The sequence below is a fragment of the Perna viridis genome, chromosome 8, assembly GCF_037379345.1.
Source record: "Perna viridis isolate PV_CMFRI_1.1 ecotype Kerala chromosome 8, ASM3737934v1, whole genome shotgun sequence".
Classification (NCBI taxonomy): domain Eukaryota; kingdom Metazoa; phylum Mollusca; class Bivalvia; order Mytilida; family Mytilidae; genus Perna; species Perna viridis.
Window position 1 is genome coordinate 25,043,115 of NC_142452.1, and position 125,853 is coordinate 25,168,967.

The following is a 125,853-nucleotide window of genomic DNA, read 5'->3' on the forward strand; positions in this document are numbered from 1 at the left end:
CAACGCCATTATTCCCAACAACGATATACTGATAATAGTCTTTATCTGAAAAAAAAAAAACAAAAACAAAAACAAAAACAAACCAAACTAATTGGCTAGGTCTTCCAGTTTAAAATCTATACTCTCATTTTAAAAGTGGACACGAATCATTCACAAAATCTGACATATAAAAACAAATAATACAGATCAACAAAATGTTTGCACATAAGCAGGCAATAAGGAAAGTAAACAAAACATTACATTTCAATTCTCATCACTTTATGGGTCAATTCTTACAAAAAAAGAGTCCAAATTAAAATAGCATCAGATTTACCGTACACAATTTTTATCACGAAATAATTTTCATGCTAAACAGAACCTTTGCTTTTTTGCTGACCACCGTATTACAGGTGCATGAAAAAATGGCCTTTACTCACTTTTAATACAAGAGCATGAGGTGTAGGTATTGTTAACGCCTGGTTTTGATGGCAAGTTACTTATTCATTCGTACAGGTAATGCCTGCCTCCACTTAGACGAGAAATCATTCTTTTCTACCGTTAAATGGAGGTTAATTACGCCCTTAAAACATATAATAGTCTTTTTAACGCAAATGATCTGATACGTCAGTCATATTAATCGTCCCCCGTGCAGGTCCGGGTGTTAAAAGAATAGGCCTGCAGCAGCGCTAAGCTTGTCGTAAAAGGCGACTAAATAGTGCTCAGAAACCTAGCCGGGGGCTAGGCGCTCTGCCCACAGAGCAACTGGGATGTGTGCCCCAGGTGGTGGAATGGGGTACCCCTGGCGTGTTGCATGCTGGGGTTGTCAGGCTATAATACGGAAAACCTGACCGCAAACCATAGTGGTGCACCGTGTTGGGAAAGATGCCACGTTCCTCGCACGTTAAAGAACCCTGCTGTGGTATTCGATAGGAGTAGGAACCTTTGCGCTCCGCCACAGGAGGCTAAATTGCCCGACCTTACCCATCCCCCTTTTTCCAGTGGCAATCATAATTTGTCGACCCTATTGTCCTTGTGACCCATCCTTTTTTTATCTTTTCATGTTCATTTTATCATCCATTTCATGTTCATTGTCTGAATATAGCTGAAATATTGCTGCTCGGACGTTAAACCCCAACAAACAAACAAACAACCATATTAATCGTTTCCATTCAGTACATATAAAAGGAGTTATTGATTTATGTAGATCCTTGGCATTTTCCTCGTCTTTAAATACCACAATTAGAATATACATTTATTTACCTATCAGAAATAATTTTGTTTCGTTATTCAAGCATAACATCTTCCTTGTAACATTTTGTATTCATCGTAGAGAAATTAAGTTTCCTACGTTGCTTACCAGAAAAATTCATGGTAGATACTTTACTGCTTACGTTTCTAAAACGGTAAGAATTTACTTAATAAACAAAAGATTATATATATATATATATATAACGTCTAAGAATGTGACGACTCTATTTGCTACACTGCTCCATCGGATCAAATTGATACTGGGAAGATATATAAACGTATGGAAAGGTCTGAAAAATTCCCAACGATGTCAGAACTGTCAAATTTGCGATGCAAATTTTTGGTCGTTCCTTCCGCGGGACTAGAACTCGTACTGCTGTGACATCTATGGCAACACCGCCTGCACAAAGTCCAGCGCCCTAGACCACTCGGCCAGATATATTTTATATTATATTATATATATATATATATATATATATATATATATATATATATATATATATATATATATATATACATATATATATATAATATTATATTATTCTTTATCATTTGAGTTCAGAATATTGTCCCAATCAGTATTAGCTAACATCTGCCTATACATATTGAAATTGCCCTGGTTTTAAAGCCAAGCTTTACGATTTACTTCTTTTTAACTGGATTTTATATATACTAAAATGCTACGTTCACAAACAGTACTTCGTTTTCATTCAATGAAATGTTCGGGTCACCACAAAAATATCCACTCAAAATACAGCATTGCTTTACATTTATACTCTATGATATTACGCGGCTTTGTGAGATCTTCATTAATGAGGATATCGATGTAGTGCGCACCATCCTTCAGGTCTTACCTAGCATTAAGTATTTTCTGTTTGGTAGTTTTGTCTTTTAATTATTTGTCTTAGGTTTTGTGTTTTTAGTTCGGTTCTTTTCGACACGGTGTGATTTGATCATTTCTCCCTCATTTAGATCTGGAACAACTGTCTTGGCATTTATTTTTACTATCTCGGTGACATTTTCGTCTGCTGTCTCTGTAGCACCGTGAGGTAAAAATTGTTTTAATGTTAGCACAGCTTTGAAAAGTTTTTACATATCAAATGAGATGAATTAAAATGCGGATTTTATAATCGAATAAGTTGAACATGCACATCCCATAAACCAACGCCATTATTCCCAACAACGATATACTGATGATAGTCTTTATCTGAAAAAAAACCCCAAAAACAAAAACAAACCAAACTAATTGGCTAGGTCTTTCAGTTTAAAATCTATACTCTCATTTTAAAAGTGGACACGAATTATTCACAAAATCTGACATATAAAAACAAATAATACAGATCAGCAAAATGTTTGCACATAGGCAGGCAATAAGGAAAGTAAACAAAACATTACATTTCAATTATCATCACTTTATGGGTCAATTCTTACAAAAAAAGAGTCCAAATTAAATTAGCATCAGATTTACCGTACACAATTTTTATCACGAAATAATTTTCATGCTAAACAGAACCTTTGCTTTTTTGCTGACCACCGTATTACAGGTGCATGAAAAAATGGCCTTTACTCACTTTTAATACAAGAGCATGAGGTGTAGGTATTGTTAACGCCTGGTTTCGATGGCAAGTTACTTATTCATTCGTACAGGTTATGCCTGCCTCCACTTAGACGAGAAATCATTCACATCTTTTCTACCGTTAATTGGAGGTTAATTACGCCCTTAAAACATATAATAGTCTTTTTAACGCAAATGATCTGATACGTCAGTCATATTAATCGTCCCCCGTGCAGGTCCGGGTGTTAAAAGAATAGGCCTGCAGCAGCGCTAAGCTTGTCGTAAAAGGCGACTAAATAGTGCTCAGAAACCTAGCCGGGGGCTAGGCGCTCTGCCCACAGAGCAACTGGGATGTGTGCCCCAGGTGGTGGAATGGGGTACCCCTGGCGTGTTGCATGCTGGGGTTGTCAGGCTATAATACGGAAAACCTGACCGCAAACCATAGTGGTGCACCGTGTTGGGAAAGATGCCACGTTCCTCGCACGTTAAAGAACCCTGCCGTGGTATTCGATAGGAGTAGGAACCTTTGCGCTCCGCCACAGGAGGCTAAATTGCCCGACCTTACCCATCCCCCTTTTTCCAGTGGCAATCATAATTTGTCGACCCTATTGTCCTTGTGACCCATCCTTTTTTTATCTTTTCATGTTCATTTTATCATCCATTTCATGTTCATTGTCTGAATATAGCTGAAATATTGCTGCTCGGACGTTAAACCCCAACAAACAAACAAACAACCATATTAATCGTTTCCATTCAGTACATATAAAAGGAGTTATTGATTTATGTAGATCCTTGGCATTTTCCGTCGTCTTTAAATACCACAATTAGAATATACATTTATTTACCTATCAGAAATAATTTTGTTTCGTTATTCAAGCATAACATCTTCCTTGTACCATTTTGTATTCATCGTAGAGAAATTAAGTTTCCTACGTTGCTTAACAGGAAAATTCATGGTAGAAACTTTACTGCTTACGTTTCTAAAACGGTAAGAATTTACTTAGTAAACAAAAGATTACATACATATATATAACGTCGTCTCAGAATGTGACGACTCTATTTGCTACACTGCTCCATCGGATCAAATTGATACTGGGAAGATATATAAACGTATAGAAAGGTCTGAGAAATTCCCAACGATGTTAGAACTGTCAAATTTGCGATGCAAATTTTTGGTCGTTCCCTCCGCGGGACTAGAACTCGTACTGCTGTGACATCTATGGCAACACCGCCTGCACAAAGTCCAGCGCCCTAGACCACTCGGCCAGCTAGGCTATATATATTTTATATTATATATATATATATATATATATATATATATATATATATATATATATATATTATATACGAATTTTAATTAGCCATGTGGTCACATTAACGTGTTACGTCACTGGTTCTCAATTCATAAATCGAGTGGTTGAAATGCGTGGGGCTTCTGTATTTGTGGCATGAGATCCACAAATGAGGGTGAAAATGTTGAATGTTTTGGCTTGCCAGCGAATGTAAACTTAAAGTTGTAACAATTTAAACCATTTCGAGAAGAAAATGATAAACACTATCGGAAACTATTACAAGTATGAAGACTAGACTATCCACGACACACACCTCTTCTGTTCGAAGATAGACATATTTCATTATGTTCTGTCATATAAGATTGAACTTTTTACATAAAGTAAATTAAATTCATTTTCTAAGATTTAAACTGTTCCTATTACGATTTTCAATGAAATATTGATTTCACCTCTTTTTTTACGGAACTTTACTCCTGACTCCCCAGTACTAGGGAGTGTAATATAAAGTCCCTACAAGTACAGTGGATAAAATGTACATGTTTATTTTTATTGATTTTGATTTTATTTGATAACCCTTTAGGGGTTCGCGCTGAAGCTCCTCGTGTTCAAAAGTTGTTTTGCTTAAATCAAATATGTTATCTGACCTATTAAAAATATTGTTTTTATTGTTATCTGTTAGAAAAAGCATAGTTTTACCGCTGTATTATTATTGTGTCATTGTGTAAGGTGATAATGTTATAAGTGGCTCTGTGTGGAACAAGTCTAAACCAGACGCCGAAAAATAAGAAAAAAAAAACTGTCTGAACAAACACTTTTTAAAGTCCTTTATACTTATTCAAATGGATTTTGATATTTGGTAGTCGAACATAGTTTAACGTTAAAAGGGATTTTAATTTAGACATGTTCTCTTTATACCAACTTGCTTTTTATGAGGTTGTATAACATAGCTTTTTGTAGTTTAGTTGTGCTTGTAAAACAAAATACCTGTGATGTAAAAGGTTTAAAATTCACTAAAGTAAAGTAACATTTATGCATTTAAAGAGGCTTATAGACAACTTTTACTACTTTTAATCATTGAATCTTAAGTTCTGATTACAATCTTCAAGATTTATTAATCCTTCATGCTTTAACAAATATACTTATATTAATAAATTTGTTTCTAAAAGCTGTTATGTTTGTCAACGACAGAAAACGAGTAGCTGTTTCAGTTAACAAGGATGATGCCATTTTTTTATTTGATCATATAGGTATTTAAAACATGTTATACGATAGTAACAGGAGTTTTGATGTCGAAACAGAAATATCACAGTGAACCTCATAAGGCGAGATGTAATTACTGTCAAAACGTTCAATACTGATGGTATTTCATTGATCGGAGACGTCATAGTCGAGTCGACGTCGCCTTGTCCATAGACATTGCCAATATGTTTTATTATTGGTCTTTTGAGCAAACTTCATTTGATGTGTACTTGCTGATAAGGTTAAGGCTAGTTTCCACCGGATACGTTTCTGCAGCTTTTCCAACGGGTAGGTTAATATGAATCAAGACATTGGATAGGCTCAATTTATGAACCATTTCTTGTCATTGATTCATCCCTGGTTACTATTTTGAGATGAAAAACATTTTCGAAGTTATCACTACCATCAATACTTCTTCACTCATACATAGAATATAAAAACTAACGGAATAGAACGATTATTAAAATGTACAATTTTATACCAGGTAGCACTCGATCTCTGTATTGATTGAATTTTCATGGAAAAATGAGTCACCAGTCCATTAGTGTAGTATTAGTCGTACTTCTTACTTACGTCCGTGTTGACAGACCGTATAAAAACATCAAGACGGTATGAAAATGGAATAGAATATCTTCTTGAGGATAAAAAAATACAAATGGATGCTAAAATGTTAAAAAGGATTTTGAAATAATCGGAGATGCAATCAAAAGATTTTATCAAAAATTAATTAGTCTGAAGTTAACACATTAAAAAACCGTAATCTAGATTTATTGAAATCTGATAGAAATACGCAGGCAGTGCGTTAAGGTGCATTATACAGTTACATTAAGACGCACTGTTTCGCTCACCAAATAGACCCGGCCTAATTTTGTAAAACTTAATATTAAAGGTTAAAGTTTGGTGGATATATTGTTTAAATGTAGTAAAGCATTTATACATAGACAGATGTAATATATGTAATGGTAAACAGGTGTAATTTAAATGAAGAATTGTATCCGGAACGTGTCAGTCCCCTGCCGTATTAGGTTCTCTCCTCAGCATCAGATGGCTGATTTTCAAAATACCTTATTTCGCACAAACTTTTGGAGCTAAAATTGCGCGAGAATAAATCGAAAAGGTCTTATTATTTTTCCCTTTTCTTACCTACTTCATGCGTGTTTTCATCCTGTGGTAGTGTCTTAATGGCTGATATTTTTATAAAACGTAGTATTTGGCTGTTAGTTTTGTAAAGGCATCCCTGATTTGTACTAAAACTCAATAATATTATTTCAGTATGTTACCATGGCTACTGGATGTTATAACAATAATCACTAAATTACTTATAAATGACTTGAACCTCCACACACCAAGGATTTAAAAAAAGTATGGACTTTTTATGATAAAACTCTTGAAAGTTCTGTGCGGACTGCCTCCAAACAGCTTTATTTCAACAAAATGAGACCAAATTTTCAGAAAAATCAAAATCGCACCATAGACACCTTTAACCAAAGATTTTGCCAAAATATCACAGCAATTTAATAGTTATGTGTACTCTCACTTGAAAAGGAATTGGGCAATATGGGAAACACTTTTTTGTTTTGTTTTTTTGTTTTGGTTTACTTCATTGTGCTATGCTATGTTTTAATTTAAGATATCATTTGGATATATTTTTGTCATGATGCCATTGATGTGGGGATAAACACACGTCTGCCCACGAAATCTTATTCAAAATGGTATAAATGATGTCTTAAATGCAGAAATGACATTTGTTTCTAATTATAGGCAGTTATTATATGAAATGCATGGCAATTTCATCAATGAATGGAGATAACTCACTTTCCTTCCATCACTTTATTGTATCTTTGACCAACAAACTGTTAGTTTGTCTTCATTAGACCATAAACTATGTGCCTAAATTGTCAAATGCATGTGTTTTATCCTGAGCATGATTCACTACTTTTCAATATGCCTTAATTTTACAGATCCAAGAACTTAAGCTCTTCCATTTTACTCTTAACTAGTAATTCTGTATTGCACTATGTCGAGAAAATATTTTCCATCTGACATAATGTTAACTTAAAAATAAAAATTAAATTACACACCTCGGAAGCATTGTTTCGTTATCGCAGTTTCATTAACACTTTAATTTATACAAACAACATCAAATTAAGAAAATGTAAAACACAATTTGCTTATGTTGCAGTAATGATCATACTATTTTATTTTGGATGTCTTTTTGTATTTATCTTTTACTGTTTTAGACGATTTTTAGGTTTCATGGACACTTCAAATCTTAGCAATACTTCACAGTGGTAAAAATCACTCATAGGCGGATCAAAGAAAGTTTCCATCCTATGGTCAAGTTACTCATACATGTGTAAGAAGGACTTAAAAATGAAAATTGCCTCTTTTTCTCCTATAGGGAAGCCCAAACAACATCTTATTTCTTAAGATCACTAGTTGGCTGGGCTTCAGAATGCAGTATCAGAGTGTGGTTCTTGTCTTAAATGCAGGAGTTTCACGTTTAACTGACTGATATTGTCGCTCGTGGTCAACCTCGATCGATTTCAGTAACATGTAACGTCGGCCTCGTACTTTAAACTAAAATTAATCACAGCTATTAATCAACTCACGAACGGGTATTGTATATACAACCTGCAAAGGGTAGTTAAGCAAAAGAAAAGCAAAACAACAACAATAAACTTAATACATATGAAGACAAATATTAGAGATACATTGCGTTTTCTATTCGTTTGTGAAAGTAAATTTGAAATTTTATGTAAGGTAGAATCTTTTCATCATATTATTTACTAAAAAGGACCAAAACCTAAAGCAAAAACATGCCTGGGATGATCAGATATTTTGATACATTCATTATAGGTATAAAGCGTCTAGTCGAAAGTTTATTATTTCGTACGCTAAATTTTGATGTACGCCAATAGTTTCAGTCAAAAAAGCTGAAGGTGAAGGGGTGTGATAAAAGGTATGCAATATGGGTCTTGGGGCGTGATAAACGGTATGCGATATATGCATAGGTGTGTGATATAGACTACAATGAGGCTATGTATAAGCACTATTCATGTATTTGACATGCAAATAAACGTGTCTTACCGGCTACACTGAGGCTAGACATAACCACTTATTATTATATACTTGGTATGCACATACAACGTGTTTCACCGGCTGAATGAGGCTAGGTATTATCACTGTGTATCATCTTTCTAGTTTTCAAATAAACTGTATTATCGGCTACAATAAGGCTAGGTATTGTTGCCGTGTTTCTCTAGTTTGCACACAAAACGTCTCTTACCGGCTAAAATGAGGTAAGACACAGACACTGTTTATCACCAATGCACATAAAACGCTTCTCATTGATTTCAATGAAGCTAGACATAAGTACTGTTAATCATCTACTTAGTATGCACAAAGATCTCTCTTGTTTGCACACAAACGTGTCTCATCAGCCACAACGAGGCTAGAAATAAGCATGTTGTTTCATCTGTCTTGTTTGGTCAGCAAAAAACTCTGTGTATATTTTTTTTTGTTTGGACATAAACGTGTCTCATCTGACCTCGGCGAAGTTTAGAAGATGATGAGCGGGAAGCATCTGTATCGGAAACAAATTACAAAGAAGGCTTTTGCTTATTACTTATTTTCATGATAATTTTTCTGCAAAAAACATTGAGAAAATGACTTATTCTGTAAATTGGTATTTAAATTTCACAAATTAAATACTGTTATAAATATTAAACATGAAACCATGTACAAGGGCCTTTTTTCGCCTTACCTTTCCCTTCAGTACATCAGAGTCAGGATGCTCTTTACTGTAACGTTCACTGTGAAAAAAAAATAGTAATTTTTAAGGTAAAAATTCAACGATAATTCTTTCTGTTTAAAAAAAAGATAATATTCAGATATGGTCTTTTATAAAACCATTTTTTTGTAACAGAATAAATATTTATTAAACAACTGATTGTTAAAATATCACAAAGAATCCAAGCTATCGAATGTATTCCTGTATATTCCACTGACTAAGAAGGAAAGTATTCAGCTGTAGTATAAAATAAAAAATACACATTACGTACGCTCCAAAAATTCTTCAAACTCTGTAAAAAAGCCTAAATTTTCTTTTTCTTTTCTTTTTTTAACAAAATAAGAAGCATATTCAATATATTCGAGTAAACAATGCTTATCGCCCTTTGGGCTTTAAGCATTTTTTTACTACACAAGAGTGATTTCATTTTCAAATGAACTGGAAAAATCGTAACTCACCAATGTAGAATTTATACAATCCTTAAAATAATGCTGATAATTATGCAAAACAGGTGTTAACAAATTGTGGTGTGCCAACATATCCATGTGACATCGCTTCATCAACTGACGCATGTAGGGACTGGACAGTATCCCAAACCATGACGATCAGTTGACAACCGATAAAATACTCATCATTTAACTGATGCTTTTGGATAATATCTTTGATATATTTCAGATAACGAACATCATTTTCTTTCATAAATATCAAACGACCGATAAAAGAATTAAATGACATTTTTCTTAAGATGGTGACTTTATCGCTGGTTAAAAGCAGGGCTCGCCCTTGCCGGCTCACCTAATATGATACATGATAAACTAACTTTCAAAAACAAAATGCCATTCATTCCTATGATATCACGGTAATATCCTTAGTTAAGCAGACAGTAAGAATAATGGAAAAAATAAAATGGTACAGACATTTCCGATGACTTGTACCAGGTATTTTATCGTGTTTAACGCATTTATTACAGTTAATTTCTTACCGTACATTGCAATACAATATGCATAAATAATTTTCAACAGATTTAACAAACTTATATTTTTTGTGAGTAAGCTTAAGAAGGAAAAAAAACCAAACAAACAAACAAATAAATTTCAGAGCTAAATGAATTTGGTAAAATGATGAACTACGCAAATAAATTAAATCAACGTTTTCAACAGTGACCACAAACAACATACTGGAACCGGAGGTCTGCAGCAAAACAAATAATGCCTTAATAAGCAGTCTGTACTTTTCCGAGCAATGTAAAAAATGGTTGCTATAAGTTTTTTCATACGGTATTTTATTTGCTTAGCATACTATAAGGTATTCGTCAATCTCATTATAAATGCTATCACTTTCATTAAGTATCATTACTAATAATTCATTTCGTTGTATTCGAGGACTTGCTGCATCACGACTTTATACAAATAATCAAGACAATATTTCGACAATGATCACGTTTATAGCACAAGTTTGACTACGACAAAATGAAAATTTATCCATTCAGTTCCTCTGTTTTTTTTCGTCTTTTCATCTACTTTAGACTGTTTAAATATAGACAGGTTTACCGAATTAGTACATAGGTAACACAGATTATGCAACATTCTTTTTTAAAGTCATGGTTGCTCCGGAATTTCCCATCTACCAATGTAATTTTCTTACCACTTAATGTTAAAAGAAAAAAAAACAATCGATTTTATCAAAAATTGTTAAAGCGTAAAAATTCTATTTTTATTGAATTTCGCGTCTGTAAAATGTTTTAGATAAAGTTCAATTCTAGAAAATACAAAAACAAATTTAATTTACATGTACTTCTTTTTTAAATATGACGATTTTTTTTTTCAGGCTGTCATAAGATGTTTATGAAGCTGTTTATATTTACCCTCTCTGTTTACAATGTGTTGTGCTGTGACCCACGATGTTCCTGTAGTACGTATTCCTTTTCATGTAACGGTAAACGATGGAGATTTGAAGCTATTCCACCAGGAATTCCATCAACCATAAAATACATGTAAGTATGTATAGCAGTTGAAATCTTTATACTGTTGTTGATTCCAAACGTTTGAATAAATTATTATTGATAAATTGAAAATATACAGTAACAAAAATGTTATTTTAATAATCTTAAAAAAACAGGGCATAAATATCTCCTTAATAATGTTGAGTAATAATGAATATACTCACCGTAGATGTACACACCTTTACCTTATTTAATTAAATAAGTGTTTCAAATGGTTCATCGTTTGTATAAATATCTTTATACGGGTTAACAGGATATTCCTAACCAAAACAAAACTGTGTATTATATCTTGTAATCTTGTTTTCAAATGCAAATTCTCTTCATGGAGAGAAATACACAACACGATGTTGCACGCTACGTCGAACAAAGAATACCCACCCTCAACCATTTCAGTCAAACTGTGAAATGAAGCCACAGTACAATTCGTCATGCAGAAGTATTATATAATTATACCTTAGCATTCCCTGCAGTAGAAGCTGATAAATAGGTTACAACAATTGCCATTATGCAGCAACTAAGAAAACTTCTAAGTCGATCGGAAAACAGAAAGTAGATGAGCAACAAACCTAAAAAGGGAGACATCGTACAAGTCATCATGAGAAAGCAATAAACTAAATATCTTTTCCTTGAGTACGTAAATTCCAAACAATTCCAAAAAATGCAGCACCTAAAAAACTACTAAGTCGAAACTGAAAAGGGCAGACTCGGTACAAGTCATCGTGAGAAAGAAATATATCAATATAGCCCCCGTTCTAATTATTACATAAATCATTGGAGAAATGGACACAATGCCAAGAGAGCGTGCGCAAAATCTTTTTTTGAAACATTAGAAAAAGCAAATCGTGCACTAAGACCATGACATTTCATTTCAATTCTAAACATCAAAATATAAAGATTCAGATTTATAAACAAAACCTTAGTAGTGATAATCTGGTCTTAAAGGCATAAAAGTATGACGAATTAATTTTTCTCTTCTGTTTAGTGTTGATCTGTTGTGTGTGTTTTTTTCAATTAATATGTACGATGAATGGACTTCCGATAACACAATATTTTGCCATATCATACGCGTAATGTTAATACTTAATGGTTTTGCGTTCTAGAAAAAAAATGTTTTATGTAGCGCTTTTGTCTGCGCCTGAATTGAACTTTGAAGCTTCAAATTAAGAAGGCATATATTTATTTATAAACCTATTTTCAGTTCCTGATATAATTTTTCGTTGGGTAGTTTCGATTTGATCCAGTCGCCCACTTTGCCCTTCAAAGAATGATTGCATTCGTACCTTTACTTCTACATTTTATAAAGCTTCAAGCAATTAATGATTTTGTCTCCTGTTTCGTAAAAGAGCGTTTTACTTGAATCAAACTTGTATAAAATTTTTTGATCATTAAGTCTAAGAGTATGTTCCGCTGAAAACAGAATCAATAGAGATTGGTCAAATATACAAATCATGTGTTACCGTTTCCTCCTAAACTACATGATTACACTGCAGGAGTGACTATATATTTATTTATAACCAGTTAAACGTCACTAATGTTTCTCGTGCTTAACTACAGACAGACAGACAGACAGACAGACAGGCAGACCCCCGAGCAATGTGTTAAATGTTTTCTGAGTACAATACCTGAAACATGATAAGCAAATACATTCAGAATTCATTATTGATAAACTTATCATTACTTTTAGTTAAATCAACAATTCTTACAATAAATGCGAAGTTTTAATACATATAAATGAAAAAAATAAAAAATGAAACTTTTTCATTAGAATTTATGATAACGAATAATAGTAAATTAATGTGGGAAATTTTAAATAAATGCATTTTTATAGGTAATAAACCTCCCGACATCGGTTGCGTGGATATTCATACCAATAAACCTCAGATGGTTCACGGTTCAAGGTCAGGCCATGCTTATGTAACCTGACAACATATAAGGCATTGTCACGATCCATCAAATCCACCAACCGGGACACGCCTGCTTCTCTCAAGATTTTCAAGAGGCGGATAACACAATTTTGATACAAACGTAACGCAGGATGCAGCTGACTGAAACGTCGTTCACATGAAATATATACGCTAAAATTTACATTTAGTATTCGAAAAGACAAAAAGATTTACTGTAGATAACAATTAGCACGACAGGACCGCTTGGCACAAATATTATATAAGACCTGTCAGAACAAATACTGAAACTACATGTAGGATATTAAGCACAGATATTTACACATTAACGTGAAGAATGCACATGTGCATTCATGTTCCGCCTTAGATGTGCATCAAAGAACAACAGACAACAGTTTTGAAAAAATACGAGTATTTCAAAGTTTTGAAAAAATACGAGTATTTCAAGTGTCTACATGTTTTTGGCCTATGTGGAACTGTACACTAAATACGTAAGAAATGTTAGATAATTTACTTTATATGCAAGAAATTTAAGCAACAAGATTTTATACATCTTTTATACTTGTAAGGACATGTATTCGATATTGCAAAGTTATGTGCACATTGTAAATGTATATGTATTGAGAAGTTTTTTTTCCCGGATAGAGAAAGCAGTCTTGAAAAAAAAACTTTGTTATATGTAAATGTGGTTAATTATGGCAATAGATAAATACCCAAACCCTGGATATTTTACAGGCAAACAAAGCAAATGGCTTTTTAATTTTCCTACTTTCAAAATTGAAAACTGGAGCGAGTAAAAAGCTTTATTCGCGCTTGATGTTATAAAAGTGTTTCAAACTTTGCCGGGTTGCATGAGGGAATAAAATATGTTTCAACATTTATTACAAATACAATAATATTTAGACAGCGTCCTACAGGTTTCTTATGCGAGCTTATTTGAAGCCTTTCGTTTTTTTTCTACAATCAACCAATAAGTAAATCATAATACGGAGGTTTATACGGATATTAGAGCAAACAAATGTTGAAACTATTACATTCAAATATCACATCCATAGAAAAATGACCACGTAAAGGAAACTGACGCGGTTCAAAGTAAGTGTATTAACGTACATGTATGCATGTCAATAGCAGTAGCAATATCAAAATTGACATCTGATCAAAGATAATTTCAAACTTTATTTCATTCTTTGGCATAAAGTTGAGATAAAAGCTGTTTAATTAGTATATCTACCCAATTGCTACAGTGTAAATTAGGGTTTCAGTGAATATTACGCGGGAGGCCAAATGCTTAATCATGTGACAGCTAGGTCACATGATACATGTACAGGTAAAGTTGGATGGTCAATTTTGAAGCGATTTTAAGTTTTTTTGTTAAATGCATGTTGAGATCCAGCGTTAACCAAGAAATCCCTTTTCTTGTAGAAAGAATAAATATATACACACTTTCAGTTTCAATCTTTGTTTGGTTAAAGCTGGGTGTCATTATAAAATAAGTGGCAGAAGGGTGAACAAATGCTATTTTATTGACAGATTAGCCTTCCAGGCGGTTTTTGCGCATTCGTTTCGAAATTGTTACTTTTCAAATTACGAACTTAATGCATAAAATTTAAAATTTACAATATGAATAACATTATTATTTAGTCTTCTTCCGAATCGATGATAAGTTTATCAACACTTATTACAGTATACAGAACAAGGCCTTATGAAATCGTTTGTTTTAAAAAAAAAACACCTATTTATATCGCAAATGCATCCTTTCTCAAGTTGAATGCTGGTTTTTGGTGAACTTTAACGGTTGAAGATAAATTAAAACGTTACACAGAAAGAATTGAAATTAATTGAAAAAAGGGTGATAACTCTTTTATTTTGTGCAAATTTTGTTGCTTTTTTAGGGAACGGTAAAATCTTTTTATGAGCCAAATCATTGTACTACTGGACGTATATATGATATAAACATTAGTTTGGAAACAATAGTTCCGTGGAATAAAATTTAATATGTGCCGCCTAAATCATAGGAATTTTCTGGTTTCTATTAGTACATCTCTGAAATGTATCATTTTTTTCCTTGATATTTTTAAGGATATACAGCTGCTAAAAAATGCTGTGATACACTCAGAATTACTCGGAACACCCTGGCGATCTGACCTGTTCTATATTTTGTTGATATTTTAAGTATTTTCTTATATCTTCATTCTATAGTTTCAATCTTGACCAGTAAATTACGCACTCCAACCAAAATCATAAGGTTTATGCTTCCATATTTTTTTTCATGTCGACTGTATTCTTCAATTGTTTAAAAATGTAGAAGTGTCTTTAACCAACTTGTTATTTTGTCTTATTTTCATTCGTTGACTAAGATATGTTTCATATATAAAGGATAAGCAACTTGATTTATATATTATATTATATTATATAAATTAAATGCACAATTACAAATATGACCATGCTTATATTGTACACTGTTCAGCCATCGTATTTCTTACCGTTACAATCGAACTTCAAAAAAAGGCAGAACAGGTTAGATCTTACAACTTCCAAACACGTGTGACGGGTATCATATATAAAATATATTCCTGAACTTTTATGTAAATGTGAAAGGAATTATCCCCTGACAGATCGCTTATCATTCATTGAATGCCATATAATTATAGGACTGATAGTGATTTTATATTCACACGTTTGGGTCAGTTTATTCCAGTATGTAGTTATTTTACCTAATAATCCATTTTAGGGAGTCCATTTATCTATATTTCTAGGTATATGGATAGTCAGCTCCTTCGGAACCTGAGTTCATTGGATTGTACTAAATATCCAAACCTTCAATCGTTGTAAGTATTTTCTCTAATAAACATTCCTTGGATTTAATACTTGCATTTAAATGATTTTTTTATATTGGTACTTAAACGATTGTCCTGTTGAGTGTTTCTAAAGATATGTCACTGCATTTGTAAGCTAAGATGTTTAGTTTTTTTGTATCTATCAGAAATCACTTCTGACAGAGCAAATATTCCATTATTGTATCATACCAGTTCAGAAAGTGAAGATCAAATGTGATAAAAAAGTTTTTACATTCATACAATTAATAATTTTATATGAATTTTTTCTTTTCAATACACATAAGTTAGCTGACTAAATACACAAAAATAATGCAAACGGCTAAATGTTCATGACAAAATAATAAAACAGTCCTCATAAACGGTTAAGATATAAATTTATTACTTGAGCTTCACGTGCTATAGAACTATTAATTTTCCGAGAAAGAGTCGATTTGAATTCTGAATCAGTATTTGGAAAAATTTATAGATTTCTTAAATGAAAATTTTGTTGGAAAAAAAAACTTAAGTATTCTATCTATAAAAAAGATAAGGTAATATCTATGATGATACGAACAATTTGCAGTTATTCCTACCTTAATTTTTTCAGGTATGTTCAGAACAACTTATTGAGCTATCTTGACGACAGCGACTTAAATGGTTGTACAGCACTAAGACATTTGTAATTCTATATTGTAACTTTAGAATTAGTAACATATAAACATATTGTTGTTTGCATATATTCCACAATTGCGTAATAACTGATAAAACATTTAATAATTTGAAATAATCTTATAAAAAGGGTTTTTGATAATTTAAAGAACAGTAGTAATTTTTTTGCGATAATGATAAATGATAAAACGAGCATTAAACATAGGAACAGAAGAAGTGTTTTCCGTCGATACTCTTTATGGGATGATAAAAATAATGTAACGGTAATTGGTATACTTAATTGTATTCCCTAAGATAATTGAAATGCAAATAAAAGTATTATGTGTGTATTTGGAAATAACATATAGGGCCCATAAATATACTTTTTTGGCTTTATTTTAATTGTACACTTTCTCACTCTATAGAATATTTGGTTCTCAAATTGTTTGGGTATATAAAATGCAATGTTTTATCGTCTTGTCGTGTCTTAAATTTCAGGACTTATTGAGCATAGTTTCAAAGCAAATCCTTCCGTTTAATGTAGATAAAAAATAGTATTTCTGTACTTTACTGGTTGTTGAATGACAATGCGACATAAGTATTAAACTTTGTTGGTAAATGAGCATAGCAAACCCGAAGGTTTGGTTAAAAATGTAATTTAAACTGCAAACATTCAAATCAATTTCTTGTGTTCTGTTTTATCCTCTTTTGGGCTCTCTACAAAGGACGATGACTGTGATTTACCGTCTATGTACTGGATTCCTAAACTCGACAAGAATCTATACAAACAAGGTTACATAGTTTGATCTGCAAAATGTACCACCAAACTTCTTTCAAAAGTTTTAACTTCTATACTCACAGCTGTCAAAGAGGGTTTGCAGTCCTGCCATAACACTTGTTACTCCCGTAGTGGAACTAATTCAATGTGGATCCGGAAGAATTCGAAAGATCTTTTGGAGACAATCAGTTCAAGACTATTATCAGGATATAATAGCATTTTTCTATATACGTCTATTCCACACACTCAGTTAAAATCCCGACTTAAAAACATTATACATCGTTATTTTTATCAAAATAGGATGATACACCTGGATACAAATATATAGTTCTTGGTAGAGATTCCTCATACCTTGTAAGAAATAATTCCAAATCATCTTCCAAATATACAGAAGGAGATAAACAAAATGCTGGAATTTTTAATCTACAACATATTTGTACAGTGTGTTGGACGCGTTTTTCAACAAATGGTCGGTATTCCAATGGGAACAAATTGTGCTCCTCTACTTGCCGACCTATTCATTCACTCTTATGAGGCTGACTTTATAGCTGATCTGATCCGAAAGAAAGAATTTCGATTAGCTAGAACTTTGACCTTAGATTCCGCTATATAGATTTTGGGGATTTGATACATCGCATCTACCCCAAAGAACTTAAGATAAAGGATACTATAGACACTATGAAGTCAGCCTCATATCTTGACCTACACTTAGACATCGATGGTAAAAGAAAAGTATTAACCAAATTTTACGACAAACGTCATTCAAAATTGTCAACTCTCATTTCATCTGTGACAACATCCCTTCAGCACCTGCGTATGGAGTGTTCATATCACAACTCATACGTTATGCAGAGCTTACCGAGACTATGCAGACGTTTTGTATCGCGCTAGAATTCTAACAAATAGGCTTCTGGAGCAGAGTTATGTTGCTTCGAGATTAAAGTCATCAGCACAAAAGTTTTATGGCCGTCATCATGGACTCGTGGATCGTTACGGTGTATCCATCTGCGCCTTGAAAACTGATTTGTTCAACGTGTCATAGTTTTCCTTTCCTCTTACGTCTACCACGGACATGACTTTTCATGAGCAACTCGGCGGGTGTTTCTAGAAAAGCAGAGGACGCTTACCCTACCGGTGCACCTGGTCCATGCTCTCAGTTTTTAGTGGAATCCGAGTTGCCCATTTGCTTTTGTTACTTTGCATGTATGATTTTAGTTACTCTATGTTCTTTGTTGTGTATTTCTGTTTTCCATGTCTGGTCTTTGTCCCTGAATTACATTCGTCAATCTTGGAGTATCATAAACTTATTCCAGAAGTTAATATGTTAGAATTCTAGTCTCCGTAGTTTCGAGAAGCTCTGGCATAACGTATGAGTTATAATATGAAAACTCCATACGCAGGGGCTGATGGGATGTTACCACACAAAAGTTGACAATACGGAATGAAAAGTCACCACATCTGTCGTAAAGTTTGGTCAATAGTTTTCCTTTACTGTCGATTTATATGTGTAGGTCAAGATATGAGGCTGACCTCACAGAGTCTGTATTATCCGTTATCTCAAGTTCTTTTTTAGTAGATGCGATGTATCAATACCCCGAATTTTGGAATGTTTAACGATAATACGTCATCTATACGGCGGAAACTGAGATCAAAGGATCTAGCTAAACGAAATTCTTTCTTTCGGATCAAATCAGCTATAAAGTCAGCCTCGTAAGAGTGAATGAATAGGTAAAAAATGTAGAGAAGCACAATGTGTTCCCATTGGAATGCCGACCGTTTGTTGAAAAACGCGTCCACCAAACTGGACAAAAATTTTGTCGATAAAGAATTCTACCATTTTGTAAACTTCTTCTGTATATTTGGAAGATGATTTGGAATTGTTTTTTTACAAAGTATTAGAAATCTCTACTAAGATCTATATATTTGTATCTAAGTCTACCATTTGACAAATCATAGGTTTTAATGCTATTATATTCTGATAATAGTCTTGAACTGATTGTCTCCTAAAGATCTTTCGAATTTTTAGGGGATCCACATTGAATTAATACCACTACAGGAGTAATAAGTGTTGTGGTAGGACTGCAGACCCTCTTTGCCAGCTGTGAGTAAAGAAGTTAAAAGTTTTGAAAGAGGTTTGTTGGACATTTTCCAGCTATGTAACGTTGTTTGTATGGATTCTTGTCGAGTATGGGAATCCAGTACATAGATGGTAAATCATGATCATCGTCCTTGGTAGAAAGACCAAAAGAGGATAGCACAGATTAATGGTTTTCCACAATCTCTTCTTTGGAGAGTATAGTAGCAGTACAGGTCTTATCACTGCTATTATTTTCTACGCCTACATCTAATAATAAACATTGGATGTAAAACGTTTTTCCAGACAAAAACAATGTTGTTTTGGGCCTTGTCTGCTGGTACGACAACATATTTGTCATGTATAGTAGACAATGTTTTTGCTACATCGGGGTCTTTGAAAACCGATATAGCATTGTCACTCATTGACCTACTTAAAACTTTCATTTGTTTTAAAAGCTCATGGCTTTTAACCATTCTGAAAGATAATCAATGTCTTCATGTTCTTGTTTTTTTTCCATTTTCTTGCGTAGTCCTCCAGGGTAAATAAAAGAGGAATGGAAAACTATGAAACGTTGAACAATCAGTTTTAATGGATACACCGTAACAATCCGCGATTTTATGATGACGACCAGAAAACATTTGTAGTGATGCATTAAGTCCTGTAGCAACATAACCCTGTTCTAAAAACATAATTGTAAGAAGTCTAGTGTGATACAAAAAATCTGAGTAGTTACGGCAAGCAGCTCTGGATAACCTATGAGTTGTGATATGAAAACGCCATATACAGTTGCGGAAGGGTTAATGCCTAAGTTGAGAACATAGAATGAAAAGTTATCGTGTTTGTCGTATAGTTCTGTCTATAGTTTTCCTTTACCATCGATCTCTAAGTGTAGGTCAAGATATAAGGCTAATGCTATACATTTTAATTATAACCGTTCCGACTTTTAGGAATCGGTCTAATACAGAGTTCTAAATAAGATTTATTAGATATTTTATAAAATGTATAAAAGTACATGTAGTTGCAGAGTAATGTTAAACGTTATGTATGCAATTTACATGTCTTTAACTTAGAGAATTTAACAAATAAATCTCCATTTAATCATTGTTTACCGTGGTATGGCTATTTAGGGTGCATTATTTAACCTAAGCGATAATCTTCTATATAGTATTGCAGGTCTAGTAATTTCTTTATATCGTCATAACCGCGGTTTTCAATGCTGCAAACTCTATGCAAGGAATATTCAATGCTAAGTTAACATTTGTCGCACACTATATCGTAGTAATACAAGTGTGCATCTTGTGCTAAGTACATAATAATATTTCTATAATAAAATCAATAAATTATCACACATGTATATTTGATCTGTAATCTGACCTTCATGTATAAGGAAGAATTTTGCTTGAACTGGCCGGGTCACATCAGAAAGTGTTCGATAAACTTTAGTGGGTTAGCTATTGTATCATACTTAACACTACACATATTGTCGAAATTTTCAAAAAATATAAATAAATGTCAAGTTTATTTAAAAAAAAAAAATCACGGAAACTCCATTTTTTGATTATGTTTATCGGCTATTTATGTCGCATAGTTTAACCCGAACGATTCTAAGAGGACTACTTTCTTCATATTTGTGAATAGACACAGCACAGCGTTTGAGTTGCACGAAATGTCGTTCATGTGTTTATCACTTTTATATCATTGCTGTGGTCCAGAGAGATTTGAAGAATGTCATATTAGAATGATTGTAATTTCTTTTTTTAGACTTACCACATATTTTGTGTTACAGATATCTACGTAACAATAGTATAGCCTACATCGGAAACGACACATTTAGTGCAGCTACCTCCATTCAAACTTTGTATGTATTAAGAGCTAGACCTTCTACATTAACTTCGAGATTTTTGCTATTATTGTGGTCGACTAATATATATATGATATTCCAGTTTCCAATTAAAAAGAAAATTAATGTGACATTTGTTGTTGGGGTGTTATCAAAATTTCTCTCCGTTTCGTTAAAAAAATGTGTGGTTAGCTTTTTATAATGTTATTTCTTCTTGTTTGTGCTAGTTTAATTCGGGATTAATATATTGACTACTACAGTAGATATATAATGTATATTACACAAGTAATAAGTGTACCGTATTACCTATTGCTGAGACAAATTATTATAAAACATAAATAGATCATTATTATGGAATCCTTATATTTATCTGAACATTTCAAAATAAATAACGACGTCTATCCTCATGTGCGGTAGTGGTGCATGGTTAGGAATAACTTTCTATCCAATTGACACAAGAATCAAATGCGCCAAGTAGGAGTTTGATTTAAACAAAAATTGTAAAAAGTATATAATTTAATTAGCAAAGCTTTTGATTCTAATAAAAGTAAAACATAAACATATTTATATATATATATTTTGAAAGACACTGGTATATTGTCAAGTTCATGAAGTTGTAGTAACGTCTTTTCAGGGGTATACAAGGGGTTGGTTTTAAAAGGAATATAATAAATATACGTAAGTTTTTTTCAGGGAAATTTAATAGCATGACAAAATATGTGGTTTCCGGAAATTTACATGAATAATTGAAATAGAAACAATATATTTTTTTATTAATATGTTCATGTTGAAGATTTTCCTTGTGCATGGTACAATTTCTACGTTTTTCGTGACCATATCCAGCTTTTTCACACTTTCAAATTATTTATCCATAATCATATTTCATATTTCACAACATTTTTATAGTTTTATCTTGGTGTAAATTAATTCAGTTTATTTAAAATAAATCATCTCTCTATCTCTTTCCTTATGCAATATTCAAAGCAAGAATTATAACAGACAATAAGCAATGATGTTAATATTTGTATTATAAATATTTGGATGATAACATGATTACTGACCTCAGCTTTGTAAGCGCAATCTCACCATCTCTTCAAGCTCTGTAAGTATTGATGAATTATGATAATAACACTTAAAATGAGCACAAAATCAAATAAGGCGTTCAAGAGTTCAGCTTCTTAAACATAAAGTTACCCGCTTATTGTATAAAAGATTCCCTTACGAAAATAAAGTACTCTATGAGGAATATCTATCTCACGGTACTTTAACATGGCCAATAGTCATAGTAAGATCAGGATCTAGAAATAAAATATTTCTATTTTACGCCATTTAAGTCTCAGCCAAAATCAGTTTGCTTAAATAGTTAAGTTGTTCATGGCGTCATAGTTTTACTCGATTCATCGCTTTATGAAAAAACATTTTTTTCGGGCTGAGAAAGTGAAAGAAAACGTATTAATAGATGGGAAGGGAAACCGAAAAAATATATTTAGATAACTAGGTAATAATTGCGGAAACAAAATGAAAATAAATAAATAAAATAAACTCATACATTTGCATGTATAGTAATTTGTTTTGCAGATATTTGGATACAAACATGATTACCGATCTGAAGTTTGTTAACGAAGTCACATCACCCCTCCAAACTCTGTGAGTATTCATGAATTTTGTTAGTGCAAAAAGAGCGCAAAAGTAAATGAATGAAATAAAAGTACAAATGAAAATATTTTTAATTACCTGCCAACGATGTGAATGAATCTCTTTAATAAAATAATTTAAGTGTCAAAATCTTATATAATGCCATAAACATCGGAATATAGTAAGAGTAAGATTAACATCTGGAATAAATATGACTGATAGATTTATATAAAGAACACCTAACTGATATTCTTTTATATTTCGAAATGATACACTTTTTTTCTTGTAATATTGAAAAAAAGGAACAAGTGTATATACCATTTCCTCGCCAATCTGACCCTGGAAAATATTTTTGTTTATATAATGATGCAAATCATGACGGAAAAATTTGTTCCGTCTTATAGTTATGATCTTCCTTAAATTGATCTCTGTGATATGATAGGTAATATAGCTTGTCAAATCATTTCAAAAATAAACTTATCCATTGATACTGCAACTCTGTATAAGGCCACACTCAGTCAGATGGTTAAATGAAGGAAATATACAATTTGTGTACTTTACAGGGGTAAAATCATTTAAAAAATACAACTTATCCATTGATACTGCAACTCTGAATAAAGCCATACTCAATCAGATGGTTACATGAAGGAAATATACAATTTGTGTACTGTTACGGGGTAACTTTTTATAATATTTCTTGATATTTTTCCTTATGTTTTAATTCGTTTAGATCCGTAACAAGCAACTTTATTGAGTCTCTTGATGCAGCAGACTTCCTTCGTATTTCTACTTCATTGATATATTTGTAAGTATCCCAAATCATCATTGATGGATAGGGTTTGCAAATGCCAATTTCTGAAATAACTGAAAAATATTTTAATTAGGTTTTATATTGGGAACAGATTGGCGTTTTGGCATGGTACCGAAAGAATATGAATGAAAACTCTATTTATTATAACTGTGCAAAAAGTGTGTACCATGAATTTAATGATCGCTATTACCATTGACAGCATTTACAATAAATTAATCCTAAAACATAATCACATTTAAAAGGTAAACATGGAACGAAATAAATAAATAAAAAAAAACCAACCAAACAAACAAACAAACACAAAAAAAGGGTTGTCTTACAGTAATTGCCAGGGCGAAAAGCATTGGAAGTGGAGAGGGAACCACGACTGTCAACCCAGACAAAAAAATCGTTGGTGGTAAGTATTGGAGTTTTGAAAACTTAAAAACCATAAATTAAAAAAAATCTTCGAACTCGTGTTTCTTCCGTGATTCACAAAAATTTGTATCCACGAATAAAAGTATTTTCTTAATAATTGACATTATTTTATATATCTTTGTTCAAGGAATATTAAGTCCGCATACTTATTATGTTTTTTTTTTTCAAAATATATATCTTATATTCCTTGTAGGTATCTGACGGGCAACATGATATCGAGCATTGGAAACGACACATTCAGTGTTACAACTTCTTTATTGACTCTGTATGTTTAAATGCTAAGTATTAATAGTAGGATAATGGCTATTTCCATGGCATCGTTTTTTTTTCTCAGTTTGGTTGATTATAGAAAACACGACTGTCTTTATTTATTCAAAAGAAAAAAGAAACTACTACTATCAATTTTGTTGATCGTCCTTATCTACAATTAATGACATGTCTTGAATATTTCATTTTCATTTTCAATTGATAAGACATAGTCAAACACACCACTCATTAAGATTTATATTCCTTAGCCGACGACAAAGGAAATACAAATCCAATGTGCACTCATATATCGCGATATGATTACCGCTATTACATTCTTTTGATTACCGCCATGTTCCCTTAATTACTCTTTCCCAGCTGTTAACTGAATTTCTTATATTATATTGATAGCAATTAATCATTAAATGTTCTTTTCGTAATTCATTTCGATTAGTCATATCTGAAATAATTTCTGTAAATAACTCTCGGACTATCTTACCAAGCTGTCACAAAACAAAAGATCACAAAAATTAAATTCAAGTTTAAAAAAAGCAATATATTGTTGAGAAACTGTATACAAAAAATACGATTATCAATTAAGTATCGCGAACAACCGATCATAACTATTCATACAAAGGACGCTGGAATATTTTACTCGTGTATAGCACAATTTTTGCGAACTCATTAAATCTGGGCGTTCTTCGTGACCATATTCAGGTTATTCACTATTAGTAATCGATAATAATAATAATGAAAATGATACTTATAATGAGCACAAATTCAAAGTAGATATTAAGGTGTTTAGCTTCTTAAACTTGAAGTTACCTGCTGATTGTGTTGCATCATATGTGACGAAAAGTACATCTTTTGCGGCGCGGGGCCTGTTTGTTCATACTAATTTTTGAAACAGAAAAAAGTTGGGGGTTTTGAATCCTTCAAGTTTTAAAGGAGTATTTTTGGAAATTTTAGCCGATATTACTCAAGATGATTGATATGATTTGATATAAGGTGAGGAGGACGGTTTTGTATTTGATCTGGTAATGTATCGTATTTCGAGAGTTTTGTAAACAATACAACACGTATACCTGATATTTATAAAAATATTATTATAAACGCATCTCGTATATCTGACAAACAACAGGATATCGAAGATTGGAAACAATGCATTCAATGAAACAAGTTCTCTTGAGAGGATGTATGTTCAATTACTATGTACTTATAGTCAATGCTTTAATGTTTTCACTTTGGTAGAGAACACAGAAAACTTGACTTCTTCATTCGAAAGGAATAGTGAACATCTTAATTTTTTATGTCGTCAAAATCCACAACAACTAATAGTTTTGTTTGGGGAGTAGACATTCATTATTCATATGACCGAGTTAAAAAAACAGTAAAGGTTTTTTTTTGTTTGATGCCAAAAAAAATGAAGTTCTGAAAAAAAAACCTTAAATGCCTTTCAGTTTACAGATTGGTTATACATGTATATGAACTTAATATTCCACGCCTGAAAACTTAATATCTTTTATATATACTGTGATAGTGCTTTTATTCATGGTAATCTATTTTTGTGGTTAAAAGAAAAAAGTTGGTTCGTAGATTCCAGAATTCGTAGATTTGACAACTCCATCTTAGAAATGTATTGGAAATTTTCTTTGTGAATCAAATTTCATGCTCTACGAAATCCAGGAAAACCACGAAAAATGATATTCAATTTATAATTCAGTAGTTGAATGCATTGTTTTAACATTCAAATTTAAATACGTTTAATCTAGGACTTTCTCACACGTCAAAAACATAAAATCTTGACTATCAATATGCCGATCCTCTTCCATAATTTGGCTCATTGAGTGTCGATAAGAGAATTAGCATTGTATTTCGAAGGCATGGGCTAATAATTATTTCATAAATTTAATTTATTCTTAACAAAAAGTTTACGGATATTTTTGTCTACAATGTAATCCGTCATACTATTGATATATACGTGGACAATATTTCAAGTATGCCATATGTATTCATCTACACGGGGACGCCAATTTTCACAGGTTAACACACCGGCCAATAATCAAGCTTTTGTTTATGTATAAATTTTGACATTTCCTGTCTTCGAACGATTCTAGTATGAAATATAACATAACCATATCGTTCAAGAAAAAAAACGAAAATATAGTCTCCTCCAGAGTTTTTTTTTACTTTTAAACACATGTTTATAATTAAAAGTATTTATAATTATTTGTTAGTTCTATTTTGAAAACAAAAATTATAAGGCTTTTAATGGAAATATTGATTATTTTATTACAGAAAATTAGATGGAAACATGATCGATAACATTACCTTTGTGAAAGCAATACCTTCAACTTTGCAATATCTGTAGGTATTGAAATTTTTAAATTATAATAAAATATATCTTCAGAACGTATTGCAATGAAGAAAGTAAATGTCAGCATTGTTTTACGAGTTTTATGGCAGAAACTATGGTATATCAGTTTTAGGTATCCAATATACGTGGAGTAGTGGTTGGGGAAAATTGGTGATCGAATGTGTTTTTCTAAAAACATCGAAAAGTTGAAGATATCCGGAATTTGTTTGAACAATTCCATCTGGTTTTCACGTTAACTGTTGTTGCACTGTTTGTAGTTGCTTATTTGTATGGTTTACGAAAGGTCCTTTAACACTAACACTACACAAATCAAGAATTCAGCAAAATGTACTCTTCTTCTACGTATAAGAAATTGCTGACATCGTTCAATTTGAAGAATAGTTCATCAAACATGATAACAAATGACCACGTGTTGCTGCCTCGAGGACGCAGTATATGATATAAACATTAGCAGAACAGGTCATTCATCACCTTTATTTCATTGATAAACCATATAAATAGTTATAGCAGTTTACAAAATCATTATTCATGTGATAACGTCCTTCTTAAATGTTGAAAATTCTAAGTACTGAGTCTTAAACAGCCATGGATGCAACGCCTGAGAAGATAAAACACGGTGTAGAAATGATTCTTATTTCACTCAAAACTGCAAATTTGTAACGTTTTTAGAAATTATATTCGGTTTCCTAGTCAGTAACATGGCAAATCCGTTACATTTCAGATATCTGAAAAACAACTCCATATCGGCAATATCAACAGGGACCTTCGATCATTTGTATAGAATGTATACATTGTAAGTTACTGTAGATAGTTCTGTAAACAACAGATGACAGTTAAAAGTGACAGCGAATTGACAATAATAAGAACGACATCGAGTTTAGATTCCATAGGATAGAGAATATACAAGAAAAACACAAATGAATAACACAATTGAACCAAAATGATTAACACACATACACTTAAAAATACAGGTACAACAAAATCTGGTGTATGGACAAAGTGCACCAAAAATTAAGAATTCTAAATGGAATATAAATGGGCATATTACTAACGAAGATATATTTTTATAATTAAATCAACTTTACATGAAACAGACTTTGCCTAATGTAATATTTCACTACAAATTTTGAGATGATATTTTTTCTTTATTCATTCAAATATTTTTTTAATATAATTATAGCATTACACTTTATTGTATGAAATAAAAAATCAAAGTCGAAAATCAAGAAAACCAAAAACAAATCATTGAAGATGATCATAGGCCTGTTAATACTTTAAAAAGCATTGAAGGGTGATAGCTAAAGAAATTATTACTGAAACAAAGGATGAGGGCGAATAAGACATTCTTCTGCCTACTAAAATAATCGTGGGAAAATTATCATTAATTCGAAAGAAAACTCAATAATAATGTAATGTATATTGTAAATTGTCAAATCTATGCATGATTGTAATTGTATTTTTAAATATAAATTTAAATCGTTATATTAAAAGCAAATATTGAGTAAAGAAGGCACCAAAATCCTCTGGAAGGCCATTCAGGAAAGAAAATAGCATTTGTTTCACTCTTTTGCGACTTATTTCATAGTGAGATCCAGCGTTAATAAAAAAAAGGACATTGGACAAGGACTTTTTTGGTTAATGCTAGATCTCTACGTCCACTCTAAAAATCACACTGAAAATTGCTTCAAAAATGTCCAACTTCACCTGTATACATGTGTCATGCGACCTAGGTACACCTCCTAAAACGTGTAACGTTCCCAATCCCACGCTCACGAATCACACGAAACACGATCCAACGAAACACGCCCATGCAGCACACGATACACGAAAGCCACAAGAAACACTTTGCACGAAGCACGATAAACGAATGATCGTGTCCGCCGGAAGTATTCTTCTCAGTAATTGAAATTTAACTTGCAAAACGAAACTGATATTAATTCATGATACAGTGTACGTGGTCATCGTATTTTGTTAATTGCTAACATCATACATGTAATTTTACATTTATTTGTATTATGCTTAAATAAACACATTCGATATACACAATTTCTAATGTCTATAAACATTTTTAAATGAAATCGTGTTAATTTTCGTTATACATCGTACATTGCGAAAACATTGTCACTGGTCTGGAAGTATTGGATTTTTTTTTGAATTGAAGAAAAATTCTAAAAAAATTTAGTTGATAAAGTGCTTTTATCATATAATCATATTGCTTTGAATATGAAATAAATAGAACTATTTTTATGTGTAAAAAATGTCCATATTTGTTGTATATGGATCGTTGAGAACATACTTTACTTGTTCCAGGAGAAAATTTAATAAAGTAGTGGTAAAAAGTACTCTCTGTTAAAATAATTTAACAATTTCAACTGATGTGATACCATTTTATTTATCTAAAAAAGAAAATATTGCATTGTTGATATGAAAACATGCGAAAACATTTTCATTAGTCTCTGAATATGAAAATATTGAAATTTCATAAATTTGGGTTAGGTATACTCAATTTTTAAAATAATAGACTGTTTTTGACTGATGCGATACCGTCTAATTGCTCTGAATATGAAAAGAACATAATCTTTATATGAAAAATGTCCATATTTGGTGTATATAGATCATTGTGATCACATTTTCCTTGTTCCAGGAGAATAAAATTTCATAAAGTATTGGTAAAAAGAACTCTTTTTTTAAACATAATTTAGCTCTTGTAACTGATGCGATACCATCTTATTTGTCTAAAATAGAAAATGTTGCATTGTTGATATGAAAGTGACCGTTTTATTATACATTTTCACTGGTCTGGGAGTTTGAAAATATTGAAATTTCATAAAATTGGGGAAATATATACTCAATTTTTATTCTCATAAGACAAACTATTACCACTAGGGGAATGATCGCCATAAAATCATAAACAGGTATAATTAGGGAAACTTTTCCCCGATCATTCCGGAAGGCCATTCAAATATTTACAGTATTTTATCATATGTACAGATAATGTTCGAATGTTTAAAACCAATTAATTCCTACAAGTATTGATTCCTGAAAAAATATTGTCTTTTCAATGAAAATGAATATTGATTTTGGCATAGCTAACGAAATTACATCGATATTTCGTAAAATTGATCTACCAAAGGAGCCATTTCTATCTTCCAATCAGAATACAGAACCGTACAAGAAGAACGTTGCACGATGTGCACACACGAAAGGCACACGCACACGAAGCACACGAAGCACGCTAAAATGTGAATGTTACACGTTTCAGGAGGTGTACTTATCACATGATTAAACACCTGGCCTGTTTTAATATCCGTAGAAATCTCCTTTTTGATTTATTTTTGCGTTGACTGTGGTTAAAAAATCAGAGGCTTCAAATAAGCTCGTATAAGCATTAGGAATATTCCATTTAATTGTATGGGGGTGGTGGGGTAGAGGCTATGATCATATTTAAAATAAAAAGGCAAAATTGAATTTTCAAGAAATAAAAAGGCAGGACAGCTGCTTAGAAAAAGAAAAAAGTCAGGTCTTTTTTATTGTCCTAATATTTTTGTTATTATTTTTTTTCAATTTGAGTCTACCCCCTAAAAATATAACGACTCATCATTTGTGTGTAGACACAAGTTGCACGCTGTATAAAGATACTTTTGTTTGTAATAATTGTCGCATCGCTTTTTATTCTTGAATGTGGTCAGGCAAAGTTTGAAACTTTGACTCAATATGAAGTATCAAGTATCAAATAAAGCATGTAACTCTCAGCCGATCCTTATTTTGAATGTCGAAAAATTAAAAGCCATTTTCTATGTTTCCCTGGTAGAAACATCAAGTTTCTAGGTAATTTTCTAATGAATAATGAAATAATTAAGAACAGTAATATATATCTAACAATGTTCATTCGAGACTGCTTTCTCTATCCTTAAACAATATGTGCACTGCATGTACATGTACAATGTACACATATCAAACATGCTCCTACATTTATTCGATTTTTCAATGTTTGTATGCAAAATGTATGTTAAATCTTAAGCATTTTGTGCGTATAAATCCTTTTGTTTGAGTTTCTTGTTTATAGTGTAAAATTTCCAACATTTTGTTCATATTCAGTTTCACCTTTCTGAACATACGTCAAAAAACTGAAAACAATGAGCCGTAGTTACCAGATGAATTACTTTGCCGATGCACAAGGTTCATGAGGTGCATTGATGCACATGTAAATTTTCAACGACCTTGTGTCAATAGCGGTGCTCAAAAGCCTACTTGTAGTTTAAGTATTTGTCATGACAGTTCTGATCTAGCATTGGTGCCAAGCGGTCCTGTCGTGCTAACTGTTGTCAACAGTTCAGCTTTTGTCGTCTTTTCGAATATTTTCATGCAAGTTTCAGCCTATATATTTTGTGTTTAATGAAGTTGTCTTTATTTTAATCAGCTGCACCCTGCCGTACGTTTGTATTTAATCTATTTCTTTTCAATTTCTATTAATTTTAAAAATAAAGGCAATGGCGGGTGGTGGATTAGTGGTGGTGCGACAATGCAGAAGCTTGGTCTCGCCGCGTATCATTTGAGGTGTTGTGGTGAGAATATCTGGATGACATTTAGATGAAAATAGTTTTTTGAAATGACAAGCTTTAATGCCTTTGAGCGGAAATACCATTCGCATAGGTGTGAATCCTTGGAAAGAAGAAGACCAATTATAATTTTACGGAAAGGGAAAATTTGACAGAGCGCCATTTTCAGGACATATTAGAGTTGCCAACTCTTACTTTAAAAAAATTTGTGACAGTTTATTTTCATACACTTCAACATTAGTTTTGAAGAAAAAAAACTGTTACTTTGATCCTTAATATAAGTGTATTTCTCCTGAGCTTCATGGCCTTACCATCATTGTAACCGATGAATACTGAAAATTCCAAAGTGGTTAGTTTTAAGATGCCGCGGGAGACAGGTAGAAGAGTTGGAGATTACGAAATATCGGGAGGCTCTGGCCGAAAGCGAAAGCGTTAACACATAGTTAGATGCATGTATTTCAAATTTCCCCACATTAATTTACTAATATTCGTAGTAATAATTTCTTATGAACAAGTGTCAATTTTTATTTTACTCATTTATATATTTTAAAACTCCGCAAATATTGTAGGAATTGTTGATTTCTGCAAAAAAATAATCATATGTTTATCAACAAGGACTCGTACGTGCTTGTCATGTTTCACCTATTGTACCCGGAAAATATTAAACATACCAGGGATCTTTCTATCTGTCTATCGTTAGTTAAACACACGAAACGCCAGTTATCTTGAAGATATAGTCACTTATGAAGTGCTCCCGTGTAGTTAACGAGGCAACGGTAAAACATGATTATAATTGCCTTATCTCTGTGAATTCCGTTTTCAGCGGAACGCACTCTTCATGATACCAAATATTATATAAGTGTGTTTTTATTTTTTTCAATACTTGTTAAAAACACTATTTAACGAAACGGGAGACCAAAATGATTTGTTGCTAAAAGCTTTTTCATGCGTAGAAATAAAGGTACAAATACAAACATTCTATACAGGAATAAGTACCTCTGCGTGAACAACCAACGATTTTTTCTCGCACAATTCGGTCGGGCTGTTAAAAGCAAACTTTATATTTTTAATGCCTCCTCAATTTGAAGCTTCAATGATTAGTTATGCGTAGTCATTTACGCTACATAAAACATTTCTCTGGCTGAATCAATAATGAAAATAAAATGCAATATAAACACTAATATGGTCATGAAAAATCATATCACCTTTGAAATATTGCGTTTGAATAACTTTATCATCTAACATCCTCAGAACAAATAAACTGATAATAAATGTCTAACGAATAGCCTAAAACATGAACTAAGGTGTAATTGTTTTTTTTTAATTTTTGAACATGAACAGATTCAACATGTATACAACTTTGTGTATTTCTTTTACGAGCGAAAATTAATTTTGTTTTAGATTTCGCTAAAACAAACATGAATACAGATGAATAAGATTGAAAATGAAAACATTTTGAGTTTACTGAAGGGAGATTATTTCATTTCTTGTAGTAGGCGCTGCAGAGCCTTATGTACCCTAATCCCTAATCCAGAACAATTCAGAAATATAACCATTATAACCGATGATACAAACGTATTTATTTAAGAAATAGTTCAAGTCAAACTTTTACCTTGTTTCGTAATTGAATGATTTTTTTAAAAATTTTATTATATATAGCAGTGTTTTATCGAATGTTTCCAGTGTAATAAATTTCAATAATTCACAATGTTACATAAATTCGGTAGTTTCACTCTCGGACTCTCTCCCTCCAAAGGTCACAGCATTGATATCAATTCGCCTATGAAAGAATTCAAAATTCGAATTAAATATCGATAAATTATGACGAAAATCGATACAAAAAATATGTTAATCCATTTGTTATCGTAGAGAACCAAAATATGAGTAGTCGTGCAAAGAACGCTTGTAGATTTTACTCGTGCGCGGAACCTGGGCGTTCTTTGGCACTCGTGATAATATTTCGGTTTTCACCATTTCAAATCAATTATCGCATTAGTCTTGTCTAAATAGTTTCAAAAACAGGCCGAGATTTCTGTCGGATACACCCCACTTTACGTTAGCTTTAATCTAGATTGGACATAATGTTGCCCTGCACCATGCCCTGTAGTTTGAGGGGTCATTATCATTCATTGAAGAACCATGGATGTCTTGAGCTGACCCATTTTTTTCATTTTTCATTTTGTCATGATTCATTTTTTTTTTATCCCAAAAGGGTAGTTGTCTCTTTGACATGTATGTGTACTTTGCATGAAATTTGAAAGCATGCTAACATTAAATTTTCTCTTTGGAGATGGACAGATGGGTAACTAAAATTAATATTAGCCTCACTTGAACATATCAGGAAAGACAAGTTTTTTTCCTGTGTGATTACAATTCTTGTTTTCTGATATGTGTATGGTAGCAGTAAGATACACACTATTAATTTATTTATTTTCTGAGTGTCAACAATACGTTATCGAAGAAGCGTTTTCACGTATATAGCCAACAAATGAAAAACATATCTAACACATTATGCCACCCAGCGTCTCGTGTATTTTGTGTATATATCAAAATAACCTGACGTTTGTTTTTTTTAATGAAAAATGACTTATACAATTTTGTGCTCTACTATTGGCAAATCTTGATTGTGGGCGCAAACAATTTGAGTGAAATGTCATATGTAAATATATAATGCTAAAATTTTGTCCAAATGCAATGAGAAAGTGATATTGTGTTTCACATTTCAGGAACCTGAATAACAACTTTATATCAGAAATTCAACATGGAACCTTCTCCAAATTGACTGCATTAGAGACACTGTAAGTTGCCCAGATTATCTTCTATTTACTCATGAGGCGTGATCGTTATCAAAACAAAATGCAAATTAGACACTGTTAAATATTATATTTTTTTTTACTTTTAATAAATTTAAAATACAGGAATTTAAATTACGTGTATCGGGCTTGATATTTACTTCTTACTAACATGATATTTTTACGTAGTGTGACATTAAATAAGTTTTTCAGGGATTGACGAAAGAAATGTTTCAAAATTTGTGTCGATTTCAAAATGGCCGACAAACCAAAATCTGAAAATTGAAAAAAAAATCTATAATAAAGGGGAACTATTCATTTGTATGAAAATAATTTAAATGGCAGTTTTTATACTTAATGCAATCACAGGCCTGAACAAAATTAGCTAGAAAGCCGCCATTTTTTTCCCAAAATGGCCACAAAAATGAACAAAACTAAGCATTGTTTAACTTTGATAAAAATTAATATCTAGGGTAAATACATTGGTAGTTTCAGATTTTGCCAGAAAAACATAAGTTTTTCAAAACGCCCGTCAACATTGATAAAATGTCAATATTGTTTGATTTCGATGAAAATTGATATCTAGGGTAAACATTACTTTCTAAATTCAATGTCGGCTTAAAACTCGACTGAACTCGACTACTAGCAAGTTTTAGCGACTTTTGTGTTTTGCTTACAAACATAGTATCACTCGTTATTTATCATGTTCTGTTATGTATTATCTATAATTTAATTCTAAAAAAAAACTTGGTACTGTTTTAATTTGACAGTAGATGTAAGTAAATTTATCAACTGAGACAAAAAAACACTAACGCGTCAAAATAGAAGAAAAAATCAGGGATACCAGAATTCATATGAAAGGAGGAATGGAGACGGTCTTCTTATATAATATAAACAACAGAATAAACACGATGATGTCATACAATCAAAGATATTGAAAGCAAGACAACATAAAACAAACTAAAACACTGCGTGTGATAATAAATGTTTTTTCTTTATAAAATAAGCCTTTCTTTATGCATGTGCATGTACCAGATAAGAATATTTTGCCGTTTCCTATTTTGTATATATTAGTTTTATTAAATACGATAGAACTGATTTATCAGGTAGTAGTATATTGTACAGTTTTTATCATTCCCAATAGATAAGTCATAATCACCTACGACCTGCTTTGACCTTAAAACGAAGATAACCGTCATTAGAATAAAATACACATTGAGTTCGATGTTTAGTTCAATATAATTAGTTATTTTATGGGCGTTGGAATGGGGCGTACGTTAAACTTTATGGTATTTGGTGTTGCATAATATTTTTGCGTCTTTACTTGAATGTATGATTGCTCAATTACTGAATGACGTAACCGAATAGGTCCAAATTATCCAGGCTTACGATTATAACTAAAACAGTAAAGAAAAAAAACAACACGTTAAACAGATTAAAAGACATTGACATTGTTTTTAAAGAGTTGTGAGTAAAATTCATTACTAATTTCGACTGTTCAATTTGCAGAATTCAATTTTTCAATCCAATTTTTTTTCTTGGTAATTTATGAAAATTGTAGATTGTCTTTCATTCAGTGGTAAAAATAATAGGACATTGTTACGCTTATATCAGTAATGAATGTTTTCAATTATCACCATCGTAAAAAAAGATTTTGACAAAATTTTGAAGTGTGTACGAAATTTTGTAACTGACCATACCTTTGACACTTTTTGAGAAATAACAATCATTCCTAATTAGGCATAGTTATGGGTTTTATTAATTAAACCTTTAGACACACATATTTATAAAAACCATTTTTATAAGAATTAACTTTGAAATACTTGCTTTTCGAAATACATCTTCTGATAAATAAAAAAAAACAAAATCGACAGCAAAATTGATATGATGTGATATGTTTTTTGGGTAACAGGGATAGACATAAAATTGCAATTAAGATTTATTTTTGCAGATACCTTCAGGAAAATTTGATTGAATCAATAGATAATAGATCATTTGAAAACAGTCCAAAGTACTCACTGTAAGTTTAGAGGCAAAATGTATGGAATGAAAATATTCCTTTGAAAATGATTCTTTTTATTTTCATTCCCGTCTATTTGGCCTTTGGATGTCTTACGTAAATTGATATTAAGGTAGATCATATTTAATATTTCTGTAGATTAAACTCAATAGATTTCCTAAACTATAAAAAACTGGTAGATAGATTTTCTCCAAAATTTATATAGAGAACATTTAAGTGACATAATTTCTAATATGAGTTCATCAAATATTTTGATTTTTAATATTAAAAAAATACATTTCTATAGAAAATTCTTCCGCCGATTTAACCTTAAATGAGATTTTTTTTTAACAAATAATGCGTGTAATATACGCAATGTTTATGTCATTACTTATTTTAAAATATTTTACAGCATTATTATTCTTTGAAAATAGATATGTCTATATTATTTTGAAAATGAGTTATAAAATTTATATGTATTATCTACCTTAATTTCAAATTTTAAATCGGAATTGCAACGAACTGCAATATAGACGAAAAATATATAAATGCACAGAAAGAGCACAAAAATACAGCTCCAAACTCGAAGAACATACACATTTTAGGACGAAGTAATTTACCAATGTAGCAACTAGAACTTACGTTATGGGGCATGGCGACAAGTGAACAGGGAGCATCGGTAAAGTTTAAAATCACAGTAATGGTGCAGCTGCTGCTGTAGACATTTTATTTCATGATATTTAGATATTCATGTATGTTGTTGATAAAATTGTACTGAATGCAACCAATTCAAGTTCTTTTTATTTTTTAATAATGCTTTAATTATCACTTGTATTAACTTACAGATGAATCATATTTTGTATCTTGAAGGGTATTCTGAGTTATCATTTGTACATGTTTATTGTAAAGAAAATAGTTTTGTCCTTACTCTATTAACAATTATTTATGCAAGGTATCTTGATGGAAACTTGATAGGAGATCTGCAATTTTTGCAACCGACTCACAGATTTTTACACACATTGTAAGTACTTGTTGGTATTACGTGTTTTACAAGGCTGCTATTTCAAAAAGTTTGGTATGAGAATGAATTGTCCAACTTATGTAAAGTTGGGAGCCTTTCGATATGCATGTATCCTGCACTTTTTTCCTTGGCTGTGGTAGTGAGTGAAAATAATCACTACCACTTTAAGATCTAATTGTGCTATTTGTACAATTAAAACTTAGAAGGAAATGTTTTGATGCATTAACACGTACATTTGTATTTCAACAGGCTGATAGTGTTATGCATATATCAAGCCTTTATTAGTTATCCGATTTCTAATACAAAGGCTCACTTCCTAAGTAATTCCACTTCATACTAATTGTTGGTTTCAATTCATATAATTTGATCTGAATCTACAAGATTTATTTATCTCGTTAGAACGTTATGACTAAAATCTATAAAGTACGGTAGAGAAAAAGAAATCAATTTGTACAGTTCGTTTTGATGTTGAAAGTATTACGGGATAATACAGTTTGTTTCAATTTATTCTACAGATCACTTAACTACAACTCCATCTCTGACATAGCAAATGATACATTCAATAATCTTGGTAACATACGACATCTGTAAGTATAAAATGTTCTTACATGAGTGAAGATTAACGATAGATAGGGTTACTTTACATAAAATGCTGGTATTTTTAATCGACAACATATTTGTCCAGTGTGGTGGACGCGTTTTAAAAAAAAAACAAACAAACAAACAAAAACAAACAAAAACAAACAAAACAAAAAAAAACAAAGTCAGCATTCCAATGGGAGTAAATAGTGCTACTCTATTTGCTGACCTATTCCTTCACTCTTATAAAGCTGACTTTACAGCTGATCTGATCCGAAAGAAAGAATATAGTAAAGCTAGATCCTTTAATCTCAATATATAGATGACGTATTACATTTAAACAATCCTAATTTTAGGGATTTGATACATCGCATCTACCACAAATAATTTGAGATAAGGGATACTACAGACACTGTGAAGTCAGCCTCGTATCTTGACCAACACTTAGAAATCGATAGTAAAGGAAAGCTATTGACCAAATTTTACAACAAACGTGATGACTTTTCATTCCGCATTGTCAACTTTCCTTTTATCTGTGGCAACATCTCTTCATCACCTGCGTATGGAGTGTTCATATGACTATTCATACGTTATGCCAAAGCTTGCCGAAACTATGCAGACATTTTGTATCGTGCTAAAATTTTAACAAATAGGCTTCAACGTGTGATAGTTTTCCTTTCCTCGTTTGTCTACCCCGGACTTGACTTTTTATAAGCAACTCGGCGGGTGTTTCTAGAAAAGCAGAGGACGCTTAGCCTACCGATGCACCTGGTCCATGCACCTAGGTTTTAGTGGAGACCGAGTTGCTCATTTGCTTTTGTTACTTTGTGTGTGTGATTTTAGTTACTTTGTGTTCTTTGTTGTGTGTTTCTGTTTTCCATGTCTGGTCTTTATCGCTGGATTCCATTCTTTTGATTACCGCTATAACCTTGGTTCCCTTGATTACTCTTTCACGAGTTTGAACTTCTTATAGAGTGTCGCAATTTCTTGAAAATAGGTTATAGTGACGTCAAATTTCCCTTTGTCTTTGTTTTGAATATGTCTATTACGATACTACTTGTAAGACGTTTCATTGGTTAAGAGAACGAGTTAAGACCCGCCCGCAAAACTTCGTCTTTCACGGGTAGTCTCAACTTGCAAAGGACCATTTTCGGAATAATAGGAGGTTCTGACATGAGGGAAGATTTATGATCAGGTTATTTTGCACGAGCGGAACGTAGTCATATTCATTATTTGATATCAAATTGTAATTAATCGACAACAATATATCGTTTGATTTTCAAGTGTTGTTATTTATTTGTATATTAGTTATAGTTATAAAAACTATATAGCGTTCTACATACACTTCAATATCCAAGACATATGACGTTGTGATAATTTGCGCTCTTTAGTTCCTAATTGAAATAAGCCTTTACTGTACCTACAGAACAGTATACACATGAAATAATGCATATCTTCAGTTGAATTTTTGTTTTCTCTCTGTGTTACCATTCACTATGGACAATAAACTATCGTATCAATGCATGTTTTAATTTGATAATAAAATATACTGCACAGTTGTTGAAATAAAACAAACAACATCTTGGATATAGTTTACTTGAAACGTTTTCTATTAAAAAAAGAAAGATACACCCTTGTAGAAAATAAATCTTTGAAAATGAAATGTTTGCCCATGGACAAATATTATGGCTGAATTTTGAAAATCTATTCAGCTACTACATGTTGTTATGTTCTTTAATTGTCTAAATGTACTTAATTGTTTTTTGTTTTTTGGTAATGATTATTGATATTGGCAATACAGAAAAAAGATAACGAAAACTTTTTTACAGGTTTCTAAAAAGGAATCAAATCGACCATATACCTGATGGATTATTTTCAAACAGACCAACATATTCCTTGTAAGTTAACATATATAATTTCATTACCATTATAAATATAACAATTGTCAAGGAATCTTGGTACACAATGTTCAATAATTATTTTAAAGTTGCACAAATATCGCGCCTCAAAACATATAAAAGGCTTACGAAACTTTTATGAATAACACATTGTAAAACATATTATATAAATTCTAAGACGATGCAATTCATTAAGGCACGTATTGTATAACTTCAAAAAATAAAGGACAAGGCTATGTTATTGTGCAAGTCATAAATGTCAAAACTAATATTTTACATGTTCATGAAAATTAAATTCAAACAAAAATAATATTCCTTTTCTTCAATAAAAAATCAATAAAGTCTGCTTATGATCTTCCTTCAGAAAGGAGAGTTCTGCAAGATGGCTATCTACTTATATTTCAAGGATTTCGAACTTTGCATAGCCTTGAGCATTTTATAAAAGCACATTTGACATTAAAGGTTATTAATTTTTGTTTACGTTGGTATGATTTATCATAAGAGCCTAACTTAATACAAAAGTGGTCTTTCCCTTTGAAATATTGCCTTAGAATTGCTATTTCTTTGGGTATCGTTAACAGTTTCTTATTCTCCGCAAGAATATTTTTATTACAAAGGTTACTAAAACAAGCATATGCTGCATAATGTCGTCAATTTAAATTCTACAACCATCACCGTGACCTTAGAACTGATATAGAGAGTCTTTATTTATTATGAAAAATTAACTGTATTCTTCAAATATTTCAAATTTGACTAACGAGCAGTAAGTCAAGTGTCTTGCACTTAATATGAATTTTTCATTCTCATGACTCCTCTTCCCAGGCTTAGTTTTTGTTGTTTATTTTCCTGAACCGCTTTAATGTAATTGTGTATCTTCTTTCACTGTATTGGTAGGGATCCTGCCATTTTGAAAGGACTTTCCCTTGATCTTTAATCATACTTAGCTATTATAAAATAACAAAGATTGTTTTTTTTCACAACTATTTTGTCATAAGAAATTGAGCGGTTCCAGCTGTTTGACCGTTATACTGGTAGTAGAGAATAGTCTTTATTTACTTACGGAAAAGTGGAGATGGAATAGATAATTTGGGAAGATTGTGCAACATAGTGCACACTGATTGTGTAGTATTTAATACCCAAAACTTTATTGAATATACAAGTATATGTTCAATAGACAAATAATTATTTGTCGTAAAATACTACGTGGCTCATTGGCCCATAAAGATGCACGTTGGTGTAGATGCATTTTTTATTTATATCAAAATAAGCTTCACATTCTCAATTTACTGTTTCAAGAAAAGATATTACTGGTTTGTTAGATCAAAACCAGCAATAAATCATCGGAAAATTTATAGTGTTTTCTTTTGATCTTTATATCAAACAGATACTTAGACGAGAACTTGATTACCGATTTAACATTTTTGCGGTTCACATATAGCGGGCTAAATACTTTGTAAGTATTTGATAAGTATTACATATTCCATCTTTTCCTGTTTGATTCTCATTTCATGTTACGACATAACTTTGTTTTGTCTACTATTTTCATATACTAACATGTTATTAGAGTAATCTGAGATACATTGTATGTTTAGAGGCATGCTTTAACACGAAACAATATTTTGAATATGCCGCAACTCTTTATCTAGTTTTCAAGTCATTACTTGTCAACGTTGTCTAATATGATTTTTTTTAAAGTAAACCTGAACTTTTCGTCCTACAATTATCTCACAAAAAAGGTTAAAATAATTCATTTTTATACCTTTGATGAAGCATAACCTCATATATACCAAACTTGTAAAAAATTAAAATATACTAGCAATTCATAACGATGTATTGAATTATTAGTATTTCATTTATATCATCTTCGATTTTACACATACTGTTGATTAGAAATATATTTTAAATCTAAAATCCGTATATTCTAAGAATAATCAAGGGAACCAAGTTATAGCGGTAATCAAAAGAATGTAATCCAGAGACAAAGACCAGACATGGAAAACAGACATACACAGCAAAGAACATGAAGTAACTACACTCATACATACATAGCAACAGAGTAAATGAGCAACGCGGACTCAACTAAAAACTTGGAGCATGAACCTGGTGCACCGGTGGAGTAATGTATCAAATGACCAAAAACACTTTAATTTCTACTAGATAAATAAGGTTAATTATATGAAATTCTGATCAACCAAACTACAAGAAAAAATTGCATAAACAGCGTAAATCTATTTATCTTATTAAATTACATAAATAAAGACTAAATAAACATTATATAATTCCAAGCGCAAAAAGTTGTGTCGACTATTTCAATAGGTCTTTATTAGTTAATAGTCCGAAATATCCTAATTTATTACGCTTTTAACTCTTGCCTCTAAGAAATGATCAATATGAATGGCTGAAAATGCGAGAAAGAGTAAGAAAATGTTTGCGCAAATATCACAATATGTCAAGAGGCATCTTGCTACGTTCCAAAATGTCACTGAAAATTATGATACATAATTGTAATGTGCGGAATATAGATGTACGTCCCGTTTGTATTGGTTGGTATTGGACTAGTTTTATTATGTTCAAATACAGTCCGACCAAATCACACTTTTTTATGTTTACAAACAGATCTTTAAACCACAATTCCATATCAGAAATAGAAAATGGTACCTTTAATGAAATGTCAAATTTAAGATATTTGTAAGTATTTATTTACATAGCAATAGTATAGTATTTCGTTTCCATATGTAGTATGATTGTAATCTGATTCAATCTAATACTGTTTTTTGATTTGTAAAAAAGCATGTGTACATGTACAATTGTCTTATTTGCATATACGAAGGTGGTAAATCGACATTAAAGAATGTGCCAAATATTTCACAGCGACACCATTCGTCGTCATATTTGCTTATACTTAACACATTATTACCATACACGTATATACATTATATTTTTGTTCTGCTTGTTAAAAATAAGATGGCCGTTGGGACTTCCTGAACTACAGGGGTTTATACTATATTTCTGAATATAATTCTGAAGAGTTGTTGTTCAGATATTCCTTTGGAAACGATCTATTCATTATGTGGGTCAGATGGCCAAGAAGATTATTAAAATGATAAGAAGATTAAATAAACACAGATGGCTGACACAAGTATTATAACTACAGGGTACAAAAACAAACGATTTGAATCTATATTGTTTCGCTGATCTTAATATACTTCCAACGAGTTATACTTCCGTGTAGTTGAAGTAGTTTATCTTGTGCCCTCTTCTGTTCCTTCTTCAATGGACAATGCAGAATTGGAATCTCTGATTGGCTAATTTCTTTAGCTAATCTTGGAAATAGTACACAACAATTGGCAGCACAGGCGTTATGTATATGTACGCTCCAGTTTTCTAGGTAATAAGAAGGGTTGTTGATGGACTATACGCCATCAATATATTTGTATGTAAAGTTAAATGATTTTGCATTTTTTAAACTTTTATTCTTTATGAGATTCTGAAAAAAGTCAGTCTCGTATGAATATAAAAACAAATCGGCTAGGAGAGAAGCACAGTTGGTGCCCATTGGAATCCTGTTTCCAGTGACTTAACAAATATCAGAATAATGTTCAAGTGCTCAGATGTAGTCTGTGTCTAATTCATAATTTATACAACAACAGCTTAAGTTCTCAATATGAATACACAGGTATCTGGATGGAAATATGCTCGGGGATTTAAAGTTTCTGCGATATGTACCGGAAAGCCTGTACACAATGTAAGTAAACTTAATTAGCAATACCCATTCAAACTGTATTTCCGATTCTAATACCATCTGAAAATAAAGAAGATCAATACTTACCGATCCGATTCTTGTTACGAAATTCAACTTGCTAAAATAGTTGCAATAAAGTATTCAGTAGGTCCCGGAGTATTAGTTTCTGTTTAAACTATATGTTTGCAATATCAACAACAAAATTTGATAACACATTTTGCCATGCCCAATTGTCTTTGGCAATCATTGAGAACAAAATACATTTCTACAGTAATATGTAAAGTATCATATGTGTTGCAATATAATTTATGGTATAATCACTTCATACTGCCGAAACCAAAAATAATATAAACCAAATGAGAAGTTATTAAATTAAACAATTAAGACAAAGTGTCGTTATTATACAACAAAGAATGAAATAGTAAATGTATGATGTTACAGTTGGTATTCTATGATTAACTGACAGTTACCCGAAGAAATGTATTATGTAGATAATTGGACAACTGACAAGGAGATTAAAATTTACTATCATTCTTTAGCGATTTCAATTTATTCTCTGTTATTTATAAATCCTTGAAATGAACTTTTTTTGTTGTGATATTATTTAAGTATAAACTAGGAATCACAATGAAATGTTTGTTTTCTCCTTACAAAATTATGAAGATAATTTTTCAAGTATCATTTTACCACATAACGTATGCAAGGGTGTAAGAAACACAATGCATGATAGCATTCGCTCTTATTTTACTGGAGTAAAATAATACCTCTGGATTTTAAAATTCTACCGGTGATGTCTGTAGCATGGCACTAAACAAAAAATGAGGACCATCTTAAGCATTTAAACACTCTATAAAAATCATTCTTGCGATTTTTCTGGAATTTCATACCGATTGAATCAGAATTATTATGAAGAACAAATAATCATTGAAAGTGTTTTGCTATGACTGACAAACCTTTAAGACAAATTATTCATTGCCTATTACGATAACTCGGGTAAAATAAAAAAAAGAAACTACCAGAATGTAATTACAACCATGAACTGGTTACCAGGTTTTTTTTATCATTTGGTTATAATTTGAAATTACGTTTTGCATCCATACAAGGTGTTGAACCCTTTGACCCAGGAAATCATAATGAGCTAATAATGATATACTAGTTATTTCAACAAGTTATATCTATTGCCTAATTACTAAATTCACCAAATAAGCCACCAAATTCCGTTAAATATTTGATTTGTGTTTCATCTAGATTTTAATAAGACATAATTAAAATTCTTAAAAAATCCCCCGATTTAATTTGATTTTTTAGAAAAAAAAATGTTAACATCCACATTCTTCCACCAACAAATTATTTTCATATGTTTTGTATGATAAGTATATGCAAGACATATATCAAAGAAACCTTTTGTTTGTAGAGTGTTAAAGAGTCACATTTTAATAATAAAAAAAAGACTAATTAATAGTATATTCAATCATATTTTAAATACATTGATTCAAAATATCCATTCTAAAGATACCGTTTCAAAATATTTCTAATGCAATTTTAAAATAAAGATGTTAATACAACATGGAAGTTCACATGCCCACACATTCAGGACAGAAAAAAGTAATTTCATTTTGGAGTTATTTTGAGCCTTTATATTTTTTGCGGTTCTATGTAATATTCCCTCAGCAAACAATATGAAAAAAATCCAATATTTTAGTTTTAACTTTTTGATCTTAAAAAGTGTAAAGTAAGAGAAGCTTACATTATTAACATTTCGATTAAGTATTATCTATTTGATGAATGACAAATCGTAAATGTCTTGTGAAAGTGTAATCAAGGGAACCAAGGTTATAGCGTTTATCGAAGGAATGTAATCTAGGGACAAAGACCAGACATAGAAAACAGAAATACACAACTAAGAACATAAAGTAACTAAAATCATACATAGAAAGTAACAAAAGCAAATAAGTAACTCGGACTCCACTAAAAACTGGGAACATGGACCAGGTGCACCGGTAGGGTAAGCGTTCTCTGCTTTTCCAGAAACACCCACAGAGTTGCTCATAAAAAGTCAAGTCCATGGTAGACAAACGAGAAAACTATGACCCGTTGAATAAATCAGTTTTCATGGTGCAGATGGATACAACATAACGATCCACGAGTTCATGATAACGACCATAAAACTACTGTAGTGTTGACTTCAATCTTGTAGCAACATAACCCTGTTCCAGAAATCTATTTGTTAGATACAAAACGTCTGCGTAGTTTCGGCAAGCTCTGGCATAACGTATGAGTTGTGATATGAACACTTCATACGCAGGTGCTGAAAGGATGTTCCCACAGATGAAAGGAAAATTGACAATTCTGAATAAAAAGTCATCACGTTTGTCGTAAAGTTTGGTCTTCCTTCACCATCGATTTCTTAGTGTAGATCAAGATAGGAGGCTGAGTTCACAGTGTCTGTAGTATCCTTTATCTCAAGTTCTTTCGGGTACATGCGATGTACCAAATCCCCGAAATTAGGATTGTTTAAAGATAATACGTCATCTATATAGCGGGAACTGAGATTAAAGGATCAAGCCAAACGATGTTCTTTCTTTCGGATCAGATCAGCTATAAAGTCAACCTCCTATGAGTGAAGGAATAGGTTAGCAATAAAGGAGCACAATTTGTTCCCATTCGAATGCCGACTGTTTGTTGAAAAACACGTCCACCATACTGGACAAATATGTTGTCGATTAAACATTCCAGCATTTTGTAAACATCTTCCTCTGTATATTTGGAAGATGATTTAGAATTATTTCTCACAAAGTACGATGAAATCTCTACCAAGAACTATATATTTGTATCTAGGTGTACCATCTTTTTTTTGAAAAAAACAACAACATGTATAATGTTTGTAAGTCGGGATTTTAACTGAGTAGGGGGAATAAAAGTATACAGTGTTGAAAAATCATAGGTTTAAATGCTATATTATTCAGATAATAGCCTTGAACTGATTGTCTCCAAAAGATCTTTCGAATATTTCAGAATCCACATTGAATTAATATCAATACGGGAGTAAAAAGTGTTGTGGTAGGACTGCAGACCCTCTTTGACAGTTGTGAGTATAGAAGTTAAAAGTTTTGAAAGAGGTGACCACTTATTTAGTACATATGTTGTCGCTTTTATTTTCATCATCAACTTGGTTTATTTGACTAGTTATATTACTCTAAACATGTTTAAATGAAAATTCTTTACTTGGTATTAAATAGATCGCTCAATAACAATTCGCTTTCGGAAATAAGAAATGGAACCTTCATCGGGAGAACAAGTTTGGAATACTTGTGAGTACTTACTTCTCATGTTGCATGACTAGTTAAGTTACTTTGTAATTGCTTTTTTGTAGTGAATAAATCACGTTATACTTACATCATACTCAAGTAATTTGTGGGCTGTAACACTTGGGAGCTAGGATCTGTAAAGCAAAGCTAAAATTATAAAAAAAAAATATACAGTAAAAAATCGTAGACTACAGTGTAATAGCTATCATTATAATTTTATTTTTTGTTTCTTTTCAATCATTAAATGTATTTTTTTAACGTAATGCTTGATATGTATAATGTTATATGTTTTAGTTGCTTTTTCCTAAAACTTAAATCATTTGTAGATATTTAGGGAGCAATACAATTGATATGATAGAAGATGGATCGTTTATAAATCTGCATTTGTATAATTTGTAAGTAAAATAGTACTTGCACAAAATTATTATTTCACCTATTCTTAAAATGAAGAAAAATCTCAATAATTGATACCAAGCAATTAAATACTTTCCACAATATCCGTTTGAATTCTAGCTTGTTTTCCATAATCCTCTACTAACCATCTTTCTCTAATTTCTCTTCCTGTCTACCTGATGCGTTATTGAATTCAAACTACTTATACCTATCAGTAATGAATCTCATCTTTGTGATTCAACTGAAATTGACGCAAAATAGAAGCTGTCACTTGGTCAGAAGCTATTTTCGAACCGTGATAGTTCTTGAATAATATGACGTTGTCTTCTATTTTCTTCGCAAGATCTACTTTTCCGTATTTTCAAATTATGCATTGCCATACATTTTCTTTGGTCATAATTCATTTTTTCAGGAAATTGGATGGTAATAAGTTGACAACAATAAATAACAAGACATTCCTAGGGATGTACAGATTAGAAAATATGTAAGTATGAAAATCAACTAATATTGTTTCATTTCTTTTAAAGCTGAAAATTATTGACTGTAATTTCAAATAACATAATTTCACAGCTTAACGGACATCTATTGGTCAACATCTAAGTATATATCCTAGTTATGGCATATGTTACTGTTCTTTCAAACCAGACCCTTCTGCAAAGAAGACAAAATAGTTGAAGGTTGGCAAATTCGGAATTAAATATTTATACTTCGATTTGTTTTATAACCTATCATTCGGTTTTGTAATGAAGTATATGAACAATTACAACTCACCCAATTATTTACATCAAGATAAACGATGTGCTCGTTTTTTTTTTTGTATTTCTTATAATATACACAAATTCACAAATGGCGTATTTAGGTACTTGTGACCAGTTCCTAAAACGGTATGCCATTTAAGATCAATACTAAAATGGACACAGTTAATAATGTGTATCCAATTTAAACTTTTGAATAATATATAACAGTTGTTTATGTAGCGCGTGTGACCATGGTGAATTAACAACCAAAGAAGCAAAGATATTGCCTTAAATATGAGTAATGAGTCAAGATGCAGAAGGTGCAGAATAGGGTATTATGATATTTTAAGGCCATCTGAAAAAGGCCTTATTGAATGATGATGCCCCAGAAATACCCCTTAACATGATAAGGCGCACGAAGGAATGATATATAAGCATTTTGCACTGAAGTAAAATAGCTCTTTCCTCTGTGATATGACATTAAACACTTTAACGTATCTTGTTTCTTTTGTTCTTATCTAGTGACCTGCGAAACAATATGATAGAAAACATAGAGGAAGGCTCGTTCTCAAATATACAAATGTATTACCTGTAAGTTTAAAAATCTATACAGATATATACTCAATAGTTCTACATTTTATTCATATTTTATTTGTATTTAATTAGTTCCTTTTTACCTTTTTAACGTGGCAATTGTTCACTAATTTAGAATTGTTATGAAAAAATACAAATACATTATTTTAATTGCATTAAGTTCTTTACAAAAATGCTTATGACATTCAAACCAAGAAACTGTTAACAACAATTTCTTGGTTCGTTGATTAATACTTTTTAATGCCATTTCTGCGACAAGGGCCATGTACCACGCGTATGGCAAAAATATTTAACATTTATTGAACAGAAATGTAAATTCTTGTAATTTGCAGAATTTTTTTTTTAAAAGGCTTAAATATTCTACGTATTGTCAATCAATATTTAAATCAAGCGAATGAAAAGAACAATGGAGAAGAAATAGTTTTAAACAGTTTGTGCTTTGTTTAATCAAAAATGAAGTTAGAAAGGTGGATAATGAAAATGTCATCGAAGTAAAATGAAATTGTATTGTCACATACTTGGTTGTAAACAAATTGCAATATAAGACATCAACTATCCAATAGAAACGAGAGGAGCTAGTTCAAGAAAAGTACAACGACAAAATTATATAATCTTAGTCAGTAACGTTTCATATATGAAGTAATAGATTGAGGTGACATTGGGGAAAACACAGATTTATATGAGTGTATTAATGAGAATTTGTTTGCACAACAGCTTAACAGTAAACTGAATCTTTATTATCATATTTATTGTAATTGTAGCTTTCTCGACAACAACATGATTAAAGATTTGACTTTCTTCAAGTCCATCAATACTTACTTACATTGGTTGTAAGTATAAATAAATTATAACATGTAATTATTCTTATGCGTGAGTATATTTGGCCACTCTTTTGGTAATATTTCGATAAAATATTTACCTGTGGGTATTATTTTATTTCCAGCAGCAATCGTATTTTGCGAAGGCAACTTCTAGGCCAAATACGATATTCGAATTGCACCTTGGACACCCAACATACGGGGCCGATATGAAAAAGTAACTTATATCCAACGTGTTTGCCCAAATAAAGGGAAAATTATGCAAATTATATAATAAGGTTAAATTTACAACTATATGCAATTCATTATTGAAAATAAATCAAACCTAAATTACTTGTAATTATTTTTTTCTGCAGAGGATTACAGAATAATAGGCTGAGTAAAATTACTGATTACAACTTTAGAGATTTGCTAAATCTACGATATATGTGGGTATACTATATGAACTTAACTTTTATCCGAGAAATTTTATATCTATAAGCATTATTTTTATTCCACTAATTTAAACGTCCATTTAATCTCTGAACGAATAAATCGGAATGAACAGAACACCATATATTGTAAATAATATCATAAGCTATATTGGATTTTATCGACAGTAAACATAGATTTCGAACATTGTGCAACGGAAACACAAGTGCACGTTTGATATAAAGACTTTTGAAATAGGAAAATTGGCTTTGTCTAATTTCTAACCTCACTACCTGAACTTCTACACCAAAACTGTCACCAATAAAATATTTTCAAAATTGTTTTTCAATTATCAGTGTAATAATTTCTTACATTTGTCATTTTGCTGTAATAACTTGCGATAAGTCATTCATTGCATTCTTCAGCAATTTAAATCAGAATGAAATAATCCATGTATCCAGTGGTGCTTTCAGAAGTCAAACTAGCAGTACCTTATATATGTAAGCATGTACTATATAAAATAAGCTTATGTCATATGCGCCTGTGTGAGATGAATGAGTATAATGAAAAATATCCAAGCCGGTCCAATCGAAACAATTATTTAAATATAAAGATTTGTACATCAGAACAAAACAGCGTCAGATATAACAGAAAACAAACAAGGGTAAATTATCATAAATTATAAACCTGCACCCCGACAATTCGAAGGACAAGATGCAGTGTTAATTTCTATTTTACAATTCTGTGAAAAATGATGTTTGAATAAGGGTAAACAACAACAACAACAACAACAACAAAACAAACAAAAATCAAAAACAAAAACAAACAACCCGCCCCCCAAAAAAAACCAAAAACAAACCATGTCAAGTCCAAAATAAATATGGTAAAATAGATATTACACCACCGGCGCAGCTGGTACGGCAATGGTCCTGACTTGGTACTAGAACTTTAGACGAAAAGGTGTGTTAATTATATGTTTTACAGCGTGCGAAATCTCCATCTTCCATTGCGGCGTGACTATACCAGTGATGATTAAAAAGCATATGCATGTTATTTTCATAAATAGTAAATCAGTGGTCACATCAGCACAAAGAACATTTTGCAAAAAAAACAATCATCACTCATTATTTTAGAAGAAACGGAGTATTTTTCAACATGGACTACTATCTAAAAAGAAATTTTTTGTAATAGACCTTTTAAGAGGCATTTCCTCATACCCCTGATGCTGTTATTTATGGCGTTCAAGGAAATTAGAGTAGTTAGGACTTGCTCTAGCAAATTCGAGATGTAGGTCCAAATAAGATGAAGACCAAGCTGTTAGGATATATTGACGGTAAACATTTACCAAAAGAAGGGTTGTTGATGGACAATACATCATCAATAAATCTGTATGTAGAGTTAAAGGTTTTAGCTTCTTTTTAATTTTTATTTTTACGAGGTTCTGAAGAAATTTAGACTCGTATAAATAAAAAAAAAACGGCTAGGAGAGGAACACAATTAGTGCCGATTGGAATGCCAACTTATTGTTGAAAAATAACTCCTCCAAATGCGACTTATATGTTATCAACTAGAAAATCAAGCATATCACAAACCTGCTTTTTTGTGTAGCACACTTTGCCCTTCTGCGATGTTTTAGAAAAACATGTAGATTTTTTTTTACTAAAAACATCATAATTTTTTGAAACAGCAAAAGATTTACGAATAAGCCCTTTCAAACAAGATTTCAATTTACGTATTGTAAAGAGTTGAGAAGTCTAAAGTTTGAAGAGAACTAATTTTCGAAAAACTACGGGATTTTAGGTTTTGAAGAAAATCTTTAAAATTTTTAAGTATCCACATATGAATAATGCCACTACGGGAATATATGGTATAGTAACAAGCTTTTACTGCGAACAATATTTTTGTAAGATGAATTGACCACAAGTCCTTCAGCAAGATGAAGATCCGACAATAAACCTTTCTTTGTATGGATTCTTATGAAGTTTGGGAATCCAACATAAGTAAGGTAAGTCCCCACATTTTGTTTCCAAGTTGAATGAAGACATGAAGGACTTGTGGTTGTTTAGGATATCATCTTAAACAAAAGTAGTACGTTTGTAAGTGTCATCATCTTGGATGTTACTATCAATGCTCAATTCCTTAATAAGGCAACTGAAGTAATGTGCTTCACGAAAAAAACAAAAAAAATGTTGTCCAAAGCTTTGTATGCAGGGACGATAACATATATCTCATGTAGTGAGGAAAGGCATTCAAGTGCCTCAAAACCGTTGAATACCGGTCTTTTATTGACATATTTCTAGAGATTGTCATTACAATTCCGTACAAACGATCCGATGGTACGTATCCAATCTGACAAGGACTCTATTTCTAGTTCTTGGTCCTTTTCTCTCTTTATCAATTCTATGGCATAACCTTCAACAGCATCCATTATGGCTCTGAAGTTAAGTTTCCAATTGAGGGGCTGTGAAAAGATTAATCCTTTGAACAAACAATCCCAGAACACCACAAAAATGTATTAGTATTTATTTTTCATGGAATCAATGAACTTCAAAAGGTTAAAAGGTATGTCATAGAAAATAAGTAATGCTTAATTGTCAATAGTAAGACTTTTCGGTCAAAATAAGGAATACACTTTTGTAATTTTGTAGACATGATGTCTTGTTTTCTTATAAACATAGTCATTTCAACGGGATGATAATTTTTTGACTAATTATCTTCGAATCATCTTGTTTTTCCAGTGTTTGAGATACAAAGACATGTTGTTTTTATGATATATTGTAGTGATTTAAACAATAACCCTGTGTCATGTGGAATGCAGGCTAAGCCGGATCCATTTCTCAACTTTACTCTGTCTGGATGGATAGACACAGGGTTTGACGTCAAGGGACCACGTGCAGCCTGTTTTGTCACTCCTCGCAGACAACATTTCTGGGAAAGTAATAAGGACAAAATAGAAGTTAGATTCTTCGTTTACTGTAATGGTAGGTTTACACAATTGTAAGAAAAATCTTCCTCATAAAAATGAATTAAATTATCGTTATCTTAATGAAAAAGTAATTCTCCATATGTCATGGTATTTACAGATAGTTAAATATTTCTTTTAGTTATCTATATAAATATACTTGAAAACAATTGGATAATAAATAATGTCATAATTCGATCTTATCAGTTAATAAATCTACCAATTTTGATTATGATTTTTGTTCAACGCTAAATAATCTGTTGTTATTTTCAATCATTTGGTTTATCCTTTTTTCAAGTGATTTCATTTGATAGTAAAACATCGATATCTTTTTTGCTTATTTATATAAACATTATGTATATATTATCGCTCATGTTGTCGTGCATTGTCAAAGTACTGTGAAACCTCTCTCAATCGAACCCCTTTAAACTTGTAAAGTTTGGTCGGCGAACCAAGATTAAAAATGCACCTCAATTGATGTAATGAGACTCGAAAAGTGTCTTGTTTGGACAAGTTTTGGAGTTATTCATGGTTCAGTTTAGACAGGTTTCACTGTAAATTATAGATTTGATACATGTTTGCGCTTTGGTATGTTATACACGTACAACTATACTTACAAATGATATGAACGAGTTTTCTTTATGCTGCTATAAATTAAAGATTTCATTTCCCCAAAACAGTACGTTGGTATGCAAAATTTTCATATACACTGTGGACATATTAAAATACGTTTCAACATCTCATTTGATAATAAACTCTCTTATACTATACTTTCAAATGATATGAACGAGTTCGTTTTAAATGCTCCCCCAAAAAAGTACATTGTTATGCAAAGTTTCCATATATAATGTGGACACATTTAAATACGCCTCAACTCTCATTTGATAATCAACTCTTAATCACTATAGAAATAATATCTATTTTGTAATGGTAGTTGTGCTCATTTTCCTAGAGTTGTATTTAATCAATTACTAACAATGAATAAAAATGATGTATCTAATGAAAATACCTTTATAGTTACATTATGTAGACTAATATCTTTTTTATCAGAATACGTCAAAGGTAATGTAATGTTATATAGCTTATTATTTTTTTTTTGTTTTTGTTTTTGTTTTTATTATTTTTTTCTACTGCATATTTTATGTCTTGAGTGTATGTCACCGAAATGAAAGGGATATCATAGATAAAATTTATGTTGAAAAGGATCCGACTTTCAACTAAGCAATTCATAGATAATATTAATTATTTTATTTCACATTTTAATGCTGTTGTTTATTTTTCTTGAAGTCTTCGGTTATAAAATGTGTGCTCACTTTTTTCTTTTTATTTACAGGTGCTTTTAAAGAACAACAGTTATTTTATGTTTTAATGGTCGAAAGCTCAACTAGATGTTTATTACCTGTCCATCTGTTGTGTTGGAAAATTGTGGTTTTTAAATATGTTGCTATCTCGATAAAGAACAAAAGGACAATGGCATTGCATAATATGACACCTTTTATGTTTGGATATTTATAGAAAAATAGAAAATTATTTTAAATCAATGAGGATGAAAACGATAAGATTTATCAAATAAGTATTTCGCATTACTTTATTCTTGATCCAAAATTATTTCAACCATTTCGTTGTTTACATTTTGGACAGGCTTATACCTACGATGTTGTTTGTGTGTGGTATACGGACAGAATATCAAATTATAAGTTGTGAATTAGGTACATATAACAGTTTTCATTGATTAAAAAAAAATATCGGTTAACTTCAACCACAATAAATTATCATATCAAATCTAAAAAAATCGGACAACTAAAATAGATTTAATATTTGTATCACTTATTTATATTTTTGTTCGACAACACTAGTACTGATAATGAGAGATTACTCCTTGAAAGAGTAATCAAGGGAACTAAGATTCCAGCCGAAATCAAAAGAGTAGAATCTAGGGACAAAGATCAGACAATTACAACAATGAACAACTCGGACGCCACAACAAGTGTTGTGGTAGGACTGAAGACCCTCTTTGACAGTTGTGAGTATAGAAGTTAAAAGTTTGGAAAGAGATTTGTTGGTATATTAGAGAGTATAGTGGCAGCTTTACAGTCTTTATAGTCACTGCTTTTATTTTCTACGTCTACCTCTGATTATAAACATTGGATGTAATACGTTATAAAGACAAAAACAATGTTGTTTGGGCTTTGTCTGCTGGTACGACAGCATATTTGTTGTGTATAGTAGACAATGTTTTTACTACATCGGGATCTTTGAAAAGTGATGTAGCATTGACACTCATTGACCTACTTAAAACTTTCATTCGTTTCAAAAATTAAAGACATCATGGCCTTTACCCATTCTGACAGAGAATTAATATCTTCTTGTTCTCTTTTCATCCATTTTCTTGCGTTGTCCTCCAAGGCATCCATGAGAACTTCAAAGCTATAATTCCAATATATGAAGTGTTATTCGCGGCCCTTTGGATCCTTATGCAGAGATTCGTTTTCGATGATGTTTAAATCTCAAGTAATGACGTGACCGAGAGTTGCAACTTTAAAATGATTGGTATTTTGAAATTCAAAGCATACTTTATTTACCAACTTTATGTGGTTGCTTAACAGTTTCATCATTATGTAAGCAATAGAGGCCAAAGTATACGATGTAATTTGATAACCTTTTGATCCAAACCTGTTTTGTGTTTACAACAAATCAAATACACTTAAATCATTTTGAGACTGTATGATTTTTATTAAGTTTTGCAAAAAATAGGAAATGCCAAAATATTTTGCTACAATTACTACAAACTGACAAGCAGTGATAATGTTTTGTAACGTTCGACTATTATTTGTAGTTCTGTATCATATAACTAAGTAAAAAGTAGTGGATTTATGATTTCTTATAGATTGATAAAGCAGACAGAATGGGAAGATTACAAAAACACAAAAACAAATAAAGAAGCTGAAAGGTAAAGTCTGATTAGGACTGTTTAATTAAAGGGCGGCAAATAAGAAACGATAGTGAAGTTAAAATGCTACAAACTTTGTTTCTCTCTATCTCTCGCTCTCTCTCTCTCTTTGTCTGATGAAATAATTATGGTAACCGACTACTTACCTTGTGCTACATTTTGTATTAAAGAGAATGCATTTGATAGGATAAGTCTTTAATTTTTCCCGCAAATGTTCCTTGTTTTAAAGTTATATCTAAATTTGTCTTCTCGAACGTTTTCTGCAATGATAAAGAAAAAAATCTAAATCATCTTTTTTTGTGCAGAAATGATACACGTCAAAATATAAATAAGAATAATTGACTCTTAGCTAAGATTGAATAATACTTTTGATAATTCACTTTCATGTAACCATTAGTTTTGTTTTAATTCTAATGTAGAGTAATTATCAAAAATCGATATAATTATTTTCCAGCAAATGAATGAAAGTAATGCAAATTCGGGAATTCCATAAAATCATTCACTCTTTATTCAATTTAAAACATCGTTTAAAGATAAAATGAACTTTGACAGTGTTGATGGACTTCAATTACTTCTAATTATGAAAAAAAAAATTGTCAATCAAGAATAACAGTAAATCCTATAAATTGAACCTGTATTTTACCATATAATCCGTTCGATTCATCCAATTTGAACAATTTTGGTCGATATGAGAGAGAGAGAGCTTTAAAAAGCGTCTTGTTTGGACAGGGCTGCACAATGTCCAGGGTTCGGTTCTACCAAACTTCACCGTTTTACACACTGGAGGTTAATTTTAAAACATATCACGACAAAACGAATGAATTGTTTCGGGTTCAAAGTATTTCTAGTTTAAGGGTGCTACATACGATCAACGTTTATATCTTACGACGACAAAATATTACATATATTACATGTAGAGTTGTCAAGGAGATGAGAAGCAATATTATTATTTGCCGTTGGTATAAGTGAAAGCAAGTAGACGTGAAACACTTCAAACTCCTTATCTATGAAATAAAAACAAAATTAGTTACACAATAATTTTTTTTTATCTTCATCAGAATAATATTGTTCATGTTTTGATAACAGTTAGTGTGTGAGAAGACAAAATGTGTTAAACTTCTAGATCATATTTTGTAACATGAATCGTGAACACAAATAATTATGAGTGTCATGTACGTAGGGAGTAAAAACGAATTCTTTTCACTTATATTTACGATAGGCTTGATTTCGTGAATGGATCAGCTTTCTTTTTTGCTAGCAATCGAGTTTTACATCATTGAAAGCTAATATGCTTTCAAAACATTAGTTAAATGTACCAGGGGATCTAAACGGGATGAATGTAGACTGCTACCATTGAGTTTGTAGTTTTGTATTGTTTTTATTTGTTTGACACGATTTCTTTTGGATATTTTTTTAATCAAAGTAATTTATTGTATCAGAAATATCTCGTCAAAAGATTTGTTGTCCTGTTACCGTTTGAGAGAACGCAAAATAAACTTAGCCAAATATAAAAATGACGGATATAATACACATTAATTAAATAATGCAGGAAAAATTATACATGTAAGTAGTAGTCTGCTTTAAAATTAGACAGCAGATGATTTATACATATCACAAAAACCCTTATTCACTTTTATATCTGATTCAGAAACAGCTACACCAAACATAACCAGTTTTAGTTTGTTTTTCGGTTGTTGTACCTGAAAATGAATGATAAAGATTGTGTTTGAAGTTTGTACTTTGTAAGAATTCCTTATTTAGAAGAATTTAGTTGATTAAAGTGGGATATAAATGAAGCTCATAAATACAGATCTGAATTAGGAATGGTCTATAGTTACGTAATGATATAGTATATGTATACAAAAAACATTGTTTGTTCGGTGAATTTTCTTCACCAAGAATCACTTTGATTATTAAAAATTTCAGAAGTTAACATGGATTGGTAATTTTAAAGAACTTTATAAAAGAATTTTATATGTTTTAGAACGTACTTCTTTAACATTAATTCGGGTACAATTACTAAATTCTATCACCTAAAAAATTGTCCTGCTGACAATCTAGTGCTATTAAGTGTATTAACAGTTTCTCACTGATAATACACGCGTTCCCTTTTCAAATATGGCACCTATCTTGATTAAGTTATACAGTTACAGTTAACGTGGGTAGAAAAGGGTTTCTTCATGCCGAAAATGGATAAAAGTATGTACCTATCACGTTCCATTATAAAACCTTTTATCAACAAAAAATATTGTATAAAAGTCAAATTATTTTACTCAAATTCAGTGTAAATGAAGTATAAAGTGATTTGATAGAAATTTTGCAGATGTTTGCTGGGGACTAAAGTATTAGGGAAAGAGAAAGTAGATGGGTACTAGATCTTTCATTTTGCCAGACCAAATGTTTAGTAAACTTTAACAATGTATAGCGCAAGATATTGAGTTGGTGTTGTAAATAAACGATACGTTTCTGGGGTCGGTCATTTAGTAGATAACAACAAACAACGTGATTGGACTAAAGTGACACACCATCACTATATACATGTCAATTAAATGGATCAAATGTCACAAGATGAAGGTATTAAATTCTTCTATTTTTGAAAGACTAAACAAGCACGATTGGATGGTTTAAATAACAAAAATGTAATACAAACCAGTTTAATTCATTCAGGAATTATAATATTGGAAAGGAGTTTATTTTATTTACTTCTATAATGGCTATAGGAGACAAGCAAAAGTGTGTGGCTCTCCTAAAGTCTAACTTATTGGTGACTTTAACTCTATTTGGAGCAATTATTGGATTTACTATTGGATTTGCTGTTCGTAGCTTGCAACCAACAAAGGATGCCCTGATGTGGATAGGTGAGTCTTTTATATCATGCTTTTACAAGTTAGCCGACTCTTGTGATAAAAAACACTGTTAATAAAAGAGAATCTATAATATTCCTAAATATGAATTTTAATATGGTTAAATAATACCTATAAGACGCGTGTATATTAAAATGCAATGCAAGGAATACTCTCATAAGAAATTATTCCAACTGATAGAAACTATAAAAGATCTGATTATAGGTCACGGTTCAGACACCAATAAACTTTCGATTCGGCAATAGTGAACCATTCATGGTAGGAAAATACTAATCTGCAATAGAATGTTTATGTACGTTGGTCGGCTTTGCAAATAAAAAAAAATAAATAAAATAAACAAAACAAAACAAGAAAATAAAACACAAAAACAAAAAACAAAAAACAATTCCTTCAACGTATCGTCGTTGTGTTTAACGTAATATAGGAAATCCAGAAAGAGCAAGGTAGATTATAGTTAACAAGGAAAAAACACTAGAAGATATTTACATTTCTTTTAATATTATTTTCATATGTAATGGAATGAATAAATTCTTTTGAGAAAGTATATTCTAAAATCAAATTTAATGGGTTTTTTTTAAACAAAGGATATTTCTCATAACAGATGTTACATATGAAATTCAGTTTGCTTTTCCTTTTGCCAATCAAACTTGAAATTAAAAACAGTATACGTTTTTCTCTCTCTTACAAATAATATATTAGATGTATAAAATTATAGAATTTGCATAAAGTTCACCCCGAAAAGTTGTAAAAAAACTAAATGTTTACTTTTGGTTACAACTGTGCTTTTATGTAAAGTTATCCTTGAATATGCTATAGTACACCGCTAGGTAAACAATATTTTAGGTTTGTGTTTTCCTTTATTCTTGATTCATACATACAATCAACATATTAATACACTAGAGTACTGGTGTCCATTTAGTTGTGTATACCTGTCATTTAATATAGATCAATTGTTTCGCAGGTGTCCGTTAAAAGACAATATACATGTACCTTTCAGCTACCTGTCACCGGGTTGTTATTTTCATTTTTAACAAGACACTCGTCAATAATAGTTTTAGTTTATATTTTTTTTTATTACGATACTTATTTAAAAAAAAACGCTTCATGGTAGACTTGCTGTTTCGACATTTTTTTTCTGAGTGCTGTTAATAGGAACACATAAATGAATTATTAATTTCGTTTTAAAACATAATGTAAAGTAAATAAAAAAAATCTTTTTCGATATTTTTCTTGTTTTACATGTGTCCGAAAAGGGTATTTGTGAATTATACTTTTTTTTTTTTTTTTTTTTTTTTTTTACAAATTTCAGGTATGCCAGGAGAACTATACCTTAATACGATCAAGATGATGATTGTTCCTCTAATATCCTCGTCAATCATTTCAGGTAAATACAATTATCTATTTAAAATAAGTATCTGTCTCTGTAAGAATTGGAAATAAGGTGAAACATAGTTTGAAATGACTTATCACTATGACAACGCGATGAGATTTTTTTTTAATTAACTGAAAACAATAGTAAAATTTAAGATTAAATTCATTGAAATTACTTCAGACTTTCCATTCTGTTAAATGGATTGGTTTCTGACGTACATGTTTCAGATTATTTTAATATGCCCCAATGAAATACATAGATTTTATTTGTATTCTAAGGTTTGATAAACGCAAAATGTCAAGTTGATTATGCATACTAACATTTACCTAATTGTTTTAAAACTGTTGTTATCAGGTCTGATTTACACTAATCACCCTAAATTACTCTTTAAGTATGAGAATCATAAATTCCAATAGGACGAAACAAACATTGTTAGACATCATTGCCTTTAAATTTTCATTTTGCAACCTGTTTGTGATCTCCTCTTCACACTAACATAGGAGCACCATGTATTATTGAATAAGAAGCAAATGTCCATTACCCGTAAGCAGTTTAATAAGTTAAACACTTCACCCTAATATTGTCACAGAAACTGTTCATGGCCTACATTCAAGGTGTGTAATTTAAAACGAATGGCCTTCAATTGTTCAGTAACAATTCACTGAAGTAAACAATAACATACACAGTTCATTTAAACCATAGGCTTGAGAATAAAATAAATGACGCATATTTAAGAGAATTTCCTTCGTAATAATACATAGAAAAGGTATCATTTCAAAAGTATAAAGAAATTATGCATGGTCACAAGTATAAAGAAATTATGCATGGAAGGAAGATCTTGGTTGTAGATGCTACAGGTCAAATCATTTTCATTCGTAAGATATCTTAGATTTTCAACTTTTTGAATTTTAATTTCTGATTAACTGAAACGATAAGAAGTACATAAACTACATAGAAAGTACAAGAATCTTGAAAAATAACCCTTAGGTCTGTTCTCCGAAAATAAGTTATTTGAACATATATTCTGATTCATCTACCTGTAAAACAGACAAATCCCGGTTTACATTATAATGAAATAAAACTATTGTTAGGTTGAAATTTACTCCGTGTTAGCCTTACAGTATCATAATGCGTTTGTGGGTCTTAAAGTTTAGTTTGCGTTCATTTATGTATAGCGTTGATTAAGGATATACACAATCCAAATTAATTTAAAAAAAACTCGTACAGTTGTGAATTTGGAAATACTTGTTTAAATCATAATTCAACAAAAACCAAACTGTTAAAAATACAACTGGGAATATGTTTCGCATAAAACACTTCATGATTTGTTTCTGTATGTGAAATATCAGTATTAGAATTAAACCAGTCTGAAGGAGGTAGACCTAGGATAAGAAACACCCCTCTTACAAATCATTGAAATGTTTGTATTCACCAATTTACATCAATCTCATGTAAGCATAAAAGTAACATGGACAGATTTCATTCCGTTCAAAGGAAAGCTTGATAGGCTTTGGTGATATTGAATAAGATACAAACAAGTTACTGATTTTAAGGATTAAGTCCCTTGTCCCATGTTTACCTCTTTAAGTCACATTCAAAAGGAGAGCAACTTCATGGTTACATAAGACAAGTGGTGTTTACAAACAGACTGATTTAAAAACAAAAAAATTGAAAACCTTAAATTTTATAACAGAATTTTCATATATTTCGTCTTAACAGATGATTTAATGCAAACAAAAGAGACCCACGAGCTGGTATAGCATTCAATTATGTGTAAAAATGACGTTCCAGAGTATATCGGTTGTTATGCAACTTCATTTATATCTCAGAAAACTAGAAATTTTGCGAGTGATTTTGCTAACTGGGTTTTTAGGCCACATGCTATAAGACACTAAATTGTCGAAGCGCTAAACCTTTCTGCTAAGGAAAACTTGGTAGAATCAAATTGTTTACCCGATTTAGGAGAATTAATAAAAACAAATCGTACTTTTTGCATCAATGTTTCCACGTTATTTTGCGCCTGTCAGGATATTCTAACATCAGTATGTAGTATTTGTAGTGTATGGGTTCCTCGTCATTCATTTGAGACCAAAAAGTGGCCTTGAGCTTACTTTTTTCATCCCGGTAGGATGTTGTATCTTTCACAATTTCACCATTTCCATTCTCGTCATATTAATGGATAAACTGAAAAAAGTTGTGTTTGCCAAGTAAGCACACATTTTTCAGATATTTAAGTAATAATTCTATTTTTAACAGGTTAAACGAAATTACCTTGTTTCCGGCAGTTTACACCTATAAAGCGGTTAATTTGAAAGTTTTAATTGTAACTGCTGCCTTAAATAGTGACTGTAGTTACCATACACAGTCAAAATTGAAGAAAACAAATTATGTCTACTAAAACGTTGATTTTGTTTAAGTCATATTTTGACCATATTATCATCTAAAATGTTCATTAAAAACACAGATTGTCTAATTCAACACAATGATGCGTTGGAATAGGCAGTCTCAAAGTACCAAAACAAATCTAAGTGTTGAGTAGGACAGAAAATATCTGATAAAACATTTTTGTGCGTTGCGGTTGATACATTTTGACTACCTCAACGCAAAAAACCAGTACACCCTTAATTGATTCTTAAATAAATCGTTATTAAAACGTTATTGTGTTTTAGATGATCTGAAACGCGGATTGACGTCATGGTACCAAGTTAGATTTTGCAAATAACCTGGTTTGGACAAAGATAACTAACCTATTAGAACTTTTGTTACAAATCAAATTAAATTATCATGAGTTACATGTGTTGTTGCCATTTCTTAATAATTTTAACATTTAAACAATAATATCAGATCATTATTGAAATTTAAAATGTTTGCAACCATAAAATTTGAAAAAAAAATTATGTAATTTTAAAACTTTTTTGGACTGAAGTATAATCATTGCAGCCAGCGACACAATACTAATATCGCCATATTTAATATTGTATGCAATAATTTTGGACCATTATTGAAATTGAAACTTCGCACTCTTCCAATTTTCAGAAATATGTTAATTTTTTTCTAAATTGAGACTGAAATGTATGTATCACAGTCACACATTTGATCCATATTTTGACAATTTTAACATTTTAAACAATGATATTAGACCATTCAGGAAATCGCAAGTGTTCACAAATTTATTTAACGTTGAAGAATTTGGTCCGAAATATATGTATTGCTTCCACCCACATGATACTTATTTTGACAATGTTATCATATTATACAATAGTTTAGTGTTTGTACCCATACAAATATGTAATATTTTACAAACTAGACTGAAATATTAGTGTCGCAGTCACCCTCATGTCACAAAAATAGACCAATATAACATTTTTAACAATTGTATCAGACCATTATTAAAACTAAATCTGCTTGTACCCATAATATTTGCAGAAAATATGTGCTTTTGTTAGAATATGGATTAAGATATAAATGTCGCAACTACCAACACAATACTAATATTTCCATTCTTAATATCTTATAGAAAAAATTTGGACCATTATTAAAATTGAAAGTGTTCTTACCCATAAAATTCGGAGAAATTTGCTTTTTTTGAGAAATTGGTCTGAAATATATGTGTCCCAGTCACTAACGTGACATGAAAATGGACACATTTAACATTTTCAACAATGATATTAGAGCATTATTTGAAATTAGATTCGCACCCGTACAATTGGCAGAAATATGTCATTTTGTTTAGAAATTATACTCGCATTTAGCACATCTACTATATTAATAGAACATTGGGTTTCTTTTACTAAAACTTTTGAATTGATATGAATGATTATTTTAGTAGTTTAAAAAATTCATAATACATCAATTAACAAATTGGATAAATAAACATGCAACCGGTACATCACTTGTCAATTTGAAATGAACGGTTCCCATTTTAAATCTAAATAGCGATAATCAAAGGAATACAATCCAGGGACCAGACATGGAAAACAGACATACACAACAAAGAACACACAGTAACTAAAGTCATACATACAAAGTAACAAAAGCAATTGAGAAACTCGGGGACTCCACCAAAAAAACCAAGCATGCACAAGGTGCACAGGTAGGGTAAGCGTCCTCTGCTATTATAGAAACACCCGCCGAGTTGCTCATAAAAAGTCAAGTCCAGGGTAGACAAAAGAGGAAAGGAAAACTATGACCCGTTGAATAAATCAGTTTTCAGCAGATAGATATCCATAACGATCCACGAGTTCATGATGACGACCATAAAACTTCTGTAGTGATGACTTCAATCTTGTAGCAACATAACCCTGTTACAGAAGCCTATTTGTTAGAGTTTTAGCGCGATACAAAAAGTCTGCGTAGTTTCGGCAAGCTCTGGCATAACGTATGAGTTGTGATATGAACACTCCATACACATGTGCTGAAGGGATGTTGCCACAGATGAAAGGAATGTTGACAATTTTCAATGAAAAGTAATTACATTTGTCGTAAAGTTTGGTCAATAGTTTTCCTATACCATCGATTTCTAAGTGTAGGTCAAGGTATGAGGCTGACTTTACAGTGTCTGTAGTATCCTTTATCTCTAATTTTTTGGGTAGATGCGATGTATCAAATCCCCGAAATTAGGATTGTTTAAAGATAAAACGCCATCTATATAGCGGAAACAGAGATTAACGATATTCTTTCTTTCGGATGAGATCAGCTATAAAGTCAGCCTTATAAGAGTGAATGAATAGGTCAGAAAGTAAAGGAACACAATTTGTCCCCATTGGAATGCCGACCGTTTGTTGAAAAATACGTCCACCACACTGGACAAATATGTTGTCGATTAAAAATTCCAGCATGTTGTAAACATCCTCCTCTGTATATTTGGAAGATGATTTGGAATTATTTCTTACAGAGTATGAGGAATCTCTACCAAGAACTAAATGTTTGTATCTAGGTGTACCATTTTTTTTTTGAAAAACAGCGATGTATAATGTTTTTAAGTCGGGATTTGAACTGAGTATGGGGAATAGAAGTATACAGTGTTGAAAAGTCAGTTTTTAATGCTATTATATTCAGATAATAGTCTTGAACTGATTGTCTCCAAAAGATCATTCGAAATTTTCAGTATCCACATTGAATTAATACCACTACGGTAGTAACAAGTGTTGTGGTAGGACTGCAGACCCTCGTTAACAGTTGTGAGTATAGAAGTTAAAAGTTTTGTAAGAGGTTTGGTGGTAAATTGTGCAGATCCAGCTATGAAACTTTGTTTGTATGGATTCTTGTGGAGTTTAGAAATCCAGTACATAGACGGTAAATAACAATCATCGTCCTTGGTAGAGAGACCAAACGAGGATACCACAGATTTATATCTCTTCTTTGGAGAGTGTGGTAGCACTATAGGTCTTATCACTGCTATTATGTTCTACGTCTACCTCTGCTACTAAACATTGGATGTAAAACGTTTTGCAGACAAAAACAATGTTATTTTGGGCTTTGTCTGCTGGTACGACAACATACTTGACAATGTTTTTGCTACACCGGGGCCTTTGAAAACCGATGTAGCCTTGGCACTCATCAAAATCATTTTAAAACTTAATTCGATCACAATTCTCAAATGCACATGTATTTATATTTTTAATATATTTTGAAGTAGTTAATCAATCAGCTCGGAGTAGTGACAATACTTATTGTAAGTTTCGGTATTGCCACATAGCTTAATTTAACGCATGATATATCTATGAAACATTTACTTTCATTTTCAGAGAGAAATGGGGGATTGATCAATGGGCAATGGGAAAGAGGCAATGCAATAGGGCATGGGGCTATGGAGAATCGGTCTTTGTGCAATGGGGCAATGGGGAATTGGTCTATGTGCAATGGGGCAATGGGGAAATGGGTAATAGGGAATTGGACATGGTGCAATAGGGTAAGGGGCAAGTTGGCAGTTTATCCAATACAGGGACTGTATCGCCATTCCCAAGCAAACACTGTTTATTACACACCAATGCAAACGTTTTAATAAGCTTAAAATTCTACTTTTTGTTTTCCTGTTAAAAGTGTTTCAAAAAAATATTACAAACCCGTTTTTATCCTTAACAGTTCTTAATGATGAACACTCTTTCCAGTTCCTCATTCAAAATTGTACCCTTACCCGATTGCCTCATTGCCATTGCTCCGTTTGCATATCTCATTAAACATTCTTATTGTTCATTGACTAAAAAGAAATAAACTAAAATAATGCCTGTTATTCATGTTTATTCATTTCACATCACATATACAATATAGGTACATTGTCGAAAGTTATTGAAGATTTCCCCTGTTCCAAGCCGAACACACATCTTCAATAATTTTCGACAATGTACCTATATTGTTTTTATCCTGTTATATTAATAGTTTTGTGCATGCGTACATTTTTAAAATAAAATTTAAAATGCATATCCCCTGAGGAGCCCCGATCGTTAAACCGGAAGAAAAAAAATTAATACGCATGGCGCATGACTCAGTAAACATTGAAATTCAATCCGCACCATATAATCCGTCAAAGCTGTTTGAAGATAATAAGCAGTGTATCAAAATTTATTTAATTCCAAGAGAAAAATAAGTAAAATGAACAATAAATACAAATATTTTGAAAGTTGCACAGTCGATTTTAAGAACATTAAAGTTTCGAATTTCGCGAGGAAGGTGGAAGCTGAGTTGTTTCTGTTTGGTATATGGCAGTAGATTTCAGGGGTGAAATTTGTGCACTAGAAAGTCGATATCCTGCTAATGTACGGATACAGCAAAAAATAACCGTATACCTTTGTTCGTTTAACAAATAACCTCATTGCAGGATAAATATTTATAAATCATTACAAAAAAAATCATCAAGATGTTTATAATAAATATCGATTTCATCATAGGAAGTTCGCTCCATTCAGGTTATGAATGTAAATGTAAAGATTTCTATTTGTAATAAAAGAAGTAACTTTACTGATAATAATTCTTCGTTAATTGTAGGTACATCTTCATTGGACCCCAAATCTAACGGGAAAATAAGCATGGTTGGTTTGGCTTTTATCCTGGCTACCAATTTTATCGGGACATTACTCGGTGCCATATTGTGTGTATTTATCAATCCAGGTAAATTAATAATTTTCAAAATTTGTGTAAAATAAAGCATTTATGAATCATCAGGTATTGTTTAAAACAAAGAAAACATCCAGGTGGTACATGCATTAAACAAATAAATTTAAAGATGCATCAAATATGAATTCAATCACTTTTGTTACCTACATGTACTTTTTAAGTTTCGAAAAACAAGTATCTCTCTCTACTTATATATAACAGAAATGATAATGATACTTATATTAGAAAACGACGTGATAAAGAGTAAAGCCTTATGTAAAAATGGTCTTCATTAAGTGTTTCCCTTAGGTAGATGACGTATTATCTTTAAACAATCCTAATTTTGGGGATTTGATACATCTACCCAAAGAACTTGAGATGAAGGATATTACAGAGGCTGTAAGGTCAGCCTCATATCTTGACCTACACTTAGAAGTTGATGGTAAAGGAAAACTATTGACCAAACTTTACGACAAACGTAATGACTTTTCATTCAGAATTGTCAACTTTCCTTTCATCTGTGGCAACATCCCTTCAACACCTGCGTATGGAGTGTTCGTATCACAACTCATACGTTATGCCAGAGCTTGCCGAAACTACGCAGACTTTTTGTATCGCGCTAGAACTCTAACTAATAGGCTTCTGGATCAGTGTTATGTTACAAGATTGAAGTCATCACTACAGAAGTTTTATGGTCGTCATCATGAACTCGTGGATCGTTATGGTGTATCCATCTGCACCATGAAAACTGATTTATTCAACGGGTCATAGTTTTCATTTTCCTCGTTTGTCTATCCCGGACTTGAATTTTCATGAGCAACTCGGCGGGTGTTTCTAGAATAGCAGAGGACGCTTACCCTATCGGTGTACCTGGTCCATGTGTCTAGTTTTGGTGGAGTCCGGGTTGCTCATTTGCTTTTGTTATTTTATGTGTATGATTTTAGTTACTTTATGTTCGTTGTTGTGTGTGTCTGTTTACCATGTCTGGTCTTTGTCCCTGGATTGCATTCTTTTGATTGCCTCTATAACCTTGGTTCCTTTGACTACTCTTTGTAAATGTGTATAGGAGGGCGGGCCACAGACGCTAACGCTAGCCAACTTAAAGAAGTCAATATACAGACTGAAGATGTATTTGCTGATTTACTCAGGTAATTTGTTAAAAACAAAACAAATTGGATATTATTGATTATTCTTTATTGACAACTATGCACTAAAACTATTTACTAAATTCTTTTAGAAACTTCAAAGTTTCGTAAAAGTATCTTATCATCTTATAACAAAGTTATATTTTATGTAAAGTATACCAATAAATCCTGTGAAAAAAAAACAGAGACTGGGGTCCAAATTTTCGAAAAACTTTCTGTTATTCGATGCGTTTTATTTGTATTTAATCTTTATTTAATTTGTATTCACCTTCTAAATGAGGCTATTGTCGACTTATTCATTATTATTGTTTTTGCTTATCTGAGCCAATGCACAACATATATTCTTTTTATATAATTTTTAAACCAGCAAACATGAATTCATAATTACCTTTAATGGTTTCTATTTTAATTTGTCATGTGTCCAACTTCCACATGTATTGATAAAACCATATTTCTTGTGATAACCTCAGTGATATATTGCTGACATATTGAAAACTGTATGACTAATTATACAGTAATCTGAAGTAAAAAATGACAGTACAAATATTTTTCAGTAAAATCCAGTCTTTATCGATTTATGCCATTTATTTTCCAACTGTTGAAATTATAATTGATATTTTCGTACATAATATGATATTTTAAAATATTGTACTTGCATTTTATTTTATAATGGATAAACATTTCAAATTTATATGATGATTCTTAAGTAAACCTCTAATCAAATTGCCAGTTTGTCTGTATAGTGACTGACTCCCCTAAATTGGCAGCCTTGTTAATTGTGTGTATTTTCAGAAACCTTCTTCCAGAAAACTTAGTGGCATCAACATTTCAAGTTGTAAGTTTTACCGATAAAATGTTTATTACATAATTTGTACATTTCTTAAAAATGAAAGTCGGAATTCAGGTTCTACCTAGGGAAAAAAGATAGTTCATGCATCTCCAAACACAGGAACACTCACACGTATGCACTTTGTTTTAACATAAGATCTGATAACCTGTATTTATGGCAAAATTCAAAATGAAATGTCCCAAATTAGGACTTGGGGATAACAGACTCATAGCTAATGCTATTTTTTCAGACTATAACCAAATACGTCACAGACAAACATTTTAAGAACATTACAGACTCTAATGGCACATATTCAGAGGAAATGGTAACTTTTATCAAAGACAAGTATTTAGGCAAGGGTTCCACGACTAACATGCTAGGTAATATATTCTTAACCTATTCTCTAAAAATACATCACTATTTTTTGAAGTGCGGAAAAAAGATATTAAACTTGCACTCTGTCATACTTTGCACTATATTTAATAGAATCATTCGCTTTAAAGTTCAATTATTTATCAAGTAGAAAACAAAAATTCTTAGGTTTTTGTTCATTTAAGTTTTTTGAAATGCACGTATATTTGCTTTTGAAGGTTTACTGATAATAAGCTTATTGTTTGGAATGGCCACATCAGCTGCGGGCAAGTCCGGACGGCCATTCCTGAAGTTCTTTCGTGCTGCAACAGACATTGTCTTGTTGTTGTTGGACAAACTCTTATGGTAAAACATTTATATATCCAAAATTAACCTGGTGTTATATGACTACAAATATCTTTGCGATGACCAGGCGTTTAAATAATTCCAAGAGAACAACTTAATACATATGACAATTAAACAAATATCTATAATTGCTTTCAATTTCAATTATAAGTTGATATAATGTAATCTATAAAACATTGTACTGTTTGAATTTATTGCCCTTTTTTAGCACACTTGGATAAAAATTTGAATCAAAATTCCCCACATCAGTTCTATGCAGGATATCCCTAGAAACATTCATACCAAATTGGTCAAGTAATGTCAAAGAAGAGATTTGAAAAATGGTTAACGACAATGACAATGACGACGACGACGACGACGGATGCCAAGTGATGGTAATACCTGAACTGGCTTTCGGCCAGGTGTGCTAAAAAAGGGCAACTTAAGTTCGTTACTGAAAATAGAACATAGGGTTTAAAGTGTACTTTTTCGCATGAACCTCCAAAACCGTTAAATTTATTCAAATTCTGACATGGATAAAAGTACTTTAGCATATTAAGATCTATGTATGGTCAAATTTTCGTTTTAATCCGTTGAGCCATGTTGGAGTATTTGTCATTTTTCGACATTTTTTGTTATCTTTGATGTATTTCACTACTTTACCAATTGGCATCAAATTTAGAATGAATGTACCTTGGAGTATACTGCTTGGAATGATTTGCGGATTTTTGGTTCGTCGAAAAACATGACCGCGTTTATAAAAATAGAACATAGGGGTTATACAGTACTTTTTTTGCATATATCTCCAAAACCGATAGAATGTTCCTTGGGATATCCTGCAGATGACTGATGTGGGGATTACTTGTCTGTGTAAAAACATGGCCACCGTTACTAAAATAGAACAAAGGGGCAAGACATATATCTCCAAAACCATTAGGTTTAACCAAACGCTTTCAAGTACTTAAATGATCCTTATTATAAGGCCTTCAACATTACAAGGGGATCAAAGTTGTCAGGCGACTCTTTGTAAGAATTACTGCCTTGAAAGATAAAAATGTTTTTTTGTTGTTTTTAGAGTTTTCAGCCAATATCTTGAAAACTATAATAGAAAGAAACTTTTCATTTCTGAAATGATCCTTATAATAAGTCCTACCAATATCTTCTGAGTCAAAATTATTGAACAAGTCCTTGTAAAATTTATTGCTCTTTAAAGACAAACTTTAACCAGGTGAGCCTCTTGTTGACTTAAGCAATGGTAACTTAATGATATGAGATGCATATGCATCTATACTTTATAAATCCAAAACAGATGAGCATGGTTGTGTTTATCGCAAATCGTAAGATTCCCTCTAAAGATTTTTTCTTGTTATTTTATAAATGAAATAAATGGAAATTAATTTTATTAAATACATTAAATAAGACATATTCTATATAACCGAATTTATATATGTTAGGTCTACGCCAATTGGTGTGGCAAGTTTAATAATGAAAGTGGTCGCAGGTGCTGCTGACATCGGAGAAAGTTTTACTAAAGTTGGAATGTATATTGGCACCTTCATGCTGGGCCTTGCTATAGCTCTGTTCATACTCCATCCGCTTATCTACTTCATCATAGTTCGGAAGAATCCTTTAAAGTTTATGGCATCGCTAACGGAACCAATGCTTATAGTTCTAGCTACAACTTTGACGTAAGTTATCACTAAAAAATAAATTGTTATGCAAAATGGAGTTAAAGTTCGATTATAAATTTTACATCAATTTCATGTTATCAGAGAAGTTACTTGGATTAACTTCATCCCGTTTTAAATGAATGCTTGATAGGCTTTGATGAAATTGAATATGATACATGATACAAACATATAACTGATTTACCCTAGGTCTACCACCTTAAATTTTGTCTTACACAAATTCTTCCGCAGGACAATTGCCATGCCACTGTCTCTAGTAAAACTTGAAAATGAGCCAAACAATGTGGATCGTCGGGTCACGAGATTTATTGTTCCTTTGTGTGCTGCCATTGGACGAACTGGAAGCTGCATTTTCTTGTCTGCATCATGTGTGTTTATTTCACAGTTGGAAAGCCAAGATCAAAATCCTGCGTCCATCGTCCTCATAATGTAGGTTATGATATTTTTTGTTGACCTTTGTTTTAAGTGTCATTAAGCGTGACTATCCTTAAATATTAAGAAAAATTACTTATAAATGATATATTTGATTTTACAGTTGTTGAATTTATCTACATTGTAGACACGTGTTTTGTTATATAAGTTATCAAATCACTGCTACGTCATAAACTATAAAAATAAAACTGACCAATTTTTACATATCCATTCACATCATTTTAATTTTTAAGAGTAAATCAGTTGTTTTCCTTCTTGAATCTATATCCACAGAGTACTAATCACAATGATGTCATTGGCAGTCCCGTCAATACCAAGCGGTGCGTTGGTTACCATCATCGTTTTGTTGTCTGCTATTGGTATATCACCGGAAGCAGCATCCCTTTTATTTGCATTCGATTGGTTTTCGTAAGTGTTTATCTTCTTTTTCGATTGTTTGGCGCTTTTAAGGAAAGCACTTGACTTAGGTTTTCACTATTGCTTCTATATGTTTTGTTACAGCTTGTTGTTCTAAAATATCGTTTAAAAAAATAGAAAAAAAATAAAGAAATGACAAAATATTTCTCTCTAGTCGCGTATGCATAATTTCCTGTATGGGTATTTCCAAAAATCATAAGACGCTTACCTTATCAATGCATCTGGCCGATGATCCTAGTTGTTAATGGAATCTGGGTTGTTCATAACTTTTCGTTCTTTGTACGTAATGTTTCAATCATGTCATGCTTTAAATTATTTGTGTAAGATTTCCATGTTGTCGTTCAATTATATTATTTCATACTGCTGGAGTTGTTGTTCACTAGATTTTCCAGATAAGTTTATTTATCACATGTATGACAAAACTAGTTCATGTTAAGTGAACGTTTACTGTACAGAGATAGTAAAAAGACGTTTATTACTTGATTCTAATTTGTTATTCTTGTTTCATATATTTTTAAACCTGACACATTTGTTTCCATTCTCAGACCTATATAATGAGAAAGAAATAATAGTGACGTTCCCTTATCTCATCAACATGCGAGATGAAATAGTGATGAAAGTAACGTCACAATATGATATAATTTGACGTTTTAAAATTATTCATCGATCCAAACTTCAAAGTTTAAGAAAACGAATTTGTTCCCCTGTTAGAAATATCAATGATATATTTCTGGTTTCAGAGACAGGATGAGATCAATTGTCAACATCTACTTTCAATGTCTAACAAGCGCTGTAACGGATAAACTTTGTGAATCCACACTCAAGAATACACCCCACGAAGACACCGAAATGGACTTTGACGTTCAATTAGAAGACATAACGACGATTCCAATGTTAAATCATAATGGACAGGAAAATGCACCTGAAAAGGAGCTTGATGAAAAACACGCCTTAGTTTAGATAAGAATGAAAAGTTATGTGATGACGACTTTAATGAAAAAAGTGTGCAGACTAAGATATATACAAAATTATAAGATTGAACATAATTGCTTAACCGTATTTATCACTGTTATTTTTATTCAATTTATCATTGCAACAAACGCGAATATTTTATTTAATAAAACTTCAAACTATGCAAACTATACGCGCACAAGTCTTTTTCTGTTTACTGGTAACTTATCAATTAGCAATTCTCTTAGCTAGATGCACTTATTTAAGACAAATAACGCTTAGAAAATAAATGAAGGAAACAACCTATATCATGCACAAAATGTCACTGAAATAACAAAAGTTACTTCAACAAAATAAAAAAAGAGACTATCGATGGAAAAGTGGAGAAAAGTACAATGTGCACCTCTTTTACTTTTATAAAAAAGAAGAGACCAAAGACAATAAAATGATGTAGTGATTTTTACTGAAACGTAATCTTTAACTATACCATTTAATTTGATTGGAAAAAAAAACATGGTAAAGGAAATGGTAGTTTCTTCATACCTTTTTGGTTGGTGTATTTGCGAACTTTATTTGAAATTAATATATATCTTATAACAATAGATCACACTCTGCTACGATATTAGTTGTTTAAATTAAGAAATAGACATTTTTTTCACTAAACAAGCAGGTACGATATATTCGAACAATTCGAGTACTACAATGTATCAACAGTTTTATATCTTGCAATACCTCAACTTAGTGAACCATGTATTGAATCAGACTATATCAGAATTTAAAAAAAGTAAAAACAAAAACATTTTGTACAGTATATGCATCATCTTTTTTTTTTAACTTTTATTTGTTTTTTATCCGGTCAAATATAGCTTAATTTCTGTATAAAAAATATATTTATATTCATATATTTTCAAGCTATGCAAAACTATATGAAATATTGATATGTATGTTGAATATTTGATACAAAACTAATCTTATTGTTTTATTCTTTACTGCACTAGTTACTTTGGCTTGGTTACTGTTTTCCCGAACAGTTTTTACGAACACTTATTATTATTATTATTATGGCATTGAAATAATTGAATCATCTTGTCCATCATGTAATCAGTCCGCCGAATTACGTCGCAAATCGCAACTCTGATGGATGGGTTGATTTCAAATTTTGTCTTTGAATTAATATGGATAGTTGTTCAGTTATTTTGATAAATGTTCGATCTTAATTTCCTGTTTAGTGTGACAGATTTTACTGTACTTAAAGATGTAGTTTATCTTTTTTGCGATTTCGTGAAGATAGAGAAGTTGTTCAAATATTGTATTGATTATTCAAGGATCAGACGTCGTCTATTTATTTATCGGTGTTGGTTGCTTAGGGCAGTGTCACACTTAATACTGATTCAGGTAAGTGCATCGAATAGGATTTCAAATTCATTTCATTGGAACAACTAAGCAATTGTAATCAACAAAATATATACCACCGATAAGACCTGAAAGAGTAGTAGAAGGCACCAAAGTTATAGTGGTAATCAAAAAAATGTAATCCAGATACAAAGACCAGATATGGAAAACAGACATACACAACAAAGAACATTAAGTGACTAAAATCATACATACAAAGTAACAAAAGCAAATGAGCAACTCGGACTCCACTAAAAAACTGAGAGCATGGACAAGGTGCACCGGTAGGCTAAGCGTCCCCTGCTTTTTCTAGAAACACCCACCGAGTTGCTCATAAAAAGTCAAGTTCATAGAAGAAGAAAGAGAGAAGGAAAGCTATGACACGTTGAACCAATCAGTTTCCATGGCACAGATGGATACACCGTAACGATCCACGAGTTCATGTTGACAATCATAAAACATTTGTAGTGATGACTTCAATTTTGTTTATGAAATTTCACGGTCATAAATAGTCAAGTGCGGGTAAATGAAAAAGAAAAGGAACTGTGACACTGTAGGCAAATCGGTTCTTTTCATGGTGCAGTTGTATATTCCATAACGATCTACGAGTTCATGGTGACGACCATCAAACTTTTGTAGTAATAACTAAAATATTGTACCAACATATCCCTGTTCCAGAACCCTAATTATAAGACGTCTAGCACGATACCAAAAGTCCGCGCAAGTTTAGTTTCACAATAGATAGGTGATATTATATCAGATAATGCACGCATAACTGTTTTGTTTAACCCAATTTATTCGATTATTGATAAGCAAAAGGATATTGTATTAAAAAGTGGGATAAACTTTAATTAATGTACTGTATCAGACGTTTCAATCTAAGAAATATGACTTTATCAGAAGTATTAGCACAGATATGTTTAGAGCAATATTTCTTTAGCAATGTATAAAAAATTCTTTGTTAAATAATGTGATGATTGTATTTGAATTAACACCTAAAGTTTCAAACTGTACAAAGTTATGTTGTTGCGATCATTTTTCAGGTTTTTTTTTACTAATGGAGAAAATCTCGTATCAGTAAAATGCATTATTATTTTCGTTCACGCCAATTTACACTTATAGAAATGCATGTCTATTAAAGACTGGATTTATGTCATTGTAATAAACTACTTTCTCTTCGTGCACAAGTTGTCGAATATTGTATATTAGTAGAAGCTGAATACCTCTTTGAAGTTTAACTATTTACACCAAAATTAGTGTACTATATCCTCCCTTTAACATATTTCGAACCCACTATAAAGAAATAAATGTAATGGATATTCTATTATACTGAATATCCTTGATTTGTTTTGTTTCATTGTTTTTTTTTCATTAGTTCAATCGCGTACGCAAAACATATGAAAAGTCTGTAATAAAATAAGGTTTATTTGTGCTATATTTTCTACAAAGACATCGCAATTAACCAATAGGTCCTCCTAAACATCTGAGATACATACATGAACAACATTGAGGGAGACGGACATATCGTCGATAAACTCGCTGTTTTCGTGGACACCATATGTAGTAGAACCTATATTTGATATTGGTGTGTCTGCATTGTGTCACAAATGGGAAGATAGAAGGTCTTACACCATCACATTTGGTCCAAGGATTTCTAAAAAGTAAACAAGAACAATTTTTAAGTGTAACTGTTTATAAGATTCAGGCAAAATGAGAAAAGTCAGATTGATTGATTGATTGATTGTTGGTGTTTAACGCTAGAGCAGCAGTATTTTAGCTTTTCAGCTATATCCAGGCGATGAACGTGAAATGGCCCTTTGCAGGTCCGAGTGTCAATAGAATAGGCCTGCAGCAGCGCTAAGCTTGCCGTAAAAGGCGTCTAACTAATGCTCAGAAACCTAGCCTGGGGCTAGGTGCCCTGCCAACAGAGACACTGAGTTGTGTGCCAGTGTGAATATAGCTGAAATATTGCTGCTCGGACGTTAAATCTCAACAATAAATTAATCAATCAATCATGAAAGGAAAATGGATGATAAAATGAACACGAAATGATGATAAAATGAAATATGGGATGAGACACAAGGATAATGGGGTCGACAAATTGTGATATAGGGAAAAAGGGAAAGTTTGGTAGAGTCGGGCAATTAAGCCTCCTATGGCGGAGCTAACTCGTTCTTATTCCGAAAGAATACCACAAAAGGGTTCTTTAATGTGCGAGGAACGTGGCGTCTTTCCCAACACATTCACGACTATGTAACACACCAGGGGTACCCTATTCCACCACCTGGGGCACACAACCCGGTCGCTCTGTGGGCAGAGCGCCCTAGCCCCAAGCCAGGGTTCGGAGCATTATTAAGCCGCCTTTTACGACAAGCTTAAGGGGGGTATTCTTTTGTCACCACACGGGCAGAAACATGCATGTTAAAACCGATACAAAAACGATAACACTTCCTCAAACTAAATTAACTAAATGTTAATTTAAGTCAGGAGACACATTTAGGATCAATATTGTCAAACAAAATCTTGATTTTCTTTAAAAATCACATTTAATGAATATCGTGATCTCCATTGTGTAGCCTACCGCTGCACCTGATCCATGGTCCCAGTTTTTAGTGGAGTCCGAGTTGCTCATTTACTTTTGTTACTTTGTATGTATGATATTAGTTACTTTATGTTCTTTGTTGTGTATGTCTGTTTACCATGTCTGGTCTTTGTCCTTGAATTACATTGTTTTGATTACCGCTATAACCTTTGTTTCCTTGATTAGTATTTGTTTTGTACATGTATGGTAGTATTTTGTACTTCGTTTCTGCAAACCACATGCAGTAATCCACTCTTATGTATTATACTACTCCAGTTGATATATTTTATAAAAGCATTGAAACTGCACGGAAACATATATCAGTCAATAGATCAATGTGAGTTGCAGTTTAATCTCTTCTTTTGATATCTCAATGTCTAATATTATAGAAAACCTTGACTCAAATGAACTTTATATAAACCGTGAGCCTGTCTAAACCATGAATTTTATAAGTATTTTTACAAGTGTTTGAATATACTTGAACCTATGTAAGCCGACCATCTGTCTTAAGAGAACAAATTTTGCAGTCTAACAGAAATTCAGTTGAGACATCATGTTTCACTGCATCTCAAAACTAATATCCTGCCAAATGACAATCTCAATTTTATGTTTCAAACTTATTTAGCGTCTATTCTGATTTCTGATATCCCATTAGCGTACATTGTACTTAATCTGAAAAAAGGTTTATATGAATTACAAAAGTATTATTTTTTGCGGAATAATCTCAATTTATTAAAATCATTGACGAATCTTAGGGTGCATTTTACGTGCATTAGGACGCTTATCCTACCGGTGCACCTGGTCCATACTCTCAGTTTTTAGTGGAGTCCGAGTTTTTCATTTGCTTTTATTACTTTGTATATATGATTTTAGTTACTTTACGTTTTTGTTGTGTATGTCTGTTTCCTTTTCTGGTCTTTGTCCCTGGATTACATTCTTTTGATTACTGCTATTACCTATTTAATTTATTGAAGAGGATGAATGTATGAAATTAGATATGATGACACTTGTGAGCATATTGCAAAAGACACAGAGGAAATCTAAGGTCTAAAAGATATGTACAGGATGTTGTATCAAGTTTTTCCTGATCAAGCTTTCAAACAATAATCAAGGGAATCAGGATTTTAGCGGAAATCAAAAGAATGTTATTTAGGGACAAATTCCAGACACGGAAAACAGACAATCACAACTAAGAATATAAAATAACTAAAATAATACATAGAATGTTACAAACGTGAACTCGGCCGCCACTAAAACCTGGGAGCATGGACCAATTGCATTGTTAGGGTAAGCCTATCCTGCTTTTTCTACAAACACCTACCAAGTTGCTCATTAAACAGTCAAGTTCGGGGTAGACGAAAGAATTAAGGAAAACAATGACACATTGAGCATATCAGTTTATATGGCACAGATGGATACGCCGTAACGATCTCCGAGTTCATGATGACGACCATTATACTCTGTAAATATGGCTTCAATCTTGTAGAAACATTACCCTGTTCCAGAAGCATAATTGTAAGAAGTCTGGTGCGAACAAAAGTCTGCGTAATTATTATATGATCTATAGTGTGAAAACTCCATACGCAGGTGCTGAAGGGATGTTACCACAAATGAAAGGAATTTGGCAATCAATTCTGAATGAAAAGTCATCACGTTTGTCGTAAAGTTTGGTTAATAGTTTTCTTTAACCATCAATCTCCAAGTTTAGTAATATCCTATTTTGTAATGTTCTTTTGGATATATGTGATGTATCAAATCCTCGAAACCAGGATTGTTTAAAGACAATTCATCATTAATAAACGGGAAAATTAGATCAAAGGATCTAGCTAAACGATATTTTGTCTTTCGGATTATCCTCATAATAGTGAAGGAACAGGTCAGCAAGTAGAGGAGCACAATTTGTTCTCGTTGGAATGTCAATCGTTTGTTGAAAAACGCAGTCATCACACTGAACAAATATGTTGTCGATAAAAAATTCCAGCATTTTGAAAACATCTTTTGTATATGTGGAAGATGATTTGGAATTATTTTTACAAAGAAAAATATACTTATATCTAGTTGTACCATCTTTTTTTGGAGAAACAACACCACCCTCGTCTCACAAAACCAAAGGTTGAATTGTCCCTAATGAGCTAGGTATTTGAATAGATAGGCAGGAAAGTGGTAATCCCTCCCTACTAAAAATTGAAAATGGTGGCCGCCATCTGAGATCATTAAATGATCATGGTTCATAAATTTAAGATTTTTCACTGATCACCTTCATGATCAATGTAAAAAAATACAACTCTCATGTACTATATGATCACGGCCATGATAAGAGTATAAAAAAAACTACGTCCACAGTGATATAGTTTACTTAAGGAATAAACTATATTTTGTTTTTGATAGTGTCTTTATACCTGTTCATATCAGGTGAGCCTACTAGTCATTATTTTTTTTTAAAAATGTTATTTATTTCTTTCATTCGTAACTTGTTATGTATAAAACAACGTACGGTTTAGTTTACTCTAAGGCCTTTTGTAAAATGTTACTGCCGATATTTTGACTTAACCATTAGCAACGTAACTATGATGAACATAATGATCGATTTAATGTTAAATTTTAAAAATTCAATGCAATAACGAAAAAAACATAACGTAGCTTCTCAATTTCTTAAATTGCATGGTGTAAACTACTACATTAATATTTTTTTCAATGAATATAAATGCATTAAATACATACATGCAACGTCGGTATGGACAACTTAGCCCAGCCCATGGTCTTAAAACCCAGCATCGCTCTCCAAGATAAAATTGACTTCTCGGGAAAGTGAACACGGATCTAACAGCAGGGCAAGTGTCTTTAAAAAATCCAAACGGAATTGGAGATGGGGGTGATGGTGGTGATGATGGTCCATCAGGTCCTTTTGGTCCAGCGACTCCTGCAAGATCGATTGGGGGTCTTGGTCTTCTGTAAAAATATCAGACCAAACAATTAATATCAACTACTCTATCGCATCATAATGAGTAAATTTATTCAAAATACTGTAAATATCAAATCAACTTTGCATAAGTTTATGGTTAATAAAATATGTTTGCAACATGCGATGCATTTAAAAACGTTGCATCGAAATAATACTATCTGAAACATAGAATGAATTCTACTTTCATTGTTTTTTTGTTTTTCCTTTTTTCTTCTTTTTTTTGCCATTTTTTTTGTCATACATGAATACATAAAAAGTTCGTAAATTACCTATAACAACCACACAAATCTATTCTTGCAGCCGAAAATCCTGACTTAAAGCTTTTGTCACTTTTCTTTGCTTTTGAGATTGCCGCCCTGAAATAAACTTTTAATTACTTTGGGATTTCTTTGAACTATCGATAAACTCCTACTTTATTAATGTGTAAATACATTCGAATTTTCATCATTAGTCTATTGTTAAAAAAAAGATAGCAGTAGTCAGTTAAACGTTGTATATATGATACGACTTCCAGTTTCCTGTTTGTAATAAAGTAGTGTCTATTAAAATTGCTTTTCTACTTTGATTAATTGTTATGAAATATACGAGTTCACCACGTAGTTCTTTACAATGAACAAAATAGCCTCCCAATAAACAAAAACTTAGTATAGGATAAGAAATGTAGGAAATTGATAATATTTTGTATATTTAATGGTGTTTTTTCGTATCTTTTTCTAGAAATTGACGTATTATTTAAGGCTTAAAGTCCTACTCAATGTCTTCGAATTTAACCAACACGAATATAAAATATGGAGTTTAAAATTTGAGTCCATCATGTATATGTGAAGACTTAGGTTGATTATTATTAGAAACAAAACTAGATTAAGAATGTTTTGATTTCTTTGAATATTTATTTATTGTTTGTTTATTTATATTGTATTATTGGAGGAAAATAATAATTTTGCATCATAATAACGTGCATTGTGATCATATGTTAAGCGCACTCTAAAAAGAGATTCACAGGTAAGGTGTGTTTTGCAAGAAATTGTAGTACAATAGCATGTATATATACATATAGTAACAAAATTTACAAACTTTGGGTAGCTCCCTTTCAGACCGCCGTCCTTTATGTCTGCAAAAGGCCTTTCCTTACGGGGTATACATTTCAGAGAAGGTGGACCCTTTTCACTTTCTGGGGCTTTAGCTAAGAATGTCTTTTTGGCAGCAAAAGCCGTTGCCATTAAAGACAAAAGTATGAATGGTCGTAACATCTGCAAGAGTTCAGATTATAGATTGCAATTATTAAGAAAAGGTAAAACTGTTCAAAGAATAAATATGAGGAAGTCATACAGAGTATAGTGACTGAAAAGGAAATAACTTGTTTCATTTTTAAATAAAAAAAATCAAAATCAAAAGACGTGTGAACAATCGATTATGTCATTAAAAGACCATTATCACAATCCAAGTTCACTGCCTTCAAAAGTGTAATCCAGGGAACCAAGATTTTAGCGGAAATAAAAAGAATATAATCTCCGGAACAAATACCAGACATGGAAAACAGACAAACACAACGATATACAAACATATATGTCAAAAATATTTCATTCGGTATATTCTCTCAAATGAAAATCAAATAAAATTGTTTACCTTACCTTTTGCAGTTCTGGGTAATTATGCAAATATATTTATTAAGGTATGTTTATATATACTCTCTATTTAAATCGGATTATTATTTGTATTACTTTTATAAATGCATGACACGAATCGAAGCAATGAAACAGAAGTTATCTGATCGTTACAAAATCATTATGATATAAATTTGCATCACGTTTATATTAACATATCTTTGTGGTCTTATATGCGCTTGGCGAGCATGAAATTTCTATTGCATTTCGTATTGTTCATCAAAGTATGCAACTGGTAAGGCAGTTATCAAAATGTATGTCATTTTAGGTTTGTGTTTGTTGTTTGCACAAAATTTAAAAAAAAAAGTGAAAAATAAAGATAAAAATCATAAAAATGTCAAAATTGACATTTGGCTTTGACAACGAAGCAAAATAATGTCATATCAGCTATGTTTCAAGTAGTATAAAATTTACTCTTTATTAAAGCTTAGAATTGACGCACTATTTTGTAGAAATTTTGTATTTGGGAACACCATTTGTTCCACTCAATTAAAGTCAAACTGGGTATTTGGGTTTTCGCCGGTTTCAAAATTAATGACTGTTAAAAAAACCCTAGATTAACATAGCAATAAATATGTTGCAAATAATTTTCATTCGAATTACTTGAATTAACTTACGATCATGAATGTCAGCAAATTATTTAAAATAAAGCTATACCTAGTATTTTATTTATGTTATGCTGAGAAATTACCAGTAAACTCCCTAAAATAAACTATTTCCCCTACTGATACCATACAAGGTAAACACTCTTCAGTTGTGAGGTAAGATGGTTCTGTGGAGAATGGCAGTCCCCATCACACTTAGTTCATAGTTTGGTCTTGTCCATCTATTTCACGTGTTTGATAGCAGAACAAAAATTCTACATGGAAGACAGACCCTCTCAAGCACTGGGGCAAGTGAAAATTAAGTTCAGTCCATGATACTACACCAGAAAGCCTTTTGCTACTTTTTACGAAGGAGTATATTTGGTACCAACAAATATGTTGTTAGTTTAAAGATCAGCCGTAAACTTAAAGACAACAATATCGTATCAATATATAAAATGTTTTAGCATCTACTTTATTGAAAGAAAAATCAGATAAGGGATGTACTTTTGCTTCTACAGGTTTGTACAAGTTAATTATGGCATGTTAAACTTCCAACCAATATGATATGAGGCAGGTGAAACCTGTAAGAGCACGATTTAGAATATATTGATTTCTTTTTTAAATTATATCATTTTACAGTCTTACATCATTTTCTATTTACTTTTCTTCACAATTTGATGAAACTTTAAGATTGGAAGTGAAATCATATCAATCGGAGCGCCGTGCTCATTGGAGGTAAAACTTAATGAGATAATGTCAAACGGCAATATTCCTTATCCGATTCTATTGGTATTGAGTTACGTTATGAGGACTTCGTCCTCGGTAGAATAGTTTAAAAAGTATAATTTTTCAAGGTCTTAAATAGCAAATAATACTCTATATGGTCATGCCATGGTAGGCTACAAAACATAATATTCCAGGCATATTGAAATTGATTGCTAGATTTTCATATTTACCTGTCTCTTGAATAATGTCAACTTTTATCTAGGTTTTGTTTTATTGACAACTTGATTGTGGTTAAATACCCTGCATGTATTTTGTCATGTATTTCAGGGGAGAAGGTTTGGCCAATTCAATTGACGACCCTGTCTGGTGCGAGACGAAATACTTAGCTTGATTTTTATTGTAAGAACTGACAGAGCAATAGCCTACTTGAAGTCATGTTGATTGGCCCATTCGGACTCATTATTCTGTTGCCCAACCATTCATAATTCAATCTCAAAGTCGTGACTACCAATTATATATCCTGTTGTGTCTCAGCCAGGATAAAAACCCACGAACTGCAACATTCATATCAGTATGAAAGGTTGTTTGTTTACATGTTGATTGGCCCATTCGGACTCATTATTCTGTTACCCAATCATTCATAATTCAATCTCAAAGTCGTGACTACCAATTTTATATCCTGTTGTGTCTCAGCCAGGATAAAAACCCACGAACTGCAACATTCATATCAGTATGAAAGGTTGTTTGTTTACATGTAAAAGTCATGACATTCACTGGACCTTTGTACTCAACTTCATTTTCACATAATTTTTTTTCCAGTAGTTAGTATTCCAGACAACCTAGTACTAAAAGTGATATTATATACGAAATAGAAAATATTATTCAATGGAACATACTATTGTTTTTGGCGGGTGTTTCTAGAAAAGTAAATGACTCTTACCCTACCGGTGCACCTGGTCAATGCTCTCCATTTTTAGTGGAGTCTGAGATGCTCATTTGCTTTTGTTACTTTGTATATATGATTTTAGTTACCATATATTCTTTGTTGTGTATGTCTGTTTTCCATGTCTGGTCTTTGTTCCTGGATTACATTCTTTTGATTACCGCTATAACCTTGGTTCTCTTGATTACTCTTTCAGGACATAGACCAACCATAATTTTGTCGCTTCTGACTGAGTCTGCTGTAATGATAAGCTACACTGTATTACACTCTGCATCAAATCAAACAGCTGGTTTTAATCCGATTTGGTTTAAAGATACAATAATTTAGATTTATATGCAGGAAGTGGAGAGTCTCTTAGTTAAATGCCATATAAACCTTGGTCCCCTTTATTACTCTTCCAGTAATGGAATTGAAAATTGAAAACCAATGAAAATGAAGATTCTTGTGAAATTGATGCCAATGAACTAGAGTATACTCTGTACCAAAAAATGCGTTTACTGTGATTTTGAGTGAGTTGACTAGAAATCAAATTGAAAACAAAGTTTTAAAAATTGATATGTGAAACTTGTAAAACTAGATTTAAAAATGGAAATTTATAATGTAAATAAATCTGCAACAGGCAGTGTCAGAGACAGTTTAGGTGTGTGTTAAGTCTGTTTTATTATTTTTCTCTCCGCTTTTTGAAAATCATGAGTATATTTTTGATCAAAGAAAACTACAGAATGGGTTCAACAAAATTTCCAAACATTCTTCGTCATTTCTTTTCAGATTTTCATCGATTGTGTCATGGTGTAGACCATATATAATGCATGTACATGAACATATATGAGATAATCTATTAAAGAACGAAACAGAGTGTACATATAAATACCTTGAATTAAGATACATAATGTGCATGTATTTACGATCGCTCTTTTCAAACTTGCACTGCGCTTGTATACCGGTGCGTCTTGAAGAAGTGGACTACTAGTAACTTGACAAATATTTAGTTTAATTTTTTCACGAACTGAAAACATTCATTTTCAGCAGTACATGCATATCCTATGTTCAGTACATATTTTAGGTAATTTGTAACCCACGTTGTAGTTTTATTTAGTTTTTAGTTTGCGTACTGTTTTATATACATTATATCTATAAATTTAATTTGAGATAAATACTGTAATCTGATTGGTTAAAATTATTTTGTTATATCTCAATGGATAAAAAAGTATTGACACGCCCCTATTCAGTTAAATTCAGAGCTACTTTATTCATGTTTAAAGATAAAAAAAATATGTTTTAAAATTAATTTATAAGAATTGGCAATGATAAAAATTTTGTCTATTGAAAAATAACATAATTTTTCCATGTGCATATTTTGTTTATTGCACTTCGCGCAATAAACAATATGCACATGGAAAATTTATGTTGTTTTTTAAAAGACAAAATTTTTATTATCGCCAATTCTTAAGTGTTGAACAATATACGACAGGAACGAATCTCCACACATGTTATGCGTTTTGTCTGTGTTCAGTATATTCAGTCATTCACATGTTAAATACAATGTGCGGTAGGTTTCAGTCATATTCATTTAAGATATTAAAACCTCATTTTTTTAGTGTCTTAGGCTGAAAGAATTGCAAAATTCTCGAAATGTAGTTTTATATTAAGATACATGTAAAAAATATGTTTGCAGTACATTTTATCTAAATTGTCTCACCTTTAAACAAAAGAAGACATAATTTCACTGAAGTTAAGAGGATTTATCGACAAGGCAGACAAAAAAAACTTTGGGTCATACTTTCACAAAATGCTATTTACAATCCAAATGTTCGTACAAATTGAAAATTATCCATGTGTATGGGACTAAATGTAACAACCCCGCGCTTGTGTTTCATTTTATTTAAACACTTAGTACATCTACACTAAATTATTAGAATTGTGGCATTTGTTGAAAATAAAATTTAGGAAATTTGTAAATTTGCATTAACATGAAAAACATTTTACGTAAGATATGCTTCTCAAGGCAGATAACTATTTGTTTTGTGATTTTGTGTTGTAAAAAGTATATCAAAATCTTTAACTAGAACCATGCAGATTGTAAATTAGGTGCCAATTCTGTTTTTTTATGTTTGAAGATTGACACTATTTGGTAGCTTTTTCCAATATAGAAATTCATCCTCCGTCAAGAGTTATTGCCCGGAAAGTGTAACTGAAAATTAGTTATATTTTTGTTCAGACATAAAGATATTTGATACATTCATATGTATATTACCCTTAACTGCCTTGCATTTTTCATCAGGATCCTTACAATATAGTGTCGAATTAGGTGATTTTCTAGGTAAAAAATTGGGGCCTCACAATGGCCCATATTTTATCATCTCATTATGAAGGGAAAAAATTATTCAAGCTTTGCTTCTTTTTGGTAATATTTGGTACAAATGTGGTGGAAATCTGAATACCTTGTTGTATTGACTTTTGCCTGTGTCTATCGTAGAAGTATATTTAAGGGAATGAACTATGATGCTTTCGATGATCTGGCGTCGGTTTCACAAAAAGTCGTAAGTGTGAAATTGATCGTAAATCATGGCGTCACAATCCTATTTAGTTTATGACGTCATTACACCAGAAGTCACGCAGCTTGATTATGTTTTGTTCATTATTAGTAGATGTTTTATGGTGCACTCGTTAACATATTTCATACATTGCGAACAAGACTCAAATTTATATGCATTTGGTAATCTTTTTATATTACCTTCCAGTTTCATAAATTATTTGTCAGTTATAGACTATTTGCATGCATGGGCAAGTCAAATCAAATTATTGTGATTGACCTGGAAGCCCTTCTGGTTTTTCAAATGAAACAGTATAGTATCAATTAAACATCTTATTGTAAAAGTCATATTTCATTAAGTAGTTATTTTTATAGTGTTAAAACATGCATTAAGCATATATTTATAAACGAAATTTGTTGATTGTGTCATGTTACTTCCGTATTACTTGATACTTAACGGCAACAGCCGCCCAATTTTTGTATATTACATACAAGGAAAAATCAAGTTTAATTCAGTGGAGTGATGAATCAGTTCAGTCGATGTTAATATTTTAATAATGCTACATTAGTCAATGGTTAAATTATGCATAGAGAGCACAATTACATTCTTAATGGTTATTGAGTCATAACTTGTCAATTTTATTCGAAATATTTGAATTATGTTTTCAATGATACTTTCTCGTCTAACTCTAACGTTTTACAACGACTTGTGGCGTTTTTTACCGTGCATCTACCAACATTTCACATGTTAGATAATATTAATATCTACTTTTAGAAGTCTATAACCAGCATTATTAATATTTTAATCGATATACATATGTATATAGTCTATTTTAAAAATAATAAAATATTGTTTTCTTTTACATGTATTGTCTTTATGTGAATTTCTAAACCGAAGCACTAAGTTCTTGAAATAATTTGATGGATGACAGTATTGTTATTCATTTTATGTAAACATTTAGTTTCTAGTGGGTGAACAAAAAAAGCCCTAGACTCCCTGTTTCCATCTAAATGTGCATATTGACGTCGCAAACTATTATTTTATGCAGCTTTCATTTATTTTGTATGTAATTCATGGTTTGAATATTTTTAAAAGTTGTTGCAACATATAGCCTAAATCTGCAAAAAAATATGCAATGAAACAAGAGTTTAACGTAATTTGAAAGAATTTAAGCATTTTTCCTAGTTATGCATCAAGGGTTCCATGTTTGGAGTGGAGGACATACAAAGAGATTTAGTGTTTGACACGTGTCGTAGAATTGCATTATTTTTGTTAGATTATGACCGGATTATACTCACTTGCAAAGTTGCGGGTCCCGCTGGGGGAGCAGGATATGCTTACCCTCCTGGAGCACGATTGTTTCCTTATCTTCAGTTTTCATCTGTATAGTTTATATTCCGTTCGCTTCATTGTATATGTTGATCGTTGCTGTTTTATGTGATAAAGTTCAGGCGAAGGTTTTGGATTTCGACGTATTGGAATCATCCCAATACTTACGTTTCGTTTTTTTTGCCGACATTTAGTTTTCAAAGCAAGCACACATTTTACTAAATATTACGAAATACCCACTTAACTAAGTAAGAAAAGAATGTCAGGGAAAATACTGTATAGTGTAAAGTTATAAATTAAAAAGTTGCAAATCAACATACCTAACTTTGCTTCGGTGAATTTAGTGGTACCTACTTGTGACTCAACATTGACTAAGTGCCATTTCCGGATTTTATTCACCTTCAATGTGACGGATGCCGCTGATTGATATTAACATCGTACCCTTTTGGAGCACCTGCTGTCACTTTCGTTTTTTTGAAGCAATTAATGTCGCATGTCCTTTACCTTTTGGGTTATGTCTTGTTCACCTTACCTGCATATGCATGTAGAGCGTCTCTATAAGATGTTTTCTCATTTAAGCCATATGATGTTGGATTTAAATATTTCTGAGTGGTAATATTGCTTACGTTTTTGTATATTTTTTTATTGTCAATGTATGTGTTATATTATTATATGTGTAGTTTTCTATTTGTTATAGACATCAGGTAATTGACTTTTTACGAAAGGTTTTGGTTCAATATATTGGCTAATGTGAAATATGCTTTACACTAATCTACTCCGCATGATCCTTTCTTTGCAGGGTACAAATATTATTGTAAAGTATTTTCAGCGAAATACAATCTTTGCTAAAAACTGTGTAAATGCTGAAAACAGCAAAATATTGAAAAGCATTCAATATTATCACAAACGTTTATTATAGTAAATTTGTTTACAAGTTATACCTGTACGAAAATATGGCGCAAGTATTTACAATGTTCTTTTTTTTACAATTTTATAAATAACTTGTACGAAGGTATTAATTCAGAATTTCTGGATTGAACTTTTTTTACTTTTTTTTCAATTGAGACGATTACTTCCTTTGCACCTTGCACATTACCTGTATTAGTTGAAACTCCCATTCTATTGTATATGGTGGTAAGAGAAGAGAAATGTTACCGGAGAATGGACATGGTAAATAGGTATTTAAGAATAAGCTATAATAAACAATTTGTCCACTGAAAAACAACATAAATTTTCCATGTGCATATTGTTTATTGCGCAAAGTGCAATAAACAAAATATGCACATGGAAAAATTATGTTATTTTTCAATACCTAAATGTTTATCATAGTCAATTCTTATAAATTAATTTTAAAACATATTTTTATCTTTACACATGAAAAAAAGTAACTCTGAATTTAACTGCATAGGGGCGTAACAATATTTTATTCATCCATTGAAATAAAACAGAATCATTTTAACCAATTAGATCACAGTATTTATCTCAAATCAATTTATTTGCAAAAACGAAAATGTGAAAAATCATTTCCAAGTGTTTCCTTTTAATAATACATATTTTTTTAAACCATTAATTTGGATTTAAAAGAAATTTAAAATATAAACAATTCTAGTTGATCGTGTAATGATATCATAATGAAAACTATATAAGGATTCTGTGAGAAATGGGATAGATGATGACAAAACAGTGAAAGTTTTAAGGGGTGTAGTAAAAACGTTGTCGTAGTTATAATTAGGTCTGCGGAAGAGGTTGATTGGAAATGCAACTATAACTTGCATTTTAAAGGGAACATGTTCAAATTATCGGCATGCGTAATAAACTAAAATTGTTGTATTTTACATGTTGAGCAAGGCAGAGAAAACTTTAAAAACTATTTATGAAGCGCCTAATACAGCATAAGTTAATATACAAAATAATTTTGGAAGTTGCCGATTTGTCGTTATTGCAGGTTATCATTCTTGTAACATGGTCAGACAGTTGTCTATTTGTTGGTTTTTGACATGCACGTGTCTGATTTTTTGTCTATTTTACCTGATTTTAACAGCGACATACACTTAAGATTTCCAAAATATTCGAAACAACGAACTGCTTTGAAATAGATTGAATATGAAAACTTATCACAAAAATATTATCACTATTCTTAAAACATGAATTATTTGCAATGCATCGTGAATTCTAAGTTGAAAGGCCAAAATTTTTTATGAAAAAAAGAGTGACTTTACCAGGAGTTAAGAAAACTACAGTGAATCAGTCAGAAAATACCTGCAGTCGCAAGTGTTGAGTACTACGTCTAGCATAAGCTGTTTATTTTGAATTGCTCGGATCGCTCTTCTGATTTCTCTCCTAAAGGAAAGAAAATACATCGATACGATACTTTTTGCATAATGTAGGTTACATAAAATAATACTTGTGTACTCAACATCTCATATTATAGTGAGACCAACATTATTAACAAAAAAGTAATAAATTGCAATATTTTAAATAATTCACTTCTAAACACTTAATTATAACAAAAACATTAATACATACATGTAATATAAAGAAAAGGTGTACTAGTATTGTTTATATTAAAGTTGGTCAACTTAAGTTATATTCGGTAGATATTCAGAACATAGTTTTCAAAGAGTAATCAAGGGAACCAAGGTAACCAAGGTTATAGCGGTAATCAAAAGAATGTAATCCAGGGACAAAGGCCAGACATGGAAAACAGACATACACAACAAAGAACATAAAGTAACTAAAATTATACATACAAAGTAACAAAAGTAAATGAGCAACTCGGACTCCACTAAAAACTGGGAGTGTGGACCAGGTGCACCGATAGGGTAAGCGTCCTCTGCTTTTCTAGAAACACCCGCCGAGTTGCTCATAAAAAGTCAAGTCCGGGGTAGACAAACGAGGAAAGGAAAACTATGACCCGTTGAATAAATCAGTTTTCATGGTGCTGATGGATACACCATAACGATCCACGAGTTCATGATGACGACCATAAAACTTCTGTAGTGATGACTTCAATCTTTTAGCAACATAACCCTGTTCCAGAAGCCTATTTGTAAGCCTATTTTTTAGAGTTCTAGCGCAATACAAAACGTTTCGGCAAGCTCTGGCATAACGTATGAGTTGTGATATGAACACTCCATATGCAGGAGCGGAAGGGATGTTGCCACAAATGAAAGGAAAGTTGACAATTCTGAATGAAAAAGCATCACGTTTGTCGTAAAGTTTAATCAAAAGTTTTCCTTTACCATCGATTTCTAAGTGTAGGTCAAGATATGAGGCTGACTCCACAGTGTCTGTAGTATCCTTTATCTCAAGTTCTTTTGGGTAGATGCGATGTATCAAATCCCCGAAATTAGGATTGTTTAAAGATAATACGTCATCTATATAGCGGAAACTGAGATTGAAGGATCTAGCCAAACAAAGATAAGGATTCTTTACGGCAAAAATATCATCAGTATATCTAAAAGTATTACATACATTTACGCATCAGATCATGTTTTGGGGAGTTTAGCCAAAAACTGTAAGAGCTACGAGAGGAGCAAAATAGGTCCACATCGGAATACAAACAACCTGTCTGTTTACAGTAAAACGAAAACGAATGTAAATATTGGCAATCAAAAAATTCAATCCATTGATCACATCTAAATATCTTCAGTTAGTGTATTTATCCCATCTGCAATAACTAAAAAGCATTGTAGTCATTATAAGGCATGACAATTAAAAGACCATTTACAGTTTATTTAAAAAAATGCTGCAATACAGCAAACTCCCCCTTAAACCCAGAGTAGCTATAAGAGGTTTCCCTGATTTCTTACACCCTTCACACCCAGGGATTGTGTGACGACATACAAAAATCTCCCATTGTTCCAAACAAACACTTATAAATAAAATATTCTATATATTGTACGATATTACAATTTATTTACTGCAAGTGTCAGCCACATGCACCTCGATAATTATTTAAAAAATGAATGCATACGAATATGATAGGACATACATTTTATATGACTCATGTTATACAATAATGTATGTATAATATGATATTATGTTGTGATAATAATCTTGAATCTCCAAAACATTATTAGAATTTTTAGGATCCACATTGAAATAATACCACTACGATTATAACAATTGTTGTGGTAAGACTGGAGACCCTCTTTGACAGCTGTGAGTATAGAAGTTAAATGCTTTTAAAGAGATTTGGTGGTACACTTTGCAGATCCAGCTACGTAACATTGTTTGTATGGATTATTGTGGAGTTTAGGAGTCAGTGTTGAATACAGGGTAGAAAAGTCATAACAATCTACAGAATAATACGAAACTTGAAAGTTATGAAGCCGATCTAATGCTTCAAACGAATTTATGATACTCAAAAATAGCTAACACCATTATATTCATAACATTTTTAGCTATAATTAATAACAAAGTTCTTAATATAAGTTAAAGTAGAGTATAAATATTTAGAAATATCAGTGGTAGAACACTTGCTGGATTTGAACGGATTTTTTGTATCTAGTTTTAGGTTGGAATAGTCATATAATTGGTGTTAGTACACAACAAAGCAGCCAGGTATTTTGAGAGGGAGTTGATTTGATTTTTCGTTAATTTCATATTCATTCGCGGTAGACGCCGGTACATGAAATTAGTTTGATGCTTTCTCAAGCTTCTATATGAGACATAGTTTAATGTCACAAAAGAGTAATCAAGGGAACCAAGGTTCTAGTGGTAGTCAAAAGAATGTAATCCAGGGACAAAGACCAGACATGGAAAATAGACATACATAAAAAAGAAGTTAAGTAGATAAAACCATACATACAAAGTAACAAAAGCAAATGAGCAACTCGGACTCAACTAAAAACTGGGAGCATGGACCCACTTCTACAGTACTAATTTAGAATCCATCAGACTCATCGCCTGTTTCAAATCAGAATAGCAAATATCAATTTTAATTACCGTTGTTGGAAAGATGTATATGTTCACTTTTCTACTTTATAATCCTTCATAATCTTTATAAAAGTGTATATAATCGACCAATACGTTGTTTGAAAAGTTAATCATCACAAATGACCTTATTGTCAGAATACATACATTTTATGATATTTAATTTATTTCAGAACCAGTTGATCTATCTTACTTACCACGAATAAGAACCTTTCAGATACGTGACAAGCTTGGGTTCAGGTGTATTACATTTCCTTGGACCTAATGGTCCACTTTCTACAAGAAAGGCACATCCAAACAAAATACACCATATATATTACTTCTTTTTCATGATTCGTTTTGCTCTTCTTTGTTTTACTTTTTTTGCGTTATTAATCAAACGTTAATGATCATAGATTAATCTTACAAATATATTGCCCTTTCATGTCGAAATTGTTTGAAAAATTTGTGTTAGATTTTCATAAATGCAATACAATTTTAATAGACCTATATTAAATTAAAAACATATAATCATATATACATACTTCAATTATATCTTACATGCTCCTATAACAAAACAAAATAACAAATGAAAAGATGTGTCCGTTATTGTTTCTGGAATTTACAATGTTTTTAAACATCATAAGAGATGCAATGTAGCATAAACGTATTTTTAACTTCGTAACAACGTTGTATAATGTTTTTGAGTCGGGATTTTTACTGAGTATGGGGAATAGAAGTGTAATGGGTTGAAATATCATAGTTTTTAGTGCTGTTGAATTCAGATAATAACATTACACTGAGGGTGTCAAGAAGATCTTTCGGTTTTTTTTTTAGAATCCACATTAATTTGATACCAATACAGGAGTAACAAGTGGTGTGGTAGGAACATATACATGTAATATGTATAACGGTGTTGGCTACAATAATAAATCGAAGCCATGCACGGTCAAAACATAAATTATTTGCATTTTTTCCCAATAATATAATTCTTCGTATATAGACTATGCTTCCTATTTTGACTTTATATTTAAGTGAGGAGGCATGGTTGTTTATGTTTGATCTCAATATTCCGTTTTACTTATTTATACGGCTGCTTACGAGATGTTACTCTCTGAAACATATTTGGCATACATAATTTTCGTTTTTTTTTCTTGATCATCGAAAATAATATTTATCTCAATCACCATTCAATTAACAACATCATTTTGTTTTCAATTTGTGAGGACCACTTTCACTTTAGTGTGTGATGTTTCCTCTCGATTGAAATAAAGAAAAAAAACAAAAACAAAAAACAAAACAAAACAAAGATACTGTATAGAACGACATCTTTTTTTTAGCGGAAAAATCGACCCATTGAAATTCGGTAAAATCAAATCCGCATGAACAACTTTTTTTGCATTATTAATATAGCGTACTTTTCAAACCCACAATCTCATTTATTTTCTCTACAAAAATTATAAACTTATGTTATTACATCTTAGTTCATATCAATGTCCTTTTGTACGAGATTTGATATGTATATAATTTACTCTTAGGTCATACCATACTTTACTTTATTTAAGACAAATATTCCAATTCAATCGTCTTATAATTCTTTGAAAGCGTTTTTTTTAGTTGTAGCAACCGGTTAAATACTATATATTTCGCATTCCAGATTTTTACAAGAAACTCATTCAGGAAGTTAGTTTAATAATTGCACATTTAATCATTGATGCATCAATAAATGTTTAATGTACGAGAAAATTCTTGTAACTGTACATAGTATATTCTATTAACTTACTAAAGAGACACAAGCTGTGACAATCGTTTATAAAGCAATTGTTTAAAAACCCTTGAAATACATTTATTAATGTATTTTAGGGTCACGTTTATTGAAGTAAAAATTACAACTTGATGAAATTGTCAAAAATATAATGAATTTGTAAAATGAAGCATACACTAAACTCATATAGATATATTGTATCTGAATATACAGCCATACGCATGACTATTATAGGTGCATTCACAAAGTGATTGCCTGGATTCCCCGTATGAATTTGAAAGTTTTTTTTAGAAATAATTAAATAATAAATAAATAATTTGTCAAATCCAATATCTAACTTTGTGTGATTAGTACAAATAAACATGAAATGCTTTTCTATATATTTCTATTACAAAACATATTGCGACTCCGTACCATGTTCGCGACATCGCTTGTTTCTTTTTAAGGTACGTTCCATAATAAAGATGCTATATAAACTAAATGTCAAGGTTACCTTATATATCAATCCCAATTGCCAAATGCTCGTTTGTGCAAGCATATTGTTTATATTATATGCGCAAGCTGTACCTACAAAAATGCTAATGTATTCTTTTTTTAAAGAGTAATCAAGGGAACCAAGGTTATAGCAGTAATCAAAAGAATGTAATCCAGGGACAAAGACCAGACGTGGAAAACAGACATTCACAACAAAGAACATAAAGTAACTAAATAATACATACTAAGTAACAAAAGTAAATGAGCAACTCGGACTCCACTAAAAACTGGGAGCATGGACCAGGTGCACCGGTAGAGTAAGCGTCCTCTGTTTTTCTAGAAAAACCCGCCGAGTTGCTCATAAAAAGTCAAGTCCGGGGTAGACAAACGAGGAAAGGCAAACTATGACCCGTTGAATAAATCAGTTTTCATGGTGCTGATGGATACATCATAACGATTCACGAGTTCATGGTGACGACCATAAAACTTAAATCCATTACATTTGTTTATAAATCACACAAAGTTTATTAACATACCTGTAAAAACATCGATACTGAGACACATTGTCTGTCTATAATCATGATAAGATGATTATCGTGTCAAAACGGAATTCTGTCATTACTATAATTAGCTGACTTGTGTATAATTGGCCAAATAATTGTGTATTGATACTTTAGATATGGGCTAGGAAAGGAATGATGGATTAAATTAAATCATTTTATTAAAATAAAAGAAAACAGTTGTATGTTTTATTGTTTGAGTAATCTTAAATGCATATAATGCTCATGCACGTCAAAACAATGATTTTTCAAATATTTGGAAGTTGCCTGTGCTTTTCAAATCGAAGAAAATATCGAAATATGAAACAAAACGCCCGACCGTCTGTCGTTCACACTTCGCACAATACTCAATAACTCAAAAATGCTGCCACCAAATTTTGTTATTTTTTTTTCTTTCTTATGAGCACCTTTTTGATTTTTTGTTTATATGTTTGAGTTTTGAGACATTATTTGTACAAAAATGGGGTGATTTTCCGTTTTGGACTAACGAGGTAAATTAAAAACCCTTGATGAAGTGTCAATGGACTTTGGTGATTTTTTTCTATTTTTATCGAAATAAGCTCCTTTTCAATTTTTGTAAATTTCCAATTTAACAAATTAGAGTCATAGGACTTTGTTCGTGTAAAAGGAGAATTTCAAAGTTTGTACAATATTTTGCGTACTCTCACCTGGACATAGACCTATAAATATTCAATGATCAGTTTGTTTAATCTTCTGATTATCGTAAAAACCAAGACATATCAACTCGTCTGATATATAATAGCCATATCCTACATCGTGGGAACAATATGTTGCAAAGTAATTTAAATTACTAACAATAAAAAAAATCGCGTGTAGCACCATCAGTAGATAATTTTGTGTGAATAAATAAAACATTTGGGTTCACAAAACTATAAAAAGAGTAATCAAGGGAAACAAGGTTATGGCGGTAATCAAAAGAATGTAATCCAGGGACAAGACCAGACATGAAATACAGACATACACAACAAAGAACATAGAGTAACTAAAATCATACATACAAAGTAACAAAAGTAAATGAGCAACTCGGACTCCACTAAAAACTGGGAGCATGGACTAGGTGCACCGGTAGGGTAAGCGTCTTCTGCTTTTCTAGAAACACCCGCCGAGTTGCTCATAAAAAGTCGTCCGGGGTAGACAAACGAAGAAAGGTAAACTATGACCCGTTGAATTAATCAGTTTTTATGGTGCTGATGGATACATCAAAACGATTAACGAGTTCATGATGACGACCATAAAACTTCTGTAGTGATGACTTCAATCTTGTAGCAACATTACCCTGTTATAAAAGCGATAAGGAAGTGGATAATTTCTTCTCGAAATCACATTTCATGACAAGAGCACAGTAAATGCAAATGCAAAAACATCAGCTAATGTTTAATATATGAATATTGTCTGATAAATGTGTATAATATATTCCATATATAAGTTGCTAAAAATAATATACCCGGGGTAGACGAAAGAGTAAAGTAAAAAAAATCTTTAAATAAGCGCTGAAAGGCCCTTACAACAACAATAATAAAATACACGGCCCAAGAACGATGACAAAATTGTTTTTGATAGTATTTAACAATTTACTAATTTAATCATCTCCAAAATATACCGAAGAAGATGTTCCTTGCTGTGTTTGTCTGTTTTGCATGGTCTTTGTCCCTGGATTACATTTTTTTTATTTCCGCTAGATTCTTGGAACCCTGGATTACTCTTTTTAAAAATCTGGACCTTTTTATCGCCAACATATCTGTCCAATAGGGTAGACGAGTTTTTCAACAGCTCCTCGGCATTCCATTGGGAACAAAATGTGCTCCGCTAGTCGCTGACCTGAAATGTATTCCTTCAACTTTATGAGGCTGACGTCGTAGCTGATGTGACTCAAAAGAGAAACAATATTTAGCCAGGTAAAGATGATGTACTATCTTTAAACAATCCTAGTTTCCCGCACTTTATACGTCGCATCCATCCCAACGAACTTGAGATGAAGGACATTACAGACACAATGAAGTAATTCTTATACCTTTACCTACACTTAGAAATCGATGGTACAGATAAACTTATGACAAAACAAAACAAAAAAAAAACCGCTATACATCTTACAATAATCTGTTGGAACTGGGTTGTGCTGCCTGCTTTAAATTCATTTTTAAAGTGTTATGGTCGTCATCGCGAGCGCATTGATCGCTATGGTGTGTCCATATGCACTATAAACGAATTTGTTCACGGTGTCATATTTTTCTTTCTTCCTTTCTTCTACCCCTAACGTGACATTTTGTGACGTTTGCTAAACACTTTTGTTTCTTTGTACGTATTATGATGGTGTTTTCATGTTCTTTGTTGTGTGTATCTGTTTTCCATGTCTGGTATTTGTTTTTAGAATATTTTTTTGGATTCTCGCTAGAATATTGGTTTCCTTGCTTAATATCTATTTGACCACGAGGAGACAATTGTTTCATAATACAGTAATATTCAATTAAACCAGTTAATTTTGCAAATGTATCATCCAAGGAATAAAACACGCTATATTCGTATATATAACTATGATGTAAAAGTTTTAACAACGCTTTATCTTATTTTAGTTTCTATTTGGGATCGAAATTTGTCATCTTTAGTGGTATTTTTTATATCCAAAAATAACACAAAGGACGATATAAATCATATGTACTTATACACTCAACACACGTAACATCGGAATAAAAAGCGGTACCAAACTTCTCAGTGATTTTGGGGCTTTGAATTGTCATCATGTTCAACAAAACTTTAGAAACAATAACCAAAAGAAATAATCTACCCCGGAATTGACTTTTTATGATCAACTCGGCGGGTGTTTATAGAAAGGCAGAGGATGCTTACCCTACCGGTGCATCTGGTCCATGCTCCCAGTTTTTATTGAAGTCCGAATTGCTCATTTGCTTTTGTTACTTTGTTTGTATGACTTTAGTAACTTTATGTTCTTTGTTGTGTATATCTTTTTCCCATGTCTGGTCTTTGTCCTTGGATAACGTTTTTTTTGATTACCACTATAACCTTGGCTCCCTTGATTACGCTTTCAAACTAACGTTATGCTTTGTAGAAAGATTGTTATAAGAATAAATAGAAGAGGCTATTTTCCTGGTTAAAGTATCTAACGTTTTCATTTGTTACTAACCAAGTAAAAGTTTATTTCATACCAAAACGGAATTACTTAAATGTAAGCGGTTGACACATTTTTGTGAAAATGTATTTTTTCAGTAATTTTCTGGTGAAATAATAAGAAACTTCAATTCAAAGAAGACTTTTTTCAATAGTAATTGTAGTTCAATAAAATCCGCTAGCGGAATGGGTTCAGTTTGTCGTTCATGGAAGATTAACAATGCAGGTAGTTTAATCTTTATCATGCATGTCAAACATTAAGTGTACGATGAAGTCATTGTGAATCTAATCAAAAAGATATGGCTAATCTTGTCGACAAATCAAAGTTTTATAAGTTCAAATACGTGAGGATATTGTCAAAGTATTATAGCATAAATGTTATAAGCTTCCTTCATATGTTATCAGTGATTCATTCATTTCACTAAATAAAGTCAACTCAATTCTAACAAACAGTATCTACTACTCTTACACATATAGGGTCTCGGTCAGTGTATACATTTTTCTATTGCTTAATGGGAATACCAAACATTGCACTTCCTTCTGTTAAATTGTTTGTTACACATTTTCTCATAATTATTTGTATTGTGGTATCAACGATAACAAAACTATATATAATTTTTCTCAGAACTTCCGCACCACTACAAATCTAGAATATCTTTATATCCAAACAGGTAACATAAAGGTTCGAACAAAATTGAAGACTTGATATAAATAGCTTTTCGTGGAATTTATTTAAATCATCAGATAAACTGGTTACAACGCTTAGTAATTTACATTGTTTATTTATATGCAGAAAGGAAATTCCAGTGATTGTTCCGCGTTGTGACGTCATAATGAACGCACGTACGAAGGTGAGTAGAAATCTTAGCTATTCTAGTTCTAATTTTTATTAATTGTCCTTTTTGGTAGATTTAAGGATTACATTTGAAGTCTTTTTGCTTATGTATTCATACTGTTATCTATACTTGTCTACCTACTAGATAAAATATTTTCTTTATGCCAAGAAAATATGCAAGGGTAATATGGTAATTTTAAGGTCAATGTTCGTATAATGTGTGTCAAATTTGACAAGGTTTATAGTGCCTAGTAGTGAAACAAAAGACTTCCAAGGACTTAAATTGATCACCTGGACACCAAAGTAATGAAAGTTATTTTTTCTTGATACAAATCCAATTAAATGGTAGCTAAAACCAGATTTTATTGCTTTTATAGTTTTAAAAGGAAAATAACACAATTATCGAACTGAACAAAAGTCTAGGTAATAGTCCAAATAGCCATAAGGCAAGCCAACATTATAAATCCAAAACGTTCAAACATGTCAGATCAGAGCCCCTTCATTGCATTTTTGTCATTTGAATAAATAGTGTATAAAAGCATATTTTAACAGTTTGTTAAATGATCTTGTTTTTATTCATTGTTTCGTATAAAGTACACAGTAAATGCGGTTGATTATTTCCATATTCCATCAAATATCTGATTATGATGTAAATTGCAATAAAAAATTGTGACAAATCTTCAAAGTACTTTATTGAATCGAAACTGTAAGTCACCAGTATTTTCGAAAAAGTTTTCCTTGAACTGCATTGTTTGTCAATGAATTGATTACAGTTGGAAAACACAATTTTTAAAGTAATTATTTATAACAAGGCTATATTTTAGTGCAAATTATTTATATTGCAATCATGGTTTTAGACGTATTTAAAAAACCTTACTGTATAAGCCTAACAATCAGCTAACATTTGTTCATTTTATTTCAGAACGAATGAAAGATTACATGTTTATATCCAAAAGGGCAGAATGAACTGGATCAGAACGATTCTTTTATTTACAACGGTATGTGATATTGCTCTATATTTATGACGGTATGTGATATCGCTCTATATTTATGACGGTATGTGATATTGCTCTATATTTATGACGGTATGTGATATCGCTCTATATTTATGACGGTATGTGATATCGCTCTGTATTTATGACGATATGTGATATTGCTCTATATTTATGACGGTATGCGATATTGCTCTTAATTTATAACGGTATGTTATATTGCTCTACTCACTTTAATTAAGTCATTTACAGCTATTTCTGTGTCATTTTGGAAAAGAAATTCTTCATAGTGTTTGTATTGTATTATGTAGATGATGAGTGTTTCATTTTAATTACATTCATTGTTTGAACAAGTGTAAATAAACAAGAATGTTTTCCTTAAAATCAGAAATAATGTTGAATTGAAAATTATTCAGACACAATCCGCGGGTTATATGAAAACCACCGAAAGTTTTATTCTTGGTTGTAGCTTTATTTCAAAATTAAGCTCATTTGATAAGGTATGAATGCAATTTATCTTTAGATATGAATCTATTCATCTATTCTAACAATGTCATCACAATTCTTTCCGCAAATACAATTCGTCAAATTTAACTACATATATTTTTACTTTTTTGTTTACACGAACGAAAACTGAGTCAAATTGACTGAAAGTTTATTGTAAAATTCAGACACAATTCTGATTTAAACTCACTAGTTTTGAAGCAGGTACTCTGTTTTAAACAATCCATACTGACCTTGTAGTAGGTATTAACACTTCCAACAATTTTGATCTTGATTGAATTCAATACGTAATATTCAATTTCTTTAAAACCTATACAATGTTTTTCTTTCTTAAATAAATCAACGTTTATTTTACATTTCCTTGGTTTAGGGTTTTCACTACAAAGAATTTCACAAAGTTAACCACATTGTAATCCGTTATAATAAATAATAAAACTTTCTTAAACAATATGTTGTTATTTGAAAATTAGTATATCATAGCAAACATGTCATGAACTCAATTTCCTAGTCATAAAGAGTAATTAAGAATATCTGGATTCGAGCGGAAATAAAACAAAATACATATATCAAGGATAAAGACTAGACTTATCTAGTAGCAAAATCACCTTGTTCCAAATGCCTGATTGTAAGAAGTCTATCACAGTACAAAACATTCACGTTGTTTTGGCGACCTCTGGTTTGAAGTTGAGTTGTAATTTGAGAACTCCATACGTTGGTGCTATAGGGATGATTTGTATCAAATTAATCTAAAGCGATTGAAAATAATAATGATAAATTTCTCATAAAGCAGAGGACACTTACCCTACCGGCGCACCTGGTCCATGCTCCCAGTTTTTAGTGGAGGCCGAGTTGCTCTTTTACTTTTGTTACTTTGTATGTATGATTTTAGTTACTTTATGTTCTTTGTTGTGTATGTCTGTTTTCCATGTCTGGTTTTTGTCCCAGGATTACATTCTTTTGATTACCATTATAACCTTGGTTCCCCTGATTACTCTTTCTCTAAATTTTGAGTTTTTTTTACCGGAAATTATTATTGTATATATGTTTGTTTTATTTGGTAAAGGGTATGATTTATGGACGCTTTTTTCTTGAAAAAAAATGCCATTTCTTTAAATTTAGATGAATTGAGATAATTTATAACATGATCCAGCTAAATACCAACACCAATAAAAATAAAATATTAGTTTTCATCCAAATCTAGCAATTTGTCACAAATTATTGCTAGCTTCCACTGCGTTATTCATTTAGGGACAGAACTATATGAATTTCAGACGTCAAATCTTGTTTTTGACAGCTGTAGATTTATCCTAAATTGTTTACATTTTTGTTGTTAATGTTATACAGAAGTTTTAAAACATGCGTTCCTAAGTTTGACTTGTGCTCGTTTGTCAGATACATATGTTTCAGTGCTAAATTTAAAATATTATTAAAACTATGAATGAAAACATTTAATTAAGGAATGTCCTAGATATTGACTTAGGCTGAATATTAAAGAACTAACAGTTTGATAAGTTATGGCAGTACGTTATAAAATAAAATACATGTTTTACGAGGTATACAAATTGAAAAAAATATATGGCAAAATGTAATTCATTACAAAACGATATCTAGGCTATAAGACTAATTCAAAAGTGATTTTTTATAGATAAGAGGATATATTGTATTGCAATATGCACTTTTATCTTCTTTTTTTAGAAGAACGTATCATTAAATGAAATATTATCGGAAAATATGATAACGTGACACAAGATAAAGAGAAGGGAAAAATCAATTCAATGCAGGTGGTGGAGGAAAATATAATAGTGATTGTTCCATTTTTGTTTGATGATTAAAGAGCGAAGTGTTGATATATGATAACTCGAACATGTGAGTTGAATAAACACCCAGGCATGTGTACCACTACTTCTGTTCTCTTGATGTGACACGTGCATGAAATTAGAGCAGTGTTTTCATCATAAAACTTAATTGTTGGTGGTCATCATGGCAATACTAATATCACCTGGTCAAGGATAATAAGATTTGTGAATTTCGAGAGTAAGATATAAGTGTCAAAACAGTTATTGAAACGTGTAGTAATATTCATACTAATAAAACCAAATACATAAATAAATAAACACAAATACAGCACAAACATTCAGAAGTCGCTCACAGTAAACTGATCGCTCATTGTGCATTTATTTGGAAGTGATTTAAAAACACTGCATGTCATTTACCATAAGTAACCGCTTAATTATCGTGTTCAAAGATTAAAAAAGGTCAGCTCAAAGGTTTATGAAATAAATCAATTGAAGTCGGTTTCGGTATATTCTTATGGTACAGATGTTTGACATATATTCGGGAGATGGTGAAGGTTGAAATATTCCATATCAAATATTATATGTAATCTTGCAATCTTTCTGTTCTCTCAATGATGTATAAAGCCATATCTTTCAATGGCATTAAACCCCTCTATTTATTGTTTTTGTTTAACTTGTAAATAATATTCAGTTATGACTCTTATAGTATGTTTTTCTGATTGTAGGTGTGGTGTTATCCAGATCTTAAATGTCCAAGTATATCCCACTGGAACTTCCGGGCTAGAGATATATGTAATTACACATATGACTATAGGTGTATATGGGACTGGAATAGTAACAAATATGTAGAGCAATGTGGTGGATTTGAAGACCAAATGAAAGGTATTGTTGCAAGACGAAATGCGTTTAAAAAATATCTTCCAATATGTTAGATTGTTTTCTGAAATTATCACTTTAAGTGTTTACCTTTGGTCGAACTACTTCATCTACGTTTCCTTGGAAAAATGGTATTTATTCAATGTATTCATATATAATATACAATGTATTCTAGCTATCGTTAGACAAAGGTCATGCACTAGGTTGTTGTTGAAATATTTCGTATAAAAAATTATTAATTCAAAGTCGGCTTAGACAAACGAACACAACCTTAGACCATCCCTCAGTAGGTGTCAACGAACGGGGGTCAACGGCACGCTATACAAGAGTACTATGTTTGTCTATCTAATTTTGAAAAATGGATTTTATCTAAACCAAAGCATACACATTTTAACGAGGATGAATTTTTATTAAAACTGACCGGAAAGTTTAAAATGATATTTTCCTAGTAATTTAAAAAAAAAAGATCAGTTTCTTACGTTATACCTTTCCGTCCATGCCTGGTTATATTGAGCCATGTGGGAATTTTTGATGAATGAAACGAAACAAACATATGAATAAGGCACATTTAATACTAAGTTGCATATATGAAATCTTGATATGAACCGGAAATACTGATACTGTTTCTGACTAATATATTAATGTTGTCTGCAGACAGATTTGGATGATTCCTCATTCTAATTCGACTGTCCATTTTTATATTTTAAACAAGTTTGGTAAGAATGAAAAGTATTTCCATTACTGTTAGACCAGAACATGCTCAGAAATTGTCAAATTTATAATAAATATTGACATCACTTCCATGTATGACACCTGATGGTTAAATCGATTGAACATTCAATAAACATCTATGGTCACGTTTTAAACTGTTGACTGATATGCTATATAAAATTTTGTGATAAGTTTCATGGTAATGCGATATTTATTTGTTTTTCATTTATCATATCTTTCTAATATGAACATAAATTTTCGAATTTGCAGTGGATCGTAGAAAAAAATAGATAGAGCGACAAAGAGCTCATTCTTGTGATCGGTGCATCTGATCCATTTGTGTTTCTCCGATTTGTTTGGTTGACTTTTGTTTTGCTTATTTTATGTTCTATGTGTTTATTTTACTTATTATAAGTTTTCATTAAAATTAAGTTTTCTCCATGATTTCACACTTTATCAGTCTGCATTGGTTCTTGTTTGTTTTATCTTAGGTCCTTCTTAAGGTAACTTGTTTTCCCTGTAACTGTGATTAATTACATTACATTTTATAATGTAGGGTCTTTTTATATGGACATAGTTTATATTGAATATTGTAATGAGATGATTCGAAATGCATAAATCTATCTGGGGCTTCTGAATGATCTGCAACAGTTTGTTCACTTTTAACTGGATGTTTTTTAATCACTCTTATTCACACTAACTATAGTATACGTCATAGAAGATCAACCTTTGTGAATAGACTGTCATTTTTCTGTTTGTTTTTTTTTTTTAATTTTCTTAGATTAATATGGTCTGTAGTAACCTTTCGTGTTTTTCACTTAAACTTCCTTTAGTGTACGTTTTTGCCAAATAATATGTTGAATATGACCAAATGTATCAATTATTAATTTCTGTTATGTGGCCACATACCTTCAATTACTGATTCCATAGTATTCAATACATTTTTGCACTATCATTTTTGGCTGTAGCTTGGACCATATCATACGTATGGATATAAGGGGCCTTTCATCTAGGACATATGAAATATCCACTTGAAATGTCTGGAGACAAAATGTGATTCATTTTTTCGCTAATCTCAGAATCCCGAAGTTATGCTGAAATCTCCTCCTGAACACTAAAAATTATCCTTTAAACTGGCAATTTGTTTGCATAAAAATAATTCTTTTGAGCATATATTTTATTTCTATTTTTGTTATGCATTCCAACAACGGGGCCATTTATAGAAATCTTTTGTATTTCAAATTGTGAATATGTACATTTAGGATTTCGGAGAATATATTCTGGAGGAATAACTAGATCACCATGTTCTGAGGACAGATTCCAACCATTCCGCTATACAACTTACGGAAATTATGAATGTGTTTACCTGAAGTCTTTTTGTACAGAGGTTGGACAGGTCGTGTTTGATAATGGATCTACGATACCTGACAGACGATGTGCATGTGATCATTCCAAAAATTACACCTTTATGAATCAACCACATCATTTCTGTTATTGTGAACCAGACAAAGAAGACTGTTCCTGTATCATCAAAACATGTCCAGATCAATACATAATTGACCCAGGTTTGTTGAAACTAGTATTGATGCTTAAGTTATCATGTATAAAATAAAACATAAAAAGATAACCTAATAATAACTTAAAGAGAGGCTGATATTCACATCTTACAGGTAGCATGTGGTTTTTTCAACAAATTCATTTTTATAGAAGTAATTATCTAGATGTCTGTAATAAAGTGATCATACGTTTTTTAGCATTCCAAATTTTGGAAGATATTTGACGGTAGTAAATACATTGTACAATGTATACCTTATTAAATTTTTCAGCAGTAAATGTTGTCTTAACTATATAATCTAATTGCATCTGCATAATTTTCATGCATATAATAAAACATTGAGCTGGCAGACATGTGATGGTCGAGACATGGGTCTTGATTTTTCCTTGGTAATTTTACTCGTCTCGGTAAATTAAGTGTTCATTTATGCACTGTATGAAATTTAAAGGTCTTGATTTACTGTCAGAGTGGTAGAAAATACAAAAATATCATTCATACATATTGTAAATTTGTTATATATGCTGTACACTTGTTTCAAAGAAAAAACTTTAGTCAACTTTATTATAATTAAATATGTAAGAATGTCATAATCCAAAACTTAGTTGTATGTAAGAAGCACTCAAATCAAAACTATCGAAATAGGAAGTCAAATCCATCACAAGATGTTCTTCCACCTGCAAAACTAAGGTGTGAAGCTTATGTAACTTAAGTATATACTGTAAAATTCGATAAATATGATAAATAGTTCTGATATAATTTGGGGTCAGAAAAGTCTGTATACTAGGTTGGTGAATACATGTACCCTTGGGGACATTTGGTCCCTTTGGCATCAAACCTTTGGTTATTAAAGGCAAAGAATACCAATTATATACAAATGTATATAGTAAAATTCAGTATGCTGTACACGTGTTTCAAGATTAGCAGCATTAGAATAAAGTATGAACGAAGATTATTATCGAAAACTTAGTTGGATAAAAGAAGTACTAAAAACCAAAACTATCGAAATATGAAGCCAAAGTGAGATTTTAATCTTGATGTGTTTACGAGATCAAATTAAGTCCACGAATGTTAATGATGAATCAGTGTTCAAAGAACAATGACAAGTATGTTATGTTTTGTGTCAAAGACAAAGCTCCGAACAATAATGTGGTTCTGGAAATCCATTTATCTAAAGATGATTATATGAGAAGGTTGTCAGCATAATAATAGCTATACTTCTGCTGTTCTACAAAAGGTAGTTAAAAACCACAAATCTGGTCTATTCTGTTGCGGTTGCTCTACAAGGTCTGTCCATGCATTGGATTCTAAAGATTCACAAAAATCCATAAAAAACAACGCTTTATAATTTGTCCCCCAACATGTACTACCAAGCCACTTTCGGAGCTATTAACATCAATATTTACTAATGTTAAGGAGGGTTTTCAATCTCACTAAAATACGTGTGATTCACTTCAATGTTTATATTGAAAAAAAAAATTCCAGATTACTGGATTACTATCGGGTTATCGGGTCCGGGTGTCAAAAGAATAGGCCCGCAGCAGTTCTTAGTTTGTCGAAAAATGCGACTAATTAATGTTTAGAGCCCTAGCCGGGGGTGGGGCGCTCTGCTCATACAGCAACTGTGTTGTGTGCCCCAGGTGGTGGAATAGGGTATCCCGGGCGTGTTACATGCTGGAGTTGTCAGGCTATAATACGGAAAACCTGCCGCAAACCATAGTTGTGCACCGTGTAAGGAAAGATGCCACGTTCCTCGCACGTTAGAGAATCCTGTTGTGGTATTCGATAGGAGTAGAAATCTTTGCGCTCCGCCACAGGAGAATAAATTGCCCGCCCCTACTAAACCCTCCTTTTTTCTAGACCCGTGCAGGTCCGGATGTCCTAAGAATAGGCCTGCAGCAGCGCTAAGCCTATCGTAAAAGGCGACTAAACAGTGCTCAGAACCTTAGCCTGGGGCTGGGGCGCTAGGCCCAAAGAGCAACTGGGCTGTGTGCCCCAGGTGGTAGAATGGGGTACCCCTGGTGTGTTACATGCTGGGGTTGTCAGGCTATAATACGGAAAACCTGACCGCAAACCATAGTGGTGGGAAAGATACCACGTTCCTTGCACGTTAAAAAGCCATACTGTGGTATTCTTCCGGAGTAGGAACCATAGGGCTCCGCCACAGGAGGCTAAATTGCCCGACCCTACCCACCTCTCCCAATTTCCAGTGGCAAACAAAATTTCTCGACCCCATTATCTTTGTGTCCCATCCCATTTTTCATTTCATCATTTCATGTTCATTTTATCATCCACTTCATGTTCATCGCCTGAATATAGCTGAAATATTGCTGCTCGGGCGTTAAACCCCAACAAACAAACAAACAAACCTACATACTGATACGTAGTTCTTGTGAGTGATTATCTATATTTAAAAAAAATACAAATCGTCGGCCAAATATACCGAAGATATTGTCAAGATGCAAGATATTTTTTATCGAAAACATTTTTGTTGTTAGTCGTCGACGTGTTTTTTAAGAATGTCGGCATTCCAAAGTGTGATCCTCTGTTTAATGATCTATTCCTACACTGTTATGAGGCTGACTCAAAAAAATGAGTAAAGTTTAGCTAGATCCTATATATTTGATTTTATTGATGCTTTAATAACGTGCACCGCATGTCGAAGTTTACAATACCTACATTTATTAAATTGTTGTATGAAATTTTATTGATCGCAACCCTCATTCATCTGTAAGAAATTTGCTCATACATTCAAAAAGGCTACAGACCTTTGAACTGGTATTGATATATAAAAGTTTAAAACCACTTATAGATATATTGCATGCGCATCAAGAAATATATATCCATATGTCTATCTCTTTAAAGTATATTTACCTTCTTACTTAGTCCTAGCTATACACATGAATTATTAGCTTTATTGTAAAATTAAGCTTCTGTTTGACTCAAAATAAAGCCGGAAATGTATAATTTAGTTTAGAGTCGTGCATTGTAATTGCACTGTTAAAGCCCTGCTTACATGAAATATAGATCAAACAGAAGAAGTAAGAAAATGAAAACTTAATACTGAGAACGCTTTAATCATTTTTTTTTTGTATTGGACGGCTTCTGCAACAAGTCAATGATATGAATAATTATGTAAATGACATTACAAAATTATTGTACCAGCAAATCAAATTCAAATATAACTATGATAATGAACATAACATTAGTATTGAAAAAGTATGTACCTAAATCGTATATAAGTGCATATATGGCCAAGAAAATATATGATGTGTTATCTGTGTGACAATATTATATGTTACAACATCACTTGTTCCTCAACAGATTAACAGATTATTTGTATAACTCAATACATTTATAGTCATCTCATTACCAATCTTCTTCAAATTAAGTTACATTGTATACATAATTAATTGCAACTTTCAATTTCAGACTATGAATGCAGACATATAAACAACTGGTCGCTTTCCTTTCGGTGCAATTACTCAGCTCAGGGGTAACTATCACTTTTACTCAATGAATTGGTTAGTTTAAGTTGTTTTGTCGGATTAAGTTTTTTTAAATTTTTTTTTTTATTCTTATGTTTTAGTTCTTTTTTTTTTTTTTGGGGGGGGGGGGCACAAATGTTCACTTAAGGTAAAACGTTTTCTTTGACTTGTAGATATTGAGTCAGATAAATCTGAAAACTAAAGATATATTATTGCAATGGTACTTTTGGAGCTTACATGTAAATTGTCATCTACACTTGATATGAATACATTAATTAGGATTTTCATAACGTGTTGAAAACAATGTAAGTTTACGCCAAATATACAAAGTCGTTAATAAAAAAAATGATCTGCTATTTATACTTATATTTTTGACTTTTTTATATACTTTTATTATTAAGACAGATTTGACATATTACAGTTGTATCTGGTTTATCGAAACGGAACTGACTGCGTGTTCTATTGCTTTCATTTATTTTGTTTTGACAATGTAGGATTCCTGTGAACTTCTTACCTATACATCTGGAATTTGATAATTCCAAAGGTAATAACATAATTAATTATATATTTTTTTTTCTTTATCTAACCATATCACCGCACTATTTCAATAGAATTGCATTTTAGTCATTAGTGATTGATCGATAGCTTTATGTAGAAAATTGTACATATACGATGATTTTCTATGGGGTTGACATCGTGTGAGTAGTGAGAGAAATCATTATTCTATAGCAAATAGGTGAAATGAAGCACTGTGGATCCATTTTGTTGTTGTTACAGGTTGAGAATTGAACCCTACCCCTAAAACTTTTGTGGCCTTCTTAACGCATGACCTCTTGTTCAGCTGTTTAGCCCTGATATTTTATTAAACTCTGTATAAAATAGTCTTATTTCAAATCACATTCATTCTGCTTGCATATGGAATCAAATTATGGTTTCCAAAGTTCTAACATCCTTGGAAATTTTTCAGACCTTTCTATACGTTTACATATCTTCCATGTATCAATTTGATCCGATGATGTATATATATATATAACGTCTCAGAATGTGACGACTCTATTCGCCACACTGCTTCATTGGATCAAATTGATACAGGGAAGATAAGGTATGGCGGTGTTGACATAGATGTCACATCAGTACGAGTTCGAGTCCCGCGGAGGGAACGACCAAAAATTTGCATCGCAAATTTGACAGTTCTAACATCGTTGGGAATTGTTCAGACCTTTCTATATATATATATATATATCCGTTCGATGGATAAAACAGTGTTTACTTCTAGGTCTAATGAATTATCCATCAGCACATAGTTGCATGACACCTTATTTTGGACGGTATGACATGTTTGGTGTCGTGTGCAAAATATGTTGTTTTCACCGTTTTATATTATCTTCACAGTTTATGTAAGTTCTATTAAGATAGTTTAAACATATTAAAAGTATTGAGTAAGGTGCTCATGGTCAAATATTATGACAGTAACAGATATACATACGTAAATTTTATTTTGTAGGTGCTTTATCAACTCAATCATCTGCAAAAGTCGCGATAGCAGTACTTGTGAGCATATGCACCTTACTTGCAATAGGTGAGAACACTTTTTAGAGCTATATTTTTGTAATTAAGTTCTTTACTAAATATGGACAATTAGGCAGTATCTAATTTTTTGTTTATTATATTACTAAATCATTCTAAAATGACTTGATTATTGTGTCGATCTATACTCGTCGGTTATATATTACATCTTAGCATTATACAAAGTAAAATTGATCTATCAGAATTTTAAAAAAATGCTTATTAACTTATTTGCAGGCGTCTTGTATTTGCTTATCACAATCTGCAGCAAGGCAAAGGAAAATGAGGAAGGTATTAACATTTATATATATATATATTAAACTTGTATTTCAAACATTCAGTATTTATTGAGAAAATTCGGTTTTGACAAAAAGATTATAGGTGAATGGTTTGCATAATATTTTCTCTAATGTTTTTTTTTCTCTTTTTTCTTTAACGATTGGCAATTTTGTACTTCCCGTACTTGTTTGTGTTACAATATACCATAAACAACTTGTCGTAATGGAAGCAGGAGGTTAAGCGCGCTATAAAAATTAGGGTAATCCACATTTCCAATTGGAAATGCCGGTACCAAGCCAGGACCTGTTTCCAACATTTCAACTGTTGGCTTTTGCTATTTGTTATATTGACTTTCTTTTTTCCACTGTTCCTACTGACTATTTCCTAAACTTTATCAATTAGGTGATTGTGTTATATCATTTGCACTGCTGTGAATATTAGCCTGACATTGGTCTTATGTAGACGGCGGTTATATGTGAACACGAGAAAGTAATTCTGTTTTCAAACGTTACAAATATGGTTAACAAAACGAAACTGTCAAAACTACCAAGTAAATATATATTATCTGCGGGGCTTTCTCTGAATAAAATACAGCATATTCAAAATAACGATTGAACATAATGAGTAAACAAATCAAATACATGAACTGATGAATTTGTTTAACTAACAGAAATAAAGAAAAATATAAAAGAACTTGCTGAGCGGGTTGGTGAACTTTCTGACATCCCAGAAAAGACAGAAATGCTAGGCAATGAATTGAAAGATCGAACAACAACAATGGCACAGGTAAGATCAATGGAGTTCAAATAAACTAATAAAAACTTTACTTTTATTGTTACATAACAACAAAGTTTTTTTGTGACAATCAGAATTAATGATTTAACATATTCTTATCTCAGTTATGCGTTGTTTGTAACATCTAAGATAAATTGTATAATTTCATAAATCAAAAAATATATTTTGCATTTCTTATGTACCCTCGGTTGTCTAATTGTCCACGACATAAGTATTGCCTAATCTTAATAGCAGTTTTTATTTATCTCAGAAATGAAAGGCTTAAACATGTTCAGCTGTCTATGTCCAGATAGCAAAAGGAACCGGTAATCAAAAACAGCCAAATTTATAATAGATAACTCACTTTTTTGTTGTAGGAGATCTCCAGAATAGATAACAAACTTGGTAAGACTATTGGTTGCATTTAGTATGTTAGTCTGGATAAATGTGTAGTGTCCTACTTTGTTCCCATCGATATGTTTGTTTTCAATTTGTTTCCTTAAGGACTTTCTCTCTTTTCACGTCAATCTGTTCATATTGGAAACGTTTTGTTTTTAAATTGTCGGATAAGTTTTTATTACTGAAGTATACAAACTATAAAACTCAAATTATTTTGGTCATTTTCAATTTTTAACGTTATTTCTATCTGAATTACGGAGTGATTTCTTAAATTTTCCAAATGCATTTTTAAATCAACATTGGATACCTATCTATATGTTCGAACATTGTTTGTATTTCACCTGTTCTATGCACATGCATTTTTTTAAGAAAAAAAATGTTGGATAATCTATCACCAAGAAGAGCTTTTGCACTTTTAAAATTTTTTTTTGAGTAATTGCATTGATATCGCAGAAATTAAAGATAACAAAGGTTGATCAATCAATTGTTATCGAGTTAGTTTAAAAACTATTTTGTCTTCAACTATTGTTCGTACATATACTATGTATATATTTACGAATGCACGGTACAACTTTAAAATGTTTATAGCGAGTTGGGACTGTCTCATACGAGGGATAAAATGCCACATGTATGCAAGGCATGGGTAACAAGTGTTACACATGCATAATACGCATGTTGCTTGCCTCACATGGAAACTATGCATGACACATATGCGTTTATATGCGACGTCGCACACGTGTAACGCATGTGCCAGAAAATGTATGTCTCACACGTGTTTGAAAAACTCATGTGACACATCCGAAATTTGTTTGCGTATCGTATGTGTTTGATAAACATATAACACATACATTTGGAAAACGCATGCAACACAAGACATTTTCAGGCTTTACAAATGTGATTGAAAATACATAATATAACACCAGTGTTTTATGCATAGACAAATGCTAGTTATTGCTTAAAGATTCATATTATTCACAGAAAATATCCTTATTCTACAATCTGTTACATTTTAATGATAAACACATTTGTATGTTTTGATGTTTGTTTCTGGTTTTATTATCAATTTATTGGATTGTCTCGATACAGGCAAAAACGTTGTATTCGACAAATTGTGTGTTTTCATTATGCGGTTCGTTCCACTTGAATAACATATTCGTATTCGATAACCTGTTGACAGACAATGTACCAGACGATCTAAAACTGACATTTGTCAAATTTGGTCCGCTACAGAGTAAAAATAAACATGAAAAAGGACCGACAATGAAATATAATCAAGGAACAAAGACCAAACATGGGAAAACATACACAACAAAGAACATAAAATTACCAAAATAATACATTACAAGTAACAAAAGTATATGAGCAACTCGGAGTCCACTCCAACCTTGGAGCATGGATCAGGTGCACCCTGTAGGGTAAGCGTCTTCTTCTTGTAAGAGGTTTAGCGCGATACAAAAAGTCCGCATAGTTATGGCAAGCTCTGGCATAACTTATGCGTTTTGATATTAAAACTCCATACGCAGGTGCTGAAGGGATGTTGCAACGATTAAAGAAAAGCTGACAATACGATATGAAAAGTCATCGCGTTTGTCGTAAAATTTGGTCAATAGTTTTTTTCTTTACCATCAATCTCTAAGTGTAGGTCACGATATAAGGCCGACTTCACAGCGTCTGTATTATCACTTATTTCAAGTTTGGGGTAGATGCGATTTATCAAATCCTCGAAACTAGAATTGTTTAACAATAACACGTCATCTTTATAGCGGAAACTGTGATTAAAGTATCCACCAAGACTACATATTTGTATTTAGGTGTACCTTGTTTTTTGGAGTTACAAAGATGGATTATGTTCTTGAGTCGGGAATTGTACTGAGTATGGGGAATAGAAGTACAAAGAGTAGAAAAATCATCAGTTTTAATAATATTGTATTCTGATAATAATCTTGAATTGAGAGTTTCCAGGAAATATTTCGAAATTTACAGGATCCACATTGAGTTAATACTACTACGGCAGTAACAAGTGAATACAGGAATCCAGGAATCCAGTGCATAGACCGTAGATCACAGTTATTGTCTTTGTTCGAGAGACCAAAAGAGAATAGCACATATATACGGTTTTCGACTATCTCTTCTTTGAAGAGTGTGGTAGCAGTATAAGTGTTTTTACCGGTATTGTATCTGCATCTTCCTCTAAAAATTTAATGAAGTGGTCCTCAATCTCGAGGTCCTACAATAGCCTTTTACAATTGAAAATATTGGATGCTATAGCTGAATTATTGGAATATGAAATAACCGGTATTTATTTGTCTTTTAAATACGTAGGAACTTTATTCGTGGCGTTTTTGTGATGGAGGATGTTAGCCAAATGAATTGTTGATTAAGATGTTGATACACTGTCGGGAATTTGGCGGTATTAATTACCGAACGATGAACGCGTATTCTCTTATTTAATCGTTCCTGTGTTTCACCGACATATGCTAACGGTATAATTTTCATTCTATTCCGTAGATTAAGTTTATGGATTTGCAACTTAAGTTATCATGACTTCTTGTATGAAAGGTGTTATTTTAATGGTACTAGTGAATAAAGAATCGGTTAATATAATGTTGCATGTTTTGCAATTTTTAATTCCACATTTTGAAAAGTATAATATGGTTCGTCATCGGTGTAGGAATTATATCATTTATAGTAATAGAACATGGTTTGATTACTTTGAAATAGTCAGATGTTTTTTACTGGAACAGATGGTCAGCAGACTGAACGTGTGATTGTGCACTATCCATACCAGAATGTAATACTTGATTTATGTTTTGTTTCGGTCATTTTCAAGGAGAGCTGAAGGAATGATTTTTTTCTGACTTGTCTTAAATGTTGATTGCCATAACAGTCTATGTTATGGCAATCATTACGGGCATACATTTATAACCTAGTCTGTTATCCCGTCTTTCCTCAACGCTAAGTAATCGTGACTTCTTTTTCTAAACGCCTAAATTGAATATATTGAATAGTATTTTGTTTTGTATGCACGTGTTAAAGATGTAGTTTATGTTTTGTTCTGGTTCCTTGCTTTTACATGTTGTTGTACCCCTTTAACTTAGAAAAAGATACAGTTACGACCAGTTTCCCAGACGTGTTCCCTAAAACCTTGAGAGACTAATTTTTTTGTATGCAGGTGTATATTGATTAGTTACAGATGGAATTTGAGTTTCGTTCCAATTGATTTTTGATGGATTTATGCCTCTTAAAACATTGTACTGTAAACGGCATGACTTTTACCTTACCCCGCCTCAGCTATGAGTCAAATAGCTCCATTGCCTTGCGGATGATTTGGGAGAAACAAAGGCTATGGAAGAAAATCCAGACAGAAAATTCAGGTAGACAACCCGTTACCAGAGAAATGGAATCAACTAAGGGAAGGATTACTCTAACAGAAAACCTCTGGTCATAAAAAAGATGATAACAGAAATCCCAGGTACACGGAGAATACAGCTGGACGTTATTCTCTGTTTGTTCAAAAATCGGTGCAGTGGACAGCATGACGCGGTTGGTTAAAGCCGAGAGGAAGCTCAAAGGCCGATGTCTCTAAACACGTGAATAAAATGATGATGTCAACAGATGTGCTTTATTGTTATTTTGAATCTTAATTGTTCATTTTTAATGGAATTCATATGCAGTGCTGTCCTTTATATACAAATAATTTGCAACATAAATAAATAAGAAGGGATTCATTTTTGCAGTTGATTTTGAAAAATCTGTTGCTGTTTGTTTTTTGCATTATGTTTTTTTTCCATTTTGAAGAATATTGAAGAAACCTGCAAAAATAACTGATATACTTATTTCTTTTCAGATGAACAAGGACAGAGTGTTCCACAGCATATGAAAAGTATGTGTTAATTACGTTATATTCAATATCATAAACAGTAAAACAAGGCGTTTATTTATATGAATAATATATAAGAACACATATGCATTACAAGTACACTTTTAAGGTAACACTCTAATACATAATGCAATCGTAAGATCAATGAAATAACTTTAAACATTTTGCAGCAACCATTTAAGATCAAACTTTAGAGTCGTCCCTGCAAGTAGAACAGCAATATCCTATAATTCTATCATCGACTTAGTCTGAAGAAATAGTATTTCTTGTTTCCATATATGGTGCTTTTATATGCCATGATGTTAAGATAATTCAACAAAGAAGTTTCGCATATAGTTTACGGTTTTCAAAATAGATATAAAAATGAAAAAAAGAAGGAAAAAAGCTTTTTTACAAGGACTTGAATTTCGCGTGAAAAAGAGAAAAAGTGTACAAATCTTGAGCATTTTAGGCAAGTATAGCTACAGCGTACAACTCAGATACATCAGTATCCAATAACATCAGAGGATTAGGACTGATAATCAATCTGATTGAAGATCAATAAAACATTATACTGGAAATATAAGTTTGATCCTGGTCTCTTTGGACACGGATGAGATCAGTCTTAATACAATATCGATATACTGTAAACGTGTTAATTTTCGCAATTTACTACTTTTTGTTATAATAGTACTCACGAAATTGTTTTAAGCAATATGTAACACTAATCTTTTTTTAAAACCGCGAAAATTAATACTTGCAATATGATCACTTGACAGCATCCCCGAAAATTATTACGTTTATACATGGTTTGATTTACCTTATCGCAGTCTTCTGAGTGTTTGTATTTTACAAAATCAAAGATATTATTGATAGAAAAGACAGCGCGTCGAATATCTAGTATTTAAATACACATGTTCATGACTTGATGCATAACAAACACCAAATAAATATAAACCAAAATTTTCATTTTGAAAGCATTTTATGAGACACAAAATAAAGTAATCACACTTAAAACATGGTTAGATTCGAGTCGCCAAAGAACAAAGGAAATTAGATTTCTTATTAATTTTGAATCGCCCGACACAAGAAATATTTGTTTCCAATACGCCAATGAAATTATTTATTTAAGGTTGTATGACCGAAACATATTATTTTTTGTTATCTTTTTCGAATATATCAGATAAAACTTTAAAATAAAAAAAGAAATCGACTTATCAATGACCTAATCTAAATATTTTTTTTATTCTGTTTTCATTGTTTTTATCTTCTTAAAATCTGCTTACGTGTCATAATGCAGAAATTCAACAAAAGTGTCTAATTTTAGCAATTAAAATTAATATTAAACTGCAGCTTAAACTTCTTACGTTTCTGGGTTATTCATTAAAGGTATCTTCAGCTTCTAGTAAAAAATTACTTTTGATAAAAACTCACTGCTGGTAAAACAAACTACTTCTTATTTGTTTACTGACAATTTTGTAATTTATCACACGATAAGTATAAAACCTTAACTTGTATGTATGATTTTAGTTACTTTATGCTCTTTGTTGTGTATGTCTGTTTTCAATGACTGGCCTTTGTCCCTGGACTACATTCTTTTGATTACAGCTATAACCCTGGTTCCCCTGATTACTCTTTCTAATTTTAGGAAAACACCAAATTCATATCGAAGGATGGACGAAAGATGAGCAAATGTTTACAAATACCAGGGCGACAAAGTACGTCACTAAACTAATTGAAGATGGTGATATAGTTGTAGTCACAGGGAGATCTGGTTCTGGGAAATCATCAATTATACACCATGTGGCATTAAATCTATACATGAAGAAAGGGTATGATGTCATACCATTTGTAACAGGCCCTGAAGATATAATTCAATACCGCGATATGACAAAGAATCAAGTTTTTGTGATCGACGATGTATGTGGAAGAAACTACATTAATGAACAGAACTTTCGGTCGTGGCAAGAACAGGCTGACAAAATCGAGAAATTGTTTCCTTTAGAGCAAGATGTAGAAGAGTTCCGAAAACAAAAAAATAATGGAAAACTGAAGATCCTTGTCTCGTGCCGTTTACATATATTCAAGGATGAAAAATTCAAATTATGTACTATGTTCAACACAAATGTATGTAATTTGCAATCTGATGACTATTGTTTGCGTTCCGATGAAAAGCTAAGAATGATCAAGAAATATGTAACAAGGTCAAATGTTGATTTTGTAAAAATTATCACTACATCAGAGAATTGTTATCATTTCCCACTCCTTTGCAAAATGTCGAAAGAAAAACATGCAGAACAGATAACTAAACTTTTCTCATCTCCAATCAACAGCATGAAAAATGACATTGAAGACATAATAGGAACCAAACCGTCTGATTACTGTGCTTTAGTACTATGTGTGTTGTTCCATGATGGATTTGATGAAGCGTATTTGAACCCTAAAACAACACCAGAAAATATCAGACAGAAGATAAAAGAAATAGTTGATAATTTCAATATAAATCTTGAAAGAGAATTAGAGAGAACCCGGCTACGCCACACATTTGATCGTCTTGATGGAACTTATATCAAGAAAACAGGATCAGTCTATAGCATAGCGCATGACATGATTTATGATATGGTTGCTGTTACTTGTGGTAGTAGACTTATAGAACTATTTATTGAATATGCGCCCATATCATTCATAGCAGAAAGTAAAACACAATTCTGTAAATCAAGATGACTTTTTCCTTTCTCTCGCAGATGATAATACCTTAATTATTTACTTTCAAAGAATAATTAGAGATTTACAGGAACAAGACGGGAAGTCCTTTTTCAACAATCAACAGTTGAAAGACGAAACATATAGAGAAAAAGTAATAGAATATTTAAGAAACAATCCATTTACTTGTGAAAAGTTATTCAAGAGGTTGGAGTTGAAAAGTGTAGAAAGTGTCAATGCAAATGATGTTTTACCCAAGACACATGAGTACATGAGTTCACCGTTGATTGAAGCTTCAAAGATTGGTTTTTATGAGTTAGTTGAGTATCTGATTTCTATAAAGTGTGACTATAACAAAAAAGACAGCAAAGGATATTCAGCTTTGTACTATAGTTGTAAATATGGTTTTGTTAATATTGTAAACATGTTTATCAGTTCATGTAATGGTAAAAACATTCAGAAGTCACTGAATGAATATAAATATTTATTGTTTGAGGTTTGTGAGAGTGGTCATATTGGAATAGTAGAATTATTACTAGAATGGCATGCCGATGTATCACAATGTGGAAAATCGGGTATTCCTCCATTATATGGTGCAAGTAGAGAGGGTCATACTGATATTGTTAAAATGTTACTTAAGAGTGGGGCTGATGTGTCACAGTGCGGTACGTTTGGACCTCCACTTTGTGGTGCATCTAGGATGGGTAATACTGAAATAGTAAAATTATTACTAGAGAAAAATGCTGATGTTTCACAATGTGGAAGGTCAGGGACTAGTTCACTATATGGTGCATGTCGAGAGGGCCATATTGATATTGTCAATCTGTTACTACAGAAACAAGCGGATGTGTCACAGTGTGGTAAGTATGGACCTCCATTGTATGGTGCATGTGTAGGTGGTAATATTCAAATTGTAAAATTGTTGTTAAAGAGCAACGCTAGTGTGTCGCAGTGTGGTGTGTCAGGAGTTAGTCCACTGTACGCTGCGTGTAAAGAGGGACACTTACAAATTGTTAAATTGTTATTAGAATATAAAGCTGATGTGTTTCAGTGTGGAAAGTATGGACCTCCACTGTATGGTGCATGTACAGGTGGTAATATTGAAATTGTCAAATTATTACTAGAACAGAATGCAAATGTTTCGCAGTGTGGTGAGTCCGGTGTAAGTCCACTGTATGGTGCTTGTAGAGAGGGTCATATTGAAATTGTCAAATTGTTACTAGAGAGAAAAGCTAATGTGCTACAGTGCGGAAAGTTTGGACCCCCACTGTGTGGTGCATGTAGGGGTGGTCATATTGATATTGTTAGATTGTTACTAGGTAGAAACGCCGATGTTTCACAGTGCAGTGATTCAGGCGTTGCTCCACTTTATATTTCCAGTAGGGAGGGGCATATTGAAATTGTTAAGCTGCTACTAGAGCGGAAAGCTGATGTGTCACAATGTGGTAAGTTTGGATCTCCACTGTTTGGTGCATGTAGAGGTGGTCATATTGAAATTGTGAAATTGTTATTAGAGAGAAATGCTGACGTATCACTTTGCGACAAGTCAGGCATAACCCCACTTTACCTTGCATGTAATTCTGGTCATATTGATATTGTAAAATTGTTACTCGAGAGAAATGCAGATATATTACACAAAGGCTTTCAAGGTTTAACACCTTTAGATGTAGCCAATGAAAGAATTCAAAATCTAATTGAGAGATTTAAAGGTGTTACATGTTAAATTATGGGAATTCTAGAAACTGTCTTTGAATTATATCTCATGTTATTGGATTTTCGTCAGAAATAATCAATCTTCTATGGGAATAACTGTTTATTATTCTCATTTCCTATGGGTTTATGTTGAATTTCCTATGTGTCGCTCCGCTTTATTATTGCACGAAAAAACGATTGATTAAACCTGTAATAGATTGAACAATTTGGTACTGTTCAAAACGGCTTTTTGAAACCATCTGCAAATGAACGAAAAAATAAACACACAAACACCTAAAGAGAAAACCTTTATTAAAACCAAGAATCTTTTGAGTTCAGATTCGTCCTTGTCCTTACATTATTGTTATGCTTTTTTATGTCCCCTTAAAAAATACGTGGTTTTAACATCTCTATGTAGTCTTTAATTTTGAAACGAATGAAAGTTTTAAGTAGCTCAATGATTACCAATGCTACATCAGTTTTCAGAGACCCTGATACAGCAAAATAATTGTCTACTGTACATGACAAATATGTTGTCGGTCAAGCAGACAACGCCCAAAACAACATTGTTTTTGTCTGCAAAACATTTTATATTCAATATTTATTGTCAGAAGTTGACGTAGAAAATGACAACAGTGAAAAGACCTATACTTCTACCACACTTTACAAAAAGGAGATTGTGGAAATCCTAAATCTGTGCTATCCTCTTTTGGTCTCTCTACAAAAGACGATGATTGTGATTTATCGTCTATGCACTGGATTCCTATGCTTCACAAGAATCCATACAAACAACGTTACATAGCTGGATCTGCAAAATGTTTCACTAAACCTTTTTTAAAAACTATACTGACAGCTGTCCAAGTGGGTCTGCAGTCCTACCACAACACTTGTTTCTTCCGTACTGGTATTAATTCAATGTGAATCCTGAAAATTCGAAAGAATTTCTGGAGACCATCAGTGCAAGACTATTATTAGAATATAATAGCATTAAGAACTATTATTTTTCAACACTGTATACTTCTATTCCCCATACTCAGTTAAATAAGAATATCGTTTAGCTAGATCCATTTATTCCTTAACATCGATTTCTAGGCGTAGGTCAAGATATGAGGCTGACTCTACAGTGTATATAGTATCCTTTATCTCAATTTCCTTGGGAAAAATGCGATGTGTCAAATCTCCGCAATTAGAATTGTCTAAAGGTAATACGTCACCTATATTGCGGAAACTGAGAAAATTAACTCGCAGTCGACGGACGACAAAAACAAACGTATAGATACATTTCACATCTTTTGGATCCTGCAAGTTAAGACTGACTCGTGATTTTTTTGTGAATCCTGGTCTTCTTGAAAACATTTTTTACCCAAAATGTTTGATTGGTACAATTCATGAATTAGTTTGGTGCACAAACATGTATAATACCATTACTCACTCCGGACTAAGAGGCTAGTACATGAAGACTAATCAAATTCCTATTCCCAAGGTATTGGTCGTATTGTTTCATATACACAGTTAGTGTTTAAACATGGTGACATAAAACAAAAGCAAGATATATTTTAATGAAATTGATTCCAAATTATTAATACATTGCATAGAACAACTAGTGAAAGCGATAGTGATATTTGACACATAAAGAATAATTTGTATGGTGTGTTTAAATTCATATATCTACATGCATAAACTTGAAAGTTAAATCATCAAAAAGTTCTTTATTTAAACACTTAGTTAATAAATAAACAAACATTATCCATCCATAATCATAATCACCAACAATAACAAACACTTCCCATCAACGCTATAAATAAATATCTGACATGATCAAATCTATCCAATGATAGCTGCTGTTGCCTGGTATAATCAATTTGATTGGATAGAGCTGTTGAAGCGAGATTTACCATAATAAAGAACTGTCGATTTGCATTAAAAATACAAGCCTAGCTCTACTCATTACATAACGATATATCATATCCCCGGTGCTAATTCGACTTCGTCACGCATTCAAATTTAAGTAATGATATAAATTTGTACGAACAGTGTTTACGCTAGAAACCACATCTACATGATGAATTTAAAATATTTGCTCTAAAGAGATCTTAATTTGAATATGATGCAAAACTACGTAACTGTGTAAGAATAGTATTCAGGTTAAGTGGTCTCTATAGTATTTTCAAAATGTGTGTTCCATTTACCATCAATATTGAAGCTAAGTCCTAAATGTTTATGACAATTGTCATTGGAATTACGTCATTGAGAGTTAACAAGATATGAGGAATTTCTGTATTTGAAATCACTAAAGTTTCGTTTTTTTTTTCAGGGATAAAGGACATTTCCATCGATTCAATTATTCATTCTACTTTTTCAAAACCCTAACTTTACCTTACTCTAATAATAAAACGAAGTTTCGTCGGAAAACAATCTATACAACGGGCTAGAGTTCTGAATGATGTCGTTGATATGGATTATAATAATAAAGTACTCAATATAGTTCACTGCAAAACTGCAAAAAAGCTGATTAGAATTTTATTGAGTAATGCTTACGTATTCCAGTGCAGAAGTACTAAGCATATAGCATTTATATGTATGGGTATATCTCCCGTCAGTATATGGTAAAAATGGAGTGAGAATGGCAGGGTAAATGGATAATTGAACAGTGAAAATGTAAAAATTCGTTTCAAAGTATGTTTGCTTTGAATGGATGGAATTTACTTCGATGATGTTCATCAAACAAAGTATAATAACAAATATTAAAAACTTAACGACCTGAGTTGTCTAGAAAGTGAGTATATATTAATAAAGGAGGTTTTCCTTGTGCTCTTTCTTTTTTATCAAGAGTTCAAAAATGTTCAAAAAAGAATAACAAAGAACCGCTTTTTTATCATTTGAAATATGGAAAATTACAACATATCACCTAAAAAGTAGTCACATATTTTTAAACCATAAATGATTTACGCTGCAGAATGGAACATTTTTTACGTTGTGAATTCTTTAAAAAAATCCTCGATTTATATGAAAAAGTCGAACTATTCAGGTAAAAGTAAATAATTTGTTTTATTAAAACAGAGGTTTTATAGACGTTAAAAAAATACATAAGGCAGAATAAAACACCCATATATATTCAGGGTTTGTTTTACAAACCGTTTATACATAGAGTGTAACATAATCAAAATATGCCATCCGTCGCATGGGCCACGTCAAGCAGCAGAAATATATTTTCTGTATTTTGAATTACCTCGTACTGCCCTTCTCACTTGTGTCCTAAAATGGGAAAATAAAATGAACCTTTTTACTCAACCTGTGAATACATACAATAGAGATATTAGCAATAGTTAAGTCAGGATTATGCGTGAACAGTCCAATTTTACAAATCTATACATTTTGAAATAAAACATTGCTCAATCCCTATGACTCTAATTATCATGTTTTTATTTTTTTTTCTTTGAAAACGCGGCAAAAAATTAAACATTGACGATTTAATTTAATATTCAAAAACGATTTATAATCGCATCCTAAACGAATAAATCTATTAAGCACAGTTAATTAGTCCATCGGATTTTGGTATGAACGAATGTACTTTAGAGAATTTAAATTCGTAAAGACTTGATAAACATTACCATTTTTTTATTGCAGACTAGAAAGGGCTATCAAACAAGTAATAATAAGTTTTTAAACGTCGAAAAAACACATTTTTTTAGAAACCAAACCGAAATATTCAGGGTATGTTGTCTCATTGTAATTAATTTTATTTTGTATAATATAATAAAGTTGAGATAATATAACAAAAATAATTCTGATTATTCACTTTTTTCAATCTTTATGAAAATTATGCAACCATTGCAGAGATTATTCTAGAAAAGAAGGAAGGATGCAACATAAGAAATGATAAATGATGACGTCATAATTGGAAATTAGATTGCGCAGTAATTCGGATTAAGTCATGCAATAATTAAGATAAAAGTAATGCAATAATCCGTATTTGATAATGGTTTGAAGGGTTATTTTTTTTATTCTCACTGACCGAATAACACTTTTACAAAGATAATACTTGTATGTTATATAAATATGCCAATACAAATGTAGGGAGGGGGTAGAGTTAAGAAACTGAATAAAAGAATGGAATGAGAAATTACACAGTTTGAAAACGTGTGAAGTCGCGTAAGAGAAAAGTAACTCCATGCGCGTTATTGAATACAGAAATGTCCGGCATTGATATAAATATTTCACAAAATTCCAAAGCGTCAGCAGTGGAATAATCCAAATGCGTCAAAATCCTAAATTAGGGCCAGAACGTGAACACAGGAAACAAGGACGTTCCACAATGTATCAAACCGAAGAAAATAGGTTACATATAAAAACTGAAGTCAACGAAAACAAAACGTCACACACAAAAAAAAACAATGCACCCACAAAAAACGGGAGTGACTTCAGGTGTTCCAGAAGGGTAAGCATATCCTGCTTCGCCAGCGACACCCGTCATACTGCAAGTGAGTATAATCCAGAAAAAGTCTAGCCTCAATAATGTAGCTCCCAGACACTAGTTATAAAATTGTGCCATCAAAATCTGTGAAAACTAATTGTGGGACATAATTTGAAATCGACAAATTTAAACTGTAATATAACTAGACACCATAAAACATATGACATTATCAACTATATATTTAACACCGTCATATTTGACCTCGACCTTAATAGCACCCCGCAATATATCATTAGGTTAAAATAAACATCTAAGGTCATTTTTTTTTAATTTTTAGCTCAAATTTGTTGCAATTTGGAGGATATCTATCAAATGTCATTTGTTCACAATATTTATGATGTATTTCATTCACAAGGTTGACATTAGCTCCTGTATAAATACCATAAAATTTTAAAATATATACATGAATTCATACACTGCCTTAGTATATGTTTAGTGTATACAGCTTATCTGACTTCAAATGTCAATGTTCATGTCAAATTTATACTTGAATGTCAGTATTCAGTTATTTTGTTTGTTTATTTGTTGTTTTTTTTTTTTTTTTGTTTTTGTTTGTTTTTGTTTTTGTTTTTTTGTTTTTGTTATTTTTTTGTTTTTTGTTTGTTTGTTTTTTGTTTTGTTTTGATTTGTTTTGTTTTTTTATTCGTTTGTTTTGTTTTATTTTGTCTTGGCGAAAGCATGTATTCCGCCGGCTGACTGACAGATAGATGACCATTTGGTATAACATCCACAAATAACACAATGTCCATAATAACATCTATTCTGAGGTCGGCATAATTGTGTAGATATGCAGAAATAATACAAGGTGGCAAAAAGCTATAAAGAGAAAAAAAGTTACATTCTATATAATAATTGACAAAATGAAGTTTATC

At 31.8% G+C, this 125,853-nt stretch overlaps 3 protein-coding genes, 1 long non-coding RNA gene and 1 pseudogene across 18 annotated transcripts; 4 read left to right on the top strand and 1 right to left on the bottom strand.

Moving 5' to 3' along the window:
* The first annotated feature begins 1,253 nt into the window (after window positions 1–1,253).
* On the top strand, window positions 1,254–58,276 carry LOC148609961 (uncharacterized). 13 transcript variants are annotated; one of them, XM_088541581.1, is made up of 29 exons: window positions 1,254–1,382; window positions 10,934–11,099; window positions 15,766–15,837; window positions 16,433–16,504; window positions 21,115–21,186; window positions 22,747–22,815; window positions 23,534–23,608; window positions 24,225–24,296; window positions 26,576–26,644; window positions 27,376–27,447; window positions 33,940–34,011; window positions 35,957–36,025; window positions 36,957–37,025; window positions 37,541–37,612; window positions 39,434–39,502; window positions 40,887–40,955; window positions 42,119–42,190; window positions 43,179–43,247; window positions 46,484–46,555; window positions 46,879–46,947; window positions 47,358–47,429; window positions 48,205–48,273; window positions 49,038–49,106; window positions 49,451–49,522; window positions 49,931–50,005; window positions 52,287–52,486; window positions 53,801–54,176; window positions 55,355–55,417; window positions 58,138–58,276. In XM_088541581.1, exons 2-27 carry the CDS (start codon window positions 10,945–10,947, stop codon window positions 53,980–53,982), a joined length of 2,169 nt encoding a protein of 722 aa, XP_088397707.1. In that variant the 5' UTR covers window positions 1,254–1,382; window positions 10,934–10,944; the 3' UTR covers window positions 53,983–54,176; window positions 55,355–55,417; window positions 58,138–58,276. The 13 variants fall into 13 exon arrangements, with proteins under 13 accessions (XP_088397707.1, XP_088397706.1, XP_088397709.1 ...); XM_088541580.1 differs by lacking the exon at window positions 1,254–1,382 and adding an exon at window positions 3,655–3,770; XM_088541583.1 differs by lacking the exons at window positions 1,254–1,382; window positions 58,138–58,276 and adding exons at window positions 3,655–3,770; window positions 57,730–58,131.
* On the top strand, window positions 58,128–73,094 carry LOC148609962 (neutral amino acid transporter A-like). The gene is made up of 10 exons (XM_088543164.1): window positions 58,128–58,275; window positions 66,638–66,760; window positions 67,812–67,893; window positions 68,683–68,725; window positions 68,970–69,099; window positions 69,310–69,436; window positions 70,870–71,103; window positions 71,335–71,532; window positions 71,809–71,943; window positions 72,693–73,094. The coding sequence occupies exons 1-10, from the start codon at window positions 58,128–58,130 to the stop codon at window positions 72,910–72,912; spliced, it is 1,440 nt and encodes a 479-aa protein (XP_088399290.1). The 3' UTR covers window positions 72,913–73,094.
* A 2,608-nt stretch (window positions 73,095–75,702) lies between these two features.
* On the bottom strand, window positions 75,703–81,545 carry LOC148609963 (uncharacterized). 2 transcript variants are annotated; one of them, XM_088541610.1, is made up of 5 exons: window positions 81,470–81,545; window positions 80,913–81,088; window positions 80,108–80,194; window positions 79,598–79,825; window positions 75,703–75,949 (listed from the first exon to the last, which is right to left on the bottom strand). In XM_088541610.1, exons 2-5 carry the CDS (start codon window positions 81,086–81,088, stop codon window positions 75,754–75,756), a joined length of 687 nt encoding a protein of 228 aa, XP_088397736.1. In that variant the 5' UTR covers window positions 81,470–81,545; the 3' UTR covers window positions 75,703–75,753. The 2 variants fall into 2 exon arrangements, with proteins under 2 accessions (XP_088397736.1, XP_088397737.1); XM_088541611.1 differs by having other exon boundaries at window positions 81,465–81,509.
* Window positions 81,546–81,669: 124 nt separating this feature from the next.
* On the top strand, window positions 81,670–92,777 carry LOC148609964 (uncharacterized). Its single transcript, XR_015914627.1, has 4 exons — window positions 81,670–81,737; window positions 83,143–83,214; window positions 92,135–92,187; window positions 92,733–92,777. It is a non-coding gene; the product is annotated as an uncharacterized LOC148609964 (long non-coding RNA).
* A 6,383-nt stretch (window positions 92,778–99,160) lies between these two features.
* Window positions 99,161–120,805, top strand: LOC148609965 (uncharacterized; annotated as a pseudogene). The gene is made up of 12 exons (XR_015914626.1): window positions 99,161–99,332; window positions 100,239–100,314; window positions 103,334–103,490; window positions 105,458–105,760; window positions 109,180–109,243; window positions 109,730–109,779; window positions 110,740–110,814; window positions 111,039–111,092; window positions 111,751–111,866; window positions 112,232–112,259; window positions 116,101–116,136; window positions 117,761–120,805. The product of XR_015914626.1 is annotated as an uncharacterized LOC148609965 (transcript).
* Window positions 120,806–125,853: the final 5,048 nt, after the last annotated feature.

Excerpts from the sequence above, each read along its gene's own strand:
- LOC148609962 (XM_088543164.1), top strand. The coding sequence starts at position 58,128 with ATGGCTATAGGAGACAAGCAAAAGTGTGTGGCTCTCCTAAAGTCTAAC. Across the intron at positions 69,100-69,309 it reads TTCCACGACTAACATGCTAG|GTTTACTGATAATAAGCTTA; the intron begins GTAATATATTCT and ends TTGCTTTTGAAG. Across the intron at positions 71,104-71,334 it reads GTTCTAGCTACAACTTTGAC|GACAATTGCCATGCCACTGT; the intron begins GTAAGTTATCAC and ends ATTCTTCCGCAG.
- LOC148609963 (XM_088541610.1), bottom strand. The coding sequence starts at position 81,088 with ATGTTACGACCATTCATACTTTTGTCTTTAATGGCAACGGCTTTTGCT. Across the intron at positions 80,195-80,912 it reads CTGAAAGGGAGCTACCCAAA|GGCGGCAATCTCAAAAGCAA; the intron begins GTTTGTAAATTT and ends AGTTTATTTCAG. Across the intron at positions 75,950-79,597 it reads TGTCCATACCGACGTTGCAT|AAATCCTTGGACCAAATGTG; the intron begins GTATGTATTTAA and ends TTTACTTTTTAG.
- LOC148609961 (XM_088541581.1), top strand. The coding sequence starts at position 10,945 with ATGTTTATGAAGCTGTTTATATTTACCCTCTCTGTTTACAATGTGTTG. Across the intron at positions 22,816-23,533 it reads ACATCACCCCTCCAAACTCT|ATCCGTAACAAGCAACTTTA; the intron begins GTGAGTATTCAT and ends TAATTCGTTTAG. Across the intron at positions 37,613-39,433 it reads CTTGGTAACATACGACATCT|GTTTCTAAAAAGGAATCAAA; the intron begins GTAAGTATAAAA and ends ACTTTTTTACAG.